The 144,179-nt window shown below is 37.1% G+C and overlaps 4 protein-coding genes and 1 pseudogene across 15 annotated transcripts in view; 2 read left to right on the top strand and 3 right to left on the bottom strand.

Moving 5' to 3' along the window:
• PIGB (phosphatidylinositol glycan anchor biosynthesis class B) overlaps positions 1-28,635 on the top strand; it is a 28,755-nt gene extending 120 nt beyond the window's left edge. Inside the window, 12 exon segments of the mRNA XM_081289573.1 lie at positions 1-156; positions 1,165-1,310; positions 1,839-1,943; positions 4,610-4,714; positions 7,051-7,181; positions 9,464-9,604; positions 17,520-17,571; positions 18,685-18,896; positions 20,160-20,224; positions 25,072-25,285; positions 27,340-27,520; positions 28,264-28,635. The exon segment at positions 1-156 is cut by the window's left edge and continues 120 nt beyond it. Of these exon segments, the coding sequence (XP_081145699.1) occupies positions 24-156; positions 1,165-1,310; positions 1,839-1,943; positions 4,610-4,714; positions 7,051-7,181; positions 9,464-9,604; positions 17,520-17,571; positions 18,685-18,896; positions 20,160-20,224; positions 25,072-25,285; positions 27,340-27,520; positions 28,264-28,410 (1,632 nt within the window). The 5' untranslated portion in view covers positions 1-23 and the 3' untranslated portion in view covers positions 28,411-28,635.
• CCPG1 (cell cycle progression 1) lies at positions 28,624-68,361 on the bottom strand. 10 transcript variants are annotated; one of them, XM_081289563.1, is made up of 11 exons: positions 68,208-68,353; positions 64,031-64,100; positions 53,891-53,959; positions 49,583-49,700; positions 47,225-47,301; positions 45,773-45,974; positions 42,830-42,925; positions 40,678-40,929; positions 35,809-35,930; positions 31,580-32,985; positions 28,624-29,395 (listed from the first exon to the last, which is right to left on the bottom strand). In XM_081289563.1, the coding sequence occupies exons 3-11, from the start codon at positions 53,948-53,950 to the stop codon at positions 29,206-29,208; spliced, it is 2,523 nt and encodes an 840-aa protein (XP_081145689.1). In that variant the 5' UTR covers positions 53,951-53,959; positions 64,031-64,100; positions 68,208-68,353; the 3' UTR covers positions 28,624-29,205. The 10 variants fall into 10 exon arrangements, with proteins under 10 accessions (XP_081145689.1, XP_081145690.1, XP_081145688.1 ...); XM_081289564.1 differs by lacking the exon at positions 68,208-68,353 and adding an exon at positions 67,885-68,186; XM_081289562.1 differs by lacking the exon at positions 64,031-64,100 and having other exon boundaries at positions 68,208-68,360.
• A 102-nt stretch (positions 68,362-68,463) lies between these two features.
• PIERCE2 (piercer of microtubule wall 2) lies at positions 68,464-72,696 on the top strand (the record flags this gene model as incomplete). The annotated part of the gene is made up of 2 exons (XM_081289570.1): positions 68,464-68,759; positions 72,349-72,696. Exons 1-2 carry the CDS (start codon positions 68,742-68,744, stop codon positions 72,694-72,696), a joined length of 366 nt encoding a protein of 121 aa, XP_081145696.1. The 5' UTR covers positions 68,464-68,741.
• A 6,084-nt stretch (positions 72,697-78,780) lies between these two features.
• On the bottom strand, positions 78,781-141,519 carry DNAAF4 (dynein axonemal assembly factor 4). 2 transcript variants are annotated; one of them, XM_081292755.1, is made up of 9 exons: positions 141,335-141,519; positions 140,857-141,004; positions 134,601-134,734; positions 106,318-106,549; positions 100,220-100,365; positions 96,905-97,014; positions 85,956-86,109; positions 83,897-84,002; positions 78,781-79,489 (listed from the first exon to the last, which is right to left on the bottom strand). In XM_081292755.1, exons 1-9 carry the CDS (start codon positions 141,455-141,457, stop codon positions 79,380-79,382), a joined length of 1,263 nt encoding a protein of 420 aa, XP_081148881.1. In that variant the 5' UTR covers positions 141,458-141,519; the 3' UTR covers positions 78,781-79,379. The 2 variants fall into 2 exon arrangements, with proteins under 2 accessions (XP_081148881.1, XP_081148882.1); XM_081292756.1 differs by lacking the exon at positions 83,897-84,002.
• On the bottom strand, positions 123,532-124,720 carry LOC308648060 (dnaJ homolog subfamily A member 1-like; annotated as a pseudogene). Its single transcript has one exon. The product of its transcript is annotated as a dnaJ homolog subfamily A member 1-like (transcript).
• Positions 141,520-144,179: the final 2,660 nt, after the last annotated feature.

The following is a 144,179-nucleotide window of genomic DNA, read 5'->3' as shown; positions in this document are numbered from 1 at the left end:
TGCTGGCCTCCAAGCAGGTGGAAATGGAGCCGGAAGGTGGCGGCCGCAGCCTTGCTTTCCGCGCTCTCCAAAACCGCTCCCACGAGAAAACAAAGCTGCGAAAGAGAAAGTCTACCTTGTACGTCAGCGCCCAGGACCAGAGCCGGCGCCGCGGAGGTGAGTGAGGGGACTGGATGGAGAGCTACAGTCCGATTCAAAGGAAGCGCCCTACTACTTTTCACTGTCAGCCAGTTACCAGTTTCGCTTTGTGCTGCCAGATTTTAAAATAGACTTGAATACTGGACATGCAGGTTTTAACTTAAATCTGATTTTTAAATGTTGGTAACTAAATTCATATTAAAAAAAAAAAACTGGCATACAATCTGCCCATCTGTGGTTAAGAGCAGATTTGCGCAACAGCCGGCCGACCTGAATTTGAATATTTAGCCTTCTATAACTTTTTACTCTGGACAAGGCAATGTAATTCCTGAGCCTTAGTTTCCTCGTATGTAAAATGGATCTAATACTATCTATCCCATAGCGTTGTTTTGAGGGTTAAATGACATACATGTAAAGGAATTATCCCATTTACTGGCATACATTATCAAAAAGAGATTTTAAGATACAGAGGAGCTGGGTTGGTGGTGCATGCCTGTAATCCCAGAGACTCCCGAGGCTGTCGGAGATTGCAAATGCGAGGCCAGCCTCAGGAATTTAGTGAGACCATGGTTCAAAATAAAAAGGGCTGGGGGTGTAGCTCAATGGTAAAGCGCTTCTGGCTGCTACTACTATTACTACTCTTACGGATGATGATGAAGATATTCCACTGTTGACAGAGTTGTATTCTAATTAGTAATTTGTTTACTAGATTCTTTCATTAGGCCCACATGTAGTATAACCTAATTAGCTTGAGGACTTAGTCAACCCAGTCTTTTTTCCAGTATTTATCTCAATATTCTCTGTACAGTAAGTTGCAAGACAAGTTGGTTTAAATGAAAGGAGTGGCCATCACCCTGTTGTGAGGCTCTGGCCCTAGAGTACCTTTCAGCCCTGGTCAACTTTGAGAGTTCACCACTGTGCTTTAACAAAGGTTAAGCTAGGGGCCAAACAGAAGGGCAGATTTTAAGTTCTGCAAGTGGAATGCCTGTCTTTTTTGCCACAATTGCTTATTGTTTTGTTTTTCAGATCTTCTTGGAGAAAACATTTATCTGGTTTTGTTTACCATTGCTTTACGAATATTTAATTGCTTTTTGGTCCAGACAAGTTTTGTTCCAGATGAATATTGGCAGTCTCTTGAAGTTGCACATCACATGGTTTTCAAATATCCTTTCTAGTTTCTTTTCCAGACAATGAATGTGTATTTATCTTAGGAATGAGTCCTCTTTTGATACACATTTTCTCATAATTTCAACTCATCAAAGTATGCCATTGCTGAATACCAATATTTCTTCTGTATCTTTCTTTGATGTTAATATACTTGACACATCCTTTAGTGTGTATAGTCCCACAATGCTTGTACTTGGCAGATTCAGATAAAGTAAAAAACACATTTCTGTCTTGAATCAGTCAAAGCATTTAGTTGGCCAACTGAAGTTTTAATTCTGATAGCCAGTATAAAATACTGGGTTTTAAAATTTCATTGTTGGTCTGGGGATATAGCTCAGTTGGTAGAGTGCTTGCCTTGCATGCACAAGGCCCTGGGTTCAATCCCCAGCAACACACACACACACACACCACAAATAAATAAATAAAATTCCAATGTTAAAGAGTAAAATATTGTTTTATATATGAAAGTGTAAATAGATTGTTTCAATACTATTTGACATTTAATCCTTAATATTACTAATTATGGTTATACGACCTGGGAATGGACAGAAAGATTGAGGGGTTATACTTACCCTTTAATCTTTGCAAGCATTTACAAGATTCTGCATCTTTTGGGGAAAGATAGTGTTCAGCTGCTGGTAAGTTTAAATAAAAGTAATCAAAAATGTTATTAAAAACATGTATTCTATCATTTTTCTAGAGTTAATTGGTATTAACTAAGTTATATTATTAGTACCATGATTGTTTTTAGAAGTCTACTGTTGCTAAAGTCCAACCTCATCTGGAATGCCCAAGATGCCAAAGACATACAAAACACAAAACTGGGTAGGGGCAGTGGCACATGCCTATAATACAGTGATTCAGGAGGTTGAGGCAGAAGAATCACAAGTTCCAGGCCAACTTCAGCAGTTTAGCAAGACTCTCAGCAACTCAGGGAGACACTGTCTTAAAATAAAATATAAAAAAGGCTGGGGGCAGGTGCAGTGGTGCAAGCCTGTAACCCCAGCCATGTGGGAAGCTAAGGCAGGAGAATTATAAATTTGAGGCCAGCCTCAGCAGTTTAGTGAGGCCCTAAGCAATTTAGCCAGACCTTTTCTCCAAAATAAAAAGGGGCTGAGGATGCAACTGAGTGAAAGCACCTCTGGGTTCAATCTCCAGTAACACCATCACCCTCAAAAGAACACAAGACTAAGCATATCCTGCTATGAGGAATTCTGTTAATATATGCAGATTTTCAAAATAACTTTTATATACACATAATTTGAATTTTAGAAGTATACTTCCTTCATAAAAGAGTCACTTGAGGTCTGGGGTTGTAGTTCAGTAGTAGAGCGCTCACCTAGCATGTGTGAGACACTGGGTTCGATTCACAGCACCGCATATATATAATAAAATAAATGGTCCATTAACATCCAAAAAAAATTTTAAAAGAATCACTTGAGATTGGTGTTTTTTTTTTTTAACTTGTAAATGGAAAACCATGTTATGTGAGCTTATGAAGACAAAAAACACATAAACCCAATCAGTATTTAGTGTTGAAATTCAAATTTAGAAAAAATTAATATGACAGAAATTTAATGATATATATAATCATTGTGCAATGTAGTAACTGGCCATCAATAGTAAATAGGATTGTAATTCCTAGATGTTGAATTTTACTAGGTCAGTTTCCAAGATAGGTTACCAATAGTACAAATTTTTCTGTAGCCTCACATTCTAGATCTTTTAAGCTGTCATCAGGTTGAACTAGAAGTTTAGGCCTTCTGTATTTTTCAGTTACAGAGAGCTAGTGGCTCAGTATTCCAAATCTTGGTGTGTTTTTTTAATACTTTTATTTTATTTATTTATGTATTTATTTATATGTGGTGCTGAGGATTGAACCCAGGGCCTTAAACATGGAAGGTGAGCACTCTACCGCTGAGCCATAACCCCAGCCCCTCTTGGGGTATTTTTTTGGAGCCTAGAAAGACACTGAAGTTCTAGGGGGTATTTTTTTTTTCTTAATAATTTTTTTAGTTGTAGATAGATCCAATACCTTTATTTATTTTTATGTGGTACTGAGGATTGATCCTAGAGCCTCACATGTGCTAAGCAAGCGCTCTGCTGCTGAGCTACAACCCCAGCCCTAGCGGGTATTGTTTTAAAGCAGGGTTGTACCTTCTCCTTTGAACTGATAAATATCAGTTCATTCTCCATTACTGAGAAATGAGGACCAGAACATGAAAACGATAATGTGATAATCCTGGGGAAAGAGAATTTAAGAGCAATAGCAGAGTTTCTCCCATTAACATAGGTAGACTGTAGAAGCTATGAACTGAGAAAAGTGTCAGACATGCTAATGCTAAAATGTAATTTATTGGAATACATTTACTCTTTCTTTTTCTGCTTTTTGGGTTGTTTTTGTTTTGTTTTGTTTTGTTTTGTGGTGCTGGATAGAACTCAGGGCCTCATGAATGCTAGGCAGGCACACTATCTCTAGCCACAGCCCAGTACTTTAGTTTTTTTTTTATTTTACTCATAAATTATTCTTTAATGTCATCTGAATACTGTGATCATAGAATACTTTTGGGGTTTGTTTTGTTTGGGGGAGGGGTTGGTACCAGGGACTGAACCCAGGGGCGCTTTATCACTGAACCACATCTACAGCCCTTTTTTATTTTGAGACAGGGTCTTGCTAAGTTGCTTAGGGCTGTGCTAAATTGCTGAGGCTGGTCTCGAACTTGCAATCCTCCTGCCTTAGCTTCCCAACCACTGAGATTACAGACACGTGCCACAACATACAGCTTTTTTTCACCCCCAGTAATCTGTCGTCTTATTTTCTATATTGTAGGATGGGAAAACAGTGAGAGCACAGGCTTTGGTGTCAGGCACACCTGGGTTTGAATCCTGGGTTTCCTTGCTATTATATTATTTATTTATTATATGCTAATAGAAATAAATATACTTCTAAAATAAATCTCAACACAATAAAATGGTTTACTAGTTATTTAAATTAAAATTAGTAGTGTTTTAAGGTATATATATCTCACATATTTCTTATGTATATGAAACATGTATAAAATATATATATGAAACGTGTGAAAACAGAAAATGAAAATGATAAAACTACCTTTTGTATGTCCATAAGAAATTAATGTAATTTTTGTAGAAAACATGTATTTTTACAAAAAACAGAATAATATATTATCTACTTTTGTACTAAAAATGGCTTCAAATGATAGTTGGATCAGCTTGTTGATTTTATGCTAATTCAGTATGAGCTAAGAGATGTGTTTAATAACTACTTCTTTTTAACTTAATGAAGATATGGACTCCCAGACTTGCCCAAGCACTTCTGTCTGCTCTAGCAGATGTGAGGCTTTACTCATTAATGAAGCAACTAGAAAATCAGGAAATGGCTAGATGGGTGGTAAGTCCTTAAATATTTTACAAACTGTATGCGGGTCATTTCATTAATGTGGGCATAAAGCGTATGGAAAGAACTAATGACTCCCCAAATAGCTTCAAAAGATAATTCATAGCACTTTTTAGAAGTACTTCCATAATTAATAACGGTAAAATGAAGTGACACATGAATCTCTCTCCTTGAGTCATGATTAGTGGAAACCATACCTTATGAGACACTAAACTGTAGGAGACCTTTGGAACCCCTTAACTCCTCAAAACTGTCAAGAATTCTTGCTTCACTGTATATAGAATTCAGTAGGAAGGGGCTGGGAATATGGTTTGTGGTGTAGCATTTGCCTAGCATGTAGGATGGCCTGGGTTCAATCCCCAGCACTGCCAAAAAATAAAAAGATAAACTTAAAAAAAAAAAAAGAATTCAGTAAGAATCACTGCCTATCTCAGAAAGAAGTGCTGCTGTATACAACCTTGGTTCATTATTCCTTCAGCTACCTGAGGCTCAACCTGAGAAATGCCTTTGCATTAAAACACTATTTCACCTTCAGATGGAATGTTTGAAATAAATGGACTCCTAGAAGGGAGAAAGTATGGTATAGAAGACTACCTTCTGTCATTTGACTTATTTCAAGTTGGGGAGATAAATTCCTGACATCTCACATTCAAATTATGAATGAGTTTCCCATTTAAACCACATCCTGAAGAGTGACTGGATTCTACAGTAATATTTTTGCTTCGCTTTGCTCTTTCTAAAATTAAATAAATTGAAATGAGACAGCTTAGGAATCTTAATACCTTTTAAATATTGTTTGTATTGGAAAATACATGCCAAATTATAACTGTTTACTAACACATTTCTGGAATATAATTTATTAGTAAACTGGAGAAAGGACATATTTCTGCAAGCATTGTATTCTTTTGCATTAAAAAAAAAGCAGGTTATATTAGCAAGTAAGTCCTTGTTAATAGAGTCAAAGTATGAAGTCAGTGTTTTTATTTTGTGCTTATATTTTATATATATTACTAAAGACTCAATAGGCAAAGTTCATGATACCTGTGAAACCCTTCCTCCAAAGTAGCAAAACTATTATTAGATTCTTCTAGTTAGGAAGAACTTTAACTTCATGAAAATTGGAATTTTTTTAAAAGGTATATTTGAAGAGATGGAAAGCTAGTACTTAATGTTTAACACTCTTGCCTCAACTAACAATTTACTTTTAAGATAACTGTTTTATAGACCTATTGGTGCTTGTTTGCATGTTTCTACAAAACCTGGTTTATTAATTTAGCCAGTTTTCAAATTAAAATTTAATAATGTATCCTGACATTTTTTGCTCCCTTATTTTGTCTGAATTTTTTCATTAAGAAATTGGGCAACAGGGCCGGATGCGGTGGTGCACGCCTGTAATCCCAGCAGCTGGGAGGCTGAGACAGGAGGATCTTGAGTTCAAAGCTAGCCTGAGCAATGGCGAAGCACTAAGCAACTCAGACCCTGTCTCTAAATAAAATACAAAATAGGTGGGGATGCGGCTCAGTGGGCAAGTGCCCCTCAGTTCAATCCCCGGGTAGAGTTCTTGCCTAGCAAGTGCAAGGTGCTGGATTTAATCCCCAATACAAGGAAGGAAGGGAGGGAGGGAGGGAAGGAAGGAAGGAAGGAAGGAAGGAAGGAAGGAAGGAAGGAAGGAAGGAAAAAAAGAAAAGAAAAAGAAAAAGAAATTGGGCAAAAGCCCTAAGCAATTATTGAGATCCTGTCTCAAAATAAAAAGGGCTTGGGAGTAGTTAAGCACCCTGGGTTCAATCCCTAGTAGAAAGGAAGGAAAGGAAGGAGAGAAGGAGGGAGGGAGGAAGGAGAGGAGGAGGGAGAGGGGAAGGAGAGAGAGAGAAAAGAAAGAGGGAAGGAATGAATTGGGCAACATTCCAAATCAAGGTCAGTTGCAAACACTCAAAATACTGTGTTAATACTGTAAGACAATTTGAGGAATACTGACTGGGAGAATCTAGTTATGGATTTCAGTCTATCTCTATAAATTCTACTGTAAAAGAATTTGTGCTTTATATCTTTCATTAGTGGGAATTGGGAATTAAATCAAATGCAATGCCATAAAAATGCATCTGAAAGTATAAATTCATTGATAAATACAGATCTGATATTATGGTAGACCTATATTTGTTTTAAGTTCTTAAAAACAATGTTTGGGCAGGCCTATTTACTTTAAAAATCCTTTCTCTTTTAATTTAATGTGGTTTTTATAATATTTAGACTTGCTATTTCCCATAGAAGAAGATAATACTAAATTTTTCCATTTCTTATTTCATACATATTTCTTATATAATTTTTCTTAGTTTTTTTGCCAGTTGTGCTCTTGGTTCACATGGTATTGCTGTACCAGAACCCTTACAAACACCATGGAAACTGATCTTACTATAATTGCTCTTTTCTACTATCCTTTGGAAGGTTCAAAGTCTATAAACAGGTGAGATATATTACTGCTAATAATTATATACAAATATCTAAGACATGCTTTTGAAAAATATTAAATATCAATATATTGTAATATCCACTAGACCCTCTAATGTTTTCCCATTAAGTCAGAGTTATGAGAACCACAGATTTTCAGTGGGTACAGCATATCAGGAAATAGATAATACATTCAATCTGGATAGTTAAAGACCTTAGTAAAAGAACTATTTACAAAGATATAAATAATATTTAGAAAAGCCAATAAAAAATACCACAGTACCCCAGGGCTAGTCACAACAGGAATTCTTTTATCTCCAGGCTCTAAGGAGCTAGGAGAAGAAACAGTTACTGGGATTCACACAGAGCTGTAACTATTAAGAGAAAGCTTCAATAGGAGACAGGCACAGCGAGCCTTTAGCAGCAGCAAGGAGACCACCAAGAAAATAAATAATCCTGACTCATTCCCCTCCCATCTTTCAGTTAGCTCAAACCAATAAGAAGCCAGAAGACAAGGCAGACCATTGATATTATACCATGCAGGTCAGCCTCACCACACACAGCAGGTAAAGTGTGGAGAACACATCTGGAAGGGCAGTTAGAAAACATTGTGACCCAATTTGGTTTCATATGAACCAGAGAAGTAAATACCAAGCAAAGAAAAAAACATGAGCTAAAGCATAGAGTTATAAAAAGGTTTCAGTGAACTGAGAGCAGGTTGTGTAGAGTAGCTAGAGTATAGTAGAATGCATGAAAGAAGAGAATAAGGATGAGGCTAGAATGGGACTCTGCCTTTCTTCAGAATTTGGATTTTATTTTATAGGTATTAGAGAACCACTGCAGGTCTTTGAGAAGAATGACATTATCAAATCTGATTTCAAAAGAATTCTCTTATAGTAGCAATATTTAGGATACACTGAAAGGGAGAAAGCCAGAATTGGGGAGTCTAGTTAAAACTGAGTATCCACTCTTCCCACATAAAAAGTGGGAAGAGGGGGAATGGGAAGGAAACAAAGATGGACGTGTAGAATGAGAAGTTGCTATCTAAGATGACTCCAAAATTTTAAGGTGAAAAAACTTAAGTGATACTACCATTAAATAGGGATGGTGGTACACGCCCATGCCCATCCCAGCTGTTCAGGAGTCTGAGGCAGGAAGACTGCAAATTCAAGGCCAACCTTGGCAACTTAGCAAGACCTTGTCTCAAAATTATTAAAAAAAAAAAAAAAAAGGGCTGAGGAAGTAGCTCAATAGTAGAGCTCATGCACTGGGTTCTGTCCCCAGTACACCCTCCCCTCATCCAACACATAGCGTACAATGAACAGGTTTGGGGTATTGTGGGTATTTTGCCAAACACTTTGATTTTCAGTGGCAGTATGTGATCTATGGTAGAAATGTTCAGAAAGGAGTAAAATGTTTTCTAAGTCTGAAAACCTAGAGTAAGGTCAAGACAAGAATTATACATTTGGGAATCCTCTATGTAGTTTCACTATCCAGAAAGTTACATTTAATCAATCTGCCTATCAAACCAAGCCACAAGTATGATTTATTTCACATATATTTTAAATAAACTACTTAGCAATGTTTTTTTAAATTGGGAGCTCTTACATAAAAATCTAGATTTCTGGAACTGGGGGTGAAGTTCAATGGTAGAATTGTTATCTAGGATGCACAAGACCTGAGTTCCACCTCCAGCACCACAAAAAGAAAAGACAAAACCTAGATTTTTTTTCTGATTTCTCTTTAAATTGGAAGGCATAACAACATTCTGGACTAGGATTCCTTAATGACAATTACATAATCTCCACTCAACTTGCATCACTCATTTTTGTTACTTACCTGATTTCTATAAGCCTTTGAATTTGTTATTCTTGCTCTTTCACCCTCACTAACATTTGAGATTTCTTTACAGTTATTTATTTTTATAGTTGACAGGTATATGCTAGCAAAGTTGTTTTGTTTTGATTGCTTTTGTATTTTAGCACCCCCTGATACAAATATATATTATATATATATATATATAGTTTTCAACACATAAGACAAGTATTAACACAAAGGATAACACCTCAATTGAAAATACTAGAATTAGGACATCAGAGCTAGAAAAGACTATAGATGTTACCTCTTTTTACAGATAAGAAAAACTAAGACACAGAAAATACAAGTAACTTGCCAAAGTTCATTTAGCAATTTATAGCAAAAGGAAAATGCTATCATTTTTTAAAAAGTGTAAACAGTAGATTTAACTTCAAAACTAATTTCCCAATTGTCTTGATAACACATTTTCCTTGTTTATAGTGTTAAATACTCTTCCCTGGTGGCACTTGCCTTCATAATTCGTCCCACAGCTATCATTCCATGGATGCCTTTGCTCTTCAAACATTTCTGGCAAGAACAGAGAAAAACTGACCTTATTCTACATTACTTTTTACCTATAGGGTAAGTCTATCTATGTCTAATAGATATAATCTATTAATTTTACTAACCTATAAATGATTATGAATAAGATTTTGTATCTTTCAGTTATTATTATAGTATAAAATCATTGAGAACTCTCAGTCCAAGGAAATAGAATATTAAGTTTTTGATATAAATAAATTTATGCGTGTGTGTGTGTGTATATGCATGCATGCGCTTTCACTCTCTCACACACACACACACACACACACACACACACACACCAGTACTGGGTATTGAGTTCAGGAGCACTCTACCACTGAGCTACACCCTCAATCCTCTTTATTTTTTGAGACAGAGTCTCACTAAGTTGCTGAGACTGGCCTCAAACTTGTGATCCTCCTGCCTCAAATTCCTGAGTCACTAGGATTACAGGCATGTACCACTGAACCTGGCATGTTTTATATTCATATAAAATACATATATATTTTATGCATATATATATAAATAAAATGTTGTTTATATGTTCTTAATTTGCTTAAATGAGAGCCTCTCAATTATTTCTAACAGAATTTACCTATGCTTTTTTCCCTATTTCTCAAATACATTTTAGAAATACTTGCTTTTTTTACATTTGTGTAGGTTTTATAACTTATAATGGGTTTTCACATGTGACCTCAAACCATCACAATTCTTGGATCTTGGCAATGCATGCATTTTTATTTTTTAGTAGAGGAAACAGAAGATATGAATAAATTAAAAATTATCCAAAAACTTTAGTCTTGTTGCTGTAAGGGAACTAGGATTGGAATCCAGGTCTTCTAACTATATTATGAGCTCCTAGGATCAGCCTTATCCGAAGTATCTAGTAGAATATCCAAAATAATTATAGAACAGATGAATACATTCCGACTCTGGGGACAGCAATATACTATACTATATTCACTCCACACAAATATTTTTTATAAACAGTTTTTTCAAAGGACTAAATTATTAAAGTTACTATTCTTGTCATTTCTAGATATTTTATTATTGCACCCCTGCCTTTATGAGGTTCTCATTCTAGTGGGGAAAGACACAGCTAAAAAGATAAGATTTAGATATTTGTCCAAGTGATGATAAGTGCTATAGTGAAAAATAATGTGAAATTAAAAAGATAGAATGCTGGTGTGCATGTGGGTGTTATTTTTATATAATAATTGTAAAAGACCACCATAATAAGATTATATTGGAGCCAAAATCTAGAAGAATGAGAGAGTGAAACTTATAGACACCTAAAGAAAGAACATTCCAGGCAAAGGGACCAGCAAGTACAAGGTACATTTGGCTTTATTTAAGAAACATCAAATAATAAAGCTAAAGGAGAGTGAGTCTGGGAGAATGTGATAATGTCAGAAGATAAGAGGGGCCCAGATCAAGTAGACTTTTACACTGAGGTATATGAAAAAAGTCTTTTTAGTCTCTCAGCAAAGTTGATATGGTTTATTCACTCAGAGCATTTAACCTATTTGTGTCAAGCATTTGTTAATTAAGAAATAACTAAGAGAACCCCCAAAGCTCAGGAAATAATACCAAGAATTAATAAATGGAATGATATCAAATTAAAAAGCAGCACAGAAAAGGAAACAATTAGAAATGTGAAGAGAGAACCTACAGAATGGGAGAAAATCTTTTCTAGCTACTCTTCTGGCAGAGAATCAAAATCTAGAATATATAAAGAATTCAAGGGACTGGGGATGTGGCTCAAGTGGTAGTGTGCTCGCCTGGAGTGCGTGAGGCACTGGGTTCGATCCTCAACACCACATAAAAATAAAATAAAGATATTGTGTCCACCTAAAACTAAAAAATAAATTTAAAAAAATTCAAAAAACCGAACACCAAAAAAAAAAAAAACCCCAATAAATGGGGCTAAAAAGATGCTTCTCAAAAGAAATACAGATGGCCAACAAATATGTGAAAAAAATATTCAACAATATTAGCAATTAGGAAAATGCAAATCAAAACTTCACTGAGATTTCACTGCCCACCAGTCAGAATGGCAATCATCAAGAATACAAATGATAATAAATTCTATGTGGAGAAAAAGCACTTTCACACTGTTGATTGTAAATTAATATGGAAATCAATATGGAGGTTTCTCAAAAGACTAGACGTGGAACTCCCATATGACCCACTAATACCACACCTCTTTTTCTTTAAGAATTAAAGTCATCATACAACAGTGATACATGTATACCCATGTTTATAGAAGGACAGTTAACAATAATCAAATTATGGAACCAGCCTAGGTTTCTATCAATAGATAAATGGATGAAGAAAATATGGTATATATACACAATAGAGTTTTATTGAGCCATGAATAAAAATGAAATTATGTCATTTTCAGGAAAACAGATGGAACTAGAGACCTTTATGTTAATGAAATAAGCCAAACTCAGGAGATCAAGGTTTATATGTTTTCTCTCATTTGGAAGCTTGACAGGAAAAAGGAAAAGAAAGGATAAGGGCGTGTCATGAAAATCAAAGGGAGATCAGTAGGTGGGAGAAGGGAAGGGAGGGAGACTTGCTCCGGCAACATTGGCCAGATTATATTGTTATATTGTGTACATGTACAATATGTAACAACAATCTCACCATTATGTACAACTATAATGCACCAATTTTTTAAAATATCAAAAGAGAAAGAAAAAAGAAGTGAAGAAGACAATGTCTCTCCCAAAGTCAAATCTATGTGGAAACAAATAATAATAATAATTCCTACCCAACAATTTAAAGTGTTTCATTGCATATATATAAAGAAATGCTAGGCTGGGGTTGTGGTTCAGAGATAGAGCACTTTCCTAGCTTGTGTGAGGCACTGGGTTCGATACTCAGCATCACATTAAAAAGAAATGCTGTATAGGAAAACAGAAAATAATTCTGCTTGAAAGGGAAATATTAGAAGCTTTATAAAGTAGGTGATATTTCAGATATACAAGATAAATACAAGTTGGCAAGGCACAGAGAATTGGCATGTTTAAGGCTGAAAAGGCCTGAAGGAAGCTATTCATATAGATTAAATGCTGTCTTATTTTGAAGGAAAGTACAGAAAATAATAAGATAATGCATGTGAAAATTCTAATTATACAGTGTAGAACAAATGTCAACCACAGTACTTATCACCCTATTCAAATGCTTGATACATAGAGTTGGCTTCAGACTTGAACTATGTAACAGCCTTTTATATATCGAGCACCATTTAAAAATAGCCAGTTATATATCCAGACAGTAATAGTGTCTCTCTAGAGGAAAATATTGAATTGCCCTTAGGGGAAAATTCTAATGTATATGGACCTATTTTTCTTACCTTCTTCATGATCTTGAGAATTTGGTGACATCATTTTTGTCATTATATAAAATCAAAAATAGTTTGGTTACCTGTCAGTGACCATTTTCTCCCCAGTTTTTGGCAAGATTGGAATGATGTATGGGACATCTTGTGGGTTTACAGGCATTAAAGAGATAAGGATACTATAAATAACTTTATTCTATTTTTTAAAAAATATTTGTAGTCATAAACAGCATGCCTTTATTTTATTTATTTTATGCTAAGCACTCTGCCACTGAGCTATTCTAATATTCTAATATATTTGACAACTTAGATGAAATGGACAAATTTCTAGAAAAATGCAATTTATCAAAACTAACAAAAAGAATAGAAAAATCTGAACAGTACTATAGAAATTTAATTTGCAATTAAGACCTTCAAACAAAGAATCATCAGGTTTTCAAATGACTACATAATCAGTTCTTCCATCCATTTAATAAAGAAGAAACAGCCTGTAATCTCAGCTACACCAGAGGCTGAGGAAGAAGGATTGCAAATTGGAGGCCAGCTTGAGCAATTCAGCTAGACCCTGTCTCAAAAACAAAGCAGCGGGGTGGAGGGGGCTGGGGATGTAGCTCAGTGGTAGAGTGATTACCTAGCATGTGTGAGGCTCTATAGTTTCTATCCCCAGTACCAAGAAGGAAAAAGAAAAGAAAAGAAAGCAGAAACCTCAATCAATCTACACAAACTCTTCCACAGAATAAAAAAAAAAAAGAACACTTCCTTACTCCTGTAATGAAAAGAGCATGTCCTTTATACCACAGTATAACAAGGACATGACAAGAAAAGGTGGGTATAAACCAGTATTTCTCATAACTGTGAAAGTAAAAATCCTAAACAAATTTTAGCAAATTGAATCCAGTGACATATTATAAAGGGGACTATATTACAACCAAAATTAGCCTTATTCTAGAAATATGAAGTTGATTCAATATTTAGAAATTAACAGAAAAAAAAAGAAAAATCACAGGATTTTCTCAGTAGACACAGAAAAGGAGATGATAAAATTCCCGTCATGATTTGGATAAAAATTAAAACACAACCCTTAGAGAACAAGCAATGAAAAAGGACTCATTAATATGGTGATTTATATTAAAATGTTACAGCAAAATCATACTTAGTACTGAAATATTTTTCTCTGAGTGGGAGAAGATAATAAGAATGCCTATCTCCACTTCTGTTCAACAATATGCATCCTAGCTAGGGCAGTAAGAAAAGCAACTAAATGGTTGGTAAGAAAGAAGTACAGCCATATGATATGATTCTATGTATAGAAAATCTAAAAGATATAAACTATTGTAACTAATTAGTTAAACATGTTCATTGAATAAAAGATCAATAAACAAATATTAATTGCTCTTGGGGCTGGGGATGTGGCTCAAGCGGTAGCGTGCTCGCCTTGCATGCGTGCAGCCCGGGTTCAATCCTCAGCACCACGTACAAACAGAGATGTTGTGTCCGCCGAAAAAACTAAAGTAAATAAATAAATTCTCTCTCAAAAAAAAAAAAATTGCTCTTGGACACTAAAGTTGGTTTGACATTTAAGAAAAACAATATTTACATAATTTCAAAGTATCTCTCCCAGGATACTTACTAATTATGAAGAATAAAATGATAATTATACAACAGAGAAACTTGGCAGACACACCTTAACCAAGTAAGTAAACATTGCCAAGTAATCTAACAAATCAATATTATGGAAACCCTGATCTGAAGCACTGAAACACTCTTATCCCTTCTGTGGTGTCACTGACAAAATGCATAATCTGAATGTAATCATGAAAAAACATCAGACAATCCCAAATTGAGGTACATTCTCCAGAACAACTGACCTGATTCCTCAAAGATGCCATAGTTATTAAAGACAAAACTTAAGGAACCATCATGCTATATTAAAGTGTTATAAAGAAACATAAAAACTGAATATAATAAAGGAGATTTTTTTCTTACTATAAATGACATTGTTAGGACAACTGGTAAAATTTGAACAAGGTCTGAAAATTAGATAGTAAAGATGTAATTTTAATTTTATGAGTTTGATTTGTAGTTTATATAGGAAACCATTCTTTTTAGGAAATATCCACTGACATATTTTTAAAAAGGTAAATGATGTCTGCAACTTATTCCCCAACAATTCAGAAAAAAAATATCTATTTCAAGAGAGAAAGAAATATAGTAAAACATTACCATTTGAGGAATCTAGGTGAAGGATATATAGAAATAATGTTATTTACAATGAGAAATTTATAGGAATAGGTGAAGGGTGTAAGGGAAAACAAAGTATTATTCACAAAGGCATCAGAAAACATCAGATCCTTACAAATAAATTTTGTAAAAGATATCTACACAGAAAACTGCAATACATTGTTGGGAAAAACTTATGAAGGCTTAAATAAATGGAGGGATATACCATGTTGGTGGATGGTAGATTATTTTAAAGTATCAGTTCTCAAAGTGTTCTGTGTTAGTTGGCTTTTCATCACTGTGACCAGAATACCTGTCAAGAACAACTTAGGGAAGTAAAAGTTTATTTTATGCTCACAGTTTGAGAGGTTCAGTCCATAGTCCGCTTACTCCATTGCCTTTGGCCTGATGTAAGGCAGAATATCATGGCAGAAGGGCATGGTGGAGGAAAACTGGCTTATGGCAGACAGGAAGTGCAGAGAGAAGAGAGAGAGTGGAAGGGGCAGGGCACATCCTGGGTTGTGGGATAATGCTCCACCTTCCTCCCGTTACTTCCTAGTAATCCATTCAGGTACAGCTTTTATCATTGCCTAAAAGCCCCACCTCTGAAACTTTCTGCATTGGGGATCATGCTTTCAAAACAAGAGCTTTTCCAGGGACATTTCTAGATCCAAACCATTACAGTCTGTATACTCATTGCAATTCCTATTAAATACCACTAGGCTCTGTGTGTGAGAGAGAAAGAAAGGGAGAAAGAATGAACTGTAAGGCTGATTCTAAACATTTTATTCTTTGGTACTGTGGGGGACTAAACCAAGGGGCACTTAATTACTAAGTTACATCCCTAGCCCTTTTTACTTTTTATTTTGAGACAGGGTCTCGCTAAGTTGCTTAGGGCCTTGCTAAATTGCAGAGGCTGGCTTTGAACTTGTGATTCTCCCCAGCCGCTGGGATTACAGGTGGGTGCCACTGTGCCTAGCTGATTCTAAACTTTAAGTGGAATGCAATAGGCCAAGAATAACTGGAGGGGAAAAAAATGTTAGAGGATTTACACTGTTAGATATTAAGACTTATTACAAAGTTACAGTAATTAAGACTACTAAGAAATAGTTTAAGGAAACTTTGTACATCAGATTCACCATTAGGAGAGTTAAAAAAAAGCTACCTATCTGAAGATATTAACATTATATATTATCAGCTAAAACCTCATATCTAGATTAAATTGAATAAATACTTAGTTTTCCAAACTAATGGCTTAGACTATGCAGTTCCAGTTCTAGGTATATACCCAAAGGAGACACAGATTAATGGACACAAAAGGATTTGTAAATGAATGTCCATAATAACACTATTTATAATGCCTGAAAATGGGAAGCACAGTGTCCATTAACAGAATAAATAAGGTAGTGTGGAATACATAGTTACATACACTATAACTGTAAATAAACGAACTATAGCATACAAAAACCACACAGTTCAGTCTCACAAGCATGATGATTAAGAGAGACTAGAAACAAGAGTACATATGGTATGATACCATTCTTATAAAATTCAAAAAAGGTAAAACTCACTTATGCTATCAGATAACCCCCTCTTCTTGTGTGTGGTCTAGATTTGTCAATTCAATTCTAATGAGTAGCATACAGCAGAAGGGATGGAATGTCACTTCAACAAATGATTTCCATCTTGCCCGACACCCTGCTGGAAGCCAGTCATTATGTCATGAAATGGTCTTAAGATCCACATGTCAAGGGAATGAACCCTACCAGTAACCCTGTGAGTTCAGAAGCTCTTGTCTCTTCCAACCCATTAAGCTTGCATATGAAACTGCACTCTCAGCTAAAGAGCTCAACTGCAATTCATGAGAGCTCTTAAACCAGAGGAACTCGGCCAAATTACACTTGGATTTTTTACCCACATGAATTATGAAGTAATAAATATTCATATTTTTAAGTTACCAAGTTTTGGGGTAACTTGTTATGTAGCAACAGAAAACATAGTGTTTATTTTCAGAAGTTTACTTACCTGGGGACATGGTGGTACAGGTCTGTAATCTCAGCTACTCAGGAGGCTAAGGCAGGAGGATACCAAGTTTCAGGTCAACCTGGGCAACTTTTCAAAATTTAAAGTAAAAAAAATTAAGGGATGGGTACATAACTGAGGCAGAGCACTTGTTCAGCATACATAAAGCCTAGGAATTAATCCCTAGCATTGAAAAGAAAAATCTGCTTAAATGCATGTTCTCATAGCAAAAGATCTTTCAAAATGTTTACATTCATATTTAGCTGGTGAAATTGTGAAACATTTTAAAAGTGGCTTTTAGTGCAAGATACTTGCAAAAACCATACAGCAATATTGGATCTTCAGCAGGTTCAGAAATTGAATCACCATTCTCTTGTTTTTCAGGTTTGTAACTTTGAGTTTGTCTCTAATAATTGATCGTGTTTTTTTTGGTCAAGTAAGTAAAAATATATTAAGCTAACAGCTACTTTTTATTTTGACCATTTGTTGTGCTAAAACCTCAAGTTGGATTTTTTTAATCCATTAATATTTCAGAGGCAAATTTTTTTTAAAAAATGCTGTGTGCTACATTTTATTAAAAAGACTTTTAGTGTATGCTTTTGGTGCAATTTGCTGTGCTGTTGTATTCCTAGCTAATGTTCAGAAGTCTTTTAAGGCAAAATTTTAAGTATTGAAGAGCCAGAGAAATACTATTCTAAAATATTATTCTAAAGTAATAAAAGTTAAGAATTTTAATGACTTTGACTCTTAATCATGCAGAAATCACACCAACCAAATATTCTATTCTTCAGTCATTTGGTTTGAGATTTTAATCTAATAACTGTACATAATGGCCTTTGTTTTTAAATTCCCTTTTTCCAACTTAGAAGTTGGTTATGGCTTTGGAATCCTGTCCATATTTTGAAACCTAATATTCTTTATTAATAGCCAGGTGATCTTGGACAAATTTCCAACTCTTCTTTCTATGGTTCCTTTATCTGGGAATAATTGTGACATTTGTCACAATTGAGTAAGATTAAATGACATAACACATAAAATAATAACAGTTCCTGGCTCAAGTGAGCACTTAATTTTACTTGTTTTTACTGTTGCTGTTATTATCCGCTTTGTGCTAAGATTCAAATTGTCATGTTTGTAGAGTTTTACCTTAGTAGATAATATGTGACATTTAAGGTACTAGAGTAAATATAGGTTAATATGGTTATCACATATACCCTCTACTAAAAGTTAGTTTTAGGATCCTCTCTATCTCTAATTGGATGTATAACATTACCAAACTGTGTGTGAACATTTATTCGCAATTTTTCAGGTTCATCTTAAATCTCAAAAACCCTACTGTTTTTAAAAATAACAAAGACCACATCAGTACTTAAATAAAAAACTATAGTTGAGTGATTTCATATAGTCATTAATTAAAATTATTGTTAACTATTGCCTGGTTTTTAGACTTAAATTCTGATTGAATATCAAAGTTCTTTCAAATTCCCTCATGCCAGAGTAATGCTTGACACTAACACATTTTTATTTCTTTTACCTTCAACTATTCCAGTGGACTCTGGTTCAGTTTAATTTTTTGAAATTTAACGTGCTGCAGAACTTGGGAACATTCTATGGTTCTCATCCATGGCATTGGTACTTCAGTCAAGGATTTCCAGTTGTCTTGGGTACTCACTTACCCTTCTTTATTCATGGCTGCTTTCTAGCCCCGAAGAAGTACCAGATACTTTTGGTGACTGTGCTATGGACACTGATAATATATAGGTAAGATTTTATTTGTTCAAGTAGTAAATGTTACCATGAAATTAGTTTCTTTGAAAAGTAAACTAATACATTAACTTTTATGATTTTTTTTAAAGAGAGAGTTAGAGAGGAGAGAGAGAGAAAGAGAGAGAGAATTTTTTTTTATATATATATTTTTTTAAAGAGAGAGTGAGAGAGGAGAGTGAGAGAGAATTTTTAATATTTATTGTTTAGTTCTCGGCGGACACAACATCTTTGTTGGTATGTGGTGCTGAGGATCGAACCCGGGCCGCACGCATGCCAGGTGAGCGCGCTACCGCTTGAGCCACATCCCCAGCCCGAGAGAGAGAATTTTTAATATTTATTTTTTAGTTCTCCACGGACACAACATCTTTGTATGTGGTGCTGAGGATGGAACCTGGGCTGCACGCATGCGAGGCGAGCGCACTACCGCTTGAGCCACATCCCCAGCCCCAACTTTTATGATTTGTTAAGAGATTTTTTTGAGAGAGAAATTTTAATATTTATTTTTTAGTTTTCAGCAGACACAACATCTTTGTTGGTATGTGGTGCTGAGGATCGAACCCGGGCCACACGCATGCCAGGCGAGCACGCTACCGCTTGAGCCACATCCCCAGCCCAAGAGATTATTTTAAAAGTCAGAAGTAGTAGAAATTATGCTGGTGCGCATATAAATACTTCAGATAACCAGGATTATACTCAGTTTTTAATTAGTTGAACAAATTTTATTTCCTTAAAAAATTTAAGTATTAAAGGGCCAGAGAAATATTAAAATGAAAATGTATGTATCAGTATTCCAAATGTGTGTAATACTACTTGACTGAATTGGTAACAGAAATCTGTGTTAGAATATAATTGTACTTTATAATTGCACTTCGACATTAAATGTCATGATTAGGGGCTGGGAATGTGGCTCAGGCGGTAGCGCACTCGTCTGGCATGCGTGCGGCCAGGGTTCGATCCTCAGCACCACATACAAACAAAGATGTTGTGTCTGCCGAGAACTAAGAAATAAATATTAAAAATTCTCTCTCTCTCTCTTTTAAAAAAAAAATGTCATGATTAGTTTTGACACATCATAATTACCTTATAACTTCAAAATAACAAGACTAATTTCTGGAAGAAATTCAATCTCCAATACTTAGAAAACATATAGATCATGTTAATTGTGTTTCATTTTAAATACATTAATTTTTCAAATAACCATGTATCATAATAAAATGGTACATAATATTTTTTTCTTAATATCTTTTATTATTATAGCATGTTGGGCCACAAAGAATTCAGGTTCATCTATCCAGTTTTACCATTTTGTATGGTGTTCTGTGGTGAGTGTTTTTATTAAAATAAAAAATTATATAGTAATAGTTAAAAGATAATAATGCTCATTAACTTATTTATTTTCAACTAAGCTAAATGAGAATTGCTAATTATAAGCTAATTGTAATTATTTTTTTTCCTGTATCCTATGAAGTCAGATAAAAGCATAAGGATATATTTGTAGCTGTTTAAACTAGTTTTTGTTGCCTTTACACACAAACTATTTACCCCTTTAAGAGTGACTAATGCCTATGCTTTTTTTTCCTCCCCTGGTACTGAGGATTAACTCCAAGGGTACTTTTACCACTGAGCTACATCCCCAGCACCCCCTTTTTTTTTTTAATAATTGTTTTTTGAGACAAGGTTTCACTGAGTTGCTGAGGCTGGCCTCAAACTTTCGATCCTCCTGCCTCAATCTCCCAAATTGCTGGGATTACAAGCATGCATCACCACACCTAGCCATGAATGTAGTTTTAAAACAATTCACTCCTGTGATTTTATTTTTGGCCCTTTCTCTAATTTTCCATAAGGTATATGCATTGTAGTTTTTACCTGTGACTTTTTAAAAATATCTTATTTGACTTAGCTCAAGAAAATCTGAATTTTTGCATTGATTGATTTGGGAAAATTAAGAATTAAAATTTTATTAACTTCAAATTTAATTCAAAGTAAATTTGAATTTACTTTAGCTTCCTTCAAATAGTACAACCTTAAAAAAATAATAACTGAATTAGGAGAGAAGGAAATGAATTACCAACTTGGACTGGAGACTGGAAAAACTACGGAGTTACAAATCTAAGTCTTAATTTTACTTAACAAGTCCAGATGACCCATTGAGTTAGGTGGCCTTCTTTGACCAAGTACACATCAGCTTCTACAGATTTCGGATATATGTACTCTTTACTATTTAGGTAAATATATACATCTATGTATGTGACTTATATGAAGTACTGAAACCAAACCCTCAAATTTTGTTATTGTAGTCTTACTTCATATACAAATTCACATTTTGCAAATTTTTTAAAAATATTTATTTTTAGGTGGTACTGAGGATCGAACCCAGTGCCTCACATGTGTGAAGCAAGCGCTCTATCACTGAGCCACAACCCCAGCCCAGCATTTGGCAAATTTTAATAATAGTGGGTCCATTTACCAGAGGAAATCTTTTAACAAATCACTTTAGATTTTAAAGTTTTTATTTTTACAGTGACTTGAGCATTAGTTATAATTAAGCATTGTCAGAGTACTGGAAGACAAATGTGTGTGTGTGTCCCCATCTGTCAATCTGTTTATGGTTTGGTTTGGTTTATTTAGGAATCTGGGTGTTTCTGTGTCCTCTTCTATGCCCTGTTTCTTATAAAGCATTTACAGAAATGTCAAAGTGTCTGAATCCTCATTCCCAGTCCATAAGTTTGAGTCTTTTAAGTGGGGGGATGTCTGTAATTAGGCCCTATTCTGGGTCTCAAAATTTGAGATAAAATTTGATGAAGGCATGAAAAGACCCCATTTTAATGGATTCTTATCCGTTTCTTGGTCTGGGAGTATAGTTTAATTGTAAAGCACTTGCCCAGAAAGTGTGAGACCCTGGATTCAATCCCAAGCCCCACAATCACCCTTTCATTAAGTATCTATTCAGGATGGAGATTTAGAAAAAACACCTTATCTCCTCACAAGGTGTTCTCTTTTCTCCACACAGAACTAACATTCTAGGATGGGCCCAAAGAATCTCTTGATTCCTAGATAATTTGTACTTCCACTAAGAGTCAACAGACCTTTACTGCCAGGAGGTTCCAGCAGGAGCTCACCTAGACAGAAATCTGGACATTCAGGAAACACTGTCAGAAAAGTGGCTCTCTCTGCAGTTCTTGGTGTTTTAAATGACGAAATTTGAAACTTTCCTGACACCTGAAATTGTTATATCACAAATCTGAGCCTTATTCTGTTTGTATGGCCTATTTTAACCTTATTTTATATAAAAAAGACAACTTTGTCAGCCACTGATGTCTAATAAGCCACTTCAAAACTTAGTGGCTGGACCAGCTAATTGGGAGGCTGAGGCAGGTGGATTGCAAGTTCTAGTCCAGCTTGGACAAGGTAGTGAGACATCATTTCCAAAAGAAAAACACTTAGTGGCCTAAAATTCCATACAAGTCTACACTTCATTTGTGCAGTTGTTCTCATCTCTGCTGTGCTCACTTATGCAGATGTGACCAGTTGTCTAGTCAGACAGCTCTGTTGACCTAGGCAGGGCTCTCATATGTCTGGGATCCAGTTGTTGGCTAAGGCTGACAGCTCTTCTGTTCTTTCATCCTCCAATTGGCTACCTGAGGTCTATTCACTTGGTATATCCAGGATCACTAGAGAGGGATCCCTGGCTCTGAATTTCCATCACATTTTCTTTGCTCAAAGCAATTCAAAAGGCCAGGCCAGACCATTTGATAGGGAAATAATGGAACTGAACATAGGAAGAATAATTAATTATAGCAGGGGTTTTTTTCAGTCTGCAGTAACTTATCTTGCTTAGTCTGAATTTTCCTCAGTCCTCTAGGATTCTATAAACATACCTTCTATGATTGGTTTTGATCTTTAGTGACATGTATAAAGTTGTATCTCAAGTTTACCTGTAAAAGGAAAACTCTACTGGCTTAACATTGCTGAAATTCTTAGCTTATGCCTCTCCTCTCAAACTAGGTACTGATGTTTGTAGTACATGCTGCCAATTCTGAGTTGGGTATCAATTAGTTTTTAACACAGTGGCCGAGGTAGACTTGCTTCTCTTGGATTAGGCCACTTTGTTTTCTGTATTCTGATCTTGTTATTAAAATTGCACATGCACACTGTTTGAATTGTCATTCCTAAGTAGTTTGTTTAAAAAAAAAAAAAAAATGATCTTCCTCTGCACTCCCTCCTAAAACTCCCCATAAGCAATCACTTAAACATTCTTTTAAGAGGTTATTTTGGTATTTACCTCCTTATTTCTAAATAAAATGTTTACAATGCTACCTAACGATCTTTGTTTTGGACATCATCTATTTACTTCTCATTATACAACAAGAAAATACAACTTGTTTCCTTAAGAAAGTAGCAACCAAAATTCATCCTAATACCACTGCCTACCCAGGACTCTCATTGTGGTTAAAAGTCTCACCATTTACCCATACCTGTCCTCTTAAATCCCACTCCAAAATTAAACTACTCTTTCTCTCATGTAATCACTGAAACTAAACTGACCTAACAGCTTTCTCAGGGTATTTGAAAGTAGAAAGATTAACTCATATATTTTCTAATTGGTAGAAAGTAGTAGAGAACATAGTAGAGATTTTTTTCTTAACATTAGGTTTTCTGATAATTCTTGTCCAAACCAGGATGCATCCTTGCCACTCCTCAGTAAATGTGATGGTAATTAGTAATGTACTGGCTTTCCCATTATTGTCCACTGCCATGAACCATAACTTGGTGAGAAGAAATTCATTAATCCTTGCTGGAGAATAATTGCCATGCTAAATATCTGAAACTAAAGTATGTATATCAAGCTAAATAATATGTGATTTCGAGGCATGGCTGAATAAAAGGGCCAACTTACACAGGGCCTTCTTATATACTCTTATTTCTGAATGTTCTACATCCATGGATTCAAACTAGCCAAGGATTAAAAATATTCAGGAAAATGTACTGGCAGACTTTTCATTCTTAGTATTCTATAAATCACCATCATCACTATTTCCATAAATAATGTCACTATTTACACAGATTAGATATTTTAAGTCATCTAAAGATGATTTAAAATAATCAGGGGAATGTGCGTAGGTAATATGCATATCATTTTATATAAGGGACTTGAGCATTTGAGGATTTTTGTTCATTGGGGAGTGGTATATTCTAACCAGACCCCTGTGGATACTGAAAGAAAGTATACTCAAGTTTTTAGACTTGTCCTTGAAAGTAATCAACTGGGATATAATGGATTTACAACACTTTTTTTTAACAGTAGTCTGATGAGAATTTGATAAAAACTATGTTATTGTAAAATAAAATGCTCATGGTACAAATATAAATATACTAGTGGTTGGTCCGTAATCACCTAGCCTGTTCTCCAATGGTAAACTATTATCACTTGTGCAATTCACCCAGAAATATTCTACATACCTACTTTTAATTAAGAATTTGAAAGTGATGTTTGGCATCTAGTTAGCAACAAGTTAGCTAATGTGTGAAGTGAAAGGCTCCATATTATGAGAGCTAATCACCAGAGTTCATATAAAGTCCCACATCTTCAGTGATTGGCAAAATCTCCAATTTTAAGTCTACTACTTTCTGAAGCTAGGTCATTTGAAAGTGGATCATTTCAGTGAAAACTGTTTTGCTGTATTATTTCAATTTCAGTTAAAAAAATATGCCTACTGGGTGACAAAATCTAGTATCTTATGTATTGAAGAAACTGTTAATTCCCTGTAATAAACAAATGTGCATCTTAGCCTTTTCGTGGCTCATTCATTAATATAATTGTAATGTGTCTAACTCTCCTTTTAAAAACTTCAATTTCTGAAGTTCCCTTGGTAAACTTTGATTGTCAGATGATTTGAAAACCCTTAGAGACTTAAAATCTGCATGTTAGACTCAATAGCCATAAGCTAATATACCACACCACAGGACCTTTTACTAGAACAATTCAGACCTAGATGACAATACAATGATAGTGAATGGTCACAAAAATTATGACTTACTGCTTATTTTTTGTGTCTACAACAGCATTGCAGTTTATGCCATTTCCATGAAATTACAAATGTATCTGCAGTTAACATAAGAAACCAAAAGATTGCCAGTTTTACAATTCAATGTACCTATCTTCATATAGGATACTCACTAGCCCACCTGAAAACATGGAAAAAACCAGCTCTAAGTTTCCTGTTTTTATCAAATATGTTCCTCGCACTCTATACTGGTTTAGTTCATCAACGAGGTACTCTTGATGTCATGAGTCATATTCAAAAAGTCTGTCACAACAGTCCCAATAAATCTTCAGCCTCAGTATTTATAATGATGCCTTGCCACTCTACTCCTTATTACAGGTAATAAAAGTTGTTATATATGTTATTATTGAGAAAATAAAACTACTTTAAAATTCTCAGATTTCAATTGATCATTGATCAAATGATAAGAAAATTTAAACTTCCACTCATTTATTTACTGTACTTTAAAAATCATTTATTCTGTCAATGAAAATCATATTTTTAAATAAATACTTTTTTAAAAGTTTATACTTAAATTTTATTTACACAACATTGAATTAATCTCAGAACACTAAATTCTAGTTCAGATTTGCATTTGTACTTTTGTCTCAGTCTTAAACCAGTCTTTTAATCTTCTGGGGCATCAGTTGTCTCATCCATAAAAATCAGGGAGTACAACTGATAGTCTAATGCTTGAATTAAGTATTCCTAGGAAATATAAAATACTAATGTTGCCTTACCGTACAAGGCATTCAAAAAGATATCCATTTGGTCCTATGATTGTATTCCGAGAAGCTATCCTAGTTACCAACAGTCAATAATGGTACAGGAGCAAAGCAACTAGCTTCCCTAAATAAAATTCTACAACTGTTTAACTTAACCTGGCTAACAATCTGGAGTTGATAGTCAATGTGCACATTAAATTAATATCACCATGGATATAATTTTAAGAGAATTTAACATTTTGGAATACTCAAGTGTCAATAATAAACACATAATTTACTAAGTTGGAATTGCCTTGCAAAAGCCACAGGCTACATGGAAGACCTCAAGTATTCCTTCAACTTGAGGATTCTTTTCTATACAGTCCTCCCAAAATAAATTTTATATTATACATATGCTTATCTACTTACCTATCTATATACCTGTATAGAGATATACAGATATATGCATGCTTAGTGGGGGACATTCACTGTCCTTCCATGTTCATGTTGGTGGTACAGGAATTCTAGTGGTAATAAGATATTCTCCATATATAATAGGGGTTGACATCTTTCACTTTTGTATGGTTAATATTATACTTTTCTGTGTGTGGTACTGGGATTGAACCTGAGGTATTTTACCACTGAGCTACATCCCTAGCTGTTTATTTTGAGATAGGGTCTCACTAAATTGCCCAGGCTGGCCTGGAATTGTAATCCTACTGCTTCAGCTTTCCTGAGCTGCTGGGATTACGGGTGTAAACCACCACATCCAGTTTCTCGTACTTTTTCAAAGCACATACTGAAAAAAAAGCTAAAAACAGAAGGCTCAGTGCCCATTCCAGATTAAAATTCTCAAGAATTTCTGCTTTTCAACTCCAAAACCATGAGTTATGAAGTAGCAAGTCTTATATAAATTCAGTTGATATGCATCTCACAGATAAATCTCCATAATTTTACTTCATTTGTAATTGGGTCTTTTTCTTTTTTTTTTTTCCCGTTGCCTGCGATTGAACTCAGGACTTGCAGATGCTAGGCAAGCACTCTATCAGAGCTACATCCTAGCCATCTAATTGAACATTTTGAATCTTTTTATCAAGTTCAGTTTCTCCCTCAGACAATTAAAAACATGGCATTTTGCATGGCCTTAAAGACAAATCCATCTTTTTATACTCTATACCACAATAAAACCATTACTTAGATTGTTAATCAGTGAATATTTGTTGCTCCCTATTAGTAAACTTACATAAGTATGTAAAACTTGTCATTTAAAGATGTAATCCACCCTCTTTCAGACCAGAAAGGCAAGAAAGCAAAAATTCCTTTTCATTATTAACCATTTTCCTACCTTGCCCAATAAGCCTATAGAGAATTACTCTATAATGAGGTAACTTACCTGATCCCAAAGAATATTTGGATTTTTGGAACAGTACTCTAATGTTAGAGGATGGTTAGTCCCCCAAGCTGCTAAATTATTTACTTTGCTCCTTGAAATGAGTTTCATGTTTAAGTTTGGACTTGTTGTTTATGCCGTGGAGAATCATGTTCTCCATGTTTGGTAAGATGTATTAAGGACTTCCTTCTTCACGTTAATTGGAATTGCTGACTGTTACATGATATATCTTAAGAGTAACAGAAAACATTCACCATGTTTTTTAACCTCTTGTAAATATTATAACATTTTTCTCATAGCCATGTGCATTGTCCACTTCCAATGAGATTTCTCCAGTGTCCCCCAGACTTGACTGGGAAAAGTCAGTATCTTGATGAAGCAGATACATTCTACCTAAATCCCTTAATCTGGTTACATAAAGAGCTTCCTGATGATGCATCACTGCCTACTTACTTGATCATCTTCAATGTTTTAGAGGAGGTAAGTAAACATGAAAAAGAAAAAAAAAACTCAGTGTTTTTATTCAACCCCAGGTTTAGCAAACACACAGGTAAAAAGATAACATAAGCTATTTTATAGTCTTTTTCAACCCCCATATTCCATAATTTGTCTTTTTCCCAGTCAAAATCAGCCCCAGTTCTAAAACTGTCAAGGTATGTTTGTTATTGTAAGTTAATTCTTTTATTAAAGGAATCTTGTTTTATTCCAAGTGAATAAAGGAAATGTGTTATGTTATATATATACAATTTTGGTCTTGATGGCTGAGTAAAAATTCTTGTGTCCTTTTCAGGAAAGTAGACGGAACTGGAGATAATCATACTAAGTGAAATAAGCCAGACTCAGAAAGTCAAGGGCTATTATGTTTGCTTTCCTTTATGTGGCTGCTAGAGAGAAAATGGAAAAAACACAAGGGTAGGGGAATCTCATGAAAATATAAGGGAGATCAGTAGAGGATTCGGGCCAGGGAAAGGAAGAAGAGGAAAAGGAGAGGTACTGGGGAATGAAATAGACCAAATTGTGCTGTGTGCATCCATGAATACAACACAATGCTTCCCACTACTTTATATAATTATAATGCACCAGTAAAAATTTTTTTAAAAAGAAATATTGTTTTATGAAGAAAAATGTTGCAGAGGAGCGATTAGAATTGACAGTTATAAAATTCTTTGAAACAGTACAACAAAATGTAGCCTTTATTTACTTAAACATTTATTTACTTCTAGGAAATAAGTACTTTCCTAATTTCAAGAAATTATGAGAGAACTGCTGTTTTCTTCCACACTCACTTGCCGGAGGGTCGAACTGGAAGTCACATATATGTCTATGAAAGAAAACTTAAATGGGGAAATCAACAGAAGATGAAATTCTAAATTGTGTTTTCAGCTTCTCCAAAGAAACTGACATTTCTGGGTAGAAATATTCAGGTGCTGCTAGACACTTTAGTCAACACCAAGTTTAACTCCTGGAATTTGCAAAAAGCCACTGTGGATTGCTTTACCAAATATCACTACTGAGAAATTGTATAAAATATCACAGAATAAGAAATCACATATTAATGTAATGCCAGATTTTAAATAAAGACCTTTAGTTTTCCTCATGGTGTAGTTTTATTATTTCTTCCATAATATTCAGATGTGCACGAAATTTCACAAGAGAACAAGTCAGCAAGCTCTTAAGAGGGCAGCAAATTCTTCACAAGTGAACAGGCTCTTGAACCCACAAAAAGACAAGAAGTGTGAGATTATAAAATGTTAGAGATGAAATCCCATTACAATGTACTTTCTACTACTGCAAAACTCTAACACAATCAGTGTTAATTACACTTTGTCACATATGAGACGAGCTTGCTTTAAGCTCATACACTGCGAGGAAGTCTCATTTCATGCACAAAATCTGTTGCGTGCCCGGCTTCTTTAATGAAACTTTTTTCCAGTGCAAAAAAAGGAAAAAACGTTCGACAAAGCTAAACTACTGGAATATATATAGGTTAGTAAGCTGTTGATTGATGCTTCTGTGTAATAATATAAATACAAAGCGACCAAACTGAACTTTTAAAAATGAAAGACAGACACTGTCATCTTGATAATTTGATCTTAGTTTAAACACCAGATATTGTAGAAAGCATCCATGTCTCTCTGAATTTTCTAATTTAACTTAATCATGAATCAGTATTTAGGATCAAAAGGTAATTGCCCCAATTCTATTTCAAGATTTGCCATGTGTCTTCCATTAGCTCGACCATATTTATGCCATTTACCTTCCCTTTTATAAGGCTGTGGTTGAAGGTGCTTCTGATCTTGTTTTCGATGCCTGGAGTTTTCAATATTTACCATACGTTGCTTTCTATCAGGTCGACTGAAAGTAGTAAACATATTTTTCATCTATGTTAGAGTTCAAATTATTTAAATAAAAACCAATTTTAATGTTTTTCTCCATTAATCTATCTGAACATTCTGCAAAAAGATGTTAATACCGTATAATCCTATTATGTCCATACTATAAAGCAGGGGAGAGGGAGTTCAGTGAGTATTATACATTTTTTACCCTTTAGAAAGCAAAAACAGACAAATGTAACTGTACTGACAAAGGGAAAATACTGAGGAGATAATAAGAATAGAATGTGACAATAAAATAATGAGATGTGTTTCCATTATTTTCCTCCTCTCCCAAAAAAATAAATAAATAAATAAATCCTCTCCCATTGGCTTCATCCCTCACAGAAATATACACACATTTCTTACCAAAAAAAGGCTCTTTTTCTTTTTTAGCAAAAATTCACAACATCTGCATTTTTTCCCTCAGTTTCCATGAGCAGGTTTCTGTCACTACATTATGGCAAGTCCATAATGCTAACCTGGGCACCCAATTCCCAAACCAAGAAATATTTTCAGTCCTCAACTTTTAAAGCATTTGACACAATTTAAATATTACTTTTACTTGAGTTTTCATGATACTATTCTGTAGTCTTGCCCTTATCAGACTTCTCTACAACCCCACTGATGTTGGTGTTCCCAAGGGTCTGATAAATACCTCCAGTGGAGATTGTCTTCACACACACACACACACACACACAGACACACAGAGAGTTTGGGCCAGAGAGGCAGAAACATTAATTGACTGCCAACTAATCCTCTCTAATTGATGTCAATAGATACCTTCACAACTTTTACACCAATTCCTGTTGCCCAAAAGCACATTCCTGCATTCCATATCTGAGTGATATCACTATCCACAAGGTAGCCCATCCCAGAAATCTAGAAGTCATTGTTATTTTCTACTTATCTTGCACAAGAAATAACTATTTTACTATTTACCTACTGTGTAACTGTCTTTACTCTTTCTTAGTTCTAATACTCATCAGCTCCCAACTATTATACTGCATTCTAGCTTCACACCTTTCCAATGAATCTTCCAGGCTGCTGCCAGTAATCTAGAAGGTCATCTAATTAATCTATAATTCCACTCTACTTCAAAATTCTTCAGAAATTCTGCATATCCTGCAAAACAAATCCTTTAGCATAAAACAAGGCCATCATGATCTTTTTTTCATCCCCCCTGCACTACCTTGCTTCACATTTCCAAGGCTTTTCAAGTGAAAACCCTTCAAAAGATAGTATAACAAGTTTATTTCCAAGGCCACCTCATCATGAAGCTTTTCCAGACATCTCCAGACACCTGAGGCCACCCATATCTTCATTTAATTTTCTGTATCTGCCTAGCTTGTGAGCTTATTTACATTAAGAAATTTTCAATTTGTTTCCTCAAGACAGCCTCCCAACACTTTGCTCATTACAGCACTAGATATTGAATAACTAAAGACACCATAATCAGTCTCATTATTTTATAGACACATTACATTTATTCATAAAAACATATAGATATATGTATCTCAAAGGTAAAAAGTGAAGCTAACATTTGAGTATTAGAGTTTCATGTTACAGAATAAAAAGCAGATAAACAATGGATTTAAAAGTTATTATGAAGTATACACATTAGAATTTCTGGCTTGCTGAGGTTGCCTCTTTGATCATGCCACTACCCTTATAAATAATTCTGTAGTAAGTATTACATATAATAATTAAGTTGGAATATGGAATGGACAAATGACAACAGGTAGGGCACTATAATTGTTACATGTGAGCTCTTATGATTTCAGAGTAAAATTTGTGTTGTTCACTCCTAGCTTCCTAAGGTGAATAAAGAAATTAAAGGAAAATAATTCCACTTAAGGTAATTATCTTTTCATATCAACTATACTAAAAAGAAACATAATTAGCCAAAATAGGATTTCTATATCCATAACTAATTTTTAAGATAAATCAAACCATCTGTTTAAATCAGTGATTGTTATATGAAATTTTCAGTTTTTAATACTTGTAAATTTAAAACTATATCTTTCAATCTATTCTAAATTTTCAGAAATAATAAAGCATGTCTTTTAGAAATAGTAACCTAAGAAACTTATCAAATGATAAAAATGCTACCACAATATACAATTGTTAGAAACTATTATAATAACATGGTTTTATGTAAACCGACCTGGGTCCATATGGAGGGGGAAAAGTGTGACCAAAGAAGTGTCTATATATATATTCATCCAGCTTCTCAAACACTCCATCATTATATACTTGATATTCCTTCATGTCTTTAAGATAATCCTTAACATCATTAACAAAGTCCGTGAAAAGCTTCTGATCATGGATAAAGACACCATTTAGGAAAAACTTGTTGATGAATTGATCTAGTTCTTTCCAATGATGAAAAGCATCCAATTCTTTTAATAAGTATCTTTCAATTAACAGTCTAAATTCATCAATCTTTACAGGATTCATCATTACCTTAAAAGGATTAACGGATTCTTGTTGAGCATATTCAAATATACCAGAACAAGCCTTTCTGAGATAACTTCCCCTACAGTCATCATGCTCAGCACTGCACTTCTGTAAATTTGTATTTTTTCTAAATTCTTCAAAGTGAGTTGGCTTCTCTTTCCTTCCTTCCCTTTGCAGAGTAGGGCCTCCACGATTCTGGTCTTGCATAGGTGCCTTATTCTGTGGATGTAAACAGTCACGAAAAACTGTTCTTGGTTTTTCAGCTGTTTCTTCTCTTGGAGCACTAAATTTTTTGTTGCCCTTTTCATCAAAGATATTCTTGGTGGTATCTTTGAAATGTCGGAAAGTGGATTTAACTGAATCTGAAAACTTTTTCAGATTTTCCTTCACAGCTTCTTTAGCCTGCTTAATTTTTTCTTTATGATGCCTCACAAACTCCTTGGTAGAATTCTTCATGGCATCAAATGTTTCCTTAACCGTTCCCAAAAATGTTTCTTTTGACTTATTCTTAGCCCTGTGGTTTCCTCTGCTACCTTTCTTTTTTCCATCAGTTTCTTGTTTTCCATTCTGATCTTTTGCCTCAACATACAGTCTTTCCCACAAATCAGAACGCTGCTGTTCAAAGTTTAGTTTCTGCTCCAGCTCAGTGAGTCTTTCCTGTAAGACTGCTATTTCCTTTTTTTCAGTCAATATACTGGGAGAATCTAAGTTGTCTTGTGACTGACTCGTGCTTAACTGCTGAAGTTCCACCCTTAAAGTCATTGCTATCAGTCGTTCTCTCTCCAGTTCTCTCTTTAGCATCTTAGTTTCTGCCAACAGAGTCTCCCTTTGACTAAGGAAGCTGTGCACTTTCTGTTTTTCCTCTTCTAAATGCTGCTTAAGTTTCTGATTTTCTGTAACTAATTCAGTATTTCTTCCTTTGTCTTCCAATATTCTAATCTGTTCTCTTAACTTCATTAACTCTTCCTGTAATGCAGATATGGCTTTCTCTTCCTTCTCCAGAGATATTCTTAAATACTGATTTTCTGTAGCAAGATTCTTTTTCTGAGTATCAAAGGATATCTTCTCTGATTCAGTAAGAGTCCAACACCTTGCAAGGTTTTCTTTCAATGACTAAATTTTTTTGGAAGAGAACAAAAATGTCAAGTGTTTTAAAAGCTGCAATTAAATCTTTAAATACATCCTATTAACTTTAGTGTCTTTAATTCTACTGGTTCTCCTGTGTACTATTTCAACAGTATAAAACTAGAAATCACTAAATTTCACATAAAAGAAAATGCAGTGCAGAGAAATATCAAATTAAGAAAAATAGTATGGTGGAAGAATTTATAAAGACAAGTTAAAGTTATCTAGAGCTCAGTTAATCCCTAAATGTAAGACCAGCAGAGTAGAATAAAGGAATGAGGACATACGGAGGACTGAACTGGAGCAAATTATAGTTCATGCTTATATAATTATGTGAAAATGAAACCTGATTTTATGTATAACTATAATGCACTAATAAAACAAATAATAAATGGCTATCCTTTCCTGAATAGGGAAAAAATATATAAGCAGCCTGAGATATAGCTCAGTGGTAGAGTGCTTGCCAACATGTCTGAGGCCCTGTGTTTAATCCCCAGCACTGCAAAAGAAAGAAAAAATGAGGAGTGCCTCTGATTGAGGCTTCTCATAATAATATGAAGTTCTTACTGGCTTCAAGCACCATTTATATGTTAGAAGAAACAGAGTAGTCTATTTTTTGAATACAGGATGCTCTCCAAAAAAAAAAAAAAAAAAAAAAAAAAAAAAACCCCTAAAGAATATAGATAAGACTAAGGGTTTTTCCATTTCTTAATTAAGAAAGTTATCTTTATAAAAAGTAACATGTCATCTAGAGCTGACTTAAGGCTTCCAAAAATTGAGTTTGTAATATATGATGGCACACTCCTACTCAGAAGGCTGAAGTAGGAATATCATAAATTGGAGGCTAGTGTCAGCAATTTAGTGAAACACTGTCTCAAAATTTTGAAGAAAAAAAAAATTTTAAAGCTGGGTATGTTGCTCAGTGTTACAGTGCTTGCCTGGCATTCACAAGGTCCTTTGGTTTAGAAACACTTCAGATATTCTTAGTCCTAGTTGAAACATTTTAATCCTATAAAAACATTTCTAGATAAGGGCAGAATTCTACAAGCACTGAAGGACAGACTAAATCTTTGAAATGTAATTCATTTCCCGAATTTCAAGTCACTATAAACCAGATTACAGTTAACTCTATAATCTGTACAGATTAACTCTGAAGATTAATAAAGGGGGGGAGGGGTAGGAAGGTAGCTCAATGATAAAGCACCCCTGGATTCAATCCCAAGCACTGGAAAAAAAAAATCTATGTGTAAATCTACAAAGTGATATCTAACTTTGGCTTAATTTACTATAGACATTATGGCTAATCCTATTTGAATCAGACAATAATCATAATCTAATTTAACAAGAAAAAGGATGGAAAAAAGCTCAAGAGAATAATAGCATTTTACATTTGAAAAATAATTGAAATGGTTGCTTCACTGTTTAACTCAATCTTCAAAGGACAAATTAAGATTTTAAGTTCAATCATAATTATTTCATCAGCTCTACCTGACTGAGACAACAAATTTCATCTACCCAATAGTACTAGACTATGGAGTAGAAGAGCCCTATGTAATGTAATCTTTTATTGCACAAACACAGGAAGCCACAGGGGAACTAAAGAATTCAGCATTCCTCATATATAAACTTGATCTTGAAATTAAGTGATTGACAAGTAGAGATTCTGGGCAGGTCTTCCAAACAGCTTCAACACCTGAACCACACTTAATAGGAAATGAGATCTGAAAAAATTCTCTAAAGACATATGTCTTGTAAAAGCCAATGCCATCCTCCAGAAAATGGCACCTTGTAATATACTTGGAAAAACTGCACCACTGAAAATTCACTTTAGCAGTACTCTCTGAAAGATACAATTTGAACATAAACCAGGATTCTGTCTAAGAAATGTAATCATAAACCTATAAAGTACACATACATAAACTATAAGGGAGATATGGTGGAATGGATGGAAAAAGCAACAACTTAAATTTTCTATCCTGAGTTTACTATCATTCCTTTACCACCCTTCCTAGGGAAGAACAAAATATGAAACTATTTTTCTGGGGCTGGGGATGTGGCTCGAGCGGTAGCGCGCTCGCCTGGCATGCGTGCGGCCCGGGTTCGATTCTCAGCACCACATACAAAGAAAGATGTTGTGTCCGCCAATAACTAAAAAATAAATATTAAAATTCTCTCTCTTTCTCTCTCTCCCTCTCTCACTCTCTCTTTAAAAAAAAAAAAAAAAAAACTATTTTTCTTAACTTCAAAAACCACCTAAGGTGTCAGGTAAGGAGACAGAATTGACTTTATAGTCTTGTTGAAGTTAGGTGAATTTTAGGTAGGAAAATACACATGCCCTCCATTCTGTCAGATCTAACAACAAAAACAGTTAAAAATACTGGCCATTTCACCCAACAAAGATGATCCTGGAGCAGCTATAAAGCCCCAGCTCCTGAGAATATTTTACTGAGCTCTGTGAGAACAATGTTAATAAAGTGGTGTGTATGCAAAATGTGTGCGTGAAAAAAACGTATATCTCGAATGTCAATTTTAAATGATGCTATTTTAATACAACAGTTATGAAGAAAGGCCTCTGAAATTAGAGACTTGGAAACAAATAGCTCTCCTTACCATCTATAAAATGAACTTAACGCTTACTTAAATCACAATATTGTTATAAAAAATAAGAGATACACAGTGCTTTCCTGATAGTGACTAAGATATAGTAAGTACTTAATAAACAATTACCAATATTACTAATTTTCACTGCACTTTTAATTTAAATAGTACAAATACTAACAATTATTTTTAATATTTTTTAGTGGTACACACCTTAGAATCTATAAAAGGTCCTTGTTTCTTTTGGCATTGAGAAAGATAATCCTTCATATCATTCAGTTCATCTTCATGTATCTTTCTGACTAACTCTTGGTGTTTCTGAATCTGAATTGTGCCTAAAATGAAAAATTTTTATTAGAAGCGTGAAACATTATGATCACCAGTATTTTAAAATATAGAAAACATTTCATCTAAATATAATCTGTCTCTAAATCTAGATAAAATCATTTTTCAAAGTGTCAGCATTTTGTTTCTTTAAAAATCCTGATTTTTTATAAACAAGGAATAAATATGATATCATTCATCAAATGATGATGGAGGTTAGTTATAATACAAACCAGTCCAAATAGTCAATGTATTTAGTATAGACCCAGGAACATTTAAGCAGTTCACTAGCCTTTTGATTAAAATGAACAGACCAGCCTACATTTACTCTAACAAGAAATAATTTATTAAACATTCTTACTATATTGAAGACATTCAGATTTGTCGTTTTGTGGGTATCTTTAAGTATGTAAATTATTCAAAATCCCTTTACACAGAGAAATAAACAATTGGTAAGTGTTTTTTCCACAGGTTAAAAGTAAACATGAAAACATAAAATTTCTATGTACGTGTCTCTAATATGCTGCCTAAAGGATACAACAAGCCCAAAAAGTACATCATAGAAAACAACTGTCTGGTACCTACGATTCTCAAAGCCAAATCTTTTAAGAACTCTGCAATGGTTAAATCTGTAGTGGAGTACCACTGTCTCTATCCCAGCAATGATAAAGGAAGACTCCTTTATTTTCACCCTAAAATCAAAATGTTATTTTGCCAAGACATGCTGTTCACATACTCCTACAAACTTCATGCATGGACAAAACAAAACAAAACACTAAATCAAAAATAGGGCAAAATGCGTCCAGCAGCATTAATATTACTGAGTGGACATACCATATGAAGAGATGTAATACAATTTAAAAATAAAAGGACATAATGGTAGTTTACCGTGTTTTCCCCTCTTTACTGCTACAAAAATTATTTAAAAATGTCTTCATCTTGAAAAATATCAAAAACTTTTAACAACTTACAGATAACTGTTGGATAGTATAACCACTATATGAAATATGAATATGAAATTCTGCATTAGGATTCATTTATTTTTAAGTTTTGTTTATAGAATTCATTGTTTCAAAATGACTCAAAAGAAATTCAGGGTTTTTTAAATGTTGAAATACACTTATATTTATAATACCCAGAGTAACCAGAAAACTTCTATTTTAAAGAGCTAACCAGACGAATTCCTTTGTCCACTGGAAAATAACCAAAAACCATAGTGAGAGTTGAATGTGAGATATTATTAACATAGCATATGCTTAATGACTGTCTTGATGTGGTCCTTTAATCTCACTAATCACTGGGGCTTTTCTCCTTGCATTTTCAGCTGCCTACCCATAAAGTATTACCTCTCCAAGATACTGTCTTTGGCATAGTCATGTCTACAAACACTACTTCTCTCAACACATTTACCCACTGTCAGTTTTTCTGTCATTCATGTTAAGACATCTCAGATACAGATACAGTTGCAATCTCTGACCTGAGCTTCTAGCCAATAATATCTAGGTGCCTATTAGGCACAATTCTGAGGGCCTCTTTATGGTAGAAAAAAAAAATTAAACTTTGACACCTACTTCAACCATTCTAGAATTAATCTGAGTAAAAATAATCCAAACTATGCTTATCACCTACTTATCATCTAGCAAACCCTTTCTCATTAACTCCCAATTCCAAAAACGAAGCAGCTAGCACATTTCTTAGAATTTAATAAACTTACTATCCAGATTCAAAGTCCTATCTTCTATTACTCTTTCAGTGTCCTTACTTTATTAATCCCTCTATCCCCACTGTCACTAGTTTTCAAGGCCCTTATCATCAAATATTTGGATTACAAAACTCCTAGAAGTTCTACTTTGTCCCATACCATTTATCTTCCTATACTTTTTCTTCTTCTAACAATATCACTGTCAAGTCACTCAATAAATCAAACTCTCCTACTCAGATTCCAAGATGTGATACAATCTAGTATCACCCACCTCTCCCATTATTTCTAAACAACTATTCCATAGTCCAGGCAATCCTCTCATTGTTATGAAACCAAAAAGTTTCCTTTTTCTGCAAATTATGAGGTTCTCCATTACTAGAATGTCTCACCTTCCCTTCTGCCCATCATAAGCTTGCTAAGACTAACCCAATTTAAACACTACCACCTCTAGGATGACTAAGTAGGTATAGCCTTTGAGTAGTAATTCATTTCTGTTATAACTTAGCACCCAGTTGTCTGCTGAAGAACTGAACAGCCTATCAATACTTAAAGCAACTCCATGAGAAAACCAAATCAAATGAACTCCACTAATAATTTAGTGTATAGTCTGCAAGTAAAGATAAGAATAGGGAAGGTAAGTGCATCATAAAGATATAATAATCTTTTAGTAATTTTAGAAGTACTTTCAGAATTTGAGTCATGGCACAGTGTTTTGCTATCCTGAGCTTTCTTTCTTCTAGTACAGATGAGACCCTCCACTTTATATGAAGCCAAAGCTGGTGAATGTGTTTAATGAGACTCACTTAGTACTTAACTTCTGTTACATGATTATAAAGTAAATAACTGATTATGGAATGCAAATGACTTCACAGTGGATGGGAAATTCAAAGCAACTCTAAAATCAACTCCAAAAGAGTGCTGAGATCATGCCAGAACTTAGAAAATAATACTTGTCCTTTAAGTAGTGACTTTAAAAGGTCATTCAGGTTAGATCTTATATTTTTATTAAATCAATTTTCATTACTATATAGACCTAGATTGAAGTTTTTCATATTTTGGAAAGATTAATATGAAAATACAGAAAAATGTTTTATCAATTGCAATTATTCAAGTAAATTTTACCAGTAACAAAATTCTAAATAACAAGGAAGTAATTTCTCACTTTTTCGTCGTTGATGGATTTTTATTTGATTTATTTATTTATATGTGGTACTGAGAATTGAACCCAGTGCCTCACATGTGCTAGGCAAGCGCTCTACCACTGAGCCTCAGCCCCAAAGATACCATTGAACGAACAAAGATGACTTTTTTTTTTAGTTGAATTTCTCTCTTTTGAAGGGACTCATCTCTAAACTGAAATTTCTACAAAATATTTAAAGGTCATGCAATTGTCCAAATTAACATTTAGAAGTCACTATCTAATTTTTGCTTTTAGTAAGAAAAACAGATTAAGACCTTCTCCTTTGTTACCTTCATGTTTACCTGTAGGGAGAAAAAATCATAACTCAAAAACATATTGATATGTTTACTCTAGTTAGCCAGTAAAGTATATATTTCAAATCAAATCTCATTACAACAAACTTCAAAAGAGGATACAAGTTATAGTACCTCAGTATTAAATTCAAGCAGGCATCCATCAGGAATCTAAGTACCTATTTTTATTAACACAGAATCAAATACAAGAAACAACAAATTTTACTGACTGACTTTATATAAGTATTGATTGTTTTCATTATATTATGTTGACATTAAGTTTATTCTAACGTTATAAATATCTTTTCCACAAATCAATAAACTGTACTTGCAATTCTTCAAATTTTTGCATTAAAAACATATTACTGGAAGGAACTAGCAAAAGAAAGTATGGATTACATAAGCAAAAAAAATCTAAAAGAAGTTAATATAATGCAAACTAAAATTTGTGAAACTAATGAGATCTAAGACATTTCTTTAAAGTATACTCCCCCCAAAATCCAATAGAGCAAAGGGTAGGAACACTCAGTTCTTAAATACTCCTGTCTCTGTACTAAAGAATATATCTTATATATAGAAAGAAAACATAAATATAAAACATAAATATATAAAGAAAAAAGTGAGACTCCTACATGGAAAAGAAAAAATAACCAACATCACATGCAACCACTTCTTCATCTGACCCAAGAAACACGTAAAGGCTTTGAATTAATAAGATAATCAACAGCCAGGCATGGTGGCACACGCCTGTAATCCAAGGAACTCAGGAGGCTGAAGGAGGATTTCAAGTTCAAAGCCTGCCTCAGAAACTTGGCGAGGCCATAAGCAACCTGGTTATAACAAAAACCAAAATATAAGGCTAACCTACAAGATAAAAATTTTTCAACTAATGTGAATCATAAAACAAAAATGAATGTCACAAAATGACAATTGCATTAAACCTCAAAATAGAAATGATGAGCAATAATTATTGGGAGACTTCAAATGTAACTACTCCAACTATGATTTAAATAATCTGTAATAGCAAATTAAAATGACTTGCCTCATGGTGAGCATTTCAATTTTTTTTTTTTTTTTTTTTTTTTTTTTTTTTTTTTTTTGGTGGTGGTGGTGCTAGGGATCCAACCCAGGGCCTCATGCCTGCTAGGCAAGCACTCTACCACTGAGCCACATTCCCAGCCCCAGCATTTCAAATTTTTAATCTTCTAATCTTTTTACTTAAAAAAAGTCATACATGTTAATAATTGCCTTTTTTTTAAAAAACTTGAGATGCAGTCTGACTTTGTTGTCCAATCTGGCCTCAAATAAACCTACTGTGTCAACCTCTCAAGCAAGTGGGACTACAAGCACATACTACCACACCTGGTTCTTACATTTCTTAAATAACTACTAGCTCATTTAAGTGAAAATAGTGTAATGAGATAAGCAACACTATCTCCACTTTCCAAATAAAAAAACTGAAATACAAACAGGCTGCAAGGTCATCAGTTTAATAATGACAATGAAAACAGATCTAGGATTCCTCAATCATCTTCTATTTATAATGGCATCAGTTAACGTATAACACATTTTCAAATACTTACCATAGAAATGTCCAAATCCCATGCTGACTGCAATCACCAAAGCAAGTACAACACACTTATTGAGACCACTACTGAACTGGCGTTTACTCAACTCCTTAGAAGGTTCATTTTCCTGTTCAGCAGGCAATCGTTCCTCAGATTCTGAAGTGGAAATAGTCTTCTTCCTAGCTCGGCGTCGTCTAAAGGCAGGACTAGGTTGATTACTGGTTTCATCACTACTTGATTCACCATCACTAGGCTGAGATGAAAATACTATTTTAAAAAGAAAAATGTTGATATTTACGTATTAAAACTTTTAGAAAAGCTTTCCCAATAAATATGACTTAGAATAATCAATGCTATCCCTACATGCCTTTTTACATGAAATAGCAAACCAAACAACACAAAAACAATTTTTCAATCTATCAACATAAAGTAAAAGCATAAAAGTCCTAGAATGTGATACACAGAAATTTGTTAAAACATATTACTCCATACCTTGAAATACTGGTTTAAAAAAAAAAAAAAAAACTTCCCTCTGGCAGTTCATACTTTTATTCTCATAGCCTATTAAATTTCATTGCTATGGGATGCATAAAAAACAAGTACCAATTCTGAAAGAAAAAAATCATCTCTCTTCATTCATTTTTTTAAATATATATTTTTTTAGTTATAGGTACACAAAATACCTTTTTTTTTTAATGTGGTGCTGAGGATCAAACCTAGTGCCTCATATGTGCTAGGCAAGCTCTCTACCACTGAGCCTCAACCCCAGTCCTCTTCATTCATTCATTTCTTAAATTCAACAGTTTAAGGAACCCAGGAACATATACAAGCAGTCCTGTGATTCACAAAGTATAACTACCACCAAAAATTTCCTGGGTCTATCTGGCACCTACTTTCAATTCCATCCTACTATCCTAAATCAAGTTCAAAGCACTACAGTTTAACACAGGTTTCCAGAAGTCAGATGAGCCCTTCCCTTCCACTGCCACTCTTACTAGAAGGTTATTAATTTCACCCTCTAGTAAATATGTCAGCATGAGGAAGTGACACAACAGCTATCTCGGATATTAAGGACTTCTTTATGAAAGGATAGCATAGAACAACGAATCAGGAAAAGAAAAACTATACAAAAAATTTTTAAGACCAAGGAAACATTTCCTGGAAACAGCAGCTTCAATTTTTTTTCCAAATGCTTAATATCTTAACACTTTTACATATTTCAAAACAAACTATATGTTAACACAGAAGATAGATACATCATTCAGTAATGATTTCTACAGGCCGGTTGGAAGTAAAGGAAAGCACTAAAAGTAAGGATAAAATTGAACTTGAGTTTAATACAAAAAGCTTCAAAACAACAGTCATGCTTTAAAAAAAATAAAATAAAATAAAACAGTTCTTTAGAAGACAGGATATCCATGCCACAGGAAAGCTGATTTGGTTAGGCAATGCTTTTTTTAAAAATAGATCATGGGGGATTCAGTTCACTTTCACATAACAACAAACACAAAGATCAAAGTCACTACTGAATGAACAAATACTCCTATATTTAGTGATACAGATGCCACTGAGAAATCTTTTGGTCATGACCCTTATGCCCATCATGTTTATCTGTTTATTCTTGATCACTAGTTTTTCCAAGATGCTGTCGCCTCAAGCGTGAGGTTACATTTCTTGGACAAAGAGAAAAAAAGGAAGACTTAAATCATTACATAATACAAAGGCATTCATGTTCATGGTTGGAGTATTTAAGTCAGACATTTGACTCAGAATTATAATAAGTAAATGTAAAAACAAACTATCAAAATTCCCTGAATAAATTTTGAATACTACCATTAACACAAACTGCCTTCATTATGTATTCTAACAAACCAACTTAACCCACATTCAGGTCTTTATCTAATGCTTCCATCTTTTCCACCTATATACATAACAGCTGAAATATTTTGATTAGAAGCTTTTAAAGCATAATTTGGCCCATCATCCAGGAGACAAGCAATGCAAAAGGCATGCAATAAGCTCAGTCAGCTTTTTTTATAAAATCAATTTTGAACACCTGTTTAGGGTATCACAGATTACAACAGGTATCTTTGAAGCACATAGTAAGTAGTAAATGTGACTAGACACACTCAGCTCTATAGAAGCTGATCAGATTTAGTCACACCACCTTGGAAAGTGAGTTGGCTAGGAACATGGTGTTTCAGCTGATCATCCCATCCCATTATGCATTCAGGAATCTTCCACAGCTTCTCCCACCATCTTTCTTTTGTGAATAAATAGGGAAAAAAGATGTATAAAGCTTTATTATAAAGAATAAAGAAAATAAATAATTGAAAATACTTATCAAAACATGTGCTAACCTAAAATCTAATATCATACCTTTTCAAAACATATATACAATACATACATCTCTACAGCTACCAACTTGGCCTTTGGGGCCAGGAAAGAGTGTTAATATGAAAGAAGTTGGTATTATTCTTAAAAATACATTACTATTAAAATCTAATGTTTCTTCTAAATGTTTTTAGAAGAAAAACATGAAGTCAAAGTAAGGATGAAGAAGAAAGGGAAAGGAAAAAGCAAAATAACTAAGCAATCAAAGGGTAGCATAAAATTAACAAATCAGGGAAAAAAATAAGAATAAGGAAAAGAAAACTACTGACAACTAATCATATACTGTCTGTAATGAGTCCATAAAGACATCTCAGTCAAGAATGGACCACATTTCATTTTATTTTTTGAACGTTTTTTATTGAAACAATTTCTTTTAGAGAGGGATAAGATTGGGTAAAAATATAGTTAATATTCCTGTTAACTAAATCTACAAAATTCCCAGGAAATCTGAGTTCAGAAAAGAGAAAAATATTAAAATTAATGAGCTTAGAGTTATCTAAGGTCCTGAAAAAACAGTCCATAGCCTTTTTTGTGTCTTATAAGTCACCCTGGACCCTTCTGCCATACTCCTGCTTCAATTTGACCATTTTGGTCATGCATTTTCTTAAATTAAACCAAAGGGCAGGGGGAGACTATTTGAATACAAAACAAATCCTGGAATGCAAAAACACAACAAAATTTGATCACCTTACTAAATTGTAAAGTTAATTATATTAAGCCCTTATAAATAAATGCACAGTGAATCATTCATATCCATAAGTCCTATATCCCTCCATTCAATCAACAATGAATTGAAAACATTCACACACAAAAAAATCTGTACCGAACATGTACAGACTTCTTTTTCTTTTTTTTTTAAAGAGAGAGAGAGAGAGAGAGAGAGAGAGAGAGAGAGAGAGAGAATTTCTCAATATTTATTTCCTAGTTTTCGGCAGACACAACATCCTTGTCTGCATGCGGTGCTGAGGATCGAACCCGGGCCGCACGCATGGCAGGTGAGCGCGCTACCGCTTGAGCCACATCCCCAGCCCAAGACTTCTTTTTCTTTTAATTCTCTAACGATTTATATAGCCTTTTACAAGATTGTAAGTAATGTAGAGATGAGAGGATATGTCTAGGTAATTTGCAAATACTATGCCATTTTATATAAGAAACTTCAGCATCCAGATTTTGGTGTCTGCCAGAGTCCGGGAACCAGCCCTTTGTGTATATCAAGGGATAAGTGGACTAGGTAAGCTATTTTAACAAAGTTTTCCTCTAGCCTCTAAGAACATCAGATGAGTATTTAAATAGTTAAAATGTTTCCAGTTTCTATGGATACACTAAATAAAATCAGCTTATCAAATTGAGATAGCCAAAGATCTCAAACTGAATTTTATTAGCTTAAACTCAAATGATGGAAATTCCCTTGTCTGATTCTAGATGCCAAATGTAAATATTAAGGAGAGATTACCTCAGATACTATCTGTTCCTATTTTTCTATCAAATCAGGAAATTTCTGGAATCAGGATTCCAAGTAGCCTCTCCCATAATTCACTTTTATAACTGTGGGTTAATTATAGGTGCATCTTATGATATTTTTCCATGAAGATTATAACTAAATATTTTGGATCATCTTAAAAGATGTTAAAAACTAACCATAAGAAGTTTGGAATGGAATAAGCTTAGCAACTCAAAATTTAACCTCCAAATGACTGTGAACAATAAGCATTGGCTGCATTAAGAAAGTGACTTATAATAGGTACATTTTTTTCATAACACAGTCTAAATGAAACCCAAGTCAAGGAGTTTTTTTGGAAGACTGCTTTATTAACAGTTCCTTGAACACTGTTTTATACTTGGTAGGTACCATAAATATTTGCTAAATAACTTATAATCAAAGGGATCTGCAAGACTTAAGAATTTTTTTTCACCAACCCTGGAGCAGTTTCGCACACCTATAATCTCAGTGACTGAGAAGGCTAAGGCAAGAAGACTGCAAGTTCGCAGCTAGCCTCAGCAACTTAGCAAGAACCTGTCTCAAAATAAACAAAAATTTAAAAGGGCTGGGGATGTAGCTTAGGGGTAATGCTCCCCTGGGTTAAATCCTCCCCAATTTTTTGCTTTCACTATCTGTATAATACAAACTTGTACTATTATAATTAAAAATGTTAACATCCTCGTCCTTACAGGTAAGATATTTCAATTTCCCACTTGTAAAGATCTAAAAAAAATAATAATAATAATAAGCCAAATGCATTTTGAAGTGTCTGGGACTGTAATACATCCTTTAAGAAACTAACTATAGGTGGGGTGTAACTCAGTCATACAGCAACTTCCTTGGAAGTGCAATCCCCAGCACTGCAAACAGCACCAGTAAAACCTCCAAGAATCCACCCCCAACTAGGTGCTTTTTACTTGCAATTCTCCTGCCTCAGCCTCCAGAGTACCTAGAATGACAAATGTGTACCGTGTACCCAGATATGTACCCAGCTCAAGAAATTCTGTCTTCTATTTAACAATTCAAAAGACAAACATGATTTTAAAAAAGTCTTGTTGTAGCACAACATTGCTCTGCTCTAGGCCATACAACCTAGGAATACCCTAGATATAACCATAGATTTACAAAAAATTTCTTGAGTTTTACCCAAATATAATCAAAAGTTGAGATTTAGGGTTAGAAAACAAGACTTTATATAAATCTCATATCAGCATATTATCATTATATATGTCTTACCAGTTTCCGGTTGGCAGAATGTATACTGGCTGCTTGAGGAAGAGCCCATGTTAAAATCTTCTGAACTCTGTGCTTCTTTAACAATTGTAACTTCTTGATTTCCAAATTCTTCTAACTTAGGAGGTTCAAGGGTAACAATATCAGAATCATCACTGGCAGTTCCAAAATAGACATTATCTTCAGGTGACCTCTCTTCTTCTGCCTAAAATTATCATAATTTTAGAGATAATAAATTATAAAATTATTTAAGAGCCTTATATTTCTATACAATTCAAAATGTATAGGGTAATATAGTAATCTGAGGTTAAAGTAAAATACATGGTTTCCTGTTTTTTCCAGTGCTACGGATCAAATCCAGGGTCTAGGATATGTTTGACAAGTACTATACCACTAAGCTCTTCCTCCAGCTCCTAAAGATATTATTTCTTATCAACAGTAAAGGACTATGCAATAGAGGCTCATCACTTAACTTGAAAACGTCATCAAACCCGTTGGCAACTCTCAGATTTAGATGGACCACTTCTTTCTCTGACTGGAATGCAGAAGCTGAGAAAACTACCTTTGCTACCCAATGACCACAGAAAAGAGAGTTGATTTCTCTCACCAGTTCTATGAATTTAAGCATGATTTTGTACTCAGGGAACCTGTTAGAGGCTGATTAAATTTTTCTGGTTATGTATGTATTAAACTTCAACAGCTACATCATATATCTATATAGTTTAAATGTGTCCCCCAAATTCATATGCTGTTACTTAATCACCAATGTGATTGTACAGTATTCCCCATTCAAGGTTTACATTCTAAGAACCCCCAGTGGATGCAAGAAACCATGGACAATATACCACCCTATATATTTTTTTTTCTATACCATATACATACCTTTTAATTTATAAATTAGGCACAGTAAAAGATTAACAATAATATAAGACATAGAATAATTATAATAATGTACTATGATAAAAATTTTATTAATGTATTGTCTCTTTTGAAAAAGTCAAGACAAATACTTTTGGACCACAGCTGACTGCAGGTAACTAAAAAGGGGGAAAGCAAAACCACACATAAGGAAGACTATTGTATTAAGAGTTGGGACCTGGCCAGGCATGGTGGCACACTCCTGTAATTCTAGGTACTCAGGAGACTAAGGCAGGAAGATCGAAAGTTTGGGTCCAGTCTGAGCAACTTAGCAAGACCCTGCATCAAAATCTAAAAAGGGTTGGAGATGTAGCTCAATGACAGAGTGTCCCAGGTTCAAATTATAATACAGATTAAAAGAATAAGTCTTTAACAGAAGCTAACTTTACCCTTAAAACTGATCAATCTATGGAATCTCAAAATTTTCAATTAACATTGCTTATGATTCAAATAGGAAGAAAATACAGAAATGGAGGCTTCGATTCATATTCTCTAAGGATATACGATTTATCATACATTCACAGAATACAAGTTTACCTCAAATGCTGACGTGGTTTCTTCCAAAGTTGGATAAGCAGTTCCTTCCATTAACAATGTGCTATTTTGGCTGCTTTCTGTTATAATGCAAAGATCAATAAAAATATTCATTTAAAACAGTTGACTCTTTGTAATATAAATACCATCACTGTAGATGAAATCTATTCTCAATGTTAAAGTAGATGAATGAAAAGTCATATAATTGTAAAAATAACTCTACTGTTACCACATTTTAATTATTTGAAATTGTCAGGAAACAATTTTATTTACTTAAGTGTACTCACTTGGGACCTATTAAGAACTTAAATCAAAGCTAATTTAACTAAATAAAATCTCTACCTTGTAATAACAAATCACTTAATGAAAAGTATTTCTAAGAACCCATTAATATGTAAAATACATCCTCAGATACCTGATAGCACATTTCCTGACTTCTTAAAAGTTCATCCAAAATTCCTAAAAATACCACCATTCCAATGGCTATCATGGCTTGTAATGTAAGAATCAAAGCTGCTTTAAATTATAAAAAGCTTGTCGGATGCAGTGGCGCCTATAATCTCAGCAGCTTTGGAGGCTGATGCAGGAAGATTGCAAGCTCCAAACCAGCCTCAGCAACTTAACAAGACCCTCAGCAACTCAGAGAGACCCTGTCTCTAAATAAAATATAAAAATGGGCTGGGGCCCGGGCACAGTAGCACTCGCCTATAATCCCAGAGGCTCAGGAGGCTGAAAGTTCAAAGCCAGCCTCAGCAATAGCAAGGTGCTAATAAGCAACTCAGTAAGACCCTGTCTATTTAAAAAAAAAAAAAAAAAAAGGCTTTAAACTATAAAAACAAGGAATCAAAAGAATACAGAAAAACAAACCAGGTGTGGTAGTACACACATGTAACTCCTCTGGAAGCTGAGGCAAGAAGACTACAAGTTTAAGGCCATCCTCAGCACTTCAGCTAGACGCTTGTCTCAAAAAAAATAAATAAATAAATAAGTAGAGGTCTGGGGAGGTACCTCCATGGTAGAATGCTTGCCTAGCATGCACAAAGCCCTGAATTCAATCACCAGTACCACAAAAAAAAAAAAAAAACTATAGGAAAATAAAATAATGTCACTACAGAAGATAAAATTTGTAAGAGTCTCCTCAAAGAAGAAATGTAAAACGGAATACTGAATTCATTCTTTTTTCTCAAAAAGAGTACAAAATGTTAATGGGAGTTAAGTATAATACTAAATACATACATAAATTATAAAATAATTATAAGTAGCTGTATATTAAAATCATTTTGGGGACTGGGGTTGTAGTTCAGTGGTAGAGCACTTGCCTAGCATGTGTAAGGCACTGAGTTCAATCCTCAGCACCACACAAAAATAAAATAAAGATATTGTATGTCCACCAACAACTAAAAATATTTTTTTAAATCCTTTAAAAATCATTTTCCCTACCATGATCTTTATTTTTATGTATTTTAACCACCTAAGAACAAGAAAAAAAACAGTACTTTTGTGTTTTATTAAACACAAAAGTACATACCAAGTATGGAAATTTTTTACATATAGGTAAATGCATTTCTTAGGAGAGACTATTCACACCTTTCAGAATCTCAAAGGGATCTGAACTACAAACAATGAGAATATGTGCAAATGAGAATAGTAATCAGCACATAAGCTTAAGAAAAAAATAACAGGTACAATAATCTCTATTTCTATTTCTGGCCTTGACATACCTACTTTACTCTCCTGAGGGGGAAATGTTCTTCTTACTTTACATTTTAATGAAACTGTTTTAGAAGTGTAAGAAGTAGTTTAAATATGAAGATAAGACTACATAGAAATTGCTTGGGAGTTACAGCAATTATTTGGGAGTCATATGTCTCTACATAAATAACATGCACAAGTTCCACAGGAAGTATATTAACATAGATGCAGTACAGTACATAGTCAAATATCATTTTACTAAATCTTAACTCAAGAACTCCATAGCATGATGATACCTAGAGAATCTCTTCTGATGAAAAGTTTTGTACATTGCTAGCCATAACATTAATAATGGCAAGTAAATACAAAGTACCAAATTCATGTTAAACCACATAATACATAATGTTTAGTCACTGGTTACACCTATGGTATGAAAGACTATGTGGCGGCCCAAACATATTATTGCTGCAAATAATAAAACTATGGCAGGTTGGTGATATTAGGTTCTGAAAGCCTTCCTAAATCCACACTGAATTTCTATCTAACCCACACTAAAATTAATCCTTCAGTAACCACCAAGATTATCCAAAAAAGCTAACTGCCTAGAAAGAAGTCAAGATTCATAATGGCACTCACATTTTTATTTTCAATCAGAATTTAACAACTTACCTTCCTGCTCTATCTGCAGTACTTGAACATCCTCTTCTTGTTCTAAAGATGAACATTCTGGGGTGAGCTCACAGCTGTCACTGGTTGTGACAGAATTCACCATCTCTACATCAGACCCCTAGAGAAAAAGTGATAATCAGTTATTTCCCTATTAATTTCTCAAAGCTGGATTTGATTACATATAGATGTTTTCCATTATTAAAAGTCCCAGATGTTGCCATACTCCAAAAGGGAATGACATCTAATCCAATGAGCTTTATCCCAGCAACTCAGGAGGCAGAGGAAGAAGGACTGCAAGTTCAAGACCATCCACAGCAACTTAGCTAGGCCCTAAGCAACATAGCAAGACCCTGTGTCAAAATAAAAAATAAAAAGGGATGGGGATGAGGCTCAGTGGTTAAGCACCCCTGGATTCAATTCCTGGTACCAAAAAAAAAAAAAAAAATCAAATCCAAAATTCAAATTACAATCTGTTCAGAGAAACAGCCACATGCAAACAACTACTTCTTTTTTTTTTTTAATTTTTTAGTTGTAGATGGACGCAATACCTTTATTTTATTTATTTATTTTTATGTGGTGCTGAGGATAGATTCCAGCGCCTCATACATGAGAGGCAAGTGCTCTGCCCCGGGGCCACAATCCCAGCCCAACAACTACTTCTTATGGCAAAGTAAACTGCTATGTTGAAGGAATAATTTTTTTAATATTCATAGATGTACACAATACAATAATATTATTTGGCCAATATCATTCTCCAATATATTTCCCCTTTCCCTCCCTCTCCATGGTCTATTTCCTCTATTCTACCAATCTCCCTTCAATTTTCATAAGATCCTCCCTCTACCTTTTCCTTTTTCTTCCTTGGCATCCACATATGATCTTGACTTTCTGAGCTTGTTTTAATTGCTTAACATAATGTTCTCAAGTTCCATCCATCTTCCTGCAAATGACATAATTTCGTTCTTCTTGGCTCAATAAAACTCTATTATGTATATATACCACATTATTCATTCATTCACTGACAGACATCTAGGCTGGGTCCAGTTTGGCTACTGTGAATTGCACAGCTATGTATTTCTATAGTATGACTTTAATTCTTTAAGATAAATACAAAGGAGTGTTATAGCTGGGTCATATGATGGTTCCATGCCAAGGTTTTTCTGAGGAACCTCCATACTTATTTCCAAAATGGTTACTGTCATTTACAATCCCATTAACAGTATGAAAGTTTCCTTTCTTGACACATCATCTGCAGCATTTATTATTGTATTTGTATTCTTGATGGCTGCCATTTTAACTGGAGTGAGATGATATCTCAGGGTAGTTTTGATTTGCATTTCCCTAACTGCTAATGATGTTGAACATTCTTTCCATATAGTGTTGACCACTTGTATTTCTTCTTTTGAGAAATGTCTGTTGAGTTCATTTTCCCATGTATTAGTTGTGTTATTGGTGGTGGTGTATTTTGTGGGGTTTTTTTTGGTGTTTGAGTTCTTCATATATTCTAGACAGTAATCCTCTATCAGAAGAGTAGCTAGGCAAGATTTTCTCCCATTCTGGAAGTTCTCTCTTCACTTCCTTTGCTGTGAAGAAGCTTTTTAATTTTATGCCATCCCATTTATTAACTCTTGATACTATTTCCTGGGCTTTCAGGGGTCTGTTGAAGAAGTTATTGCCTGTACCTGTATGCTAGAGTGTTGCCCCAACATTTTCTTTTATGAGTTGCATAGTTTCTTGTCTAATTACTGCATCTTTGATGCATTTTGAGTAGACTTTTGTGCACAGTGAGATATAAAGACCTAATTCCACTCTTCTGCACATGGATAACAAATTTTCCCAGCACCATTTGTTAAGAAGGCTGTCTTTTCTCCAATGTATGCTTTTGGCATCTTTGTCAAAGAAAGGCATGAATTAAATGAAACTATCAGGTTAACAGAAGCCTTTCCTATAACAATTTTTTATTCTGAGGTTATCCTTCATACTTTGTTGTCAGACTGTCCTTCTTTAATAGTGGATGGAATCTTGTGAATTTTTTTCCTTGTGTCTTTTTTTTTAAGTTATACATGGACACAATGTCTTTATTTTGTATATTTGTTTTTATGTGGTACTGAGGATCAAACCCCGTGCCTCACACATTCGAGGCAAGCGCTGTGTCACTGAGCCACAGCCCCAGCCCTCCTTGCGTCTTAATAAGCAAAGTTAAGCTGCTGATTCTGCCTCTCCCTATTTTTTCTATCAACTTACAAAATTCAAATATATAACTCACAACAGCAAAAAATAAAAGAATTTGTGAACGGAATAGGCTTTGAAGACTAAAAAGAAATTTAACATATAACTCAAATAGCAAAATATAAAAGAAGTTGTGAAAGGAGTAACCTTGAAGACTAAAGAGAATTCTAAATGTAAGACTTTAAGGTTGCCTATGGTGGCAGGAGCATGACAGAAGCAAAGGCAAGGATAGAGCTGATTAGGGGGTTGCTGGAAAGACCAGTTCTGGACCAAATCACAATGGTAATAATGGAAAAGGAAACATATGTAAGAGACACTAACAAGAGAGCTGAATTTGGTAACTAAATACAGAAGATGAAAGTACAAAAAAACATGATTTACTCTGTGGCATGATGTCTAACACACTTGGCAAGTGCCAGAAAAATTTACTGTTTTGTTCTAACCTGCAGGCTCACAGGTAGGATTTCCAATGCTGCCTTGCTCCTGTACTGTTAATTATCCTTGAAGGTAAAGAAGCTGTTATGAATTGACCCAAGCTTTGTAGAAACAGGTTAAAAATAGAAAAATCACTTTGTGTTGGGGGGGAGGTACTGGGAACAGAAACCAGAAATGCTCTACTACTGTGTACATCCCCAGTCCTTTTTTTTTTTTCCATTATTTTTAAATCGTAGGATATAGCTAAGTTGCTCAGGCTGGACTTGAACTTGCAATTTTCCTGCCTTAGCCTCCCAAATTGCTGGGATTACAGGTGTGTGCCATCCACACCTGGCATACTACAATTTCAAACTCAATTGGTACAGTTGCTATTAAGTTTTGAAACTATAAAACAGAAAGCAATCTTTTTTATTAATCTTGCTTTCTAGAAGATGACTGTCTAAATATTAAAATAATTATATAAGAAAATGTTAAAATTTTTCTATTAATGAAAAATAGGCGAGAAGAGATCCTGAAAACAAACAAGAAAACCACAGATGGTTTGAACAAGTATGGCTGATTTTTACTTTATTGTATCTGAGTGATTTTTTTTAAATAATGAAAGCAGTGTAGAACATAAACCCTTAATAAAAACTTATGTTTCTTCTCTTTGTAATGTTTATTACAAACTAGTTATGTGCATTCATTGTATGTATATTACTCCTCTACATAAAATATATTTTTGTGATAAAGTTCTAACCATAGTTCTTTAAGTTCTGTTAAGTTCCTATAACATCATAGTTCTGTTAAGTTCCTATAACAACATAATTATACATTCTCCATCTTCCTTTGAGCCATTCTGTTCTATCCAGGCTTGGATATTTTCTAATTACTTAATTTTTGACAAATTTACCTTTCTAAGCTTCAGTTTTCTTAACTACAAAATAAGAATGAAAACAATCTATATACAGTGAGGGTTTTTTTAATTATATGAGAATTGGATAAAGCACAGAGCCTGACTAATAATAAATAAAAATGTGCCTAACAACTTCAAGCTAAGGAAAGCTATGAACAATAATGCAGACAATACTGGCCCATGAAGAGTTTTCAGCAAAGCAAGCTACAGACAATGGAACCTTTGGGTTAAATGCAGAAAAATGCTGGCCTTCAAAGAACATTTTATATCACTGCTAACACTAAAAGACTACAAATTGGGCTGGGGATGTGGCTCAAGCAGTAGCGCGCTTGCCTGGCATGCGTGCGGCCCGGGTTCGATCCTCAGCACCACAAACAAACAAAGATGTTGTGTCCGCCGAAAAAACTAAAAAATAAATAAAATTCTATCTCTCTCTCTCTCTCTCTTTTAAAAAAAAATTCTCTCTCCGGCTGGGGATGTGGCTCAAGCGGTAGCGCGCTCGCCTGGCATGCGTGCGGCGAGGGGTTCAATCCTCAGCACCACATACCAACAAAGATGTTGTGTCTGCCGAGAACTAAAAAATAAATATTAAAAATTCTCTAACAAAAAAATAAATAAAAAATAAAAAAAATAAAAAATAAAAAATAAAAAAAATAAAAAATTCTCTCTCCCTCTCTCTCTCACACTCTCTCTTTAAAAAAAAAAAAAAAGAGTACAAATTGCCTCATAAAAAGTATTAAAGAGCATACCTCATGATTGATGACAGTCCAACCACAAGATGAATCACTGTCACTGGAATTTTCAGACATTTTTCAGGTCTACAAATACAAGAACATATTGACTTGTGGGACACATTTTTTTTAATCTGATAAGAAGCTCTATATGTGACATAAATATGAAACGTGGCTTACTGCCTTCCAGATGAAACTGAGACAACCCACCCATAGATTTATCACACAGGATATGATATGATTGCAAACCTTTATGAACAAAAACAACCAAACTTCTAAAGACAAGACGATTCTCCTGAGCTAGAATGGTCTGGGCAATCCTATTATTGGAATGAAGAAGAAAGTTGAGTCTGAAAGAAAAATGTAGGATTTGACCAGGCAGAATTAAAGAGGAAGGAGAACCCTATTTAACCACGTCAGACAGTTGAGGTTGGCAGAATGGTGACTAGGGAAGAAATAAACAGTAAAGACCCATATTTTCAATGAATAGTGAGAGGTGTAAAAAGCATGGCTAAAGAAATCAAGAAGTAGGGAGACTGGAAGGGCTCCCCTGCCAAGCAAAATGAAGTCTCTATGTTGGCTACACAGCAATTTAAATTTTACAAGCAGAGAAGAAACTTAAGTTTTTATTAAAATATGTCAGAGATATTTCAGTTGTATTGGATTAAAGTAGGGAAAAATAAAAGGAAAAAAAAAAAAGAACAGAGGTTGGTTCAAAACTTATGGTCACTGGCAATGACCTAAAATCAAGTTCTGGATCAGCATACACTGGTCACTTTACCTAGTTTCTTCTCCACTTTCCATCTGAGGCTCCTTTAAACTGCAAAATGCATCTCAACTTGCTCTACACATCTAAATCATATGCTTCTGTTACTGCACATATACTGTGAAGATATTAGATCCAAGCTGATGGCTGCAATGCTACTAGAACTCTAGATAATACTGAACTAGTGCTCAAATAAGAACAGGCAAAAATTAAAGATCTGAATCATCTATTCATTCTGGAAACTCTTATAAATTAATATTTTCTAAAAGGAGATACAAAGAGGCTAGTCACTAAACATAAAAAATGTGCATGTTTTCAGATAAATTATTCAAAATTTGAACATTAAAAATGATCATGTGACTTTTTATGCTATGTTAGAGATTTCTGAGAAGTTCACATGAAGTCATCTGTTTTGATTTCTATTTAATTGGTTAGATCAGGTCATCTATAACCCTACAAAATTTCTATAAACTTACAGAAAAGTCTTAGAGTAAAATAAAGTCTTTCTATCCAACAAAGATTATCCAAAAGGCTACAGTATGAATACCTCAAGGAATATTAACCAATGTTATGTTTAACCTTATCCCAGTATTCTTTGTTAAACTATGTAAATTCCAATTTCTCATCGAAGCAGTTTTCATGAGTTTTAAAAAAACTTTTTTTTTTTTTAAATAGTGCTGTGGTTAACATTTTTGTACCCTAATCTTTGAGTCTCTGATTTTTATTTATTTATTTTTTTTTAAAGAGAGAGTGAGAGAGGAGAGAGAGTGAGAGAGAGAATTTTTTCTTTAATATTTATTTTTTAGTTCTCGGAGGACACAACATCTTTGTTGGTATGTGGTGCTGAGGATCGAACCCAGGCCGCACGCATGCCAGGCGAGCACGCTACCGCTTGAGCCACATCCCCAGCCCCTAAAAAAACTTTTAATACATATCACTATTTGTATTGTGTTTTATAATAATTTGAAAAGCATACATTGACATATGTGAGTACACAAAGATTGGGCAATTAAATTTGCAGTGGGAAAAGAGGGTTTATATATAATCAAAGGTTTTATAAATGAACCTGCAAACTAGACAGCATATTTTTCAAACTGAATTAACAGCTGCCAAATTTTAGAAATTGAGATATTACATAAAAATAAACATATCCAGCTTCTTGTTTAAAAAAAAATCAGATCTGATAGTAATTTCCAGGTTTCTTCCTTCCCAAGCAAGAAAGGGAAAAAGTATTAGTTGGGGTTGTGGCTCAGGGGTAGAGTGCTTGCCTAGCATGTGTGAGGCACTAGGTTCAATTCTTAGCATCACATAGAAATTAATGAACAAAATAAAGGTCCATCGATGTCTAAAAAAATTTTTTTAAAAGGGAAAAAGCATTATACAGCAAGAACAGAAGCTGAAAATTTTAGTCTAAGAAAATTCTAAAAAAAAAAAGGCAATTAATCTAACATGAGTGGAGTGAAAAAAGATCAAATTTGAATTCTGAGAGTATATTATAAGATGGAGAAGGAAGCAACTAAAGGGCCCTAAACCTGTAGGATGCAAACAATGTAATATTCCATGAAAAAGATAACTACTAAACTTAATAAATACTAATGAAGACAGGGCAAATGGCGGGGAACATTTTAGAGAGATCTGAAAAGACATGGAAGACTTTTTTAAAGGACTAAATAGCCAATCATAGAAAGGGAAAGTAGAAGGTATTTCCCAGGTTTCTGGTTTCAGTGACTGGACAACTGAAAAACACATTCCACATGAAACAAGTAAGTGGAGCTCTGTGAACAAGAAAATCGACTGAAGCCCAAAAAACATTCTTTACCACATGAAAGCTTCTTTCTTTCCTTTGCCTTCCCCACCTTCTAAAACTTCTGTTAATAGTTCACACTCTCACTGTTGCTACATCCCACCTCCATAGACTTACTTGAACTTTATTTTCTTAATGCCCCTTCAAACTTCCAGATTACTCATCAGAGATATTTAAATATGCATAAATCTCCTATTCCCTAGGTAATTTCAATTTAAACAGTTCTTTTAAACAAGTAAGCCCTCCTCTATTAACTGGAGATGAAATAAAGACATTTCAAAACAAAGTATTAATGTGTATTAATACATTGCCTAACTGTGGATATTTATCAAACTTGAATTTTTCAAATCAATGAGCCTACTTTAATACAATCCCAATTTAAGTCTTTGTTTACTTCCATAGGGGGAGTATATGTATGCCCAAACTAAACCAAAAGAGAGAGAGAAAAAAAAAAAAAACTCACATGGCATACACCATTTTGATAGTATGGGCAAGCAAAGTGACAGGCCTACTAAAGAACCCTCTTAATTTAGTTGTTCTCAAAAACAGTTGAAATCCATGTAAATTGGAAAATGCTTGTAATCCCAGCTACCTGGGAGGCTGAGACAAAAGAATCCCAAATTCAAGGCCAGCCTGGGCAACAAACAGAGACCCTATCTCAAAGAACAAAAAGCTCTGGAGATGTAATTCAATGATACAGCACCCCTTTGTACAAGGGGAATAAGGAGTTGTGTGTACTATTATCACATAAAAAACTGGTAACTTTCTAAGGCCAACTCTAGACACACTGACTATGAAATATTCCTGTAGTGTTTGAACCTTGTCAGATATCTTCCTAAAATAATCATCTCATTATGCCATTCCTTTAAAATTTCCATATTGTCTTCAGAATATGACCCAAAGGCCTTAAATATCTTTAATCTCTATCAATTCATCCTCTTTCAAATTATTCTTTTCCTCCAACCTTTTAAATTCCTTTAAAAGGCTCAAGCTGGGGGTGCAGCTTGGTGGTATTATGTGTTTAGCATGCAAGTGGCCCTGGAATTAATCCCCCACACCAAAAAATTAAAAAATAAAACATTATGCTTTCTCTTTACTCTAGGGCTTTACAAATTGTGATCAGTGGTCTATCCCCTTACTGCAACACAAACTCTTAAACTCATCTCAGCTAATGCTTCCTTTGTACCATTCCTTGACCCTATTCTCAAAGACTCTAATATTTTCCCTAATCTGGAACTTAAATTAGAATCCTGTGCTATAATTGTTTATTTGCCCACCTGTTAAGTAAGCATTTCTGGATGATGATGAGGTCATGGACAAAAGTCCAAATTGTTCTTTAAGGATCTTAAAATTCTGGAGAAACCCATGAGGTTCCTCTCGGTTTATTCTGACCATAGGTAAATGCATAAATTCTTCTCATTTTACTAGGTTTACTAGTAATAACTTAGAAATAACCAGAGTTTATGGAAAATTTACAAAGGAATCATATAGTTACAAAGCTAAGGATATTTTGGAAAGACAATAAACTTGAAAACTTGGCTAAACTCAGGTTTCCTTTTATTCATTACAGTAGTCTCTAACTAAATCAGTTATATGTTCCCAATTGCTTTATATTCCATTTGTATATTGCTCAGGCCTTTCAAATACATCTACAAAACAGAAATCATTTTCCTGTTTCTGGTATCTCAGAAAATAGCATTAGCCAAGCTAGGTACAGTGACAAAGGTCTATCATCCTAGCTACTTGGGAGGCTGAGGTAAGAAGATTGCAAGTTTAAGGCCAGCTTTGGCAATCTGGCTGAATCTTGCATCAAAACAAATTAAAAAAAAAAAAAAAAAGGGGGTTTGGGATGCAGCTCAGTGGAAGAGTACTTTCCAAGCATGCATGATGCCCTGTGTTTAATATCAAACATCTCAAGAAAAACAAAAAAATTAGGTGACAGTGGTCAGAATTTCTAATAAGCCAGGCATGGTGCTGCACAACAATAATCCCAGAAGCTCAAGAGGTTGAGGCAGTAGGATCATAGATTCAAAGCCAGCCTCAGCAACTTAGTAAGACTGTATTTTGAAACTTGTCTCAAAATAAAAAATAAAAAGGACTGGGGATGTGGCTCAGTGGGTAAGTGTCCTTGGGTTCAAGCCCTGGTACAAAAAAAAAAAAAAAAAGAAAAAGAAAGAAAGAAACTTGTCAGAATAAGACAGCAATAATATTAATTATACCTCATTAAGTACAACTGGTTTCAATTACCTGATGGTGTACCTCATCATTCCTGAGTAGCTACATTTTACTATGGAAAGGTAAATTTTCCATTTCCCTATCTTCTAGAATTAAAGATGATGGAGAAGAATGAGGGCATTATTATACCATGCTTCTACAATTCCAAAGTAAAGCAAACAATAAGCTGTAAGGGCCAAAAAAAGTGCTGCTATACTGTCAATGTCATCTAAGATAGACAGTCTGGATAGCTTTCACAAATCTTTTTCTACAATGCTTTTCAAAGGTTCCAGATCTTTCATCTACCAAAAGGATATGAAAATGCCTGCTTTAAAAGAAATTTTACCTGAGAGAGAAGAACACAGGATCATAACTAACGAAAACTTTAAAATGTCCTTTATAATCAACGTTTTCCAATAGTAATCCTAGAGAAATATTTTAAATAAGCCTATCCTGATCTGAAACATTTAATATTATAGTCATTCATTCAACAAACACTGAGTACTTTACACTGTGCCATGAACTATTCCAAGTGCTAAGAATAAGGACTCAAAAGAAAAAAAAAAAAAAAAAATAAGTCCTCCCTGAAAGGAAGCATACTTTCTAGAAGACAAAAGTAAGCCAGTTGATGAAGGGGAAGGTGCATGAATTGGAATTTTAAAATAGAGTAGCTAGGAAAGATCTCTGGTATTATTACAAATGAGCACCACCTCAATCCCATTTTATTACTGTTGCTTGTTTGTGTTTTGGTGGTACTGGGGACTGAACCCAGGGCCTCACACATGCTAAGCAGGTGGTCTACCACTCCTCAGCTCTAAGAATATTTCAGAATTAAATTATGTCAATGGGGAGCAACCCCAGAGTCTTCCAGTAGATTCAGAAAAGCCCTTTCATTCTATGAAAGACATACAGGAAGAAAGGATAAATGATAACTTTCAACATTCTAGATAAAACATGATTAGATAAAACAGGAGTAATGGTTCACACCTGTAATCCCAGTAACCCAGGAGGCTGAGGCAGAAGGATCACAAGTTCAAGGCCTGTCTCAACAACTTAGCAAAGCCCTAAAACAATTTTTTTTTTTTTAAGTATGGGGATATTAGTTAAGTGGTAGCACCCTTGGGTTCCATCTCCAGTAATTCAGGGGTCTGGGAGGTAAACAGAAAGATTTCAACACTGGAAGGAGGACACAATGATGGCTCTAGGTATAGATATATTCATAGGTTAGAAGGAAAAATAATTGAAAAAGTTCAAGTTTTTTAAACCTGAATCCATGTCATCTGGTAGGAATGAACAGAAATTAGCCTAATGATATCTTACACAACTTTTTTCCTTAGGTTACTTCTCTAATTAATATTACATTCAAAATTTTGATAAAGAGCTACAATTTTTTTAATATCTTTATAACAGCCTAAGTGTTTTAACTTAGTCAGAAAACACCATACAATATTTATCTATAATCTCTTAGCATTTATTTTATCTACAGTAGAGAACATGTAAGCATTTATTCACTAAAAGAATCAGAAATAATAATGAACTTAAGGATCAGAAATAACCCCATCCCTAAACTTGCATCTCTTAAATTTCACATAATTATGAACAGTTCTTATTTAGTTTTAAGAAGTACTCAAGATCATTGAAATCAAACACAATCACTATGATGGCAAAATAGAAAAACTTAAGTAATCCGCTATTATCTAACAATCTCACCCATAGCTAGTCTGCCACTCTTTTGCTTCCTCATAAAGTCTCCAGCAGCAAAGAAGAAAAATTTGATGATGGTTAATGACACAGTACCCCAGTGTCCTAACCCATTATTGGACTCCTCAGCTTCATAATGACCTCTTACCAAAGCCTGACAGAAGGAATTAAGGAACAAGATGACAGTTGCCAGCTGGAGCTGGCCTCTGTATCACTTCACCTTGCTTTCAGCAATCAAAGATGGCTACCCTTCTAGATGAAATACTAAATACAATATCAATGTAACATTGAAGATAGTAAAGTCTAGTTCAGTTCAATGACATTTTACCATCTTCAATTGTGTTGCAAAGAAGAGAACCTCCAAAGTATCAAAAGTTTAACCCCAACCTAAACTTTGCTTCCTTGTGATACTACCAATCTACATTAACAGTCACCAAGAAAAACAGCCTTGCAGAGTGTGGTGGTGCATGCTTGTAATTCCAGCAACTTGATACTGTTCTAAACTTTTTTTTATTGATTGAACCCAGAGACAATTAACCAATTAGCTGCATCCCCAGCCCTTTTATTTTTCACTTTGAGAAAGGGTCTTACTAAGTTGCTGAGGCTGGCCTCAAATTTGCAATCTTCCTGTCTCAGACTCTCAAATTCCATGGGATTACAGATGTGTACCATACTGTACCTGGCTAAACCTTTCTTTTTGAAACAAGGTTTGCTATGTTGCCCAGGCTGGTCTTGAACTCCTGGGCTCAAGTGATTCTCCTGTTTCAACTTCCCAAGTAGCTGGGAATACAGGTGTGCACTACCTCACCCAGCAAAATCATTTTAATTATTACCCTTTATAACTCAAAGAAGACTTTGGAAATTAAGCAATACAAAATCAGTACAAAGAAAGAGTAAAACATTCAGATAAACTGGGTGTGGAGGTACACAGGCCTGTAATCCTAGCTACTGAGAGGCTGAGGCAAGAGAATCCCAAGTATGAAGCCATTTTAGGTAACTCGATAAGACCATGACTCAAAAAGAATTGAGGATGTAGTTAAATGGTAGAGTATTTGCCTAGCTTATGTGAAGCCCTGGATTCAATTCCCAGCACCAGTTATTAAAAAATGAAAATGGGTTTTTAAAAAAGTATGGCCAGGGCTGGGACTGTGGCTCAGAGGTAGAGCGCTCCCCTAGCACAGGTGGGACCCAGGTTCAATCCTCAGCACCACATAAAAAATAAAGGCATTGTGCTATGACCATCTATACCAAAAAAAAAAAGCATAACCAAAGGAAAAGGAAAAGTCTTTCTTAATAGTGAGAACAGTTTACATTTTACAACAAATTTTATTTAAATGCACCTGAGATACATACTTCCAAAGATTTTATGAGCAGTTGGACCAACAAGTTTTATCCTTACTTTTTCTATAGTTATGTTTTAGAACTGGGGGGGAGCGCTTTACAACATGAATAGGATTATATTAGATCATAAAGGTAGAGCCATGATTAAATACTGATGGCTTTATAAGGAAGAGCAGAACATGACACATACGTATGCTTCCTTGCCTTTTGTCACGTGATGTCCTGTGCCACCTTGGGACTCTGACAGCAATAAGCCCATCACCTGATTGGGGGGGGGGGGGGGTAGAGGAGGCTGGAACTTCCAGAACTTTTGAGCAATAAACTTCTTTATAAAGTTAATTTAGCTCAGGTATTTTGTTATAATAACACCAACAGCCTCATGTATTGCTCTGAAGGAAGAAAGGGTCTTTAGTCCTATTCGTGAGAGCAGAGAGAAATTTCCACTCTATAGGTTTCTTTTATCCAGTCTGATCTTAAGTGAAAGGCCCTTTAAGTCCCCTATAATATCAAACATTTTTCAGCCCCATATCCTAGCAATTAAAAAAAAAATGGTGCCAGGTGCAGTGGTGCACGCCTGTATTCCCAGTGGCTCCAGAGGCTGAAGCAAGAAGATTATGAGTTCAAAGCCAGCCTCAGGAAAGCAAGGCGGATGTTAAGCAAATCAGTGAGACCCTGTCACTAAATACAGGGCTGGGGATGTGGCTCAGTAGTTGAGAGCCCCAGAGTTTAATCCCTGATAACACACAAAAAAAAACTTGCTAGATCCCCACCCCTACCAGTGTATTCTTCCACTGAGCTATACCACCCAGCGCCTATTTTTTTTATTTTAAAACAAGATTTCACCAAGTAGCCCAGGCAGTCATTGAATTTATAGTCCTCCTGCCTCACCCTCCTGAGTAACTGGGATTACAGGCATGTGATACCACCCCCAGCTCTTAAAGGGATCTTTTAACTATTACAAGCAGATAAATCTTATAGCAAGTTTTTACCAATGAGAGTCCAAATTAAATTGGTTTCCAAACAGCTCCAAGAGACAAAAGATTTGATCAGAAATTCTGAATATGGAATTCATAATTTCACAATTTTTTTATATGGAGTATAAAAAATCAGGGTTAAAACTCAGGGCCTTGCAAGGCAACCATTCTACCACTGACAGTGCCCACCAAATTCGTTTTTTAATTTCATTTTTGAGATAGGGTCTTGTAAATGGTCCAGACTGGATTCTAACCTGCAATCCATCTGCCTCAGCCTCCCAAGAAGCTGGGATTACAGAGGTGTACCACTACTCTTGGTTCAATATATTAAAAATATAGAGGTACTTACCCACACAAAAAATTAAAGGGTATTTTCAATTAAAAAAAAACATAAAATTACATGTGCAATGTCTGCTAAATTTTCAGCATTCATTTATTACCTTTCTGAAACAGGGAAAAAACACATTTTTTTAAATGAAAAGACAAGCCATTTTTAAGCATAGGGAATGATAAACACAAATCCTTAAAGAAATTTAATAGGTTACCTTAAAATCTTTACTATCTGGGCTTTTGATGAGTTCAGTCCTCAGGGTGGCAATTATAGCATCAAGAAGTAGATCCTATGGCTATCCTGCCTCTTATATTCATGATCAAAGTGGAAATAACCCACCCATTAAGCAGGCTCTCCCAGTTCTCATAAAGTACAAAAACCCTAAAGTTTATTACTAAATATAAGTACCTGAAAAAAACCTAGAAAAGGGGGAATAATTTCATTTTATCCATGCCCAGAAAGAGGAAGTAATACTGTTAACAAACAGCAAAGTAACCTTTTGATCTAAAAAATAAATTCTGCAAGAGAAGTGAGTCAATACACAATTTCGTCACACATTTCCTTCTTTGATGTAAGGTAATTGGGAAACAAAAGTAATTACTGCCATATCTGAAGATAAAAGTTTCCCTTTTTGCCTTAATTTAAAAGAAGCCACATCTTTAATTAATAGTTTGAAATAAAGTAAGTAAACAATAATGAATCCAAAACACTGAAAAAAAATAACTGCCAGTATAGTATTCTTTTCAAAGGATATTCTCATTGTGAGAAAAATCTTGATTTTCCTGTGTTGTTATATCTTAATTTTATAAAAGTCTGGAAGGGTTAAAAGATATATAAGACACACAAATCTACAGTCTGTCCTCACTTGGGTACTACTGTAAGCCATGGGTGCTCTTTTTCCTTTGTATAGAGAAATAAATTTTAAAAATACTGGATCCTTGGTTGGGTTTTGCTATTCTCAAACTTTCATTTTTCTACTGGATAAAAGTATAGATCTGGGGTTGTAGCTCAGTGGTAGAATGCTCACCTAGCATGCATGAAGCACTGGGTTCAATCCTCAGCACCTTTATTTTTAAAGGTATTGTATCCACCTACAACTAAAAAGAAATAATTATTAGAAAAAAAGATGGATTTCTCACTTAAAAAAATTACCAACCCATGATACAATATATATTTGTCTTTTATTTTCATTTACCTCTATGTACTCTGATAAACTCCTTATAATGTATTCCTAAATTACTAAGACTTTTCATTTGAATGCTGTTTGTCAACAAAACTTGAAGTTAATCTCCATAGTCAGATGCTATAACAGCCAGGGCTGACTTCTCCAGAAGGAGATGGCTAAACTTTACTGCTTATGTAAGCAATGTTATCTCTCAGAGGACCTGGGATTTCATACTTAATGTAGTCTCATTTCTTATAAAATCAATTTAATGTCTCATTTTAGAAAGAGTAGCCACTTCCTGTTAAAATAGGGCTCCAATACTCTCTTTTAGATGTGAGATTAAAACAAAAATTAAAAACCCAACCACAGAAACACACTACTGTTTCAAGGCCTTTAATGCAGCAGAGTGCAAAGTCACAGTCAGAAGAGGAGCCAGGTTTCCTTCAACCTAGAAAATGCCACCAAGCTCACTAAGAAATCAAATGAAGCTCCATTTGACTTTAATGAAACTTCATCAAGAAGCATTTATCATGTCAAGTCATTACACTTCAAGTGTATAATATACTTTATGTAAATGTCACTTATGCAGGCCAATAATACTGTCACTTACAAATCATGTCTGATTTGATCTTCAGAAAAAAGAAGTAAGGCAACTGGTTGCTATTATTGTATTATTGCAATTTATAAATGGAAATAGATACTCCTAAATTAAATTACTTGCCCAACATCATAAAACATCCTGATTCTCAATCCAATGCCCCTTTTACTCTTCATTAAGCTGGCAATATGAAGTAGAAAATTTTGAAAGGATAGTGATTTATACACATTACTCAAGAAAAATTAGATTTTTGGTTTCATGTGATTAAAGAGGAAAATTTTTAATTCACACTACTTATTTTCTAATACTTCTTCAGAAAATCTTAAAGCCTCTTTTACAGCTTATCATACATTAAATTCCCTTTTTAAAAAAATCCCTAACTTTGTTAGATGCAATCCTTTGCACATTGTGGGGCTAAATTTCATCTTAGAACTCAAGTTGAGATGATTTACTCAATTTTTTTCTGGTGTTAAGACACTGAAAAAGACCTTCGAAACCAACTTATATTTTTAGATGTTTAAATCTCATCAAATTTGCAGAACTGTCAGGAAGGAAATCCTTCAAAATACAGTAGTTATCACTTAGATTATGGCAACTTCCTTACCTTAACCACACAAACACAAAAATAATCCAGCCTCTAGTGGTTCTGCATTGTTAGATGAATCTGCATTTTGTTTTAAAACACCATGGATTTAATTGGCTTTGTTGCTGTGTCCATGTTCTTAAAATTTTCAGAAACTACTATTTTTTTTAATGATTCTGGCAGTTCATACTCAGACCTCATTTTTTAAAATCTTTAATTGAGATAGGGATACAATTACACCTATTCAAAAATCAGACATGTTAATGTATTATGAATACTTCTTATGCTTTGTTAAGAGGATCCAAATCCTAACAACATAGTAAACCAACACAGTACACAAAATATACAAAATTAAAATGTAGAAAATATAGAACAGAAATTTAAAGAAGGAACATTCCAAACAAGGCAACCTAAAAAAATAAAATATGAATACTATTGCCTGAAAAATTTCAATATAGATATTTTATTAAGAATTAATGGCATCAGCCAATATTGGTGCATGCCTGTAATCCCAGCAATTTAGGAAGTTGAGGGAAGAGGATCATGAGTTCAAACCCAGCCTCAGCAACTTAGAGAGATCCTATGTAACTCAGTGAGACCCTGTCTATAAAAAAGAGCTGGAGATGTGGTTTGGTGGGTAAGCGCCCCTGCGTTCAATCCCTGGTACCAAAACAAAACAAAACAAAACAAAATTAATGGCATTGAGGCATTAAGAATTAACTTGGCAGGCTGAAGGTTGTGGCTCAGCAGTAGAGTGTTCACCTAGCACCTATGAGACACCAGGTTCAATCCTGGGCACCACATAAAAAATAAATAAGTAAATAAATAAAAAGGTATTGTGTCCAGCTACAACTTTAAAAAAAAACACCAACTAATTAATTTGGCATTGAGGTAAATAATTTTTTAAAATGACTGATAATAGCAAAATTCATACAGTATTCCTATGGAAGAACAATGTGGTCTTTCTGTCACAAAACAAATGTGAACTAAATAATTATGCTACTTACCTATCCATACCCAAAGTAACAGTAACAGAAAATAAAATAAAAATAAATGCAAAATATCAGACATATAAAATATAGTACTCAAAGTGATTCCATGTAAGATTAAAATACCTGGTTATAGTAATGCTTAAAAATAATAAACAAATTCTGCTACTTTCAGATCTTTCCAGTAGGTCCAATCTTTCTTCACCTGATGGATTTATAGGAATTGTCTAGACTTAACTCATGAAAGGCTAAGTACTTTTATCTTTGATCTTACTGTACAAGGTGGAAAAAAAATGCTAAGTACAAATGCTAAGAATTATTATCATCTACATTTTTTATTCCTTCCAGTGCAACTAATTCATTTATTTTCCCTTCTTCTCTCCAAAATAATTTACTTTTAAATTCATACAGTCGGTAGATTCAGCAACAGGAACTGTTTTTGTTGTTGTAACTACTTTTTAAAGTAATGTTTGATTAATCCATATACATGAAATGAAACTGCTGCATTCCTTTTCTTTCTATATAAAATTTGAAAAATACAGCAAAGGGGGCTGGGAATGTGGTTCGAGCGGTAACGCGCTCGCCTGGCATGCGCGGGGCGCCGGGTTCGATCCTCGGCACCACATACAAATAAAATAAAGATGTTGTGTCCGCCGAAAACTGAAAAATAAATATTAAAAAAAATACTGCAAAGTAAAGAAAAATAATTCGTAGTTTCATGTTGAATATCTTTTGGCCTTATTTTTCAATAGAAATATAAGCACCTTCTTATTCTATATCTTGGTATTCAAAATTGTCTCTAATTACACTATCTTCTAACCTGTTTTTATTTTAAAATAAGTTTTTCCCAAAGCCTTTAAATATGGATTAGAATTTTTTTTCCCAGGGCTAGGTATGAAACCCAAGGCCTCCTGCACACTAGAAAAGCATAAATAGTAACAGTAAATTAGTAACAGAATAGTAAACCATCCACATTAGCTATGTATGACAAATAACCCTGGGAAATGAGGAGTCTAGTCAAACCTTAAGCCAAAGTATGATCCGCTAACAGTGTCATCTCAAGCACTATTTAGTGGCAGATTACTCCCAAAATTCTCAATACTAAAGTAGTTATCTATTCTAGTTACAGAAACCTCCATTCTGGCTTTAATAAAGCTAGAGGGGGATAGTGCAAATTTCACCACTCAACCAAATACTTTAATTGGCTGAGTTTGTTAAAATTGTCGTTCCCAATGGCAAAGAGTTGGGGTTCATTAAATACAGCCAAATACGTAACACACACAAGACGTCGCGTGGGACAGCTGCTACTGAGGACAAGTCCTTTAGGAAGACTAGCTAAAGGAGGCCGGTGGAGAGAGAGAAAGGTAGGGAGGAGGAGGCTGGCGTTGGAGAAATCTCAGGTGCATTGTTTTACCTTTACTCTTTCTATTCCTGGCATCACGGGGCTCAAACGTCATCAAAATAGAAAGACCCAAAAGGCAAAGTGACGCACACATGTTACCATATGGATTCCATCAGCCCGGACGAGAATCGCCCCAAGCCCTACCGGGTAAAGGGAGGGTCCGCTGGGGCATCAGCTCCCCCACCCCGGCAACACCTCAGGACTGCACGCTGGTTCAGAGGCTGCAGACCACAGGACCTGACGCCTCAGGGGCCAGCCCGGTCCCCGGGGGCTCTGGACTCGGGGCTCAAGGAGCTAGCCCGTGGGGCCGCGCGCGCCAGGGGTCAAGTCCCCGCCCGAGCAGCCCCGCGCAGGAGTGAGACCTCCACTCTGCCCCAGCGAGACGGCGGAGCTGAGGGTGTAAATCACGGCTGCCGACAGTCCGCCCCGACTCCGCTCCCGGGGTCTAAACTCGCCCAAGACTGTACCTGACGCGGCAGCGCCACCTCCACCCGACGTAGCCGGCTGTCACGGTGGCGGCGGTCACGGCTTCGGGCGCCAGTGACGCCTCTCATAAAAACAACAACCTGCTAGGAGGCGTCCGCAGCCGGGAGGCGGCGGCTGGCGAGGTGCCCCAGCGCATGCCGGGACTTGTAGTCCACCCCGCGCCTCAGGCCCGGCGGCGGCAGAGAAGAGAACTACAACTCCCGAAGAGGAGTGCAGCCTGCCTTGAGGAGACCAAAGGAAGCTGGGGCAAACCACCGCGGATCCTCACAACATCCGGGCCGCGGCGCCCGCGGCCAGTTGCTATGGAGACAAGCTGCAACCACTCGAAAGGATTCGCGGTTTTGCCAGGCAATACAACTCCATGGATTAGGCACATCGTTTTATACAGAGGGATCCAGCCAAGGATTCAGACTTTTTGCTGCTTTAATTGGGTGTAGTTTCCTGGGTAGTGGCCGGACTTCTTGCCTTTCGCTGCAGGAAAAGACTCCGTTTGCCGAAAAATTGAGGAAGATAGAATGACGGACTGCGACTGGGTGGGTTTGTGCAGAAGGCTAGAGTTTTTACATTTTCAAATGTAAAATGAGCGCTTAATTAAGTCATTGTTGATCTGAAGGTATAAATGATATTGGGGAATGGTACACACTGGTACTCCAGGGCAAACTGGCGATAGTTTGAACAAGACTAACGTAGCTTAATTTTAATATCATGTTTATATACATTGTGTCTTTTCCAAAAAGGATATGAGGGGAAAGTACACTTATAATCACTGTAAATGGTCAGTGGAAAGTAAGGTTTAAGCAATTTGGAGGACTTAATAAAGACCTGGTCTCAAAATAAACTAAAAAGACTGGGAGGGCTGGGGCTGTAGCTCAGTGGCAGAGCGCTTGCCTCGCATGTGTTCCATCCCCAGCACCACATAAAAAATAAGTTAAAAGTATTCTGTTCATCTTCAACAACAACAGAAAAAGGGTTGGGAATGTAGCTCATGAAAGAGGGCTTGCCTAGCATGCAGAACACTTTGGGTTCAATCCCCAGTACTACAAAAAAAGGGGAAAAAAAAAGTTTGAAAAGGGCAAATGCCGAACAAGAAGAACCACATTGAAGGCATGTGTGGTTAAGTAAAAACAACACATAATTTTGTTTCTGAATCTACAAATATTTGTGAATTATTGATATCGCCAGTTATTGGTGAGGAGTCCTGCTTTCCCACATGTTGAAGTTTGAACATTATAGAAGCATGCTGAGGCAAGCATATAAAGCAGGGTTTATTTAAAAAGGGGTAACAGATTTCTCCCAGGAGGGAGAAGGGGGCCATAGCTGGTATCCTGGTACTCCAAGAAGTGAGGTGCTCTACTCTTTTTTTTTTTTTTTTTTTAAGTCCTAGCCTTATCTCTCTCCTTCCTGCATCTGTGACTAGGCCCGGAATGCTCGGTGGGATGGCCCAAAGGTAGGAAACAGGTGGGCTGAAGGGGAAAGGGCAGGTTGGAGAAGCCAAGGACACATTAACATCCCCTAGCTCCCTGTAGGGAGGGGCAATTCCTGGACCGAGTTACCCACATCACAGATTGGAACTGGGCGGGTTCTTGATAAGGGTGGAGATAGGTCTCTGAAGGAATTAACATTTCCATCCCTTAGGGGATGACAGTCTCCAACTTCCCAGAATCAAAATTGGCCTCCTTGATCTGATCTGACTCAATTTACCTATCTATACTGACTGCCTGATTCTGGCTTCATTATCGTGGAGATCTAAGATTTCAGTCTAATTTACAGATTTTGTGGTGTATGTTAAACCAACAAAGTTTATCAGCTAATTTGTCTTCTGTTTGAACTAGATTTGGTTTTCTTTAATATATCACTCTCTTCTGATACTATTGAGAAAGTAAAATGTTCATAATATGTATTTGCACTTTTTGTAAAAACAAAAGCATCTATTTCCTCTATTGTCTCATTTTTTTAAGAGAGAATTTTTAATATTTATTTTTTTAGTTTTCGGTGGACACAATATCTTGGTTTGTATTGGTGCTGAGGACCTGCACACATGCCAGGCCAGCGCGCTACCGCTTGAGCCACATCCCTAGCCCCAAATTGTCTCATTTTTTTAAAGGTCCCTTATGAAAAAGGAGTGGGTAGAAATGGAAGTGGGGGTAGAGGGATAGATTTGGTTTTCTTTTTTTTTTTAATATTTATTTATTTATTTTTTGAGAGAGAGAGATTTTTTTTTTAAGATAGAGTGAGAGAGGAGAGAGAGAGAGAATTTTAATATTTATTTTTTAGTTTTCAGCTGAGGATCGAACCCGGGCCGCACACGTGCCAGGCGAGCACTCTACCGCTTGAGCCACATCCCCAGCCCCTAGATTTGGTTTTCTGTATTACATGTTGAGCCAAACTGATCAGAATTTTAGAGCCAATGACAAAAAGGGTTATTTGATGAAAAAAAAGTTCTCATGACTAAAGGCAATAGTATTTACTTTAAAAAAAAAAAAAAGCCCACAGATTATCTTGGGCAGTCTGCCTAGGTGGCCATAACAGTAAATTAGGACCAGGTGCAGTGACCAGGTGTGTAATCCCAGCTGCTGGGGAAGCTGAGACAGGAAGCCAGCCAGGACAATTTAGCAAGACCCTATCTGAAAATTTTTAAAAAGGGCCATGGATGTAGCTCAGTGATAGAGCACTTGCTTGCTTCATGCATGAAGCCCTGAGATCAATACCCAGTGCCAAATGAAAAACAGAGAGAAAGAGACATTATTAAAGATAAAACATTTTATACACATGTGTTAGAAAGCTACAAGCAGTTTTGCATCCATTTTTTTTTAAACATCTTGCTGCCTCCTTCCCTCAAATGACTAAATTTCAAATGTGTTTACTATGTCCATGTCTGTGCCACACACTACATGGACTACTACAGCTCCTCTCCACATTTACACAAGGCTCGGAGAGAAACCAAAGCAATTTTATTAAAAATTACACCATACTTTCCTTAAAACCCTTCAAGAGTTTTCCATTGCTTTTATCTTATTATTATTTTTTTTTCTGGTATTTGAGATTGAACTCAGTCATGCTTTACCTCTGAGTTATATCCTCAAACCTTTTAAGATAGGGTCTCACTAAATTGCTGAGGTTGGCCTCGAACTTTTGATTCCCCTGCCTCAGCCTCCTGAGTCCCTGCATTACAGCCATGCTCTATTGTGCCCTGCTCAAAAAAAAAAAAAAAAAAAAGAGAGAGAGAGAGAGAGGTGAACCCAGACCACTCTACCACTGAGATACATCCCCAATCCTTTTTTTTTATTTTTTTTAAGACATGATCTAATTTGCTGAGGCTAACCTTGAATTTGAGATCCTCCTGCTGCATCCTCCCATATCACTGGGATTACAGGTATGCACCACCACAGCCTGCTCAAATTTTTACCATTATTACCAAGATCCTGCAAGATCTGGCTTCAGCCTCTTATATTATCTAAAAACATTTTCACCCTAATTTACTTGACTTTGGCCATGATTTTTGCTTCCATCTCTTTTCCTACCTTGCTTTCTACCTTTAGATTTAATAAAACTTCACCAGAACAGCCCTCCTTACCCCCAAAACTAGGTTAAAGCCCCCCAGTATATCTTCATATCTTGTATTTTTCTTCATAGCACTTATCCCAGTTTCCCAGTTGTGCTTATTCTGTTAGCTGTAATTCTTTGTTATGGCTATCCCCTAGAAAAATTGAGGTATACTCCCTCTTCAGCTATGACTATTATTATAAACTTTTCCTATAAATTAATTTTTCCCCCTCAGTACTGGGGATCGAACCCAGGGGCACTTTACCACTGAGCTATATTCTGGCCCTTTTTGGTTTTTTGAGACAGGATCTCACTAAATTGCACAGGATGGCCTCCCTAATAGCTGAAATTACAGGCATGCACCACCATACCCAGCTTGTAATTGATTTTCATAGTGCTAGTATAACATGTTTATGAATATTTTGACAAGTTTCTCTGAACCAAATAAAGCTCATTTAGCAGGTAGTATTCAATACCCTCAAGGGAATAGCATTTCCCCCCAAAAAAAGGGGTATGAAAGGAATAAGTTTAATTCTATTTTTTAATAATTGAGAATGGTTTTATATATTTATCTTTTAGGATAAGAAAAGTACTTCAACTTCAAAGTCAGACACAGGAATGAAACCTGAACAACTGCTTCCTTGTGTGAACCCTGGCAATCCTGTGTTTTCCTGTATGTTGGACCCAAAGACACTCCGTACAGCTACTTCACTATCAAAACCTCAGATGATTATGTACAAAACCAATTCAAGTCATTATGGTGAATTTGTACCTTTGCCACAGTTTCTCCCCTGCAATTATACTCCAAGGGAGCAAGGATTTTCAAACCATATTAGAGCAACTGGACTTTATCAAAATAACAGTCTAAATACTGCACCTGATAGAAACAGAACCCTTGATTTTCCTAATTTTCAACATACTCTATGAAAATATATTCCTTTTGCAACAGGGATTTACTTGATGCTTTGACTATATCCCTTGTGGCTTTGAAACTTATATGTTTTTTTTTTCTTTTTCCTGACCTTCTTCTCCCTGATCTTCTCTTTCCTAAACTTTTGCCTGATCTTATTGATCTCTTTTTCCTCAATCTTCTCCTCCCCATAGACTTTTCCCTGACCTTCTCCTTTCTGATCCCTCCTCGATAATCTCATGTTCTCTGAATCACCCCTGTTCCTGCTGATGGGTAGAATCACAGCCTTTGGGACAGGAGTCCCCTGTGTTTCTCATTTGCTAGCAAAGCAATAAACCTTCTTTTTCCTTTTTCTCAAAATCTTGTCCTTGTTATTGGATTGGCATTGGGGACAAGGACCGAGCTTTCAGCAACACTTTTGACAATTTAAGAGAAAATATGCCTTAATTTTTTTTTTTTTTTTTTGTAGTTGTAGATGTGTAATGCCAGATATGTGGGACCCCAATAGACATCCAGAAGCTGAATCCGATGCAATCACATAAGAGTCTTTATTGCAAGCTCGAGCCTGGACTCACAACCGTTTCGATGCAGCTGTCCCCAGGAGTGAGTCCTGGCCCTTAGTTCAGTGAGGATTTGTAGGTTTTTGGGGGATACTCTATGCGTCACAACATCACACAGCAAATCATTTCATACCATGGGAAAATCAAACAACTACTCTTAACATAGCACGTTCACTGGTGGGAACAAATTGGGTAAGGATGATTGGTGAGTTCAAGTGGTGGATACATTTGAACTGATTGGTTTAGGGGTTGCAAGAGTGTATATGCTAAACTGCAGGGTGACTTGGCTGGGGATGTGGCTCAAGCAATAGCACGCTCGCCTGGCATGCATGTGGCCCGGATCCTCAGCACCACATACAAACAAGGATGTTGTGTCCGCCGAAAACTAAAAAAAAATAAATGTTAAAAAAAAATTCTCCGGGCTGGGGATGTGGCTCAAGCGGTAGCGCGCTCGCCTGGTGTGCGTGCGGCCCGGGTTCGATCCTCAGCACCACATACCAACAAAGATGTTGTGTCCGCCGAGAACTAAAAAATAAATATTAAAAAAAAATTCTCTCTCTCCTCTCTCACTCTCTCTTTAAAAAAAAAAATTCTCTCTCCCTCTTAAAAAAATTTAAAAAATAAAATAAATAATCTGCAGGGTGACCTAATCTTCTTACCAATCACCAGAAATTACTGGGAGGGTCACCTGGCATTTCAGATATTTTCCCTGTCTCATGGTGATTGAGGGTTGCTCACCTGGCACTCCAGATCTTTCCTGTTAAACAACTCAGCAGGGTGGATGTGTGCCTAGGAGCCTTTGTGTGGGTTTTTCCAAGGACAAGGGTCATGCCCCCTCCCTCTGGACAGGCCTTGAGGTAGAAGCTGGTTTCTAAAAAATGGAGTCACATCAGTTTCTCAGATGGACAGAATTACTTTATTTTTATGCAGTGCTAAGGATCAAACCCAGTGCCTCACATGTGCTAAGCAAGCACTCTGCCACTGAGCTATAGCCCCAGCCCAAGTATGATTTTTAAAAACAATGTTAGAACATCCAATTTAGAACATAGATTTGAATCAATTTTCTTAAAAACCTTTCTAAGAAATAAGGAATGTCCTGCTGGAATTGTGGCTCAGAGGTAGAGTGCTCGCTTAGCATGCATGAGGCACTGGGTTTGATCCTCAGCACCACATAAAAATAAAGGTATTGTGTCCACCTACAACTAAAAAATATTAAAAGAAAGAAGGAATTTCAACTGATAACTAAATGACAGTGAACTTTTAAATAATAATATACTTAAAATAGTAAAAGTTAGAAAGTATTTTTGTATGTCCTAATGGGAATGAAGCACAGGAAGTTGCACTTGCTAGGCAAGTGCTATATGGCTTAGCTACAGCCCCAGCTCTTTTTTTTTTTTTTTTTTTTTGGAGACAGGGTCTCCCTAACTTGCCCAGGCTTGTCTTGTACTTGGGAACTTGGGATCTTGCCTCACCTCCTGGGGAGCTGGTATTACACATATAAACCATCATGCCTGGCTCCTAGTTATTAATCTTTCAAAATGATTGTCATGATCTTATTTATCTACTACTTATTGAGACAAAAGAACATAGAAGTTCTAAGGAAAAATCTGAATTAAGAAAGACTCTGAGAGGGGCTGGGGTTGTGGCTCAATGGTAGAGCGTTTGCCTACCATGTGTGAGGCACTAGATTCAATTCTCAGCACCACATATAAACAAATAAATAAAGGTTCATCAATAACTAATAAAAATTAAAAAAAAAAAAAGACTCTGGCCAGGCATGGTGGCACATGCCAGTAATCCCAGCGGCTGGTGGAGGCTGTGACAGGAGAATTGCGAGTTCAAAGTCAGGCTCAGCAAAAGTGAGGTGCTAAGCAATGCAGTGAGACTCTGTCTCTAAATAAAATACTAAATGTTATGCTCGAATTTGGGACCCCCCAAAAGACCACCAGAGACCAAGATCGATGTAAACAGCAAAGAGGTGTTTATTGCAAGCTAGCTCGGTCCTCCGAGCGCACACACAGCAACTGGTGAAGCTGAGAGGCCCCGAGCCCAGGGTTTGTAGCAGTTTTATTTATTTTTTTTAATTTTTTTAAATATTTATTTATTTATTTTTTAGTTTTCGGCGGACTCAACATCTTTGTATGTGGTGCTGAGGATCGAACCCGGGCCACACGCGTGCCAGGCGAGCGCGCTACCGCTTGAGCCACATCCCCAGCCCTTTGTAGCAGTTTTATACATTCTTTGGAGAAGGCAGGGACCCCCACATACATCATAGCATCTCTTAGCAAATCATCACACACCGCGGGAAAATCAAATAACAACTCTAAAACATGATTGGCACATTCACTGGCGTGAACAAGTTGGGGAGGGGTGATTGGTTACTACAAGAGGGGGATTCATTTGAACTGATTGGTTTAAGCCAAGAGGGGTGTTCGTGCTGAACTACAGGGTTTCCTAACACGTTATCAACCACCATAAACTACTGGGAGGGTCATCTGGCATCCCAGGTATTTCCCTGTCTCATGCTGATTGGTGGCTGCTAGGGGGTTACTTTGGGTCTCCATCTAGCCTGACTGAGTCAGGGACACCTGGTGCAGCAGATCTCTCCTGTTATTTGTAGATAAACCACTTAGCAGGGTGGGAATGTGCCTAGGAGTGCTCTGTGGGTCTTTCCAAGGACAAAGGTCATGTCCCTTCCTTGGATAGGCTTTGCTCTGAGATAGAGGCTGGTTTTTCACTAAATAGGGATGCGGATGTTGCTCAGTGGTTGAATGCCCCCAAGCTCAATCCCCAGTACCCCCCCCCAAAAAAAAAGACTCAGTATGGTGGTGTGCTCCTATAGTTCTAGCTACACAGGAAGATAGAAAGTTTGAGGCAAGGCTGGGCAACTCAGACCCTGTCTCAAATAAAATAATAAGGAAGAAAGAGACTGGGGATGTAGCGTAGAGGTAGAGTACTTGCCTAATATGCGCAAAGCCCTGGGTTCAATCACCACAACCACAAGAAAAGAAAGATTTCAACCAACATGTACTAGGCCCTGTGTTCAATAACCCTCATGGAGGTCAGGGGGTGGGGAGGAGTAGTACCCCCTCTCCCAAAAAAGAGAAATTCTGAACAATAATTTTTCACTCTTCTGAGATTCCAATTAATTGCTTAGAATTTAGGAAAATGTTAGTTCCTACTACTAGGCTGGTGAGTGGAATTTGTTATTTCATTATTTAACAAATATATATGGTAGACAATACAAATGAAGACACAAGTGAAAAACAGTGGCTTTTATTGTTTCAGTTAATACAATTTGGGGTGAAGGAAATTAGCAAATTAATGACATGACAATTTATGCAATGTATGTACAAAGTATTTCAGACATAGAACTGCTCAAGTTGAGGCCAAGGAGATCAGAATTGACTTGACTTGAGAAGATAAAGCTAAATCAAAATCTTTCCCAGCAAATTATTCTTCCCCAGATCCTTCCAAGAGAATGTGACCCTAACAATACTTTCATTTCTGATTTCTGGCCTTCAGAACTGTGAGAGAAATTCTATCATTTTAGCCTTTCCACACCCCACCACAAAAGGTACATTTTAAAAGATACTACTGTTTAAAAAAAAAAAAAATACAGCTGTTTTATGATCCATTCAAATGACAGCATCAGGTGATCAACTACTATAAAAATCTCACCCTGAGACAGGAATTTATGGATAGAATTTCTTTTTTTAAATACTGAACTTAAAAAGAGAAGCCCACATGAATACTTGACCATTTGGTATGCTGGAAATGAACCTTTGGAAAGCAAAACAAGCAGCTTCAGAGACCCAGCCACATCCTTGTCCACAGAAAGTAGCCTGTGTGAGGACAATGTGCCAAGGACAAAAAAAAACTGGTGTCAAACTGTGTGACCCCATCCTGACTCCACCTCTAGTTCACTCCCTAGCTACTGTCCTCTATAATTTATGTGTGTGGAGAGGGTAGAAATGGGGGCTGAACTCAGGAGCATTCTGTCTTTGAGGTACAACACAAATTATTTTGAGACAGGGTCTCACTAAATTGTCCTGATGGCCTCAAATTTGGGATTTTCGTGCCTCAGCCTCCCAAATCACTTAGATCACATGTGTGCACGACTGTGCCTGTCTTCTATTAAGTACTAAGACACCAGACTAAGGGGTTGCTTCTCACTAGAGATAGTGTAACAGTGGCCCACTTCATGCTTTGAATATTGAAAGGGTAAAGTTTCTAAGCTGCAAAGCCTGAATTAAAATATAAAAAAGACGGGGCATCGTAAAGTTCCTCTGCTACAGCCAGCTACACCCAGAACCTGAAATTCCTGAGATAGTTAAGACAACGCCCTACTGGCCATTTAGCATAGGGCCTTGAGCAGTTAGTCAAGTAAGCATACAGGGCCGGAACCAATCAGTTTGAATGTGTACCCCGCTTAGGAGTGACCAATCGCCCCCGCCCGACCTGTTCCCGCCAATGAATGTGCTAATCACATATGAGAGTTGTTGTTCAATTTTCCCGCGCCTCATGCTGATTTGTTCTGATGTATTCAAAGCCCCCGCCCTCCCCAAAAAAGTGTACTTAAGCACTGCTTAGCCTCCGCTCTGGGCTCTGGGCTGCTCTCGCTTTTTGAGCGAGCCTGCCTGGGGCCTCAGTGCGCTGAATTGGATCCCCTTCTGCATTTGCATAAGTCAGTCTCTTGGTGGTCTCTTTCTCCGACTTTTCGCAGGACCCTTACAATCTAAGCCACTGCAGTTAATTTTTTAAATGCACTCGTTTCTCTTCCCCTCCCCCCTCCTCCCTAATGTCTCCCCTTCCCCAATCTCAGGGAAGGGGAAGAACAAGATTATCTTTCTTCTATTAGAAAGATAATTATCTATTATCTTTCTTATTAAGATTATCTATCTTATCATCCGAGACAGTTAATCTGTCCTTGAGCACACACCCACCTTGGGAACTAATTCAGACTTTGGGGATGTTACCAAAAGATCACGATCACGGAAATGACTACTTCCCAAATTAACAGATGAATTACAGCTCTACAGAGAACAGGAATGTAGCCTTGGAGTCACCTCTTTAAAAAAAACCTCTGTTTCCTTTGAAGGGCAGAATCACAGCCTCTGGGGCAGAGTCCTCCTATATTAGCAAAGCAATAACCCTTTTTTCCCCCTTCTTCTCAAAACCATGTACTTGTTAGCATCCAGCAAAGCAATAACCTTTTTCCCCCCTTTTCTTAAAACCATGTACTTGTTAGCATCCAGGACAAGGACCAAGCTTTCAGTAACAAAACCAGTAACCTGAACTAACTAGATGATAACCAATCTTTTACTTTCCTATTGTTCTGTCTCCCTGTGCGCACATTATAAGGAAGATAACTTTGTTCTGTTTCTGCTTTCTTTAGTTCTTCTGTGCTTATAAAACCAACCTCTTCTGCTCAGCTCACTGGAACACTTTTTCTATTTTAAGAAATGAAGTGTTGTCCAGTTGGAACAACACTGGAAGTACAAAACAAAGTCAAACAAGATCTGTAAGCTAAATCTGTTATAATTTTGTTTTTTGACAACAGCCTATAACTAAAGTTGAAGATAAGGTTTTTCAAGTAATTGTTTTACCAGGGCTGAATTAGTCTAACCTCAAACAGCAGATAGTAGAGTATTAAAGAAAAATAAATTTCTGAGCATTTGGAAATTAACTAAAAAACATATCAATATTTATTACACCAAAGCAGTCATTCAGACAATGAAATAGTATTTTTAATAAAACAAAAATACCAACTAAGCACAAACTTTTTAAAACAAATTCTACCTTGTTAAATATTAAAAATCAGTAAGTGTTCTGGAGTCAAACAATTTTGTTAAAAGAACAAGTGTAATTCAGTTTTTTAAAAAGTATAAATTGCCTGCTAATATGAGGAAGCAAACTATTAAAATAGATTATTCTTATTTTTATTTACTTATTCAAAAAGGATTCAAAGCAAACATTTCTTTTTCTGTAGATTTATAATATTTTCCCCTCTTCACAAAGAGTACTAAAGAGTATGCACAATCAGCCATAATATGTACAAATAGTCCTAGTCTCTCCAGTTATTTTTGAAAAACATAAAATAATACCTAATACTAGTACCTAGTCACTTCTTGAAGTCATTAAGATTTTAATTCTGTTCCTTGAATTATATTCCGAATCTTCTCAGCATCATTTTGCACAATTTTGTTAGCTGGATCAATCTTAAGTGCAGCTTCATAATCCTGTAGGCCTACATTAAACAGCAATTATGATTAATTAGTAATTTATATGTATTTGTCTTATCTAGATGACATCTCCCCTGCACTAGTACTAGGCAAGTGTTCCACCTCTGAGTTACATCTCAGCAGCTCAGGAGGCTGAGACAGGAAGATAGCAAGTTCGAGACCAGCCTCAGCAATTTAGCGAGGCTCTGAACAACGTAGTGAGACCCTATCTCAAAATTACAAATAAAAAGGCCTGTAATTCCAGTGGCTGGGAGGCTGAGACAGGAGGATCACAAGTTCAAAGCCAGCCTCAGCAAAAGCGAGGCACTAAGCAACTCAGTGAGACCCTGTCTCTAAATAAAATACTAAATAGGTATGGAGATGTGGCTCAGTAGGGAAGTGTTCCTGAGTTTAATTCCTGGTAACCCCCAACCCCCAGGAAAAAAAGAAAGGCTGGGAATGTAGCTCAGTGGTAAATTGCCCCTGGGTTATATCCCCATTTCCCCCACCCAAATAAAATAAAAATAATAAAAAGTAGCCTGTAATCCCTGTGACTCCAGAGATTGAAGTAAGAGGATAACAAATTCTAGGCCAGGTGAGCGCAGTGGCACATGCCTGTGATCTCAGCCACTTGGAAGGTTGAGGGAGGAGAATCAGAAATTCAAAGCCAGCCTCAGCAATTTAGTGAGTGCCTAAGCAACTTAGTGAGACCTTGTCTCAAAATAAAAAAATTAAAAGGGCTGGTGATGTGGCTCAGTGGTTAAGGGCCCCTGGTTTCAATCACTAGTACAAAAAAAAAAAAGTTCTAGGCCAAACTGGGTGAGCCCCTATCTTAAAATAAAATATAGAAAGACTGGGGAATGTAGCTCGGGGTAAACAACCCCTGGGTTCAATCCCCAGCGCTGAAAAAAAAAATTAAATTAAAATTAGAAAAAGAGGGGTTGGGGTTGGGGCTGGGGTTTAGCAGTAGCAAACTTGCCTGGCATGTGTGAGGTACTGGATCCGATTCTCAGCACCACATATAAATAAATAAAGGTCTATCAAAAACTAAAAAAAAAAAAATAAATAATTAGAAAAAGAAAAGAAACCATTTAAAGTATGGTTCAGGACAATCCCTAGGTTTCTTTTTTTTTTTTTTTAAAGAGAGAGTGAGAGAGGAGAGAGAGAGAATTTTTTAATATTTATTTTTTAGTTTTCGGCAGACACAACATCTTTGTTGGTATGTGGTGCTGAGGATCGAACCCGGGCCGCACACATGCCAGGCGAGCACGCTACTGCTTGAGCCACATCCCCAGCCCAATCCCTAGGTTTCAAATCAGTTTTCCATCTTCCATAGTACCTATGAGACTAGAAATGTTTCAGTGATTTGGGGAATAATTATGATTTCATTCAGGGTTCAATAAGAAGCAGTTATTTTAAATTCAAGCACAAATAAACTAACAGCTTAAGTCATTAACATTTGAATAAACTCAATAAAATTTACATACCCAAAGTGTACTTTTATCACTTCAATGAAAAAATAATAAATATATCTTACTTAGATATATTTCTAGATTTTTCTTTTTGGCAGAGCAGGGGATGTTGAGATTTGAACCCAGGCCTTTTCACATGCTAAGAAGGTGCTCTAACACTAAGCTACAGCTCTGATCTGAAACTCAATTGATATTTATACTCACAGAGTACACTATAGTATGTGCTTTTTTTTTCTGTAGTTATCTACAGTAAAGTTCTTTAAGGAAAATTTGTTTCAAAGAAAAACACTGTGGATTATTTAATAAGAAGAAGTAACTCCATCTCAATCTTTATCCAAAAAGGAAATGGAAAGAATATTTGGGGGGGAACAAGGAAAACTCAGTTCTAGTTCCAAGTGTCTGCTATGCCACTCACTTCAGGCAAATTACTTAACTTCTGCCATCCTCTATTTTTTCATCTTAAAAAAGAGGGTTCCCTGTAGCGCAAAAATATCTAGGTTGCTATAATTTCTTTCTTTCTCCCTCTTTACATAATGTTTTATTTTATTTATTTTTTAACTTATTTATTTATTTTGAGTATTGGGGATTAAACTCAAGGGCCCTCAGTTGCCCAGGCTGGCCTAGAATTCACAATGACTCAGACACCCCAATATCCGGGACTGCCAGCATCCACTACTGTTCCCAGTTTCATGTTGCTACTTTTTCTTTCTCTTTCTCTCTCTCTCTCTCTCTCTCTTTTTTTTTTTTTTTTTTTTGGTACCGGGAATTCAATCCAGGGACATGTTAGCTACATCTCCAGCACTTTTTTACTTTTTTTAATTTTGAGACACGGTCTCACTAAGTTGCTGAGGCTGGCCTCAAACTTGCGATCCTCCTGTTTCCTGCCTCCTCCTGAGTTGCTGTGGATACAGGCATGTGCCACCACATCAGCTTCATGTTGTTATACTTTCTAAAGAGTTCTTTACAATGTTACATTCCCGTCTTGATTATTATTATCCACATGAAGTTGAATATGATATTTTAAAAATATGTGGCATATAAACCTAATTTGGATAAGACATTAAAAAGGGATGTAGCATATAAACCTAATCTGGATACTTTGGTTAGAAAAATGATAGAATAAAATTTAAATACAAAATCAGAAAAAAAAATGTACAGGCTGGGGGCTGGGGATGTGGCTCAAGCGGTAGCGTGCTCGCCTGACATGCTTGCGGCCCGGGTTCGATCCTCAGCACCACATACCAACAAAGATGTTGTGTCCGCCGAGAACTAAAAAATAAATATTAAAAAAAAAAAAGTACAGGCTGAAGCTCATTTCTTGGAAATGCATCATTAAGAAGCAGCCTTTAATCATTGAGTAAAGGGAAGCTGAATGGGCATCTGGATAAGGAGGCATGAGAAGAAGAATGTTGAAGGTAAACTTTTGGGTATTGAACCAGGGCCTCATGCATGCTGGGTAAGTGCTCTTGTGACCTAGCCACCTCCCCAACCCTTCTAAATATATTAAAAATGAAAGAATTAGCCACACATGGTACTCAGAAGGCCGAGGCAGAAGGTTTGCAAGTTCAAAGTCAGCCTCAGCAATTTAGCAAGGCCCTAAGCAACTCAATGAGACCCTGTCTCTAAATAAACACAAAAAGGCTGGGGTTGTGGCTCGGTGGTTAAATGCCCCTGAGTTCAATCCCTGGCACCAAAAAAAGAAAGAAGGAAAAGAAAAAGTTAAAATAAAAGAAATTCTATGACTTCTAAATGCCTTGGATTAAATTATGGACCTTAGTAGAGTATCACAAAGAAAAGCAATGTTTATAAATTGTGATAGATAATTTCTGAGTTGTGTGGGCATGTGTGTGCACATGCATATGTGTATGCTTATAAAGTGTAAAATATACACACACTGTTTTTTTGTGTTTTTTTTTTTTTCCCACTAAGCATTGAACCCAAGAGAGCTCTATCACTGAGCAATTCCTAGCCCTTTATATTTTTTATTTTGAAACAAAGTCTTACTAAATTGCCAAGTAGCTTCAAACTCTTGAACCTACTGCCTCAGACTCCTGGATTGGTGGGATTACAGACATGTACCACTGTGCCAGGAAGGTCTGACTATCTCAAGTGAATCATTTATACAGTTTATTACATATCCATCTATAGTAATATTGTCTAATAATACAGCATGTTCCCAGACCTAAACTCATTGTTCACATCTTGTTCTAATTCTCTTCTACAATTAATTTCTTTCTTTATTTACTTATTTATTTTTGCAGTGCTGGGTACCAAACCCAGAACTAGGCAAGCACTCTTCTACTCTACCACTCTACTACATCCCCAGCCCTACAATGAACTTTTAAAATATAATTTCAAAATAACTTTTTATTTAATCAGATAGGTTGCAAAGAATAAATTAAATGCTAAAAGTCTTTTAAAAATGGAATCCTAAAAACTCATGATCCCAGCTGGGCATGATGGCACATATCTATAATCTCAGCCACTTGGGCAGTCTGAGTTAGGAGGATCGCCAGTTCTAAGCCAACCTGGACAATTTCTTGAGACCTTGTTTCAAAATTTAAAAAAAAAAAATTAAGGGCTGGAGATGTAAGTAGTGGACCACTTGCCTAGCATATGTGAAGCCCTGGGTTCAAATTCCAGTATGAAAAAACAATCATGATCTTTTAACAATCGCAATGACTTTTTTATGAGAGTAGATGTGGATGTTAAAACATTTCTACAAGCTGGACACAGTATCACACATACCTGTCAGCTACTCAGGAGGCTGAGACAGGAGGATCACAAGTTCTAAGCCAGCTTGACAATTTAGTGAGCCCTCATCTCAAAACAAAATTTAAAGGATTAGGGCATAGGTCAGTGGTACAGCAGCTGCCTAGCATGTATGAGGCTCTGGGTTCAATCTCCAGTATGGCAAAAATAGAGAAAGCAAACAAAACCCATTTTCTATCAATTTTTTACCTTCTACATACAATTCCAGTTGACAGAATGCTGTTCCACGTCGTACATGTGCCTTCATTCTTGCATTAGCATTGTCTGCAACATGTGGTGTCAGTAATTCCAAAGCCTTACAAAACACATACATAATTAACAAGATAAAGACATAACTTCCTAATTTAAACTTGAGCAAAAACATGGTAAAAATATGAACTTCAAAACATGCCTTAAGCCCTCACCCACTTAAATTTTTGGCTTAGCAGATACAGTAATTTATAAAATACACACATTTATGTTAAACAATTTAAGGAATTCTTCAATTGTTTCTGTATGGGATTATACTCCCTCACGGAATGATTTGTTTTCTTTGGTGCATGCACCTTTACTAGTAGGAATGATTAAGTAGCATTTGGGATTTTTTGTATTTGGATTGGGTGACCCAGTTTATTCTTTCATTCAATAAATATTTGTGCACAAAATTGTGTTAGTCAGGGGCTGGGGATGTGGCTCAAGTGGTAGCGCGCTCGCCTGACATGCTTGCGGCCCGGGTTCGATCCTCAGCACCACATACCAACAAAGATGTTGTGTCCGCCGAGAACTAAAAAATAAATATTAAAAATTCTCTCTCTCTCTCTCCTCTCTCACTCTCTCTTAAAAAAATATTAAAAAAATATTTAAAAATATTTGTGTTAGTCAAAGGAAAGTTGGATTGAAAAAATATTATAAGTTCAAAGTTTGAAGATATGCTTTTTTCTTCCATATCCTCAATCTCAAGGAGCCACATACAAGACTTTGCTTGTGACATGCCCAATAAAAGAAGTTACCTTGATATGGAAAAAAAGAAAAAGCTGTAGAGTTTAAGATAGTCTAATTGACTCTAACAATGAAAAAATGATTATGGAAATATTCTTTTACTATGCAAATGGCAGAAATAACAAAGGAATACTAAGTGTTCTTCCTTGTACCTGCAAAACTTTAATAATAAAACAGCACAACTGACAACCTTTTACCAATTTCCTTGTGAATTCCAACTGTTATGCCATGCTAATGCATAATAATAATTGAAGGTGATTTCTAATCTAACTCAAAATTTTTTTAAAATGCCATTTCATAGTCTATTTTTTAAAAAATGATTTTAAAAAGTAATAAGGCAAGACAATTCTTTAAATCCTTGAGATTCAATTGTTTAAATTTAAAAATAGAAAAAAGAGCATAATTTCCTTCCTTCCTCTTTGTGTTGTAGTTGTGTTGAATGTCCTCTACCATATATCCCCAGACCAAGAGCTTTATTTATTTATTTATTCTAATTTATTATATATGATAGAATGCATTACAATTCATATTACACATATAGAGCACAATTTTTCATATTTCTGATTGTATATGAAATATATTCACACCATTCATGTCTTCATACATGTACTTAAGGCAATGAAGTCCATCACATTCCACCATCTTTTTTACCCTCCCTTCCCCTCCCACCCCTTTGCCCTATCTAGAGTTCCTCTATTCCACCCATGCTCCCTCTCCCAATCCCACTATGAATCAGCCTCCTTATATCAGAGAAAAAAATTGGCATTTGGTTTTTTGGGATTAGTTAACTTCACTTAGCATTATATTCTCCAACTCCATCCATTTACCTGCAAATGCCATGATTTTATTCTCTTTTATTGCTGAGTAATATTCCAATGTGTATATATACCACATTTTCTTTATCCATTCATCTATTGAAGGACATAGAGGTTGGTTCCACAGTTTAGCTATTGTGAATTGTGCTGCTATAAACATTGATGTGGCTGTGTCCCAGTAGTATGCTGTTTTAAGTCTTTTGGGTATAGACTGAGGAGTGGGATAGCTGGGTCAAATGGTGGTTCCATTCCCAGCTTTCCAAGGAATCTCCATACTGCTTCCATATTGGCTGCACTAATTCCAATAAATAGGAGAATAACAATTTTGTGAATGTGTGCTGGGGATAGAACACAGGGCCTCACACACAAGGTCACTAATCTATATACCCATCCACAAAGGATAATAATTTTAAACCACCATATAAAAATAAATAAATAGATAGATAAATATATACCTTAGAAGAATCTTCAATGGCCTTGTGTAAGTTTTTTAGTTTTAGGTGGCAAGCAGCCCGATTCAAATATAATAGAGGAATCTTGTTATTCAGTCTTATGGCTAAATTGTATGCATTAATAGCTGCCAAATAGTCCTCTGTTGCAAACAATTTGCTAATAAAACAAAAATGGAAAAGAAAGACAAAATAACATTGAAACAGAAACAGACAAGTAATATCAATTATATTTGGCAGAGGGGATGGCTTATCTCCTGTTTTATTCCCTGCAGGATGGACATTGTTGATTACACTATTTCTCCACACACACAGCATCCAACCTGAAAAGGAGGGGTTTCACCTCCCTCCCCCAAAATAGTCAACAATAGGTTAAGCCAGTAAGCAAATTTTCATCCTTCTTGCTATAATGATTGATTCAAGGATGGGCTTGTGACTTAAATTGGTATATTCTGAATGAAGCTGTCATTTTGGTTTCAAAGTTGGAGAAAAGTTGAGAAAACTCCCCATGCTCGATGTGCATGAGGAGACCTAGATTGTTGCTGTTCATTTTTTCTTTTTTTTTTTTTCAGTACTGGGGATCAAACCCAGGGCCTCACGCATGCTAGACAAGTATTCTGCCACTAAGCCACATCCCTACTGTTCATTTTTAACACACTAGGAAAAACTACATTTAGAATAAAGCTGATATAATGGAAATATAAAAAGAATTAAAAAGCAGAAAGAAACTCCATCTTTTGTGATACAGGTAAGTGGTTAGATCAAGCTTTACCTGAAATGCGAAATGCATTTATTATTTTGCTTATAAAAGCAAATGCATTCCTTTTAATAAAAAGCCAGTATTATAGTCTGGCCTGGTAGTTCACTCCTGCAATCCTAGCTACTGAGGAGGCTGAGGCAGGAGAATTGAAAGTTCAAGGCCAGGGTTGAGGTTGTGGCTCAGCAGCAGAGTGCTTGCCTAGCACGTGTAAGGCCCTGAGTTCAATCCTCAGCACCACATAAAAATAAGTAAATAAAGGTATTGTGTTCCACTACAAAAAATAAATATTTTTAAAAAAGAAAGAAAGAAAAAGAAAAAGAAAGTTCAAGGCCAGCCTCAATAACTTAGGGAGACTCTGCCTTAAAAAAAAATACATTTTTTTTTTTTTAATGATGGGAGATACAGGTCAGAGCACTTGCCTAAAGTGTGCAAGGTCCTGGGTCTAAACTCCAGTACAAAAAAGAAAAAAAGCCAGTATCAGTGTGTCTTATGAAAGTACATCAACCAATACAACTTAGCACTCAGAACAGAACAAGGACAGGCATGATGCATACTAAATAAAATGACAAGTTAGGCCATACTAGGTACTGTACTTATAAAGTTTCCCAGAGAAAAAGAATTAAAAGGACATATACAGTTATGTACCACATAACAATGTTTCAGTCAATAATGGACTACACATAAAATGGTTGTTTCTTAAGATTATTATCACCTAGTGATGTCATACCCATCTGAGTTTGTGTAAGAATACTCCATGATGTTCACATAATGACAAAATCATCTAATGACATATTTCTCAGAACATATCCTGGTCATTAACCAATTCATGACTTATGGATGTATAGAAAAAATTCATTATGAGGGACTGGCTCATACAGTTATGGAGGCTGAGAAGTCCCAAGACCTGGCACCTGCAAACTGGACAAAGAAAACTAGTGGTGTAGTTCTAATCAAAGCCCAAAGCCTGAGACCTAAGGGAGCCAATGGTATAAACCCTGGGTGTGAAGGCCTGAGAACAACTGTGCTGATGGCCAAGAGCAAAAGATGGGTGTCCTAGCACAAAAAGAATAAATTTGTCCTTCCTCTGACTTCTATAATGTCTCATTGCAAGGCAAGATTTGTCAGCTTTGCTTGTAATACTCTTATGAAAAAAATTGTTTTCCGGGCTGGGGATGTGGCTCAAGCAGTAGCGTGCTCGCCTGGCATGCGTGCGGCCCGGGTTCAATCCTCAGCACCACATACAAACAAAGATGTTGTGCCCGCTGAAAAACTAAAAAATAAATATTTAAAAAATTTAAAAAAAATTGTTTTCCTTAAGATTAGCCTTCCTCAGCTTTGGTGCAAAACCTCTTTGTATATAGCACCTACCTGGGCTCACCTCTGCATTGACTTGATGGGCAAAGGGAGTAGCCAACACGAAGCTCTTGCTACTTGCTGTGTCTTGCATAATAATATCCATTGTCTCGGGCCTCCATGAAACTCCTGTGTTGTTGTTGGTGTGTGTGTGTGTGTGTGTGTGTGTGTGTGTGTTTCATTTTTTATTTTTTGTTTGCAGTATTGGGGTTTAAATCCAATGGCACTCTACCACTGAACTACATCCCCATCCTTTTATTTATTTATTTATTGGTACTAGGAATTGAATCCAGGGGTGCTTAACCACTGTGCCACAACCACAACCCTTTTTATATTTTATTTTGACAAAGGGTCTCACCAGATTGCTCAGGACCTCACTAAATGGCTGAGGCTGGCTTTGAACTCATTATTCTCCTGCCTCAGCCTCCCTAGCTACTGGGATTACAGGCATGTGCCACCACACCCGGCCTTTTTAATTATTTATTTCGACATAGGGTCTCACTAGTTTTGTCTAAGCTGGCTTGGAACTTGCAATTCTCCTGCCTCAGCCTCCTGCGTCACTGAAATTACAGGAATATGCCACATCCAGCTCAATCTCTTGTGCTCAAGAGTGTGGTGGGCTAATCCCTCATAGTTCTTGTAGAGGCATAGACCCAAACTAAAGTATTGGAAGAAATTCAATTTGGAAAGTATAAACTGTGTAATATATTGGGAGAAAATAGTAACAGGTGGTTAAGAATCTGCATGAAAAACCAGGAGGCTGAAGCAGAAGGATCACAAGTTTGAAGCAAGCTTCAGCAACTTAGCAACCTGTTTCAAAATTAAAATTAAATTTAAAACATTTTTAAATTAAAGGGTTTGAGGATGTTGCTCACTGGTACAGCACTTGCCTAGCATGTTCAAGGATTTAGATTTAGTTCCCAATAATGCAAGGAAAAAAAAAAGTCCAATGTAAAGTAAAGGAACATCCAACAAGCAGATGGAATCCAGCTGCAGAAAATTCAGAAACAGCAAAAGCAAAAAGTCTGACTAGCATAAGTTGGCACTAGAAGCAAGGAGCAGTTTCCCAGATACTAAACTGGGATTTGGAATCATAATTACCCTGGGTGGCAAGAGGAAAAGCAAAAGCAAAGCACAGCCTCAATTTTAAAATGACTGGGTTTTTAGGTAGGCTACAAAACCTGACACTTAGAGAAAATTAAAAAAAAAATTTAGACACTAGAGTTTGGGTAGAAGGTAAATTTACATAACAACAATAATAAGATGCTAGATGCTAGACTGTAGAGTTATATATCCTAATATCCTCTAATCTTATGTTAGAATTTGAGAGTGTAAGGTATGCAGATGGGATTTGAGTGACCCTAATATGGGGAAAGAAGAGATTTTAAGTATATAGCACAAAAAAACTCATGCTAAATATCAAGCACAAAGTAATGTCAAAGGGATAAAACAATGGTTCATCTCTCTCATATGACACAGGTATCTGGAAAAGTAGTTATTAAAGTTATTTACCAATTCTGAGCCATATATACCTATTAAATAACATCATACCATGTATATACTTATATTAGAACACACAGACTATTTTATGTGAGTGTTCTCAATAAAGTTACTCGGGCCAGGTGTGGTGGCATATACCTGTAATTGTATCTACTCAGGAGGCTGAAGCAGGAGAATTGCAAGTTCATGGCAAGGCTGAATTCAGCAAGACCTGTCTCAATATTTTAAAATTTTAGCTGGGCGAGGTGGTGTACACTTGTAAAAATCCCAGCAACTTGGGATGCTGAGGCAGGAGGATCATGAGTTCAAAGCCAGCCTCAGCAATTTATCAAGGCCCTAAGCAACTCAGTGAGACCCTGTCTCTAAATAAAATACAAAAAAAGGGCTGGGGATGTGGCTCACTGGTTGAGCACCCCTGGGTTTAATCCCTGGTACAAAAAAAAAAAAAATTTTTTTTTTTAAATTTAGCAGGACATAGTGGTCCAAGCCTGTAATCCCAGCAACTTGGGAGGCTAACGCAAGAGGATTGCAAGTTCCAAGCCAGCCTCAACAATTTAGCAAGGCCGGGCTGGGGATGTGGCTCAAGTGGTAGCGCGCTCGCCTGACATGCTTGCGGCCCGGGTTCGATCCTCAGCACCACATACCAACAAAGATGTTGTGTCCGCCGAGAACTAAAAAATAAATATTAAAAAATTCTCTCTCTCTCTCACTCTCTCTTAAAAAAAAAAAAAAAAATTAGCAAGGCCCTCAGCAACTCAGTGAAACCCTGTCTCAAAAAAATAAAAAAGTCTGAGTATATACTCAGTGGTAAAGTACCCCTCTCTCCAGTGCAAATAATAATAATAATAATAAAATTTAAAAAGGGCTGGGCATGTAGCTCAGTGCTAGAGCACCTTCCAAGCATGCATGAGACGCTGGTTTCAATCCTCAGTACCACAAAGAGAAAGAAAAAAAAAAAGGGAGCTATCCACAATGCTATTTGGAAAGGTAAATACTTTCATGAGCAAATAAAATCACCTGAGATATATATATATATATATATATATATATATATATATATATATATTTTTTTTAAGGTAGCTCTGGTGTTTAAGACACAGCAGTAGAAGGCTAGATAAAGAAAGATGAAAACATTCTGTTTTTTTCTAAGAATGCTTTCACGTGTTGTGGGACAGGTACTGGGAATTGAACACAGGTGCCTCACATACTTGCTAGGGAAGCACTCTACCACTGAGCTATATATCCCCAGCATATTTATTTATTTATTTATTTAAAATTTTCTTTCTTTTTTAAAAATATCTTTTTAGCTGTAGATGGACACAATACCTTTATTTTATTTTTATGTGGTACTGAGGATCAAACCCAGTGCCTCCCACGCAAGAGGTAAGTACTCTACCACTGAGTTAAGACCCCAAGCCCCTTTTTATTTTTTGAGACGGTCGGGTCTCACTAAATTGTGATCCTTCTGCCTTAGTCTCCCTAGGCACTGGGATTACAGGCATGCAGTAACCCCAGCCCATTTTTCAGACAGGACCATGTTATCTTTGGACACTGATCAAAATGTAACTGACGTGATTCTGCAATCTGCATTTGGGGTAAAATTGGGGGTTCATAACCCACTTCAATCTAATGTATGAAGTATGATATGTCAAGAGCTTTGTAATGTTGTGAACAACCAATAAAAAAAAAAAAAAAAAAAAAAAAGAAAACCTCTCCCTGTCTTCCTGCCAAAGTTCCTATTTGTGGCCTTTTCCAACCCTTAGTTTCTGCACTTTCTCCCTCCTGTTTCTGCTACATCTGTATCAACTCCAAATCCTTTCCAACACCTCAACTTCTCTACAAAATGCTTTCTTAAAATTTATCTGGCTCTTCTCTAAGGGCAGTGCTATTTCTACCACGCTGTTTACTGAGGCCCCTCAATTCCCCATCAGGAGACCTACAGGGATTGGCATTTTCCAGGCTCAATTATGCTAGCTCCATTTCCTCTTGGTCCACTAGACCTCTCACAGCATCTCAACCTTCCTAACAAAACTAAACACCATGGCTTCATATCTGAGGTATTTTCCCATGAGCAATCACTGGCCTCTTGTCTTTTATTGTACTTGTTAATCAAAATTCCAACACTGGTTACATATGATGCTGCACACCTATAATCCCAGATGCTTGGGAAGCTAAGTAAGGCAGGAGGACTGCAATTTTGAGGCCATCCTGGATGATTTAGCAAGACAGTGTCTCAAAATAAAAAATGAAAAGGGCTGTAGCTGTAGCTCAGTGGCACAGCACTTGTCTAGCATGTCTGAGGCCCTAGGTTCAATTCCAGTACCACTAAATAAATGAATAAATAATCTCCAATCCTAGTTCAGTAATCTACCTTTTCTGTGTTTAAGTATGAAAGACTAAACACCTCTGGAAACAAATCACACAGTTGTACTAACTGGAATCTCTCTGAATTCATGTTCTCTAATCTAGTAGGGCTCTCAACAGAACCCGCTAATCAGTATCTCTAGTAACAAATCTATCTAGAGCCACACTTGTCTTTACGTTCTTTCTTCCAAGCTCAGAAAATGAAGTGTTTCTGTCCATCCCAAGTTAATTTGCCAGCATTTTCTAGAACAAAGTAAGCAATCCAACAGAACACAATACTCAGCTATATACACTTAGCACTGCACTCTCAGGAAGCAAGGAGGACCAATTCATACCCCAAACATAGGGGCTGCCTTTATTAGGGCTAAGTAAATGAAACAAAAGGACTAGAAATGTCTTTTCAAAAAACAATTATTTATTTATTAATTTTTACATGGAAGTGTATTTTTTTTCATGTGTGAAAAATCTATAGCACTGGGTGAGAACACAAGCTTCATATTGCCTAGAATCAAATCCCAAATTCTATATATCATTTTAGCCAAGACTCTCAAAATCCCTATTCCTGTTTCCACCTTATAAAATGAGTACAATAATATCCAACTGGTCAAGTTATTATAGGAATTAAGTGAAATAATTTGTGCAATGCTGCTAGTTCTCTTTATTTTTCTTTTCCTTTTTCTGGTATTGGGGATTAAACCCAGGGCCTTGCACATGTCAGGGAAGTGCTCTACCACTGAGATACATCCTTAGCCCCAAAGCTACTAGTTTCTCTATACACATGTTAAATAAGTGCAAAAACAGTTAGTCCTACCCAACTATAATTATGAGGATTTTCCCCTCTAGTACTATGGTATTGAACCCAGGGATGTTTCTACCACTAAGATACATCCCTAGCCCTTCTATTTTTTTGTTTGGAGATAGGGGCTTGCTAAATTACCCTAAATGGCCTCCAACTTGTGATCTTCCTGCTTCAGCCTCCTGAGAAGCTGGGATTATAGGCGTGCATGGGTTTGTTTTGTTTCTGAGATAGGGTCTCACTAAATTGCTTGGGCAGGCCTCAAACTTCTGTGTTCAAGTGATCCTTCTGCTTCAGCCTCCCAAGTAACTGAGAATAAAGGTATGTGCCACCAAGCCCTGGTCCTGACGTGAGAATTTAAGGAATTCTCAATATGTCAAAACTTTTGGAAACTATCACAAGCTGTTACCATACTGTGATTATGACAATGGCAGCTTAAAGATAAGAGAATACAATTAAAAAACTGTTTTCAAGATTGGTTACAGCTAGGGACAAGGTAGGCAGGAAGACCACAACTAGGTGAAACTCAAAGGAGACTTCCATGTAATACATTTAATATATACTAGAGGGCTGGGCATGAACTCAGTGGTAGAATGCTTGCCTAAATGTGCTAAGACTCTGGGTTCAACCCCTGGGATTACAGGGAATGAGATGCAGGGAGAAAGGGGGACTTGTGCAAATTTTTTTAAAAGTTTTTTTTTTTTTTTTTGTACTATAAAGTTAATGCAACTTTGAAAAAGAGAAAACTGAACAAAATCAGACAATCCCTCCAACCTTAGCCTTGACCTAAATTTCTCCACTTTTAGAGACATTTCAATGACCTTTTATTTCTCCTGCCTCTGAATTTATTCAAACCTTTTCTAATCTAAAGAAGAACAAAACAAACAAACAAAACCTTTCCTTAAGAGTTTCCACTTCATTTATTTCTAGCAGCATTTTGTGGGTCCTTTAAATGTTACTAGGTGCTATCCTCAGCCCACTGCTGTAAGTCTATACACTGTTTTGGGAGACTTTTTGTTTTTCAGTAGTACTCTCTAGTATTGAATTTAGGGACTAAGCTACATCCCCAGCCCTTTTTACTTTTTATTTTGAGACAGAGTCTCACTGAGTTGCGGAGGCTGCTCTCAAACTTGTGAACTTCTGTTTCAGTCTCCAAGTAGCTGGTATCACAAGTATGTACCACTAACTTTTTTTTTAAATTGTTTTTTGTTTTTTTGTTTATTTCAGTGCTGAGGATTGAACCCAGGCCCTTGTACATGCTAAACACACACTCTACCACTGAGCTATATTCGCAGCCCATCTTACCTACTCTTATAAATTTACCTACTATTTAAAATGCTGATAAGCCACAAATATAATATATCCATAGCGCTGGCCTCTTCCCTGAGTTTCATACTTGTTGCACACTGTCACTGCTTCAGAGACAATCTCAAATTCAACCTATTCAAAATCAAAATTACTAGCATTCCCTTCTAACTAGTTCTTCTTCTAAGTATTCTAAAATTCAGTTGGTGGCATCCCACAATCACTCAAACTAAAAATGTGGAAGTCACCTGAGTACTTTTTCTTTCTCACTCCCAACAATCAGTCAAGAATTTCTGAGCTGCTGTATAACTCAATGGTAGAGAGCTTACCTAGCATGCTCAAGGCCCTGGGTTCAATTCCCAACACTGAAAATAATAATAATTTCTGACCATTTTACTCCATAAATATTTTTCAATCACCCTTTCTCTATAATAGAGGCATAATTCAAAGGCTTTGTCTGGGTTTTTGCAACAAAAAAAGTTTTTCTCCACCTTATGGTCCAACATGTAAGAATCTTACAAGATGAAAAATTGTGCTCTATATGTGTAATATGAATTGTAATGCATTCTGCTGTCATATATAACAAATAAGAATAAAAAATATAAAAAGAAATAAAGGCCTTCAACTACAACATTAAAAAAAAGAAGAAGAATCTTACAAGCCTCTATAGCATTCGTCTAGGCTCATTCGTCAATCTCCATAGTGTCAAATTTTATGTTTCAGCAAAGAATAAATTTTCTATAGTTTCATCATACTATTTCTTGTTTCTGTGTTCTTGTTCATTCTGTCACCTCTGCCTAAAACAAATGCTTTTCTCTATATTCCTCCTAAAACTTAGTTATCATTAAAAGGAACTCAAGTACTATTTTCTGTATAAAGCTTTTTCTCAGCTTACCTTCCTGCCTTTATGGTTAGGTGCCCCTTTTCCATAATTTCATATTCCTTTCCTCATCTAACTTACTGTACTTCCCATTCAGTATTAAAGTATTTGTGTGTCTCTACCCTGCTCTCTTAGTGCAGTTCCATGCTATAGTCTGGCAAGTCACTGGTAACCAATAGATGTTGATTTAATGGTTGAATAAATGGAGAGGAAGCAAAAAAGGAAGAAGAGATAGAAGAGGAAAGATCACATTAATTTTACTATTCAGAATAAGAAGAACCAACCTATCATACCTCAAGCTTCTAACCTTCAGAAAAATTGCCAAATCCACCTAAATGCAACAAACCACCCCCTGGTGTTGTAACAGAAGAAAAGACCAAGAGAAAATATGAGAAAAGAAAAATAGAGATGTTATGTTCCCCCAAAAGATGTCTACATCCTAAAATCCTAATTCCAAGAATTCATTAATATGTTATTTAATATGATAAAAAGGACCCTGAAGGTGTGATTAAGTTAAAGATCTTGAGATAGTTTCCTAAATTATGCAGGTAGAAGGAACTAATGTTGTCTAATCGACCTTACAAAAGAAAAAAAGAAAGCCAAACATAGTGACACATGCCTGTAATCCCAGCAACTTGGGAGTCTAAGGCAGGAGAATCATAAGTCAAAGACAGCCTCAGTAACTAAGTGAGGCCTTAAGCAACTTAGTGAGACTGTGTCTCTAAATAAAAAACAAAAAGTCAAAAAGGGATAAGGATGTGGCTAAGTGGTTAAGCGCCCCTGGGTTCAATTCTGGGTACCAAAAAAAAAAAAAAAAAAAAATCCACAACTTCCTCAAAGTATGAGCTCATATTGCTACCCAGAATACACTAGAATTCACTGTTTTTAATAACTGTATTAAATACTCATGCACAGAACCAAACATAGAAAATACAATGACAGTTTAGATATAAAATGCAATTTAAAAACTAATTTGGGACTTAATTTTTAATAATTTTTTTAAATTTGATTTTTTTGTGGTATGGGGACAGTACCCAGGAACACTCTACCAGTAAGCTACATTCCCAGCCCTTTGAATTTTGAGACAAATCTCACTAAGTTGCAGAGGCTGACCTCAAATTTGACGTCAGCCTCCTGAGTAGCTGAGATTAAGGTCATGTACCACTGCACCTGGCAATTAAGTACTTTTTAATAAATGGAAATGAATAATAAAAATAATTATTTTAAAAACTGTTTTTAAGGAAGGTATTAGGAAGGACTTATGCTAAATGTAAAAGTGATTTTAAAAGGGATTTTATTTAATTAATTAATCAATTTTTTTTTTTGGTATTGAGGATTGAATCCAGGGGCACTCAACCACTGAGCCACATCCCCAGCATTTTTTTTGTATTTTACTTAAAGACAAGGTCTCACTGAGGGCCTTGATAAGTTGCTGAGGCTGCCTTCGAACTTGTGATACTCCTGTCTCAGCCTGCTGAGCTGCTGAGATTACAGGTGTGCACCATTACACCCAGCTTTAAAAGGGATGTTAATAAACATCCCAAAAGATGAAATATTTTCATTTATATGACATTTATATTTAAAAATAAGACCCATAGCAGGGAGTGGTGGTGCATGCCTATAATCCCAGAGGCTCAGGAAGCTGAGATAAAAGGATCATGAGTTCAAAGCCAGCCTCAGCAAAAGCAAATTGCTTAATGCAATTCAGTGAGATGCTATCTCTAAATAAAATACAAAATATGGCTGTGGATGTAGCTCAGTGATCAAGTGCCACTGAGGCCAATCCCCAGTACCAAAAATAAATAAATAAGACCCATATTTGTCATATTATCTGACTTCTTAAGTATGGAGGCCCTGCCTACCTTATTTGCTTATTTGTGTTATCTCTCCCTACTAACAAACAGTATAAACACAGAGGTCAAAATATCCAAAAAATGTGATTATTACCAATGCCTACATACATTTTACATCACATGGCCAGATTTTAAACAACTTACTTTCCTTTCTCCTTCAACCATTCTGGGTTCTTTTCGTCTTCTTTTAAGTCGCAAAATTCAGGAATATCAGTATTCATTGCTTTTCGTGCCTCAGCTTGTTTATGTAGCCACTGAAATGAAAAGGAAGTCTTGGAAAGGACACTGTCTTAGTCTATTTTGTGTTGCTATAACAAAACACCTGAGTCTGGGTACTTACAAAGAAAAGAGGTTCATTTTGCTCACAGTTTTGGAGGCTTTTAAGTCTAAGACTGAATGATCCCTACCTGGTCAGGTTCTGGTAAGAGCCTTCTGGCTACATTACAACATGGCGAATGGCATGTGGTGGGCACAAGTGTGAAGGGTGTGGTGAGAGGGAGAGTAAGAGAGAGAGAGCAGGGTGTGTAGGGGGGGTGGATCACATAAGGAAGCAGGAGACAGGAAACAGCCAGGCTCTCTGATTTTTTAATAATCCACTCTTCAAGACTAGCACTAATCATTTCCAAGGATGGTGTACTCATTACCCAGTTACCTTCTGCTAGGCCTCACCACTTAAAGATCTAACACCACTCAATATCTTTACTTTGGGACCAAGTTTCTAGCATATGAACCTTTGGGGAATGTTATAGTTTGGATCTTACATGTCCCCCAAAGCCATGTTTTAAAAGGCTTGGTTACAGCCAGGCGTGGTGGCATATGCTTGTAATCCCAGAGACTCAAGAGGCTGAGGCAGGAGGATCATAAGTTCAGAGCCAGCCTCAACAACTTAGTGAGGCCCTAAGCAACTTAGTGAGAACCTGTCTCAAAATAAAAAATAAAAAGGGCTGGGGAGGGCTGGGGTTGTGGCTCAGTGGTAGAGTGCTTGCCTAGCGAGTGTGAGGCACTGGGTTCCATCTGTGCTGATGGGTTTGATCCTCAGCACCACATTAAAATAAAGATACCATGTCCATCTACAACTAAAACACACACACATACATATATATGTATACGTGTTTGTGTGTATATATATATATATATATATATATATATATATATATAATTTTTTTTAAGGGCCAGGCTTATGACTCAGTGGATAAGTGCTCTTGGGTTCAATTCCTGGTACCTGCCGCCTAAAATTTTTTTAAAATAATAAACAAAAAGATTGCAGTACTATTGGGAGGAAGAAGAACCTTTAGGAGGTGGGGCCTAATGGAAGGAAGTTAGGTTATTGAGGGTATGACCTTCAAGGGGATACTGGGATCCCAGTCCCTTTATTCTATCTGTGCTTCCTAGTCAACATGAGGTAAATAGGTCTCCTCTGCCATGTGCTTCCATGTTCTGCCTTACCATAGGACCAAAAGAAACGGGGCCAATCAACAAAGGACTAAAACCTCCAAAACTGTGATCTAAAAATAAATCTTTCCTTCTTATAAGTTGGTTTCCTTTGGTATTTTTTCACAGTGACAGAAAGCTACTGAACATGGGGGACAAACTCTAATCAAACCATATCATATACAAAGATCTGATTTTTAAATTAACAGTTAACTTTAGATTTTTTCATCTTCTTTCAATGGATAGAAATATTATTTAGATTTAGAGATTGAATGCTTGTGTCTCACCCCAAATTCATATGTTGTAGCCCCAACCATCAGCGTGACAGTATTTGGAGATGGGACCTTTAAGAGGTAATTAAGTTTAGATAAAATCATGAAGGTAGAACCCCATCATGGGCTTAGTCTCCTTATAGGAAGAGAAAAGCCAGAGTGGTGGCACATGCCTGTAATCCCAGGTACTTGGGATGCTGAGGTAAGAGGATTGTAAATTCAAGGCCAGCCTTAATGAATTTAGCAAGATCCTGTCTCAAAATTTTAAAAAGGCTGAGGATATAGCTCAGTGGCAGAGCACCCTTGGGTTCAATCTTCAGCAGTACAAAAAAAAAAAAAAAAGTGATCAAGGGCTGGGGATGTGGCTCAAGTGGTAGCGCACTCGCCTGGCATGCGTGCGGCCCGGGTTCGATCTCAGCACCACATACAAACAAAGATGTTGTGTCCGCCGAGAACTAAAAAATAAATATTAAAAATTCTCTCTCTCTCTCTCTCTCTCTCTCTCTCTCTCTCTCTCTCTCTCTCTCTCTCTCCCTCTCCTCTCTCACTCTCTCTTTAAAAAAAAAAAAGTGATCAAAAAGCTCTTCTTCCCCACCATCATGTGAAGGTATATTAAGTAGGTAGTCATGTACAAGCTAGGATGAGGATCCACAACAAAAATCTGGCCATGCTTCCTTCCACTCTGATCTTAAAACCATAAGAAAGGAATGTTTGTTGATTAAGCCACTAAATTTGTGATATTTTGATTATAGCAGCCTGAACAGAAAATGCACTATTTGATGATGATTTTAAACTGTCAGTCTTTATACAAACCCAACCCCAAGTACTGGGGATTCAACTGAGGGCCTTGTATGTGCTAGGAAAGTGAACTACACCTCCATCCCTTCGACAGGATCTTACCAAGTTGCCCAGGCTGGCCTCCCAAGTAGCTAAGATCTTCAGTTTTTCCACAGTTTTTCTTTTTTGTTTTTTGGGGGTTTTTTTTGTTTGTTTGTTTTTGTTTTTGTTTTTGTTACCGGGGATTGAACCCAGAAGTGTTTTACCACTGAACTATATCCCCAGCCCTTTTTGTTTTTTATTTTTGCTAAATTGCTGAGGCCAACTTTGAACTTGTGATCCTCCTGCCTCAGCCTCCCAAGCTGCTGGGATTATAGTAGGCATGTGCCACTGTGCCTAGTCTGTACAACAACTTTTCAGCTGAGAGAGGATCAGTCTTGCTTTACAGTAAAACAATACACTTCTTAGTGATTATGTAATTAAAGATACAATACTTAAAGTCCAGGGCTCAGAAAGTTTAATGATAATTTTCAAATCTTTTTTTTTTCTAAAATACCTACTATTCCAAAGTTCACTGATATATTACTGAGGGCTGGGGATATAGTTCAGCTTGCTAGTGTGTACAAAGCTATGCGTTAGATCCCCAGCATCACACACACACACACACACACACACACACACACACACACACACACAAAAAGAAGAAAATGATGCATTGATAAAATAAATGATAAGTGCAATAGTTTCTCTCTTAGAATAAATAATAACAATACTTATTAAATCAATGTTCTCTCATCAGTATTTGGGAGTCAACAATAAACCTTCAAAATATACTTTCTCATAAGAAAATATTCATGAATATAGTCATGAAGTCTTTAGTATAATACTTAAAAATACAGAACTAATACAAGTTTTGACAGATGAAATGAAATTAAAGCATTTTAACTGGTATCACTGTAATAAAAGCAAGTGTATCTACCTCCTCTTCTTCTGCTACTTTTGATTCACGGAGTGCAGTTGGGAATACTCGAGGGGTGAAGTTGATTTTAATATTTCCAACAGATCGAGGTGCAGGAATACAGTCTTCCTTTAACTTCCCCAAAAATATATTTTCTAAATTTCTCCCTTCAAAAGCAATGGTAGAAATAAATCATTTATTTCTCACTTTCTAGTTAACAAATTGACTTTTAAGATGATTACACATCTAAGTTAATTCTGAAATCCTAAACAAATTAACCAAAAATATTTTCTTCAAAAAGAAATATAAAATAACGTGGCAAGGGCTGGTGTTGTGGCTCAGTGGTAAAGCACTTGCCTAGCATGTGTGAGGCCCTGAGCTCAATTCTCAGCACCACATATAAATAAATGAATAAAATGAAGGTCCATCAACAACTAAAAAATTATTTTAAAAAAATAACATTACAGCTAATCTATTCTTTAATCAATAACTCCATTACTCTTCTAGGATTCTTTTTATTGAACCACAATGTTCAATTTACATCATCTCTAAGAAAGGGCACTTAGACAACTCTACATCAACTCTAGAGGAAGCACCTATGCAAAGCCATCATTGTCAATACTACCTTAACTTTCTTACACTCTATGACAAAATCTCCTACACATTTCCTTGTAAGAGTGTAAGTTTTTCATCCATCAGAGAGAGGAAATGAGAAAAAGCAAAGAATACTAATGAAAAGCCAAACATTTTTATAAAGGTGATGTGCTGTAATGACTATTAAGTTCATATAAGAGAAATTGGAATATAAGCTATTTGAATAAAGAAAAGAAAAGGTAGCTTAAAAATAACAGCAACAACAATAAAAAGCAAACTATCAGTAAAGGACCAAAAATATGATACACAGGCTTAAAGGCAAATATTAAAACTGGTGGGAAAAAAAAGATTTGCAAGAAATAGGATAGGGCCAGGTAAAATGGTATGTGCCTGTAACGGTAGCGATTCAGGAGTCTAAGACTATAACAAATTTGAGGCTGGCCTCAGCAACCTAGTAAGACCTTGTCTCAAAATAAAACATAAAAAGGACTGGGGATGTGGCTCAGTGGTAGAGTGCCCCTAGGTGTTCTCTCTCTCTCCTCTCTCTCTCTCTCTCTCTCTCTCTCTCTCTCTCTCTCTCACACACAAAAAAAAATGGGAGTAATATCCTTGACAGAAAATAAATATAAACAAAGAAAGAAAGAGGAAAAAAAATTACTATTTAAAAAAACTTGAAAAAGGCCAGGTGCAATCCCAGCTATTTGGGAGACTGAGGTAGATGAATCACTTGAGCCCACGAGTTCCAGGCCAGACTGGGCAACACAGAGAGATCCATCCCATAAATAAATAGTTAAATAAAAAATTAGAAAAGACATTTCAAAGGAGGAGTGTAGGGAAAGAAAAGGCCTCTTGGACCTAGGAATGCCAGCCAGATGATGTGGAGACAGAAGTGAACATATCAGTCTGGACCTTGGTTCCTGTGGGTACAGAGTCATCTATCAGACTGAGATTGATCACTATAGCAAAAGAAAGTGTCACATTACAAATTTTTGGACCTCTTTATTATAAAGCTTGAACCTACCTGATGTCTAAGAATAGATATAATTAAATAAGAAAAATTTTATGGAAACAAATTTGAAAAGATGAAATGACCAATTTAGAAAACAAGTTACCAAAACTTGAAAAAAAATAGAAAATCTGAAAAACCCATAACTATTATAAAACTAAACTAGTTGTCAACTATTATAAAACTAAATATAACCAGCTGTGATGGCACACACCTGCAATCCCAGCTACTAGGGAGGCTGAGGTAGGAAGACTGTAAGTTAACTGTAAGCCTAGACAACTTATTGAGATCCTGTCTCAAAATAAAAAATAAAAAGGGGTGAGGATATAGCTCAGTGGTAGAGTCCCCTGGGTTCAATAAATAAATAAATAACCCACTCTGTGGCATTCTCTGATACCATCTCAAAACAAAAAGACTAGCTTGACCCTTTCAACCTAAAAACTCATTTATTTTAATTCTCAGAATTTAAGAAAACACTTTTAATGATTTCCTCTCCTATTTTTCTTTCCCTTTTCCTAATATTTCTATTATTTGATATTGGATGTCTTAGATGAATTTTCTAATTGTTTTATTTTTTCTATTTTAAATCTCTTTGTCATTCTGTTCTACTTTCTGAAAAATTTTCCAAATCTCTTGCTTCCTCAGTACTCTTTATTTTAGCATCATAGCCTACTGTTCAGTACTAGGGATTGAACCAGGGTCTTGTACATGCAAGGCAAGCACTCTACTACAAGCTACATCCCTGGCCTGTTCTTTCTAAATTTCAAGACAGTTTCACTAAGTTGCCCAGGTGTGTGCCTCGATCTTGGTGATCCTCCTGCCTCACCCATCCAAGAGTAGCCGGAATTACAGGCATGTGCTAATGTACCAGGCTGTACTCTGCTCTTTTAAACTGTATATTCATTCTTTCATTAGTTCCACCCTGTCTTAATTACTGTAGCTTGATGCTAAGTCTTCAAATCAGGTAGTTTAATCCACCCCCTTTTTTTTTCATTTCTTTTGCTAGGTCACTTGCATTCTCATAAAATTTTAAAATCAACTTGTAAATTTCTAAGGGATTTTTTTTAGTTGGGGGGGATACCAGGGATTGAACTCAGGGGCACTCGACCACTGAGCCACATCCCTAGCCTTATTTTATATTTTATTAATAATCTTCTACCTTCTCTAATAGCACCTCGCTAAATTGCTGAGGCTGGCTTTGAACTTGCAATTCTCCTGCCTCCACCCCCTGAGCCGCGGAATTATAGGCATGTGCCACTGCGCCTGGCCTCTAAGGGATTTCTACTGGAATTGCACTGAATTTATAGGTCAATTTAAAAAGAATTAGAGGGCTGGGTTTGTGGCTCAGTGGTAGAGTGCTCGTGCCTGGCACATGTGAAGAACTGGGTTCAATCCTAAGTATCACATAGAAATAAATAAAATAAAGGTATTGTGTAATTGTAATATCATCTACAACCAAGAATAAGAATAAGAATAAGAATAAGAATAAGAAGAAGAAGAAGAAGAAGAAGAAGAAGAAGAAGAAGAAGAGGAGGAGGAGGAGGAGGAAAAAGAGGAAGAAGAGGAAGAAGAAGAGGAGGAGGAAGAAGAAGAAGAGGAGGAGGAGGAGGAGGAGGAAGGAGAAGGAGAAGGAGAAGGAGAAGGAGAAGAAGAAGAAGAAGAAGAAGAAGAAGAAGAAGAAGAAGAAGAAGAAGAAAAAGAGAATTAAACCAGGCATGGTGGTACATGCCTGTAATTGTAGCACTTATAAGTTGAGGCAGGAGGATCTTAAGTTTGAGGCCAGCCTCAGCAACTTAGTGAGGCCCTAAGCAATTTAGCAAGACCCTATCTCAAAAAAAAAAAAAAAAAAAAAAAAAGGACTGGGGATATGGCTCAGTGGTAAAGTATCCCTGGGTTCAATCTCTAGATGAAAATCAATCAAAATCAGTCAGTCAATCAATCAATAAGAATTAGCACCTTAACAATATCAACTTTTCCAATTCATGAGCATGTTATACCTTTTCATTTATGTAGGCCTTTTAAACTATCTCTCAGCAATGACTCCATAACTTTCAGTGATGAGATCTTGAATTTCTCTTGTTAAATTTATTCATTAATATTTTATGTTTCTTAGGGCTACTACAAATGGATTCAAGTTTGATTTTCCAATTGTTTGCTGTTGATAAATAAAAATATCAAGTGACTTTCATAATGTTATAACCCAAAGCATTGCTAAATCTACTTATTAGTTCTAGTAGTTATTCTGTATCTTCCTTAGGGATGTCTACATTGAAAATCATCTCTGTTTCTCACCTTGTTTGTTTGTTTATTTATTTGGACAGAGGGGCTTAGCCACTGATCTAGCCTTTTTTAAAAAATTTTTTATTTTGACTGGGTTCTTGCTAGGTTGAGTAGGGCCTCACTAAGATGCTGAGGCTGCCTTTGAACCTGTTATCCTCATGCCTTAGCTTCCCAAGCCACTGGGATTCTAGGTTTGAATGTCCACACCCAACTTCACCTAATCTTTATGCTTTTTATTTCTTCTTCTTGTCTTAATACAATGGGAAAGACTTCAAGTATAATGTTAAATAGAAATAATGAAAATGGACATATTTGCTTTGTTCTTGGATCTATAGGGCAAAGTATTCAATAATTCAACAGTAAATATGATGTTTGCTTCGAAAATATGAAGTTTGTTGAGAAATTTTTCATAAATGAGTATTGGATTTTGTCAAATGTCTTTCTGTAATATTTAAATGATCACATTTTTTCCTTTATTCTATTAATGTGATGAATTACTCTGAATGATTTTCAAATGGTAAGCCAACTTTGCAGTCCTAAATAAATTCTATTTTCTATTGTAGGACTCAATTTGCTACTGTATTGTTGCAGATGTTCGAATTTATATTCATAAGGCTCATAGGTTTACAGTTTTCTTTTTCTGTAATGTCTCTGTTAGAATTTGATTTTAGAATTATATTGGCCTCAAAAGGGCGGGGGGAGAGTTGAGAAGTGTTCCTCTATCTTCTATTTTATGAAAGAGTTTTATGTAAAATTGGTATTATTTTATCTTCTTTCTGAATTCTTTTTTGTTTTTCAGACATTCTTTAAATGTCTGGTAGAATACGTTTTTTTAAATTTTCTTTTAAAGTTTTTTAGTTGTTTATAGACCTTTATTTTATTTATTTATATGTGGTGCTGAAAGCCAAAACCAGTGCCTCACACATGCCAGGCAAGTGCACTACTGCTGAGCCACAGCCCAGCCCAAATCCATTATTGATACCACTGGGATCTGGAGTTTTTTTCCCCAGAATTTTTTTTCCCATGCTGGGGAGAATCAAACTCAGGTCTTCAAACAGGCTAGGCAAATGTTATACCACTAAACTACAATGCCCCTGTGGAAAGATTTATAACAGCCAGTTCAGTTACTGTGTCTTTTCAAATTTGCTCTTTTCTCTGTGCCAATTAGGGTACACTTTATTTTTCAATAAATTAGTACATTTCATTTCAGTTGCCTAATTTGTTAACATAAACATTCTCACAGGATTCTGTGACCAAAATGATTATTAAGTGACTAATAGGTACATACTACAGTGATACAGAGGACAAAAAGATGCTTCACATTCTGGGAAGGACAGAGCAGGATGGCACAAGATGTTATCACACTACTCAGAACAGTGAACAATTTAATATTTATTTATTTTTTTTAGTTCTCGGCGGACACAACATCTTTTGTTGGTATGTGGTGCTGAGGATCGAACCCGGGCCGCACGCATGCCAGGCGAGCGTGCTACCGCTTGAGCCACATCCCCAGCCCCAACAATTTAAAACTTTAAAATTTATCATAGGTATGTAAAGCATAGTATATATAGGGTTCATATAGGATTCATTACTATCCTCAATTTCAGGAATCCACTGGGGATCCTGGAACATATCCCTCAAGGATAAAGGGAGACTTCTATAAATCTACAATAAAGTTCAATATTCTAAAATCAGATAAAGTCAAATTTAGCTTTCAATAAACAATTATAATCTTTTACCTATCTTTGAATGCATCAGGATCAAAGGCCAGAAGCAGCCCTTATTATATGCTGAAGACTAAGTTTGCTTATAGTACTCACTTTCCTCAGTCATGTTAGGAAAGAGTCTTTTAATGAAATTCCTAGTTCCTCATATTTAAAGGAACAAATGAATACTCCTTATGCTGCTTGGCCAGTTCAATTCTTTTGAGACCTAAATTAAGAACATTTTCAACAGCATCTGCATCTTTTTTTTTTTTAAAGGCACATAAGCAAAGAAGACACAGAATCCTTAGTCATTTTATTAGAAAAGCTCACTACTCCTTATAAAAAGAAATATATTTCTTATATATTAACATTTCATTTTAATCTTCATATTATAGTGCTTATTCTCAATATACAAAACAATGACCTAATACTGTGAACAGGTTAACCAAAATAATAATAATTATCATAATAAAATAGTGTCATATATACTTTACCAACAGTACCCACTTTTCCAAAAAATATTAATCATGTACCTTTTGTGGCAAGATTTTTAGATGTTGAATTTTTAATGAGATTTTTATGTCTTAATTTTTTTCTTTCTTCGTCAATTTTCTTTTCTTGTTGACATAATTTCTCTTCTTTCTGAATTCTTTTTCGTTCTTCAGCTTTTCTTTGACACTCTTTCCAGGCTTCCAATTCTTTAGTTGCTTTTTTTCGTTCATTTTCTTTCATATCTTCTATTTTCTTCCTCTCTTCTTCTTCAATCTGTAAAAATTACAATTACCAAATCCTTTAAGACACATAAAAAGTAACATTTCTTTAAATAAACTGATTATAATAGTTAATTATTCTTACCTCTACATTTTTGCCATTGCATCTATAGCAATAATAGTGAATAAAGAATAAAAATGGGAAAGACAAATGATTTAGTAGAATGCCCATTGATTTGTGGGTCATGGACACATGTTTTAGTCCTGGATCTAATACTATTCTGATCTGGGGCAATCACTTCCTCTAACCTCAGATTACTCATATAAAAAATGATTATTCTAAAAGTTAAATCATTTTCCCCAAAACCTACATATACCTACCGAAACATATACACAAACATTTGCCTTTCTACTTCTCCAAGTCTTACCTCATCGTAGGACTGAAGTTGTACCCGCCTTCACTTAAGAAAAGAGGGCAGAGAAGGGAAGGAAATAGGAAGGATAAACTAGAGAGTTTGTTTTTGGTGGATGGAAATGTTTGAAATCTTTATCCTGCTGCTAATTATGTTTACACTGTAGTTGTTTAACACTTTCACATGAAAAGCTGAACATTGGATGAATTTGAAAGCAATATCTTGTATAGCAATGTGGCAACATTTTTCACTTCTAAAAATGTCTTCACATGGACAAGAACAAATGTTAAATAGAGTAAATAGTTGGTGTATATAACTATCTGACTTTCATATGGTAAAGAAAATTTCTCACCTCCATCCTTTAGAGAAGTACTTTCTTCATTGATCAAAATGTCCTGTTACCCAATACAGTAGTCATCAGCCACACATGGATAATTAAACACTTTGTGGCTACTGTGACTGAGGAACTGAATTTTCAATTTTACTTTTGTGTGTGTGTGTGTAAAATATATAATGTATATTTGTAGTACTGTGGATTGAACCCAGGGGGCCTTTACCACTGTATTACATCTCTAGCCCTTTTTCGTTCTGAGATAGTGTGAGGATGGCCTTAGGCCTGAGCCTAAGCAACTACATTTTAAAAAACTCCAGTTTGAAACCTGCAAGTCTCACCAGGCACTCCTAAGGAGCCCTCCAGTATGGCCCTCAGGCACAAACAAGTCACTCCCCCACACCTCCATAAACTCAGAGTAAAGCCTCTGGCAGGCTGTCTTCACAGGATAAGGCGGAAAGGTGAAAAGATCAGTGTGGGGACCACCAGACCAGATGTTTTAACCCCAGGGTAAATAATGTCACTGAGAAATCCAGTGGTAGCTGATAAGGATTAAAAGGGGGGAGGGGTTAAAAGCCCCCAAATTGAGTGTAAGTAATAGAGCAAATGAACAGATATTCAGCCAGCCGATACTGATGCACACAAGCTGGAGAGCCTGATGAGGACCTGGACTGACATCCAATCACTTGTCATCCTTTGCCTGATCCTCTGTGTGGTTCTCACCATTCTCAAACTCTATAGCCACATCTTGACCCTGGTGAGAGCTGCAACTTCTCCCTATGACCCTCTCCTCAACCGGCCTTCAGGTCCACCGTGGGACAAGCCTGCCTTGGTTCCTGACCTGATCACCGAGGTCAGAGTGAGTGTGCATCTGCTTGACTTAAAGCCTAAGGCTTCTTTCGATCTGACACTTGAGCTAAACATGCAGAGGGAATGTCTGTCATGAGCCTGTCATGATTAAGTGTGTTTGTAGTGCTTAGAATTAATCTAGAATTGTTTGCTGTGAATTGATTATGTCCAATGCAGTGCCTCACATTAAGGATTATTGTTTTTCTTGATTAAGAACCTATAGAGTGGGCTGGTGTTGTGGCTCAGCGGTAGAGTGCTTGCCTACCATGTGCGAGGCCCTGGATTCGATCCTCAGCACCACAGAAAAATAAATAAATAAAATAAAAGTATCGGGCTGGGGATGTGGCTCAAGCGGTAGCGCGCTCGCCTGGCATGCGTGCGGCCCGGGTTCGATCCTCAGCACCACATACAAACAAAGATGTTGTGTCCGCCGAGAACTAAAAAATAAATATTAAAAAAAATAAATAAAAGTATTGTGTCCAACTACACAAAATAATGAATATTTAAAAAAAGAGAACCTATAGAGTGAAATTGTATTGAGTGATTTGAGTGAATAAAGCACTGAAAAGGGCAGAAGCACATGGACATTCTTTTTTTTTTTTTAAAGAGAGTGAGAGAGGAGAGAGAGAGAGAATTTTTAATATTTATTTTTTAGTTCTCAACGGACACATCTTTGTTGGTATGTGGTGCTGAGGATTGAACCCCGGCCGCACGCATGCCAGGCAAGCACGCTACCGCTTGAGCCACATCCCCAGCCCCACATGGACATTCTTTATGTCTCCCCCTTGACTGCATAAGTCACACCTTTTGCCCATCACAACAGATGGGGTCTCACAAAGTTTCTGAGACTGGTCTCAAACAAGTGATCCCCTGACTCAGTCTCCTGAGTTGCTGGAATTATAGGTTTCAGTATATATTGCTGGTTATATCAGCAATGAGGACCTGGACTGACATTCCATCACTTGCTGGTTATATCAGTAATATATATTTAAAGTAATTTACATTTAAATAATACATCTAGAGTGGTTCTAGGATATGGACATGGTGGATGAAGGCTCCTAAAGATTGTATTGCTTTAGGATGCAAATATTATAAGTAAGAAATCTGCACTGACAGGTGGTCAATAATATCTATTTGACTTCATACTGTCTTCTAGAAGACTAATTATTTTCCTACTGAACTATAAGACAGTAACTTTAAAGTAAATTTCATAGCATAATGAAGGAGTCCTAATTCTGTTGCTACGATTTGGATCTGGTTTGCTCCCCAACATTCACATGTTAGAGGCTTGATCCTCAGAGTGGTGATGTGGGAAGTGGTAAGGTGGGACCTTTAAGAACTATGGCCTAGAGGGAGATCCTTAGGTTACTAGTGTTGGGAAAAGTATAAACGGCAGCCGTACCCCAGAGAAAAAGCCCTAACATGGCGCCTAAGGACTTCTTCTTCCTACCTTCTTCTTCTCTGCAGTGGCGGGAAAAGTTCCCGCCCTTGTGAACTCTCCCACCGGCGCCAATTTCAAACCTCGCTGGCGGGGAACCTTAGCCCCAATGAGAGCTAATTCCTGGGCGCGGGAGCTGATATCTGGAAGAACTTGCCAATAAACGGGTGGCCTGCCATTTATCTAAGCCCTACCATCTCCCCTTTAGTTCTATATAAGCACACAGCTTTTTGCAATAAAATTGGAATTCTCCCGGCGAAGTGTCTTTGCGTGGGGAATTCTTTCAACTAGGGGCTCTGTCCTTGGAAGGGATTAAGATAATTCTTAAGAGCCCCTTTGGTTGGTTCTAAAGAGAGCATGTTGTTATAAAAACTGCCTGACTCCTGAATCCCTCTCTGGCTTCCTATTTTGGGATGTGATCTCTTGCTCACGAATGCTCTTGTCATGATGTTATCCACCAGAGGCTGAGCAGATGGGGCTTCCTGATCTTAGACTTTCCATCTCTAAAACTGTGAGCTAAATAAACCTCTTTTCTTTATAAAGTTACCCATCTTTAGTTGTTTTCTTACAGTAATGAAAAACAGACAAAATATATCCATATCCATGTAAGCCTTGAACTAAGCATAGAAAATAATAATTACTACATATTCCAAGTTCAGAGACTTGCCAGTGAACTTCCAACAAGATAGGTGAGGAAGAATCCATACATAGCAATGAACCAGTATTTATATACCTGGCAAAGGGGATAATGAACAGTCATTATTAGAGAGGAAGTCACAATCTAAAAGGACAAGATGATGATTTCACCCAATTTAATAATGTTTGTTTTTTATTCTCTCTGCCCCACGACAAGGAAAAAGGAAAAGCATATAAAGAGTTAGACATCCTTACCCCTCTTAATCAATATTGGCAGAGTGATTTTTTTTTAATTTTTAATTTCAGCTTAAAACAACACATCTTTATTATCTCATGGTTTGGGTGGATCTGGAATTGGGATCAGCTTATTTGGATCTCTACTTCAAGGTCTCTTAAGGGGCTGCAATCAAGGTGTCCACCAGAGCTGGAATCTGATATGAAGGCTCAGTGAGGAAAGATCTGCTTCCAATCTCATATACGTTTGTTGGCCGGATACAGCACCCTGCAGGCTGTTGGACTAAAGGCCGCCACTCTTTGCTGGCTGTCAGCCAGAAGTAAACTTCAGTTCCTAGCCATGAGGGCCTTTCCACAGGGCAGCTCACAATATTGCCTTTTGCTTCGTCAAAGGCAGCAAGGACAGCTCCACAAGTCAAACCTTTGTTTCAGACTTCAATCTTTATTTCCCCCACATTCAGTTAATCACTGTGCACACAGATCCTAACACTAATGTGATTGTCAAGTCTGTCTTCTCTCCATTCTAAGTCCTTAGATTCAGTACTCATCTTCGCTCTACTGGCTATTCTAAGGCGTCTCTCTGGCTTGGTACTATAGCCACAGAGATTCCACAACCAGCTCTCCAGAAGTGGGGAAAGCACTGATTTGCAGCATCTGCTTATTTCCATGGGGCAAATACCCGACCCTGGCTCATTTCAAGCTACTGTCACTGGGAACAGTGTTGGGAAGAGATGCTCAGTAGCTCATCATTATATAGTGTTTCCACTCTCCAGATACAGTAGATTTCTAAAAACTTCTCAGAAACTTAGATAATAGCAAAATGTAGTAAGTTAATTAGGAAATTAGAAACCTTTAAAATGTTTAATTTTAGTATGATTTAGTATTTAAAAATGGCTATAGTTAACAACCTACTCAGAAAATTCCTAGCTCCACACCACTGCCCTGGCCCTTGTCTTTACATTCAAGATGCTCTCCCAAAGCACAGTAGACATTTCAACACAAACAATACCATGTATCACTGTCCCTACTCTTGCTGGTAGTTTCTCATGGTACAAAATCTTTTATGTACATAAGACCCCTCATTCTCTACCAAACCTAGGGCTCCAATTGTATTTGGGGTGGAAATTAAATATGAATGATGACAATAACCAAGCCTAACACTGTGCTAAGCACTCAATATTACATGCATTATATTGTTTAATCTTTGCAACAATCATATGAGCTAGCTACTTTTTTTTTAAAGAGACGGATGAAATCCTTTTTTTTTTTTTTTTAAAGACTGAGTGAGAGGGGGAGAGAGAGAGAATTTTAATATTTATTTTTTAGTTCTCGGCAGACACAACATCTTTGTTTGTATGTGGTGCTGAGGATCGAACCCGGGCCGCACGCATGCCAGGCGAGTGCGCTACCGCTTGAGCCATATCCCCAGCCCTGAGCTAGCTACTTTTATTTTCCCCATTTTGCAAATGAGGAAAGTGAAGAGTGTTTAAGTGACCTGTAAAAGTTTATGTGGAGGGCTAGGGTTGTAGCTCAGTGGTAGAGCATTTGCCTAGCATGTGTGAGGCACTGGGTTTGTCCTCGGCACCACATAAAAATAAATAAATAAAATAAAGGTATTGTATCTATCTACAACTAAAAACATACTTAAAAAGTATGTGGAGAATACATAATAGAAATGGTCCAATAATAAAAGCCAGACTCTTGGGGCTGGAATTGTGGCTCAGCGGTAGAGCACCTGACTAGCACGGGTGGGACCTGGGTTCGATTCTCAGCACCACATAAAAGTAAAGGCATTGTGTTGTGTCCATCTACATCTAAAAAATAAATGTAAAAAAAAAAAAACAAAAAACCAAACCCAGACTCTTAGAATTACAATAGTCTCATCAACAATTTAACACTCCCTACATGTACTATGTTCTTCTATTCTTCCCATTGCATGTTTTATTCTCTATCTAGAATGGCACATGACTAGTGACCCCGCAGCACCATCACTTTACTCTCACCTACTCAAGAAGCTGCTACTCTAAGTACCTTGTTCAATGGCACTTAGAACTAGATGCTTCAGCTACTTTCTAAACTGGGAGGTAAGAGAAATTGAAAGACTCAAGAGCATACAGCCACCCCTGGGAGTCAAGTAACACTAGAAGCAGGGCTGACATGAGGCGGTAAGCATTTATTGGTAAAAATAAAACAAAAACCTAATTTTCTCCAAGTTCCAAGGCATGAAGAAAATAGCTAAGGTGTCTTAGGGTTGAAAGCAGTCAAAATATATTCCTATTAAAATGGAATGAAGTCTAGCTAACTATTCCTTGTTTGTTTTGTTGTTGTTGTTTTGGTTTTGGTTTTTGGTGTTTTATTTTGGGTGGGGGGTTTATTTTGTTTGCTATTTAGGATCCAGCTGTGCCTTTGTGCATACTAAATACACACTCTACTGTTGAGTTACACCCCCAGTCCCATAACTGTCCCTTCTTAAACTATCACTAAATTAGTTGGAAAGAAAGAGATAAAGGAGAGGGAAGGGAGGTGGATAGAGAGGAGGAAGAGGAGGAGGAGGGAAGAGGAAAAGGGGAGGGCAGGGAGGAGAAAGGAGGGAGGATTTGATGGAAGAAATGGAAGAAAGAAAAAGAACTCATTTTACTATCTAAAACTAAGAACTTACAGATAGCTCATTGCCAGGATCCTTGTGGCACTCAGAAGTCTAGAGAATTCTAGAGTACTATACCCCCCTACCCTGTTCCTCCCAAAGATTTCTTCATTCATTCTGGAACATCAATTTCCAGAAAACAAAGTGGAAATTGGAAAAATCAGGAGTGGAGATTTTGCTGGTCCAAAAGAAAGGAAAAGGAGAAGTCTTACAGACTACCAAATTGGGTAGTAGTCAATCAAAAGTCCCTTCCTGGGGCTGGAGATGTGGCTCAAGCGGTAGCGCGCTCGCCTGGCATGCGTGCGGCCCGGGTTCGATCCTCAGCACCACATACAAACAAAGATGTTGTGTCTGCCGATACTAAAAAATAAATATTAAAAAACTTCTCTCTCTCTCTCTCTCTCAAAAAAAAAAATTAAAAAAAAAAGTCCCTTCCTGACCCCTTCCCTTTGACCTCAAATATTCTTTCCAGCTACTGGTGAACATAGATGGAATTAAAAAAAATAGAGTTCTGTGGAGATGGGCTTCCAGCTCCTGACTGTCTTCCAGAGGAGCAATGTCAACATCAGAAGGTAGAATGTGACTCCAAAAGAGCACCACATCTGTTAAAGATAGGCACATCTGTGTCCTGGTTTTACTTGCTATGGGATCTGTTATTTCTTTTTTTTTTTTTTAATTTAATTTTTTTAGTTTTCGGCGGACACAACATCTTTGTATGTGGTGCTGAGGATCGAACCCGGGCCACACGCATGCCTGGTGAGCGCGCTACCACTTGAGCCACATCCCCAGCCCTGGGATCTGTTGTTTCTATAGAAGATGCTGGTAGTGGAGCGAAAGTCCTTGGTACTATGAATTTTCTTAGGCACATGAGGCTATTGTAGGGCCTTACACTTACTAATTAGAATTTGGGTTATCTGGTCTGTGGACCACCATTTTTTAGAAATCCAGGCTTCTGAAAGTCTTTTTAATCAAAGAAAGACATGTTTCTTCCCTTATATGCTAGACAGAAGGCATACTGGGTATGTTATGGCTTAGAAAAATAAGTTAACTGTCAGTACTATATGGATAGGAGAACAATTCAGGGAGGTACAGAACCTAGAAGGACACTGCCAACCGGCCTCCCTGTACTTCCAGGTTAGATGAACTCTATCCACTAGAGTGTCCAAAGCATTTTTCTCTGTTAGTCAGCTTTTCCTCACTGTGACCAAAATACCTGATAAGAACAAGATAGAAGCAGAAAAGTTCATTTGGGGCTCATAGTTTCAGAGGTCTCAGTCCATGGTTGGTTGACTCCATTTCTCTGGGTCTGAGATGAGGCAGAACATCAGGTCAGAAGAGCATATGGTAGAGGACAGTAGAGTGAATTTTAAATAAGGTTTTAAGAAATACACATGACTTAAGTATTGATTACCAAAAGTGAGACTCTTCTTAAAATCAAAAGTAATAGTAAAGTTTTGGTATTACAGCCAAGATGTAGTTAAGGGAATTATATCTATAATTTTAATTTATAATAAGTTACATTAGAGACACACAATACTCTCAGAGAGTAATGAGGAAGAAGAGGGACAAAGAAGGATTCTCAGAAAAGGAATATGACAAAGAGAAAAGCATGAAGGAGGGCTGGGGTTGTGGCTCAAGCGGTAGCGCGCTCGCCTGGTGTGCGTGCGGCCCAGGTTCGATCCTCAGCACCACATACCAACAAAGATGTTGTGTCCGCCGAGGACTAAAAAATAAATATTAAAAAAAATATCTCTCTCTCTCTCCTCTCTCACTCTCTAAAAAAAAAAAAAAAAAAAAAAAAAAAAAAAAAAAAAAAAAAAAAAAAAGCATGAAGGAAATAACATAAAGCTTATGGCTAGGGAAAAAGAGAAATTATGTATCAAAAAAAAAACAATGTATTGGGAAAAAAACAGTTTTCTCCTCTTCTATACTTTTATAATACTGTTTTTTTGGGGGCAGGAGTGGGGTACTGGCGATTGAACCCAGGGCTTAACACATGCTAGGCAAGCATTCCACCACTGAGTTACATCCCAACACTTTTTATTTTGAGACAGGTCTAAGTTGCCCAGATTGGCCTAGAACTTTCTTTTTTTTTTTTTAAGTTTTATTTTTCTGATTGCAAGTTAAATACAGAGTTTTAATTTTATAGCTTAACAATGAAGGGTCATACACTGAAATCAACACATATACCTAGTATTTCAGTCTAAGTTTGTCCACATACACAGCTGAAATTTTATTTTATTTTTTTTTTCTGATTTATTTTTTTTTTATTTTTTTTTTATTGGATGTTCACAACTTTACAAAGCTCATGACCAATCATATTTCATAAAATAGAATCAGTTGGGTTATGAACTCCCATTTTTTCCCCAAATACAGATTGCAGAATCACATTGGTTACACATCACATTTTTACATACTGCCATATTAGTGACTGTTGTATTCTGCTACCTTTCCTATCCTCTACTATCCCCCCTCCCCTCCCCTCCCATCTTCTCTCTCTACCCCATCTACTGTAATTCATTTCCCTCCATGTTTGTTATCCCATTCCCCTAGTAAACTCTTAAATGTAATTTTGTATAACAATGGGGGTCTCCCTCCATTTACATGTGATTTCCCTTTTTTTTCTCCCTTTCCCTCCCGCCTCATGTCTCTGTTTAATGCTAGTCTTTTCTTCCTGCTCATCCTCCCTGTTCCGTTCTTAGTTGCTCTCATTATATCAAGGAAGACATTTGGTATTTGTTTTTTAGGGATTGGCTAGCTTCACTAAGCATAATCTGCTCTAGTGCCATCCATTTCCCTGCAAATTCCGTGATTTTGTCATTTTTTAGTGCTGCGTACTATTCCATGGTGTATAAATGCCACATTTTTTTTATCCATTCATCTATTGAAGGGCATCTGGGTTGGTTCCACAGTCTAGCAATTGTGAATTGTGCTGCTATGAACATCGATGTGGCAGTATCCCTGTAGTGTGCTCTTTTAAGGTCTTCAGGAAATAGTCCGAGTAGGGCAATAGCTGGGTCAAATGGTGGTTCCATTCCCAGCTTTCCCAGGAATCTCCATACTGCTTTCCAAATTGGCCGCACCCGTTTGCAGTCCCACCAGCAGTGAACAAGAGTACCCTTTTCCCCACATCCTCGCCAGCACTTGTTGTTGTTTGACTTCATCATGGCTGCCAATCTTACTGGGGTGAGGTGGTATCTTAGGGTGGTTTTGATTTGCATTTCCTTGACTGCTAGAGATGGTGAGCATTTTTTCATGTACTTGTTGATTGATTGTATGTCCTCCTCTGTGAAGTGTTTGTTCATATCCTTGGCCCATTTGTTGATTGGGTTATTTGTTTTCCTATTGTCTAATTTTTTGAGTTCTCTGTATACTCTGGATATTAGGGCTCTATCTGAAGTGTGAGGAGTAAAAATTTGTTCCCAGGATGTAGGCTCCCTATTTACCTCTCTTATTGTTTCTCTTGCTGAGAAAAAACTTTTCAGTTTAAGAAAGTCCCATTTGTTGATTCTTGTTATTAACTCTTGTGCTATGGGTGTCCTATTAAGGAATTTTGAGCCCGTCCCCACAATCTGTAGATCGGAGCCAACTTTTTCTTCTATCAGACGGAGAGTCTCTGATTTGATATCTAGCTCCTTTATCCACTTTGAGTTGACTTTTGTGCATGGCGAGAGGAGGGGATTCAGTTTCATTTTGTTGCATATGGATTTCCAGTTTTCCCAACACCATTTGTTGAAGATGCTATCCTTTCTCCATTGCATGTTTTTAGCTCCTTTATCAAGTATAAGATAGTTGTAGCTTTGTGGGTTAGTCTCTGTGTCCTCTATTCTGTACCATTGGTCCACCCGCCTGTTCTGGTACCAGTACCATGCTGTTTTTATTACTATTGCTCTGTAATAAAGTTTGAAATCTGGTATCGCTATACCACCTGATTCACACTTCCTGCTTAGAATTGTTTTTGCTATTCTGGGTCTTTTATTTTTCCATATGAATTTCATGATTGCTTTATCTATTTCTACAAGAAATGCCATTGGGATTTTGATTGGCATTGCATTGAACCTATAGAGAACTTTCGGTAAAATCGCCATTTTGATGATGTTAGTTCTGCCTATCCATGAACAGGGTATATTTTTCCATCTTCTAAGATCCTCTTCTATTTCTTTCTTTAGGGTTCTGTAGTTCTCATTGTATAGGTCTTTCACCTCTTTTGTTAGGTTGATTCCCAAGTATTTTATTTTTCTTGAGGTTATTGTGAATGGAGTGTTTTTCCTCATTTCCGTTTCAGAAGTTTTGTCACTGATATACAGAAATGCCTTTGATTTATGTGTGTTAATTTTATATCCTGCCACTTTGCTGAATTCATTAATTAGTTCTAGTAGTTTTTTTGTAGACCGTTTTGGGTCTTCTAGGTATAGAATCATGTCATCCGCAAATAGTGATAATTTAAGTTCTTCTTTTCCTATTTTTATGCCTTTAATTTCTTTTGTCTGTCTAATTGCTCTGGCCAGTGTTTCGAGAACTATATTGAATAGAAGTGGTGATAGGGGGCATCCCTGTCTTGTTCCAGATTTTAGAGGGAATGCCTTCACTTTTTCTCCATTCAGAATGATGCTAGCCTGAGGCTTAGCATAGATAGCTTTTACAATGTCGAGGTAAGTTCCTGTTATCCCTATTTTTTCTAATGTTTTGAACATAAAGGGATGCTGTACTTTGTCAAATGCTTTCTCTGCGTCTATCGAGATGATCATATGGTTCTTATCTTTAAGCCTATTGATGTGGTGGATAACATTTATTGATTTCCGTATATTGAACCATCCTTGCATCCCAGGGATGAATCCTACTTGATCATGGTGCACAATTTTTTTGATATGTCTTTGTATCCGATTCGCCAGAATTTTATTGAGGATTTTTGCATCTAGGTTCATTAGAGATATTGGTCTGTAGTTTTCTTTCTTTGAGGTGTCTTTGTCTGGTTTCGGAATCAGGGTGATGTTGGCCTCATAGAATGAATTTGGAAGAGCTCCCTCTTTTTGTATTTCCTGAAATAACTTGAAAAGTATTGGTATTAATTCTTCTTTAAAGGTTTTGTAGAACTCCGCTGTATACCCATCCGGTCCTGGACTTTTCTTGGTTGGAAGTTTTTTGATTGCTTCTTCTATTTCATCTATTGATATTGGTCTGTTTAAGTTGTGAGTTTCCTCCTGACTCAGTCTGGGCAAATCATATGACTTAAGAAATTTATCGATGTCTTCACTTTCTTCTATCTTATTGGAATATAGGTTTTCAAAATAATTTCTAATTGTTTTCTGTATTTCTGAAGTGTCTGTTGTAATATTGCCTTTTTCATCCCGTATGTTAGTGATTTGAGTTCTCTCTCTTCTTCTCTTCGTTAGTATGGCTAGGGGTCTGTCGATCTTATTTATTTTTTCAAAGAACCAACTTTTTGTTTTGTTAATTTTTTCAATAGTTTCTTTTGTTTCAATTTCATTGATTTCTGCTCTGATTTTAATTAGCTCTTGCCTTCTGCTACATTTGCTATTGTTTTGCTCTTCCTTTTCTAGGGCTTTGAGATGAAGTGTGAGCTCATTTATTTGTTGGTTTTTCCTTTTTTTGAGGAATGACCTCCAGGCAATGAATTTCCCTCTTAAAACTGCTTTCATTGTGTCCCATAGATTCCGATATGTTGTTTCTGTATTTTCATTTATCTCTAAGAATTTTTTGATTTCCTCCTTTATGTCTTCTGTAACCCATTGATCATTCAGTAACATATTGTTCATTGTCCATGTGAAGTAGGATTTTTCCTTCCTTCTTTTATCATTGATTTCCAGTTTCATTCCATTATGATCTGATAGAGTGCATGGTATTATCTCAACCCCTTTGTATTTACCGAGGGTTGCCCTATGGCATAATATATGGTCTATTTTTGAGAAGGTTCCATGTGCTGCTGAGAAAAAAGTATATCCACTTGATGATGGTTGATATATTCTATATATGTCAGTTAAGTCTAGGTTATTGATAGTGATATTGAGGTCAATAGTTTCTTTATTCAACTTTTGTTTGGAGGATCTGTCCAATGGTGAGAGAGGTGTGTTGAAGTCACCCATGATTATTGTGTTGTGGTCTATTTGATTCTTGAACTTGAGGAGAGTTTGTTTTATGAACGTCGCAGCGCCATTATTTGGTGCATAAATATTGATAATTGTTATGTCTTGTTGGTGAATGGTTCCTTTTAACAGTATATAATGTCCTTCCTTATCCCTTTTGATTAACTTAGTCTTGAAGTCGATTTTATTCGATATGAGAATGGCCACGCCTGCTTGCTTACGAGGACCGTGTGCTTGGTATATTTTTTCCCAACCTTTTACCTTGAGTCTGTGTATGTCTTTTCCAATCAGATGTGTCTCCTGGATGCAACATATTGTTGGGTTTGTTTTTTTAATCCATGTTACCAGCCTATGTCGCTTTATTGGAGAGTTTAAGCCATTAACGTTTAGAGTTACTATTGATATATGGTTTGTACTTCCTGCCATGTTTGATTATTTATCTTTTTTTTTTTTCACCCTAATTTAGTTTGTTTCTCCATGATTAGCTTTCCCCCCTTCCTCTGTCTTTACCGAGGCACTTCCCGCTGATGGTTTTGGTTATTGTTTTCCATTTCTTCCTCGTGTAGAGTTTTGCTCAAGACGCTTTGCAATGCTGGTTTTCTGGCTACAAATTCTTTTAGCTTTTGTTTATCATGAAAGATTTTTATTTCGTTGTCGTATCTGAAGCTTAATTTTGCTGGATACAGAATTCTTGGTTGGCATCCATTGTCTTTCAGTGTTTGAAATACGTTGTTCCAGGCTCTTCTCGCTTTCAGCGTCTGTGATGAAAAATCCGTTGTCAACCTTATTGGTTTACCCCTAAATGTAATCTGTCTCTTTTCTCTTGTAGCTTTTAATATTTTCTCCTTGTTCTGTATATTGGATAGCTTCATAACAATGTGTCTTGGCGTTGGTCTACTGTGATTTTGTGTGCTCGGTGTCCTGTATGCATCTACAATTTGTATATCTGTTTCCTTTTTTATTTCTGGAAAGTTTTCTGTAATTATCTCATTCAGCAGGTTATTCATTCCCTTGGCATGAATCTCTGTGCCTTCCTCTACCCCGATGACTCGTAAGTTTGGTTTTTTTAAGTTATCCAAAATCTCTTGGATGTTTTTCTCGTGATTTTTTACCAGCCTGTCTGAGTTGGCTAGACTCTTTTCAAGTTGATATATTTTGTCTTCATTATCTGACGTTCTGGCTTCTACTTGCTCCACTCTGTTAGTGATAGTCTCGATTGAGTTTTTAATTTGGTTTATCGTTTCCTTCATTTCTAGAATTATTGTTTGATTTTTTTTAATAATCTCTATCTCCTGATAAAGATTCTTAACTTCTTCTTTTATCTGTTTTTGTAATTCCTTTTCAATGTGATCTTTAAGGTTCCTTTCCATCTGTCTAAGGTGTTCCTTGAGTTCTTTATATGGCCATTTTTCTGATGACTCCAGGTCCTCCTGAATATTTAGGCTGTCCTGCATTGTTTGTACTCCTTTTCTTCCTTGCTTTTTTATGCTCATGATACTTCTTGTTCTGTTTGACTGCTGAGTTACTGTTTACTCTTATAAATTTATTTGATGCTTGGGAGGAGAGGTATTAGAGGGGAAGGGAAGAAGTCACTAAAGAGAGTGAGTGTAGGCAGGTGGGGTTCAAGAGAGGGGGAATAAGAAAGTTGAAAAGAAATGAATAGACAAAAGAGAAAAGTGAGATGAAAGAGAGAAAAAATGAAAAAATAAAAATTTAAAACAAACAAACAAAAAATTATAATGGTATTAAAAAATGGAAATTGAAGTTTAAAAAAAGAATAGTAATAATAATAGAATAAAAAGAATTAAAAAAAATTGAAACCATTGATAAGAAAGTTAAAGAACAACAACAATGTCAACTACAAAAGGTGAAAATAAAAAAAAATACTAATAATAATCATTAAAAAAAAAAGAATAATAATAATAATAATAAATGCAGTCATAGAGCTCGATTAACTTCTCTTCCAGTAGGTGGAGCTATGCCCGCTGGGCCAGGCTTCTCCTCTTGATAGGTGGAAACCGATCACTGTGCCTCAGCTCTTCTTCCCATACTGTGCGAGTCTCCAGTCCTGAGTGCTTAGGTCCTTCTCTTGTGGTTCCTCAATCCAGGCCCCACTCGCCTGTGATGCTTACCACATTACTGGCCACACGCCGGGTCTGCTGCTCCTGGGAGCCCTGTTTTCCAGGATGCCTGGGCACACCCTTTCTGTTTTCCTCCCTCGGACCCCCAGGGCTTGGGGCTGAGGACCCCCAGCGAGTTTGTTTGCCCTCAGGTAGCAACTCCCCTGGTAGCTGGTGCAAGGGACCTCTGTTGTCAGTCCTGGTGGGAGCGATAACCGCGTTTTTGGGCACCGCGCTGGTCCACGACCTTAGCAGCGCCGCCGCGGCCTCCGCTGCTCCTCGGCCCGGTGCCTAGCTCCTGGGGCCCAAGCGGCTGCCGCTGCGGCTCTCCAACCCCCTCCTCCGGAGCACGGGTCCCCTCGCAGGGGGATGCCCAACGACCCCAGAGCAGGCTCTGCCCCAAGGTGCAGCAGGGAACAGGCGACCGAGGCGCTTGAGGCCGTGGTCCAGCCTTCAGAGGACAGGGCTCGGCATGCAGCCCAATTCCAGTCTCTAGATGTGGCTGCTGGACCGTGTAGACAAGGCCATCAAGGCAGCATGCCGAAAGCAAATGGCAGCTCCCGTGGAGTGGGTTTTCGGCCCCGAAACCCCAGCCCAGCCAACAGTTTCAGACCACTAACTCTCCCTGTATAGACATTATTCAAAAAAAAAAAAAAAAAAAAGGGCGGGGTGTACTGAGCTTTCTTTGCCTCAGGTACTTAAGATCCACTGCTGATTACCCATTCAGCTTCTCCGCAGGGGGCGAAGTGAAAGAGGAAGCATATGGGCGCAAAGCGCCCGTGGCTCTGAACAGGAAAGCGTCCGGGAGCCAAGCGTCTCTTTTTCAATCTTTTTGTTTTTTTTTCTGCTGCTTGGCCGGGTGGTCCATACAGACTAATGGTGAAAGGAGCTCTAACAAGCTGTGCAAAGTCTCTATTAAAGCCGCTACTCTGAGCACCAGTTTCAGCACTTCAGCAACCCCCGTATGCAGCCCAGTTCGCTATTTCATAAAGGCTTGGTTAGATTCCCTTCACGTCGCCTCCTGCGCTGGGTGGGTGGGGGGCTGTTTGGCGTGCGGGCGGGGACCCTTATCGCTGGGCTCGGCCGCCTGGGGCTGTTTGCAGAACCAGGCAGGCGGCGCCGGAGGCGCCGTTTGGCGGCGGCTGGCAGTGAGACTGAACCCTTGCACCGCGTGGCCAAGATTCACTCGTCTAGGACAAACTGTCACCTCTGATAAACTTACTGATTCCCGGCAGGTCTCCTTTCCACGGAATTTTGCTAGAAGTCCCTCCGTAGGTAGATTCTAGGTGTATTAATGGGTCTTTCTGAACGCGTTACTGTGGAGATCCTGAAAATACTGCTTCTTCGCCGGCCGCCATGTTGGGTCCCCCCCACAGCTGAAATTTTAAAGGTAAAATTTCTAAGCTGATTCTAAGCTGCAAAAGCCTGAATTAAAATGTAAATGCTTCTAAATTGCAAAGCCTGAATTAAAATGTAAAAGACCGGGCATTGTAAAGTTTCTAAGCTGCAAAGCTTGAATTAAAATGTAAAAGACTAGGTATTGTTAAGTTCCTCTGCTACACCCAGAACCTGAAATTCCTGAGATAGTTAAAACAACTACTGGCCATTTAGCCTAGGGCCCTGTGCAGTTTGTCACAGGGCTCGAACCAATCAGTTTGAATGTGTACCCGCTTAGGAGTGACCAATCACCCCCCCACACCTGTTCCCGCCAATAAATGTGCTAATCATGTCTCAGAGTTGTTGTTCAATTTTCCTGCGCCTCATGATGATTTGTTCTGATGTATGCAAAACCCCCGCCCTCCCCAAAAAGTGTACTTAAGCTCTGCTTGACCTCTGCTCTGGGCTCTGGGCCGCTCTCCCTTCCTGAGTGAGCCTTGAGCCTCAGCGCGCTGAATTAGGATCCTCTTCAATAAACTCCCTCCTGCTCATTGCATGAAGCTGGTCACTTGTGGTCTCTTTCTCCAACGATTCGCCGAACCCTTACAAAATCAATTACAAGGTCTGGCCTAACAGATGCTAGGGGAACTTTTTTAAAAGTAGTCTTTACAGGTATTAAACAACTTCTTGCACACTGAAGTCATCATACATACAGGGCAAAGTCAGAGCTTTTGTATTTGCATTTATTCTTCATTTAACTTTTAAAACACTACTATAATTGAATATTAAAACAAAAACAATAGCAAGTAGTGAGCATATTATGATTATAGTCCTTCACTCACTCACTACTGCATATAAAATGCCTGCAGTGAGTGTTATTCACTGGCCCCATTAAGAGGCTTGACACTGAACACCACCTCTGGGATGATGTTCATCATCCTCATATGCTTCTCCATTATAATGGCGCCGTCTTTCCTGATTTGGATCAAAGTCCACCAGTTCTACCTGATCCATTTCATCAGTCTCTTCCACTTCCTTCCTCTCAGGTAGGAGTTTTTCCAGCAAAGAGAGTTTGTCAGGAGACAGCCATTTTCAGGAAAGTTTACCTTAAACTCGATGATTAGGCGACCCTTTTCATATGGTCTATGATAAATTGGCATACCTTCATTTAGCACACACTTTATATCTCCATGCTTGACAATCTGACCTGGATGAGAGGTGATGACTATGGTTCGATTATCAAGAGTAGATATTGGCTTCTGGAAGCCACATAATGCTTCCACCAGCTGTATGTCCATACACATGAAAAGGTCTTCTCCTCATTGAGTAAAAACAGCATGGTCCTTCTGATCTAATACAATGATAATATCTCCTGGTTCCAGTCCTGGCTCTTGGTCTCCTTCACCATGGAATGTTATCTTCTGTCCATCTTTCATGACTTTGTCAATATGAACTTCCAGAATCTTCTTCTCTCAAACTATCTTCCTTCCATTGCAGCTTTTACATCTATCTTTAGAACTGATCCGTTCCCCATGGCCCTGGCACTCCATGCACACAGACTGAATTTGCTGAACCATTCCAGGTCCTATCTGATGAATTCTTATTTGCATTCCAGTACCTCGGCAGTTGGGACAGCACTCTACTGCTCCTTTCTTACCACCTCGGCCTTCACATTTGTCACAAATCACATTCTTTTGCAGAGCCAGTTTTCTTGTTGCACCATTATATAAGTCTTCTAATGTTACTGAGAGCTGGTGCACAACGTTTTTACCTCTCCTTTCTCTCTGCATCCTTCCTCCTCCTCGAAAAAACATATCAAAGATGTCCATGGGGGAGCAAAACCATTACCTGCTCCACCCTCCTTAATTGCCTGTTCTCCTCCTTTGTCATATAATTCCCTTTTCTTGGCATCAGAGAGAACTTCATAAGCTTGAGAAATCTGTTTAAACTTTTCACCTTCATTTGGATTCTTATCAGGGTGGTACTTCAAGGCCAGTTTTCTATAAGCTTTTTTTAATTCTTCCTGGGTGGCACTGGGTTTGACCCCCAAAACATCATAGTAAGTGGTTTCTTTCACCATTTTCTACAGCCGGTGAGTGGGCTGGGGCCGTTGTGAGGGAGTGGGAAGGAGCGTGTAACTGTGTGCAGCCCGGGCAGCCGCTGCTCCTCCACCTCTCACCGAGCATTCTGGAAAGTTCCTGGCCTAGAACTTTCAATTCTGCCTCAGCCTCTGGAATTACTGGGGGTTTTAGGTGTGTGTCACTATGACTGGTTCTCAGAATATTTTATACTTCACTTCTTATCACCAAGATGTGTGGATTTTTCCTATACTGAACAATTCTCTAACACCAACTCGGTGTCCTATAATACAATTCAATTCTGACACTATCTACCTGGACTTAGCACCAGATCCCACAGGTTTAGGGTCAGTCTCACAAAACTGCCCTGCCCTCAAATAGATACCAGTAATAAGTCCCGGGCTATGATACTTCTAATTGACCAGTGGAAAAGTGGAGGATTTCACAAACCTCTCCAATCAGGGGTGGGGTTGTGGCTCAGTGGTAGAGCACTTGCCTATCAAGTGTGAGGTACTGGGTTCGATTCTCAGCACCAATATAAATAAATAAATTAAATAAAGATCCATCAACAACAAAAAAAAATTTTTTTAAAAATCTCCAATCATTTGTTACAAGAACTCACAAGACTCAGGGAAACTCTTTACATATATTTACCTTTTAACATAAAAGGATCCAACTCAAGAACAAACATATCAAAGAGATAGACAGGGAAAGACTCCAAAATAAGGAACACTATAGTGATTGATTTGGGGCGATTTGCCCCTCCCCACTCTGGGACATTTGACAATGTTTAGACACTTTTTTTCTTTTTTTGCAGTGCTAAGGATCAGAACTCAGGGCTTCATGAATTGGAGGAAAGTGTTCTACTACTGAACTAAAGCCTCAGTACCCAGAAAAACTTAAAATGCTAAGAATGAAGGGCTGGAATATAGCTTGGTGGAACAGTACTTGCCTATCATGCATGACGCTCTGGGTTCAATACCTGGTATCCAGGAAAAAAAATTCTTAAAATGCTAAGAATAAACTTAACAAAATATGAGCAAGTTTTATATGTATGCTACGTAATTTTCCTAAGGGACATAAAGTAAATCCAAATAAATAAAGATAAATGAAGATAAAGGAATGTTCCTGAAAATGTTCCTGAAAGTAAATCTCAGTACTGTAAATAGATTTATACTTTGCAAATTAATTTATAGTCAATGTAAATTCAATCAAAATACCAAAAGGAATCATAGGAAACTTGGTAAATAAATGTAAAATTCATATGCAAAATAAAAAAGTTCAGGTTTTATGGCGATATGAAAGGCTGGCCATTTCCTCTCCATAAATATCAAGGATAAAACTGGAGAGAATTATCAAAAACAATCATTTTAGGGCACTGGAATTTAACCAAAGGAAAACTGCAAATTGAAAACTGACAAAGTTATAGATTAGAACAAAGGGAAGCTGTGCCCTTCCTGAAAATGCTCCTAACTACTTACTTCTAGCTAGGATGATGAGCCGGTCAGTTTTACCAACATGACTTTAGCAAAAAAGAACTCAGCAGCTTTGTTGGCAAAAGGTATGACTCATTTCTGGGTGAGGGAGCAAAAACTTGTGGCTTTGCCCTCTTCAAGTGTGTCACCTTCCAGGAAGCCCCAAATGTCCAGCCATCTGGGAGCTCTCCAAACCCCACAGGGTTTTTGTGGAGACTTTAAATAAATTTTAAAAACAAGAAAAGAGCTTTAAAATTGTTACTCCTATTCTTACAATAAGAAAAAGTTAGAAAAACTAAAAGTCAAGTTTTCTTGGACTCATAAGAAAAGTGAGGTTACAGAGCAAATTATTACCCTGCAATAAGGAGAAAGAGGTTGAATCTAAGAAAAACAAAATGTCTATTTTTCCTCTCATCTCCCACCACAATCAACACAGACTTCTAACACCAGATGTGTAAGAATTTTTCCCCACCAGCAAGTGAGCAATCAGTTTTGCATCTGGGTGTTCTTTAATCCTGTTCAGTTCTGATACTATCTACTTAGAGATAGCATCAGATGCCATAGATTAACACCCCACTCCACTCCATTACTGTGGGAAGCCATTCTAACACGTGATTGGGTGACTCCCGTTAAGGGCCTGAGGCGCTTTGGCTATGTCAAAGCTTTCCCGACCCTTTCCTGATGAGAGAGCCCATCCGTGTGGGGGTGTGCCTGACCACTGACCCCGGGGACCCAATCACTGACCCTGACCTTGGAGTGCAGCCCCCCCTCAACCTTCATTGGATGGAATTCTCCCCTGAATCTCTTGTTCCCCAATAAAAGGCTACTCCCCGGCGTGTTCACTCTCTCTCTCTCCTGCTAGCCCTGAGTAATCCTCGCTGCCCTGCTGGGCGGCTAGAGGTGGGAACCAGAGAGGTGAGCCGTCTCGGACCTAGCAATATAAATAAGGTAACTGGTTTGTGTGTTTTATTTCGATCTCTTCTAACTAACTTTATGCCTAGAACCTCATTAATGAAACCACTGCGCAGGCCGCATGGTAGACATTACTTTAGATGTCATCACAAGCCCCAGGTGGTCTTTACCTGTGTTTCTGACCTGTGAAGGGTCCAAATAATTTTAATTTGAGTAAGTCCCATTTGTTGATTCTGGTTGTTAACTCTTGCGCTATGGGTGTCCTATTGAGGAATTTGGAGCCCGACCCCACAGTATGTAGATCATAGCCAACTTTTTCTTCTATCAAACGCCGTGTCTCTGATTTAATATCAAGCTCCTTGATCCATTTTGAGTTAACTTTTGTGCATGGCGAGAGAAAGGGATTCAGTTTCATTTTGATGCAAATGGATTTCCAGTTTTCCCAGCACCATTTGTTGAAGATGCTATCCTTCCTCCATTGCATGCTTTTAGCCCCTTTATCAAATATAAGATAGTTGTAGTTTTGTGGATTGGTTACTGTGTCCTCTATTCTGTACCATTGGTCCACCCGCCTGTTTTGGTACCAGTACCATGCTGTTTTTGTTACTATTGCTCTGTAGTATAGTTTGAAGTCTGGTATCGCTATACCGCCTGATTCACATTTCTTGCTTAGCACTGTTTTTGCTATTCTGGGTCTTTTATTATTCCATATGAATTTCATGATTGTTTTATATATTTCTAAAAGAAATGCTGTTGGGATTTTGATTGGCATAGCATTGAACTTATAGAGAACTTTTGGTAATATCACCATTTTGATGATGTTAGTTCTGCCTATCCATGAACAGGGTATATTTTTCCATCTTCTGAGGTCTTCTTCTATATCTCTCTTTAGGGTTCTGTAGTTTTCATTGTATAGGTCTTTCACCTCTTTTGCTAGGTTGATTCCCAAGTATTTTATTTTTCGGGGGGATATTGTGAATGGAGTAGTTGTCCTCATTTCCGTTTCAGAGGATTTGTCGCTGATATACAGGAATGCATTTGATTTATGCGTGTTGATTTTATATCCTGCCACTTTGCTGAATTCATTTATTAGCTCTAATAGTTTCTTTGTAGACCCTTTTGGGTCTGTTAGGTATAGAATCATATCATCTGCAAATAGTGATAATTTAAGTTCTTCTTTTCCTATTTTTATGCTTTTAATTTCTTTCGTCTGTCTAATTGCTCTGGCCAGTGTTTCGAGGACTATGTTGAACAGAAGTGGTGAGAGAGGGCATCCCTGTCTTGTACCAGATCTTAGAGGGAATGCCTTCAATTTTTCTCCATTTAGAATGATGCTGGCCTGTGGCTTATCATAGATTGCTTTTACAATGTTGAGGTATGATCCTGTTATCCCTAATTTTTCAAGAGTTTTGAACATAAAGGGATGCTGTACTTTGTCGAATGCTTTTTCTGCATCTATCGAGATGATCATATGGTTCTTATTTTTAAGTCTATTGATGTGGTGAATAACATTTATTGATTTCCGTATATTGAACCAGCCTTGCATCCCAGGGATGAATCCTACTTGATCATGGTGTATAATTTTTTTGATATGTTTTTGAATCCGATTCGCCAAAATTTTATTGAGGATTTTTGCATCTAGGTTCATCAGAGATATTGGTCTGTAGTTTTCTTTCTTTGAGGTGTCTTTGTCTGGTTTAGGCATCAGGGTGATGTTGGCCTCGTAGAATGTATTTGGAAGTTCTCCCTCTTTTTCTATTTCCTGAAATAGCTTGAAAAGTATTGGTGTTAGTTCCTCTTTAAAGGTTTTGTAAAACTCTGCTGTATACCCATCCGGTCCTGGGCTTTTCTTAGTTGGTAGTCTTTTGATGGTTTCTTCTATTTCCTCTATTGTTATTGGTCTGTTTAGGTTGTCTATATCTTCCTGACTCAATCTGGGCAGATCATATGACTTAAGAAATTTATCGATGCCTTCACTATCTTCTATTTTATTGGAGTATAAGGATTCAAAATAATTTCTGATTATCTTCTGTATTTCTGAAGTGTCTGTTGTGATATTGCCTTTTTCATCCCATATGCTAGTAATTTGGGTTCTCTCTCTTCTTCTCTTCGTTAGCATGGCTAAGGGTCTGTCGATTTTATTTATTTTTTCAAAGAACCAACTTTTAGTTTTGTCAATTTTTTCAATTGTTTCTTTTGTTTCGATTTCATTAATTTCAGCTCTGATTTTAATTATTTCTTGCCTTCTACTTCTTTTGCTGTTGTTTTGCTCTTCTTTTTCTAGGATTTTGAGATGAAGTATGAGATCATTTATTTGTTGGTTTTTTCTTTTTTTAAGGAATGAGCTCCAAGCAATGAATTTTCCTCTTAGAACTGCTTTCAATGTGTCCCATAGATTCCGATATGTTGTGTCTGTGTTTTGATTTAACTCTAAGAAGTTTTTAATTTCCTCCTTAATGTCTTCTATAACCCATTGATCATTCAGTAACCTATTGTTCATTCTCCAAGTGATGCATGATTTTTCCTTCCTTCTTTTATCGTTGATTTTCAGTTTCAATCCATTATGATCAGATAAGATGCATGGTATTATCTCTACTCCTTTATATTGTCTAAGAGTTGCCCTGTGACATAATATATGATCTATTTTTGAGAAGGATCCATGTGCTGCTGAGAAAAAAGTGTAACTACTTGATGTTGGGTGGTATATTCTATATATGTCAATTAAGTCTAGGTTGTTAATTGTGTTATTGAGTTCTATAGTTTCCTTATTTAACTTTTGTTTGGAAGATCTGTCCAGTGGTGCGAGAGGTGTGTTGAAGTCTCCCATGATTATTGTATGGTGGTCTATTAGACTCTTGAACTTGAGAAGAGTTTGCTTGATGAATATAGCTGCACCATTGTTTGGGGCATATATATTTATGATTGTTATGTCTTGTTGGTGTATGGTTCCCTTGAGCAGTATGCAGTGTCCCTCTTTATCCCTTTTGATTAACTTTGGCTTGAAATCTATTTTATTTGATATGAGTATGGACACTCCTGCTTGTTTCCGCAGTCCATATGAGTGGAATGATTTTTCCCAGCCTTTCACCTTCAGTCTATGTATATCTTTTCCTATCAAATGTGTCTCCTGTAGGCAGCATATTGTTGGGTCTTGTTTTGTGATCCATTCAACTAGCCTGTGTCTCTTAATTGGAGAGTTTAAGCCATTAACATTTAGGGTTATTATTGAGATATGGTTTGTTCCTCCAGCCATATTTGTTTATTAATGTTACTAAACCTGATTTGTGTTCCTCTTTGATTACTTTCCCCCCTTTACTGTCCTACCTCCCACTGATGGTTTTAAATGTTATTTTCGATTTCTTCTTCCTGTAATGTTTTGCCAAGGATTTTTTGAAGAGATGGTTTTCTAGCTGCAAATTCTTTTAACTTTTGTTTATCGTGGAAGGTTTTAATTTCATCTTCCATCCTGAAGCTTAATTTCGCCAGATACATGATTCTTGGTTGGAACCCATTTTCTTTCAGTGTTTGAAATATGTTATTCCAGGATCTTCTAGCTTTCAGAGTCTGTGTTGAGAGATCAGCTGTTATCCTGATTGGTTTACCCCTAAATGTAATCTGCTTTCTCTCTCTTGTAGCTTTTAAAATTCTCTCCTTATTCTGTATGTTGGGCATCTTCATTATAATGTGTCTAGGTGTGGATCTCTTATGATTTTGCACTTTCGGCGTCCTGTAGGCTTCTAGGATTTGGGATTCTGTTTCATTCTTCAAGTCTGGGAAGTTTTCTCGTATTATTTCATTGAATAGATTGTTTATTCCTTTGGTTTGGAGCTCTGTGCCTTCCTGTATCCCAATGACTATTAAGTTTGGTCTTTTAATGTTATCCCATATTTCTTGGATATTCTGTTCATGGTTTCTTAGCAGACTTGCTGAGCTGTCTATGTTCTATTCAAGTTGAAATACTTTGTCTTCATTGTCTGATGTTCTATCTTCTAAGTGATCTACTCTGCTGGTAGTATTGTCAATTGAGGTTTTAAGTTGGTTTATTGCTTCCTGCATTTCTAGGATTTCTATTTGTTTGTTTTTTATTACCTCTATCTCCCTGTGAAATTGATCTTTTACTTCCTGGATTTGTTTATGTAGTTCCTTGTCAAAGTGATCTTTTATTGTCTGATTTTGCTGTCTCATGTCTTCCTTGAGACTCCAGATCATCTGAAGCATGTATATCCTGAACTCTTTATCTGACATTCCATCTGTTGCAGCTATTACCTCTTCTAGAGTTGAGTTGACCTGCATTGCTTGTGGTCCTTTCTTTCCTTGTTGTTTCATACTGCTTGCGTTTCTTTCTGCTTGGTGAAACTGTTGTGGTTTTGAAATTTTCCCCCTATTTATTTATATTGCTCTTGTATAGTTGGGAGATCTCTCTTGCAGGGCAGGTATTGGCTGTGCTCCTCCTCTAATTAGGGTGATCTATGTACCTCGCTGGTTGGTCGCAGGTCTGCCCACCCTGCGGGCGCGGGTGGCGGCTCTACTCTGCCCCCACTCCAATTGTGGTGATGTAACTACCCCGCCCTCGGGTCGTTGGTCCTGATCCGGATGTGGGTGGCAGCTCTGCTCTGCCCCTACTCCAATTGGTGTGACGTGTCTACCACGCTGGTCGGCCTCTAAGCCTGTTCCGCCGGTGGGTCGCAGATCTGCCTACCTTGCAGGCTCGGGCGGCAGTTCTGCTCAGCCCCCACTCCCAGTGGGGGTACCTAACTGCCTCTCCAACGGGTCGCTGGGCCTTTTCCGGACATGGGCGGCGGCTCTGCTCCACCCCCACTCCAACCAGTGTGACGTGACTGCCTCGATGCTACTTGTCCACCACACTGGCAGGCTGCCGAGCCTGTCCTGCCAGTGGGTCGCAGGTCTGCCTACCTTGCAGGCTCAGACGGCGGCTCTTCACAGCCCCCACTCCAAATGGGGTGACTTGGTTACCGCGCCGTCAGGTCGCTGGTCCTGTTCCAGGCGTGGGCGGCTACTCTCCTCGGCCCCAGCTGCAGTTGGGGTGTCGTGATACCACGCCGGCGGGTCACTTGGCCTGCTCTGGGCGCAGGTGGCAGCTCCACTCTGCCCCCCAGGCCCCCACAGCACTCAGCAGGACCCGGACCGAGAAGCAGTCCCCGCAGGTTCCCCAGCCCTGGGCTAAAGCAGCTTCGGGAGCCAGAACCCGGCCTCTCCAATCCCAGCCACGCTCTGCTAGGAGCAGGCTCCACAGAGCAACCGCCACGGGTTCCCCAGCCCCAGGCCAAAGCAGCCCCGGGAGCCCGAGCCCGGCCGCTCCAAACTCTCCCAGCTCGGTGCACGCTCCGCTAGGAGCAGGGTCAAAGACACAGTCCCCGCGGGCTCCCCAGCCCCGGGCCAAAACTGTTCCGGGAGTCAGAGCCCAGCCGCCCCTCAGTGCACGTTCCACTTGGAGCTGGCCTCAGCACGCAGTCCCCGCAGGTTCCCCAGCCCCGGGCCAAAGCAGCCCGGGGAGCCAGAATCCAGCCGCTCAAAGTCTGGCGCACGCCTTGCCAGGAGCGAGCCCCGAAGAGTATTCTCCTCAGGTTCTCCGGTCCCGAGCCTGAGCGATCTGTCTGTGAGACGCAGGCAAGTACCAGCCTGAAATCACCTGTTCCGTAGTTGAATGAGCTGAGATCAGTAGAAAACAGGGATGATTACATCAGCTCTCCAAGATGGCGGCTGCTGTCCTCCTCCGTGGTCCGACCGGTGTCGAGAATCGAACTGGACCGCTTCTCTCCTCTGTCTCAAAGCCGGAACTCAGCACTAAGCACGGCCAGTGCACCGCTGGCAGGAGCCCCCTGAATCCGCATCGCTGTACTCCCTCTCCGGTACCTCACTGCTACCCAGTGCGCACCCTAGACTCCATCCGCGGGGCGGTCCGCCGACCAGGCTCTGCTACCCTCCGTGCAGAGAAATCGCCTGCGACCGAGCCCCCGCAGCTGAATCCCGCGCGCTGGAAATCCATCCTCTAGATTCTGGAGCACCTCAATTTCACTGGAAATTCCCAACAAGGTAGCCTTCAGCCGTTTCACCTCGTCTTTCTCCCGCACGGTGACGCGGCGCACTGGGGTGATTTACTCCCATCGCCGCCATCTTTCCAACCCCCCTACAATATCTTTAATTAATTTATTTATTTTTATGTGGTGCTGAGGATCGAACCAAGGGCCTTGCCCATGCTAGAGGAATGCTCTACCGCTGAAACACACACCCAGTCCCTCTACTTGTTTTTTTTTTTTTAATTAGTGTCTTGTGGATGTACATGATGGTGAGATTCACTGTGGTATATTCATATGTTCCTATACATACACACACACACACACACACACACACACACACACTCACAGATTCATTCCACTGTCTTTCCCTATCCCCTCCTTTCATACTTCTTTGTCTACTCCACTGATCTTTCTTCTTTCTTTTTTTTTTTATCCCCCTATCCCATTTTGGACTAGCTTCTACATATCAGAGAAAACACTCAATCTTTGTCTTTTTGGGACTGGCTTATTTCACTTAGCATGATAGTCTCCAATTCCATCCATTTACCAGCAAATATACAAAGTCTTTATGGCTAAGCAATATTCCATTGTGTACCACATTTTCTTTATCCATTGATATGTTGAAAGGTACCTAGGTAGGCTCCATAGCTTGGCTATTGTGAATTGTGCTGCTATACATATTGAAGTGGTTGCATCACTGTAGTATCCTGATTTAAAATCTTTTGTGAGGAGTGGGTGACTGGGTCAAATGTTGGTTCTATTCCTAGTTTTTTGAGGAATCTCCATACTGCTGTCCAGAGTGGTTGCACTAATTTGCAGTCCCACCAACAATGTATGAGTGTACCTTTTTCCTCACATTTTCACCAACATTTATTGTTATTTATATTCTTGATAATTGCCATTCTAACTAGAGTGAGATGAAAAATCAAAGGGGCGCTTAATGACCTATTATCAGACAAGGGAAGTCAGAGATTTTTTTTTTCAGTGCTGAGAATAGAGAATTTTCTTATAGCTAACTAAAGGCAGGGAAATATTAGAGTTTCTTAGGAGTCACTCTCAGAAAGAGAAGTTCTAATTTTGTTTTCCTGTGCTGTAGATTGAACTAAGGACCTAGCACTAGGCAAGTGTACCACTAATCTATGTCCACAGCCCTTTTTAATTTTTCATTTTGAGACAGAGTATCACTAAGTTGCCCAGCCTGCCCTCAACTTGCAATCCTCCTGCTTCAGCCTCCAGAGTACCTTGGACTACAGGCACGCACCACAGCACCCAGCTTACCACCCAAGTACTAAAACTTTGACTTTCACAGATTTTCCAGAATACATGCAATTAGCAGATGGCTCATATAACATAGTAAGTTCTATAATCAAATGTTGAGAACTATTATGATTGAAACTAATTGTCTTCACATCCTTACTATTATCTCTTCAGAGGACTTTCCTATCAATGCAACTTACCTGCATCATGACATTTAGTGTATATTTTTGATTTTCTCGCTTTGCTGTAGCTTTTGCTTCTGTAGCCTCCTTTGCTTTCTCCTGTGCTTGTAAAATAGATTTTTCTCTTATTATCTGCATCATCTCTTTGTCCACTAAAATATAAGGAATATTGGTAAACCAGGATTATGATAAATTCTTTGACTTAGGAGAAAACTACTTAATATACTAAATCAAGATGAGATTTATTCTGACCCAACTTCACAAGAAGTAAAAATATGTTTTAATATTCAACTGACCAGGGGTTAACATTAAAAAGATAAACAATTTATGGTAATAATAATACTGAGGGGGGACAGGAAGGGATCAAAGAGGGATGCACAGGAATGAGAGAGAAGAGAGGAGAGAGGAAGGAGAAAAGATGGAAGAATAGGAGACAGGAGAATACATTTGTCTTCCTTCCTTTCTGTTGAGAACTACTGCTATTTGCTTATAAACCTGATCATAGTGATTCATCCCTTGGTATCTCCTAGAAGGGAAGATGAGTGGAGATCACTTGAAATAATCCACCTGAAATAATCAATCATCTTCTAAAACATAGTATTCATTCATACATATAAAGAAGAGAGGGCCAGGCCCAAGAAAATTCCAAAGTAGCATTGACATGTTCTATGTACAGCTTTACCATTTGCAATTATATTTATTGTAGCTCAGTGTTTTACAAACTGCAGACTGTGGTCCTTTAATGGGTAAATTATCTTGGGGAAGGAGAAATCAGAACCTGAGAGAAAGAATCTGAGAGAGGAGGAAATTGGTGGGGGTGGGGGCAGGAGGTAGGTCTGAGGCCTCTCCCCAATCCTCTTCTATTTAGAAAGAAGGAAACAGACAATTGGATAGTTTCTGGAGCAGGAAAAAAAATCAAAAGAATACAATTTTACAAATGAAATTTTCCATACTTAAATGAAGAGTGTATCAAGAAGGAACTTAAAGAAAAAATTAAGTGGGGCAGGGCATGGGGGGTGTAGTTGAACACATCTGTGATCCTAGCTACTAAGGAGGCTGAGGCAAGAAAATAACAAAGTTGAAGCCAGCCTGGGCAATGTAGCAAATATCAAAATAAAAAACAAAAAGGGCTGAGATGTAGCTCAGTGGTAGAGCGTTTGCCCAAGGTGTGCATGGCCTTGGCTTCAATATTTATCACTGCCAGATTTAAAAAAAAAAAAAAAAAGAGCAGCAAATATGCTTTGAGTAAGGAGGCAGACAAGCTTAAAGCACAGGCTGGAGGTCCACAGAATTTTATGTGAAAAAAAGATTGTTAAATAAATAATCTCACTGAATTGCAAGTGAAACTGAGTTTCAATTCTAGAGGAATCTGAAACCTAGTTTCTGAGGTAGAATCAATGTCTATTAATTGCTATGTAAGTTAGTTTTAAGACTTTTGATTAGTTTAGATCAGAGACTTGCAAACTATTATCCAGGAGTCAAATCTAGAATACTGTTTCTCTAACCCACAAGCTATGACTAATTTTTCACTTTTTTTCTTTGAATTAGAGATTGAACCCACAGGTGCTTAACCATCGAGCCGCATTCCCAGACTCCCCGCTTTTTTGGTGAGGGGGACAAGGTCTCACTAAGTTGCTTAAGGCCTTGCTAAGTTGCATTCCTCCAGCCTCAGCCTTCACTTTTTTTTTTTTTTTTTTTTGGTATTAGGGGTTGAACCCAGGGGGCACTTAACTACTGAGCCACTTCCCTGGCCCTTTTTTGTAGTTTATTTAGAGACAGGGCTCACTGAGCTGCTTAGGGCCTCACTAAGTTGCTGAAGCTGGCCTTGAATTTGCAACCTCCCTCCCAGCCTTCTGAACCACTGGGATTACAGGCGTGCAGCACCACACCTGGCAGCCTTCATTCACATTTTTAATGATCAAAAAAAATTTTTTTAAATTTAGTGTCAAATAAAACTTAGATTAAATTCAAATTTCAGCATCCACAAATATCTATCATCTGTGGCTGCTTTTGTGCTACGGTGGCAGAGCTGAGTGGATGAGATAGAGACCATTTGACCTGCAAAGTCTATAAAATATTATCTGATCCTTTACAGAAAATGTTTGCTAATATGGCTGTCCATATAACTATGAAAGAGGAGAATCAAGTAGCCTTTCAATACAAACAGCTGTGTAAGACAGATTATAATGAAAGAAAATTCCCCTCTCACTTCTGGAGAAGGTTGCTATTAGGTTAAAATGAGAATTTGAGCCTGACTCAGCGGCGCACGCCTGTAATCCTAGTGGCTCAGGAGGCTGAGGCAGGAGGATTGAGAGTTTGAGGCCAGTCTCAGCAACTTAGCAAGGCCCTAAGCAACTCAGTGAGACTCTGCCTTTAAATAAAATCAAAAAAAGGGGGGGGGCTGGAGGATGTGACTCAGTGGTAAGCACCCCTGGGTTCAACTCCCAATACCAAAAAAAAAAAAGAAAGAAAGATTAGAATTTGACATAGAATAAAGTGTTTAATGTCAGATAATATGTTGTAGAAAAAGTATTAAGTTTTCCTGATAATTACCCTCCTGTTATATACTAAGAAGATCATGGATAAAATACTTCCTAGGGGAATTTGTTGGCCAGAAAGACACACATATAAACATCTAAGTCCGTAATTCTCAAACCTAACCCATCAGAATCACTTGGGGATGTGCTTGCCTCATCTGTTTATTTTTAAATAAGCCATTACAATAGATGATGGTTCTAGTCCCACTTAACATCAAAATTAAAATTATTAGGAAGAGTCAACATAAATGGAAGTGTTAACACTTAGTCTTAGCTCAGAAGTCAGAACACCCTGGTTGTGCTGTTTGTTTGTTTTTTGTGATGCTGGAAGTTGAACCTGGGGCCTTGTGCATTCTAGGGGACACTCTACCACTGAACCACATTCCCAGCCTTTGTTTTTTATTTTTTAAAACCAGAACATTTACTGGGTGGCTTGAAACTCTCAAAATGTACTGGATGTTGCAACAGCTGCCCTCTTGGGTTTAAGAGTTGTTCCTTCACAGAATCCATGCCTGAATCTGTGTGTACAATTTTTATGTGCCTCATTCAACCATATCTGGTGGTACTTTGTCTTTGAGTGTTGGCACTCCAGTTATACTTTCTCTTGCACTTGGCAGGGTAGCCATATTTGCCACAAGTCGACTTCTGAAGGTGACAGACCTCAGAGCCACAGATTCAGCACTATGTGTGCATCTTATTATGCTTTACAAAGGATTCTGGGAATGTTTTATGATATGTCTATCACAAATCACTGAGTCACAAAGGAAGGCAGGGGTGGGAAAACAGGAATCTGGTTTTTAAAAACTCCTTAGGATAATTTGGAACTCATTAAAGAAATCAAATAACATTTCTATGGAAATCTACCTTAGTAAGTATTGTCTGAACTAAAATACTAGATCATAGGAGGAAAAAACTCTACCTCAGTGCTGGTCTTGAGGATTAAAAATTAAATCCCACTGTAAGATACCAACAGAGTGTTTTTTTTTTTGGGGGGGGGAAGGGGGGATTGAACCCAGGGGTACTTAACCACGAAGCTGCATCCCCAGCCATAATATATATATTATGCTGAGACTGGCTTTGAACTCATGATCCTTCTGCCTCAACCTCCCAAGCCACTGGGATTACAGGAATGCGCAACTGTGCCTAGCCCAACATTCTCTCTCTCTTTTTTTTGTAGTTGTAGATGCCTTTATTTGTTTATTTTTATGTACTGCTAATTGAATCCAGTGCCTCACACATGTTAGGTAAGTGCTCTGCCACTGAACTATAGCTCCAGCCACCAACAGAGTCTTAATATAAAGAATGGTTGCAGTCCCTTCCATTCTTTTTTTCTTTTCTTTTTTTATTATTTATTTTTTAGCTACAGGTGGACACAATATCTTTTTTATTTTTTATGTAGTGCTAAGGATCGAAGCCAGTGCCTCACACATGCTAGGCAAGCGCTCTACTTCTGAGCCACAATCACAGCCTCCTTCCATTCTTTTTTTTTAATCTTATTTTTTTTTTTTGGTGGGGTTCTTTTTTTTGTCTTTTTTGGAACTGGGGGTCGAACCCAGGGCTTTGCGAATGCAAGGCAGACGCTTTGCCACTGAGCTACATCCCAGCCCGTCCTTCCATTCTTAATAGCACATACTTACAGTAAAATGACAGAAGCCTATGAGAAATTCTAGGTAGTAGATACAATGTACTAGAAGACATGGCAACTAGAAGAGGAAGGAGGAAAATAAAGGTAAAGCAGTAGAAGACAATTACTGACCCACAAAGCTTGAGCTGGGCAGTAGAAAAGAATACTACTTAAGAATACAGGAAACTAGGTTTACACAGAGATCTCAACTTTGGCTGTATAATTCCTGGAAAGCTCTTTTTAAAAACTGCCAATTCATGGGCTGGGGCTGTACCTCAGTGGCAGAGCACTTGTCTAGCATGTGTGAGGCACTGGGTTCGATCCTCAGCACCATATAAAAAAATAAATTAAATAAAGGCATTCTGTCCATCTACAACTACAAATTTTTTTTAAATGCCAGTTCCTGGGTATCACTCCCAGAAACTAATTTTATTGATCTAGGATGAGTTTCAGATGTCTGTATTTTTTATAAATTCAAAAAGTGATCCAAATATGTAGCCAGGGTTGAGAACCTCTGCTCTAGAGTGAAACTACTAAAGCTCTAGTTCCAGCCTGCCAGTGACTAGCTGTGTGATTTTTGCCAATTATTCAATCCTTCTACACTTAAAAAAAATATAACAATACCTAAATGATAAGTTGTTTCAAGAATTAATAGATATGTTAGTATCTAACACAAAGTAAGCTTTCCTTAAAGGCCACATCAGGAAGGCATAACCCTAAGATAAAAGCCCCCATCTCTTCTGCTTAATGTGTTCTAACTTTGAATAATTCCATCATTATGCTTATTTTTAAAAAATATTTATCTTTTGTAGTTGGACATGATAACTTTTATTTTATGTATTTATTTATGTAGTGCTGAGGATCAAACCCATGGCCTTGCACATGCAAGGCAAGCACTCTACCGCTAAGCCATAACCCCAGTGGTAGCTGAAGCACTTTCTCTTTCTCTTTTTTTTTTTAAGTAGGGGAGTACCAGGTATTAAACCCAGGGGAAATTAACCACTAAGCTACATTCCCAGCCCTTTTTAGTTTTTGAGACAGGCTCTCACTAAGTTTCTGAGGCTGGCCTCAAACTTGGAATCCCCCCCTAAGCTTCCAGAAGCACTGGGATTACAGGCTTGCTCCACCAAACCCTGGCAGTACTATCTCATTTTAATGCAGGTGCATCTATGTGTCTTTTTTTTTTTTTAATCTAGAAGAGCAATTGAAGGAGTTCAAGGCATGCCACACCAAAATATGATACTTTGGTATACTGATTATTTTGAGCTGAAAGAACTTGCAAAAGATCAAATAGATGCTTTCCCTGATCTCTTACCTGCCTAATGTCCAATAACAAATTCTCATAAAAAAACCCAATTGTCATAAATCCCCTCCCTTGGGGTTTCATTAACCAGGGAGTATTGGCTCCTTTTTTTTTTTTTTTTTTTTTTTAATATGGCATCTGGCTGTGTTGCCCAGGCTGACATTCAACATCTGGGCTTAAGTGATCCTCCTGCCTCAGCCTCCTAAGTACCTGAGACTACAGGCATCTGCTGCCCTGTTTAACTACTATCAACTCTTAGCACAGGAGTGCAGATTAGAAGTCCACAATGCACTCTAATAAACTTTGATACAAACTATTATATTTCCCATCTATTCTTTTAAAAAACCCATTTGTCTTTCCTAAATACATGCTGTCCTAAGTGGCCTACTCTTTCTCCTTCACCTTCCCCTATTAAGAAGGTTTATATAAGTCCACTAGCCTCAGCAACTTAGAGACCCTGCCTCAAAATTTAAAAATAAATAAATAAAAAGCAATGCTTATGTAGCACAGTGGTAAAGCATCCCTAGATTCAATCTCCAATACGGGGGAAAAAACTATATGAACTGAAATTTCACCACTTTTTTGAGTTATTCACTCTTTTTCTGCAATGCTGCTAAATATATAATATTAAAAGTTAATAAATCTGTAGGCACTTTCTCCTGTTAATCTGCCAGATTTTTCATGTACCAAGCTATAAAATGTAGAAAAGTTTTTCTTCCCCTACACAATATAGCTGTTTCAAAGAATTTTTTAAAGATATAAATCAGAAAAAAGCTCAAGCAGATGAATATCTTTTAATAAAGAACTTACCACCTGACATAGAAAGCGTCTCCCACATGACCGCTTCTTTTTTATACAAAGTAAAAACAATAGTGTCATTCCCAATCTTCGCTTTGCTGCTTGCATCGTCTATGGGAGCATAGAGAAATGCCTCAAATAAAAATGGAGGAAAGTTCACCTGTTCAGAAGAGACAAAACAGAAATTTGGCTGGTCACACAAATTAACGATACCAGCATTAAAAGAAATCCGTGTTAAAAAGCCAAACTAATTTTCCTAAAGCTTCACTAAATCTATTCTGGGTAGCAAAATTTAGCAAGACGTGAAGAAGCCCTGAGCTGATGTCCTTTATCTACAGATGAGATGTCACCTGTTTGTTTAAAAGAAAAAAAGAAAAGAAAAATTGAGAACGGTCCTCTGCAAGGAGGCTCGCTTTGCGCGCGCCCAGCCGCGCAGTCGCCGAAGGTTCGGGCCACACCCCCGGGCGGTCGGCACGACTAGCGTCCCAACCTTGAGATAGTTTTCGGTGCAGAACACGTCCGCGTCTCTGACACAGACGCCTCGGAGGGGCAAGGAGAGGAAGACCGCAGTCTTGGTCTGCTGCCAGCTGTAATTGCTAACCAGCAGCGGCATCCCGGGAGTGACAGGAGCGGGAGGGTCCGCGGGTTGCTGCCGGCGACTCCTCGGTTTCTAGGGAAGCTGGGGTTACCACGCGTCACCCCTTCCGGGTCAGGCCGGGCGGGGAGCCCCTGGCTCCCAGCGTGCCCCGGGCGCCCTCTGTCATCTGGTGACTGTCAGGCCCCGCATCGGACTGCAGTGTCAGTCGGCTTCCTGGGGGTTGCCTTCCTCCACTCCTGCTGCTTGAATTTCCAAAAAGTAGACTTAAGAACAGTCTTCATGCCTTAGAATGCAAAGAAAGGATGTGGGCTTAATGGCTCAGGAAAGCGGCCGAGGAGCAGGTGTGACACCTGCGTGTTACTGGAACCTTGAACCTTTGTTCTGACCAAGGCTATTTGGAGTTAGCACCATTTGATGTTCCTATTGAGGAAAAGGGTCATACCGGGAACTTGGTGCCCTTTCGTAGTTCTCCAAATCCTACAGCTCTAAGGCCACCAAAGTACCTAGGTAGGGTTCGCCAAGATTTGAAAACCGGGGAGAAAGGGCCTATGGCTCAGCCGATATGTACTTTGCTGCAACTCAATAGTAGGATAAGTTGGATTTACACTGGTACATTTTACAATTACTTCAGCAGATTCTGAATTTTAGGGCTGCAAAGAAACTTGAAGGTTGTGTAGTTTTATCCTGCGTATTTAAGGAATCTAAAATCCATGCACTTAAAACCATTGTCACATAGATTTGTGATAGAACAGCTATTAGATCTCTTAACTCCCATCCCAATATTCTTTCCCTGGGCTATTTCTGTAATTCCATTTAATAAATTACTAGAATGATGCTAGCATAGTTAATTCATATGATAATTTAGTACTGCAATTTACTTGTCACCAGGAATTTGGATTTTAAACTTTTTACTTTTGGAGACAATTTACACACATTTCAAAGCACTGGAGAAATTCCTTGAGAAAACTTTAGGAGCTGTAAACTTAAGGGAAAATATCTTTTCCCCCAAACAGGGCACTGACTACCTTAACTAACTTTGTCAGCAATTCGTTATCTTAAGCTTCTGATAACTTTGAATAGTGGGAGTCATCTAGAATTTTCTCCCTTGGTATCTGCAAACTGAAAAATGTATGACTTCTATGAATGTTTTCTTTTTTTTCACCCCATTTTGTTTTTGGCATTCCCCCCCCCTTTTATACTACCCCTACTTTTTCCATATGGTCTTCAAAAGACAGAGTTTATGAGTCTCTTTCATATAAAAATTTAAAGTATAGGTTCTCTTATTATATAAAAATACAAGACTGTCTTTCCCTCTGGAGACAACCTGCATTCTCTCTTGAATGTATATTCCTTGCTTTACCCTCAAAAGTTTCTCTCTTGAGATGGCCCACATTCTCTCTTGAATGTACTTCTCTTTTCCTAAATAAACCTCTATGGCTCTGACTGGTGTGTGCTGAAACTCTTTTTGATCACGTATGCCAAGAACTCTGTTGGTCGTAAGTCAAATTGCCCTTTCTCTCCAGGAATTCCTCAGACCCTTCTTAAGAGACCTCTCTTTTCTGGTGACATCACCAGGTACAGTGGCATACACTGGTAATTTCAGCTACTCTGGAGGCTGAGGAGGAGGATTGCAAATTCCAGGCCAGACTCAGCAATTTAGTGAGACTTTCAGCAATGTAGCAAGATCCTGCTTCAAAATAAAAAGTTTCTAACAAATTATGTTATGTCTATGTATGAATAAACCACAATGAATCTCACATGTATATGTGTGTATAATATTATAATACGCTAATTAAAATAATAACAATAACAGTTGATAGGGAAGGGAAGGGAAAAGGGAAGGTACTGGGAAATTTATCAAATTTTGTTATTTGCAGGTATAAATATGGCACAATGAATGCATAATTTTATTTATATATTTGTTTGTTTACTTACTTATTTTTTGTGGTGCTGGGGATTGAACCCAGGGCCTTGTGCATGCGAAGCAAGCACTCTACCAACTGAGCTATATCCCCAGCCTACACATAATTTTGATGTGCCAATTACAAAAAGGACTGGGGAATGTAGTTAAGTGGTAAAACACCCCTGGGTTCATCCTGGTACACGCCTGTAATCCAGCTACTAGGGAGACAGAGGCATCTCCCCATCTCCATCTCCCCGGTACTAAAGAAAAAGAAAAACTGAATAAAAGAAAAAAGCACTAACCATAAAGTAAAATATTGAAAACTTGAGCTAAATTTAATAACTGATGTTCGGGAAAAGGCATGCTAATGTAAAGATATCTGAAATAGTATATATATACTATTCATTGCCTTATAGCCAAGGGCCATAAGTACACCTATGGCCGAACAACCTGAGTTCAACTTATTGAGCAAGAGAGAACAAAAGCCATGGGATATCTCAGTAAGAGGCTTTTAGAATTTAGGGACAGTTTTAAGAGAGGAAAGATTCCCTCTAAATTGCATGATTTCAAAAAGTGAAGGTAATTCTACTGATAAATTTCAGGAAGGAGATCCCAAATATAACTCCTTGGCTTAATGGGTATATATATATATATTTTTTAAAAAATTTTTAGTTGTGCATGGACATGATAGCTTTATTTTATTATTTTTTTTATGTGGTGCTGAGGATCAAACCCAGGGCCTTGCACATGCACATGCACTCCACTACGAGCCACAACCCCAGCCCATCTTAATAGATATTTTAAGTTGAAGGAATTTGAGAAGGAGTGACAACC

This window comes from Spermophilus citellus, assembly GCF_964194105.1.
Source record: "Spermophilus citellus genome assembly, chromosome: 4".
NCBI lineage: Eukaryota > Metazoa > Chordata > Mammalia > Rodentia > Sciuridae > Spermophilus > Spermophilus citellus.
Note: the sequence above shows the minus strand (reverse complement) of the source record. Positions and strands in the feature narration are given on the sequence as shown.

Bases quoted from the DNA above. Each gene is read 5' to 3' on its own strand.
- CCPG1 (XM_081289560.1), bottom strand. From the start codon at position 68,294: ATGAGAGGCGTCACTGGCGCCCGAAGCCGTGACCGCCGCCACCGTGAC. The intron at 40,930-42,829 runs GTGGTGTGACTA...TTTTTAAAATAG, and splicing joins TAGCCAACTCACTTTCCAAG to TATTTTCATCTCAGCCTAGT. The intron at 35,931-40,677 runs GTAAGTATTTGA...TTTTCATTTTAG, and splicing joins GGGATTTGGACATTTCTATG to GCACAATTCAGATTCAGAAA.
- DNAAF4 (XM_081292755.1), bottom strand. From the start codon at position 141,457: ATGCCGCTGCTGGTTAGCAATTACAGCTGGCAGCAGACCAAGACTGCG. The intron at 97,015-100,219 runs GTAGATACACTT...TTTTCATTTCAG, and splicing joins AAGTAGCAGAAGAAGAGGAG to TGGCTACATAAACAAGCTGA. The intron at 79,490-83,896 runs GTAAAAAATTGA...TGTTTAATGTAG, and splicing joins ACTGGAATTGTATGTAGAAG to GCCTACAGGATTATGAAGCT.